Here is a 132,105-nt window from a genome sequence, read left to right as displayed (position 1 = left end):
ATATCTCCCTTTGAAGATGATGTTCATTCTGAATCGCTGCGATACGAAGTTTGAATCACATTTCCGGCAGCGCTTTTGTTTCCGTCCCTTCTGCCGCATGATGGATTGCTTGTTGTTCACCGGTTGACGCGGAGGAATAAAATTACTTCGTGGTATTGCGGTTGGTGCCTTGGTCTAGCATTCTCTGTTCATCCTCCTCGCTCGGGAACCCTTCTCAACTGCTTCATAACCTCCGTGCTTGAAGCATTGCTCATTCTCTTGGTGATCGGGAAGGCCTACGTATTTAGTCCACTTTCGGTATGAACGACGATTATTGCTTACTTGTACTCGGAGCTGCTTGTGCCAAGTGACCAGACTCAAAGTGAACCCTGCCGTGTTGCACTGCGACCCTACAGGCGCTGGACTTGCAACTTGTCACAGGTTTGATGTATATTGTTGCCCATTGACTACATTGCGTATCTGCGATAGCACTGCGCTTGCTAGTCGATACGAAAATTCATTCAAAGCAACCAAGAGAAGCTGACTCACCTGGGCAGTGCTACGTAGGTCAACGCATCAAGAAAGTATGCACTCGACTCAAAGCTCTTAAGCCACAATTTCACTTGGTCGCCTGTGACATGACACTACACCGCTTTGTAGTCAAAATAACATCATTTTGAGAGTACCCAAATGAAGCTGATCACATGGCTTACACAGCACATCATAAATACATTCTCAGGCCAACGCACGTAGCACGACGTGATTGCATTTCAAGGCCAATACAGCACGACATGAGACATTATGAGGCCGACTTTTGAGCATCTCATCAGATCAAACGTACGGCGTACATATATACGAGAGGATCATTAAAAGAACCTTTCTTCTCAATTCATCACTCGTTCTATCATCTTGGGCAATATCTCCCAAACCACGAGCCACAGCGCTCTCCCAAACGCCATACGCCCCCCATGCATCCAACCGTCCTCATACTCATGACACAACGATACAGCCCCCCGCTTAGTACTCCTCCACCGCGCAGTTGGGGTGCAGGACGTAGACGACCGCCCCGTCACCCGAGGTGGCGGCATCCTCGCCGTCTTCAGCAAGCCCGGACCCCCGGACGGCCATGAGGATGTTCTCCTTGACCATCTTCTTCAGCACGAGCGCCGCCAGCGCCTTCTCCCGGTGGTAGTCCTCCTCGCCCTCCATCTGGTCCTCCGCCTGCTCGAGGTACCACTGCGTGAGGGCATCGCCGTCGACGCCCTCGCCCGCGCCGCCGGCCTCGTCGTCGTTGACGCGCTGCACAAAGAGGTTGACCATGCTAATGTACTTTTCGTACGTGATCGTCTGCTTCTTCTTCTGCGGCTCGCCAGACGTCTCGCCCATGGCGGCGTCGCCCTCGTCGTCCTCGTCATCCGCCGGCTGGCCCGTGGCCTCGCGCGCGGCGCGGCGCAGCGTGGCGCCGTCCTCGAGCGGCGCGTCGACGTCCTCGTCGTCCTGAAACTCGACGTCGTCGTGCTCGACCGAGATGATGCTCTGCCGCAGCAGGTTGTACGCCTCGACGACCATGTGCGGCTCAATCTCGTTGACGCAATTCGCCTTGGCAATGGCCTCAGACAGGCGGATCATGCTCTCCAGCTGGCGGACCGTGATGCGGTAGCTGTTCTTGCCGACGCCGCCCTGGGCGTCGTCGGCACGGAGCTCCTTGTACTTTTCGACGAGCGTCTCGCGCGCCTCTTCGGTGAACTCGGGGCGGAACGTGCGCGCGAGCCGGATGTAGCGCTGCAGCGTCTCCGTGTCGTACTCGGGCTCGACGGCCTCGTCGCGCAGCTGGTGGATGGCGACAATGTGCTCGGCGAGGTGGCGGTCGACGGCCTCGGAGCACTCGTCGAGCACGACGAAGAAGAGATCGAAACGGGACATGATGGGCGCGCTCATGTTGATGTTGGCGCGCAGCGACGTCTTGCGGTTGTAGCGGCCGCTGACGGGGTTGGCGGCGGCGAGGATCGAGGTGCGCGCGTTGAGGGTCGCCTGGATGCCGGCTTTCGCGATGGAAATAGTCTGCTGTTCCATGGCTTCGTGGATGGCGACCTGATCGGCAATGTCCATCTTGTCAAACTCGTCAATGGCGCAGATGCCATTGTCGGCAAGCATGAGGGCACCGGCTTCGATGGTGAACTCGCCCGTCTCCTCGTCCTTCATCACGGCGGCCGTGAGACCGGCGGCGGAGGAGGCCTTGCCACTGGTGTAGACGGCGCGGGGCGCAAAGGAGCAGACATACTTCAGGAACTGAGACTTTGACGTGGACGGGTCACCGACAATGCAGACGTTGATGTCACCACGAAGTTGCATGCCCTCGGCCGTCGTCTTGTGCAGACCGGACAAGAGCTGCAGCAGAATACCCTTCTTGACGACTTCGTGGCCGTAGACCATGGGCGCGATGGAGTTGACGAGCCGCGAGTAGATGCGATCTGTGTGAACCATGGTACGCACCTGCGCGATCTCCTCTTGCGTCATTGTCGCGAGCACGGTAGCCTGCGCCTCCTCTGCATCAATGGCGGATTCGGGTGTGTTGTCGGTCAGCGCCGTCATAATGTCCGACACCTGCGCGTGGGCAGACCGGCCGGACGAACTGTTGTCTGGCAGAACCATGCAGGCGAGGAAGGCAAGGCGGTATGTGAGATCGCGCACACCAAGAGACTTGAGGCCGGAGACGCCTGCGCCGCCAGCGTCGTTACCGTTGCCGGCGCTCTTGTCGTCGCGGATTGAGTAGGCCTTTTGTCCAGGCATGCTCAGCTGGCTGACGTCAGGGACGACGATCAGGGCACCGGTGAAGATGCACTTCTCGCCTGCCTTGGCGCGGTCGACAATTTCTCCTCGCATGATGACGTCCATGGTTCGGGGCATGCTGCCGGTAGGGATTTCGGACGAGTTCTCCTGGATGCGCACTTTTTGCCAATCGATAAAGGTGCTCTGGCGGATGTCGAGCTGCCATGCGAAGCGGTTCTGACAGGTCTGGTTGGGACACAGCGTGGGCTCGGTGTATCGGAATGTCTGCTCGACGTTGGGAATGACCGTCCTGCAGGCCTGGCAGAGGAAGGTGCCGAGAGACAACTCGGGCCTGACCTCGGAGGTGCGCGTGACGGTGCCGGAGATGGAGAGGAGCTGGCCAATGTTGGCGGCGCGCAGACTGCGCACGCGCGAGACGAGAGGCAGGTTGTAGAAGGCGATGGCGAACAGCTTATCGGTCTGCTGGTTGCTCGTCTTGCTGCCTAGCTCGGACTGACTTGCCGAGGCGGCATTGCTCGCAGCTGAGCTCGTCTGGTTGCTCGAGGCCGTGGGCTGACGATGTTCGCGGAAGTACTGGGGTTCGTGCTTGGCGATAGCACCGTGTAGTGCTGCGGTGATGAAGGGAAGGAAACGGTAGTAGTTGGTGGCGACGGCGTCGGAGAGAGAGCCATTTTGCCACTGGCCGAGATGCCTAAAGTCGACGTAGAGGGTGGAGAGCTGGTATGTTCGCATGCCGTGGATCTGGGCAACGTAGTATTTGTCGGTGGTGACGGCACTCGAGGGCGGCGCTCCATGGGGATCGCGCTCTTCGACGAAGCTGGGGTCATTCGTCAGCATAAAATCTTGTGCACGTTGCGGCATAGCGCTCATGACGGAAAAAAAAAGGGAGGCTTTACCCTTCGAGGAAATCTCCAAACTGTTCTTGGATCAAGAGACCAATGCGATCCTCGACCTTGGGGATGTTGGCCGAATCCTGTGGCCTCTTCGATCCGCGCACGACCTGGTCATCGGCGAACCCGTCGCCCTCATCATCACTCGGCGCGCCCGTCATCTCGGAGGGAGGACCTCGCAGGCGGCCGCCGGTCGAAGAACTGGGCGGGGCATAGCGTCTGGCGGTGGGGGTTGTCGCCCTGTCGGACATGGGGTAACCGGCTTCGCTCGAGGCCATGGTTGCGGATGCTGGTATTGAGGCTATTCGAGAGGGCAAGCCGGCAGCGCAACGGAGGCGATAGAACAAGGCGGTGGTGATGGATGGTTTGGAGGGGTGAAGGTGGTTGTCGGGGCGATGGTGTTGAGGCAAGCGAGGGTGAAGTGTGGATTCTGGATGTCGCGACAAGGGCAAATGGGAAAATGGGAAAATGGGAAAAGCCAGGGGTCGATTTCGAGGGGTGAAATGGGACGCGTGGGGCCGCGCCTTGGACGCGTCGAGGCGCGCGACGTTAATTGCTTGCATGACACTAGGCCACATAGGTACTTAACCTGTACCTGCCTACCTAAGGTACCTTACCTACCTACCTTACCTAAGGTACCTTACCTACCACCTAGGTAGAGGTAGCTAGGTAGGTCAAGTACTTGTGCATTCCGAGGTGCGATCTAGCTATGTTTGCCTCGACAATAGAATGATCTTACAGACTTGCCTTCCCATCCGCAGTAGAACGCTTCATCTGCGGACACGGCGGTTGCAACTCTGTTCATTGAGGGAAGCATTTTCAACTACGTATTCTCGGCTTCTAGTTGGTCTCTTTCACAGTGGCGGTTGGCTCTGCATCTCGGTATCGAATGCGACATGCTAGTCTGCCTTGAAGATGAACATTTTATTTATTTGTCGCTTGCAGTCCCTTGCTACAATTTTTTTTTTACTCGCGTGCCCTACGTATCTGACTTGCAGTTACTTTGCTCGGTGATTACTGTTCTCAAGCTCTTCTGTTCCACGCTGTTTATGGCCCTGAAGGCCATGCCCTTCATAACTCGAGCATCATCAACGCCTACGCCGTCCCATGCCTGAATCCCAACGCCCTTTTATTCCCACCATGCTTCTGTCCCGTCATGCCGTCGCCGGTTGGTCCCTCGCGGGCTCGTCGTACTGATGTATGCTCTCAGCAACCTGCAGCCACTCTTCCATGCTCCTGACGTAAGGATCCGTCGCCGCGTCCGCCATGCTTTCCGCGCCCCAGACAACCATCTCATCAAACTCGGCCGTTACCCGGAGTGCGCCTCGTTCAATCTTGTCTTCGTCATCCTCTTCCTCTTGTGGCGGGGCGTCTGGCCTCGGAGCCTCGATCGTTTTGTTCTGTTTCTCGACAACAATGCCGCGGTAGCCCGAGGGCAACTGAACTGATTTGCCGTGCAGTTCGCGACCACGGAAGAATGCCTTTGACTTGCCATCTGTCAACGTGTCAATTAGCGAAGGATCCGGTTGTGGAGGAGAAAGGCTTGCGCACCCGTAGATGTCGTTGGGTTCCAGAAGGACGGCGCCGAGTCGATAAGTCCGTTATGTTGGATGCGGCATGGCAGAAGGTGTGCAACCGCCTTGGGAGCGGCAGCCTTCTCCGAGTGTAGGTTCAAGATGGCGCTCGACATGACGAGACTGTGTTTGGCGGGGATGGACTTGCGATGCGTTCATCAGGTACACGCGTTTCGACGCGTTTGCTGGTGTGTTAATTGTCCGGCTCCACCATTGCATGAGCATTCTGATAAGGAAGTCTGCCACGATAAGCCATGTGAAGTGCCGTCCAAGAATACGGTGCCCTTTTTATGCACCCACATTCCATCTTCCATCGAGCTTGGCGATCAGCGATCTTTGATGCACGATCCCTGCAGTTTCGCAGCTTGGGCCCTCTTGTTTCACGGTGAGATTCCAGTCCCCTCTTCTTCTTCTTTATCAGGTCCCTCGCCGGTGGCCATCTCTTGCAGTCAGTTCAGAATCAGCCTCGCGGCCACCCTTTCGATGGCAGGTCAACATGGAGGGATGCTACCATGTTTGTCACACGCCAGGAAAGCCTCCATGCATCAGTTATCACAGTCTCGTCGGCCATGTGCATAGCATACCAGGCACAAGACCAACGGGTGTAACCGACGAGTGTTGATGTCATCGATATACGCATTTGGACTCTTTGGAGGCATGAACCCCGAAGCAATATCCACTCAGCTCCAGGAACCACAGGACCCCGATCCAGACGACCCTGTTCCTGATCACTGGATTCAGACGACCTTCCCGGGCGTCCCGCTGACAGCAGGGCTGCCTACAATGGCACTATTCCTTCGATTTCCTGATGTATGGCACACGGCGTCTTATACTGCAAACCCGTGAAGAAGCCAAGGACGCTGCCAAGCTGCAAGCCGACGAAACCTTCCACGGCGCTACGGCAGCCATACCGTGTGTGCCATGACGTGCCCGGTTGCCGAGTCATTCCTAATGCTACCAAAGCTGGGTCGATCCGAGTCCCGCTGGGCCTGGCGTCGAAGGTTAGCTGCACATCTTACAAGAGCCCGTCGGATCACACGTCGGCCGCTCTGTCAGAGACAGACAGCGCCAGATAGGGACTCGTCGCAGCCAAACACGGCACAAAACAGCTACCCCTGCAAATCCTCGAAGCACTATTCCCAGCATTGACCCCCGGTCCTGGCCCACGCCTCGCGCGACGGACGGTGAGATGCCATTGCCGACCACCGAGACACGACAGACCGCCAGACCAGCGCTGGCGCTGGCGCATCCTGCGGCCTCGATCAAGCAAGCGCCCATGCTTCCCCACGTCTGTCGCATGGGGATGATCGATGGTGAAAGAGGATCGCATGGGCCCTCGCGCCGTGCCACCGGAAGCTTTTTTTGTTGTGCCCCTCGTCTCTCCCCTCTTCTCTGTCCTTCACTTCCCCTTTCCCCTCTGAGCATCCTACCTCTTTCAACGCTTTCAAAAGCTCAATTGAGTTCGGTCAACGTCTCTCTCGTGCGAATTGTCCTCATCATTTGCTCCAACAGTGCCCTACCGCAGCCTCCTGCCGCTGTCAACACCCCGCCGTCATCATGCCCAAGCTCCCTTCGTTGCTCCCCGCGGCCGTTTCGCAACCTCTGTACCGCAGCACAGAGCTCGTGCGCGGCGCCGTGGGAAGCTTGACCTGGGGCCCGGCCCTCGCCGTTGCAAAGCCTGCCATCCTGTCCGCCTTCTCCACCATCGAAAAGGGCACATTGCTGCTCGTCGACAAGCCGGCCGAGACGAGGACTGTCTTTGGACAGAAACTAGGCGCGACTAAGCAGATCGTTCGGGAGACGACGCCGCGCCGCGCCGATGCCGTTCCCCGCGTCGAGCTCGTCGTCAAGAGCGATGCCTTCTGGATGCGCCTGTTCTTATTCGCCGACATGGGGTTCGCAGAGGCATTCATGCTTGGCGAGGTCGAGTGCGAGGACCTGACAGCCTTCTTCCAGGTGAGCAGCTGTTGGGCTTGTGGAAGAGGTGGGGAATTTCTGACGCGCGACGGCAGCTCTTCATTGTGAACCGAGAGGCTATGGGCAATGGCACGACCTGGATCTCGAGCTTCTCCTCTGCCATCTCGAGTTTGGCGCGCACGACGAACACGCTGTCCAACGCCCTTCTCAACATCTCGGCCCACTACGACATTAGCAACGACATGTTTGCCGCCTTTCTCTCACCGGACATGACGTACTCGTGCCCGATCTGGAACCTCCACCCTGATCCCAGCGCTCCAGAGGAGACAATGGAGGCGGCCCAGATGACCAAGCTCCACCGCTTCATCGAGGGCGCCCATCTCAAGGCTTCCGACCACGTTCTCGAGATTGGTACCGGCTGGGGCTCCTTCGCCATCGAGGCTGTCAAGACGACCGGGTGCCGTGTGACAAGTCTGACGCTGTCTAAGGAGCAAAAGGTGTTGGCCGAGGAGCGCATTCGAGATGCTGGACTCCAAGATTGCATCGAGGTTCTGCTCATGGACTACCGCGCCCTGCCGACGCCAGAGAAGCCGTACGACAAGATTGTTTCGATTGAAATGCTCGAGGCCGTGGGTCAGGAGTTCTTGGGCACCTATTTTGCGTGCATTGACCGGCTACTGAAGAAGGAGGGCGGCATTGCCGTGTTCCAGTGCATTACCATGCCCGAGGGGCGCTACGAGGCGTACGCCAAGACGGAAGAGTATGTGCAACGAGCGACGGCCTTGGTGAAGGTACATTGACTAACTTGGGCGCCAGTTTCATCAACCACTATATTTTCCCCGGCGGCCACCTACCGACCATCACGCAGCTGCTGAATCACATTGTCACCGAGTCCAAGGGCACGCTCATCACAGAGAAGGTCGAGAACATCGGCGGCCACTACGCGAAGACGCTGCGGCTCTGGAAGGAAGAGTTCATGCGCAACTTTGACGCGACGATTAAGCCGGCGCTCCTGAAGGAACATCCCGAAATGTCGGAGGAAGGTGTCGACGTGTTCAGGAGGAAATGGGAGGTAAGAGATCGACGCCCTCCACGTTCCTGCCATGACTCAAGCTAACTTGGCAGTACTATTTCACATACTGCGAGGCTGGCTTCGCGACGAAGACGCTGGGCGATGCCATCATCACAGTGGGCAGGGAGGGCGCTCTGGAGTTAATGGAAGGCATTCCGCTGTGATGAACAGGGAGAACTGGCACTGGGCGGGCGTTTGGGCGTTTGTAGATCTTGTCAAGCTCGAATTGGCAATTTTCAATTTGAAAAGGGGGTATTCATGCCGCTTTACCTGTCCACCCATCCATCATCCCTCGCTCAGGGGAAGGGGGCGAACATTCTATTTCTTCTTCTTCTTAGGCTTCTTTGCCGCACTCCTGGCCCCCGGCGCAAAAGCCGGGAAGCGATTCGTATTGTCGACATCAAACGCCGGCTTATGCCTCCTGAAAAGCGCCATGGTCACCTTGGCATCCTCGACGCTAGAGTGCGCCCCCTGCTGGATCTCGACCTTGAGAATCTCCCCCGCCAGCTTCCGCAGCGCCGGCTTCTTGCCGTTGCCGTATTGCCGGAAGCCGGGAAACTTGGACGTGTCGCGAATGTCCTTGATCGAGTGGGTCAGCTGGAGGGCGTCGAGGTCGTGCTTGACGTCGTGGCCGATGAGGATCCTGTCCTGGAGCAGCTCGGCAACCTCGGCCTGGACGTCCTCAAACTCGCGCGCGAGGCGCATCTTGCGCGGCGCGATGCCGCTGACGGCCGTGCGCCAGTCTGTCACCTTCTCACGCGGCCGCACAAAGCTGTCGTAGACCTGTCGGCCGTGGAAGTCGACGAGGCTCACGCGGGCCAGCACCGACTCGTACCCGCCCTCGCCGACGCCGACCATCTCGCAGTCTATGGCGACGTACTTGCCGACGTCGAGACCCGGCGTGCGCCCGGCGTTCTCCTTCTCCGGCTCGGCGAGCATGGCATTGCCGGGGAGGCCGAGCCCGTAGGCCTCGGCCAGCGATTCGGCCGACACGTCGTTCTCGGCGGCCCAGGCGGCGAGGGACGGCGAGGGCCCCGTGCGCGCCGGGTCGGCCACCTTGGACGACTGCGCGGCGCCCATGCGTGCGGCGAGGTCGGCGGGCACGCGGCGGGCCCTGGCCGCGGCCGAGGGCGGCGGGCGCGGTGTGACGGTGGTGCTGGTGCTGGCGGCTGCTGTCTTGGAGACGACGGGCTTCTTCTGCTTCTTGGCGGCCGAGGCGAGGGCTTTGCCGGAGGCTTTCCGCTTGAGGGTGCTTGGCGTTTTGCCGTCTGGTTGGGAGGAGGACTCGGCCTGGATCTGAGCCTGCAGCTGCTTCCAATTGGAGGAGAGCTCGCGTGCCATGGTCTTGGAGAAGTCGTTTCTGTGGGTGAATGAGAACTCAGACGGGCATGCTGTTTGAGTTCTTGCTGTGGACCCGATTTCCGTTTATTGCCTGGTCAGAGTGATGAAATTTGCATGAGAGCTCAAAAGAAACGAACTATGATGGACGATGAAAATGAAGATGGAAGTTCTTTCCAGAGGGTCTTGAAAAGCGGGAATGCATGTACCGGGGTCTCCATGCAGGGATTCTCGCCGCTAGCCTGACCGCCTTCGTCGTCGTAGTGGCGGGCGGCCATTTTCTGCCGCGACCGCCCCATCTAAACTTCGAGAACATGCGGCGCGACTCCATCTTTCCCCCATCACGACCACCATTCAAACTACACACCACCCGAATTCGAATCCATCAAGGAGAACCACAACCACGACCGGTTCCATCATGACGCAGCCCGAGCCGACTGTCGGCAACGATGGCCCTCGCCAAAAGGGCCGCGCGACGCCCGAGACCATCAAGGTCGGCTGCATCGCCTGGGTCGAGAAGAACGGCGTGCCCCGCCGCGCCGAGATCCTCAGCATCAAACAGACCAAGAGCGGGCGGCAGTTCTACTGCAACTTTGACAACTTCAACAAGCGTCTCGACGAATGGGTGCCGCTAGCGCGTATCGATTTCGACCAGGACGTCGAGTGGCCCGGCGTCGAGAAGGAGAAGCCGGCCAAGGACACGAAGAAGAAGGGCGCCGTCGCGACGTCGAAAAAGACCCAGGGCAACAAGAAGGCGCAGAAGAGGCCCGGCAAGAGAGAGCAGTCTGTGGCCTCGGCGTCCGAGGTCAACACGCCGCAGCATCCATGGACCGATTTCGTCGATTCGCAGCAGGGCCGCAAGGCCACGCCGGCCGAGGAGAGTCAGGCGCCGACGCCCGCTGCTGCGGACACCACCTCGACGCCCGCTGCAGGTGGCGACGACATGGAGGTGGACGGCGACGAGGGTGCTGCCGCGGCGGACCAGAAGAACGGCGAGGTCAACGGCTTCAGTCGTGACGCGGAGATTGAGAAGCTCAGGACACACGGCAGTATGACGCAGAACCCAGCCGAGATCTCTCGAATCCGAAACATCTCCAAAGTGCAGTTCGGCAAACACGATCTGTTCCCTTGGTACTTTTCGCCGTACCCTGAAATTTTCGGCGCAGAGGATGTCATGTACATCTGCGAGTTCTGCTTGGGATACTACGGGGACCTCAAGTCGTTCACGCGGCACCGCATCAAGTGCACCCTGCAGCACCCGCCTGGCAACGAGATCTACCGTGACGACTCGATTTCTTTCTTTGAAATTGACGGACGAAGGCAGAGGACATGGTGTCGCAACCTCTGTTTGCTGTCGAAAATGTTCCTTGACCATAAAACGCTCTACTACGACGTCGACCCTTTCCTATTCTACGTCATGACGACCAGAGACGACAAGGGCTTTCACTTTGTTGGTTACTTCTCCAAAGAAAAGGAAAGTGCAGACGGTTACAACGTGGCCTGTATTCTCACGCTACCGCAATACCAGCGAAAAGGCTACGGTCGTCTCCTCATCCAGTTCTCGTATGAGCTCTCCAAGATTGAAGGCCGCCTCGGTTCTCCCGAGAAGCCTCTGTCCGATTTGGGTCTTCTGAGTTACAGACAGTACTGGGGTGAGAATATCATTGATCTGCTGCTCGGGCTCAATGAGCGCGAAGACAAGGCGACCATCGAGACCATCTCTACGCAACTGTCAATGACGACGCAAGACGTCGAGCACACACTCGGCGCACTGAGGATGCAGATTTACCACCGTGGCGAACACAAGATTGTGATTCCGGAAAAGCTGGTGCAGCAGAGGGAGAAGCAGAAGACGAAGAAGAGGCGCCTCATCGATCCAGCGCGGATACAGTGGAAGCCTCCCGTCTTCTCCGCATCGAGTAGGACGTGGGCATGGTAGATGAGACGACGCGCGGCTGGTCAGGAGTTTGTCCTATAGTTAATGATACCCCCTTTCCTTATTGAAGTCTGGTCTACGTCTCCGGCTCCAGGTCAATCCAGAGCTCGACGCCTTCGGCAATCTCGCCTCCAATTCTCTTCGCCTCGGTTCCCCGCTCGGTCAAAATTGTCAACTTGATTTTCTCCTTCCCACCGCCGGTCGCTGTTCCATCCCGAACCCTGACGCGAAGCGCACTTGGAGGACCTTCCGGCGCCGCCAGGTCCCAGACTGTCCATCCATCCCCGCCCGAGCGCCCCTCCACCCCCTGAATACGAGCATAGACCTCCAGCGCCTCCTGCGATGAAACGCTCACAGCCAAGGCCCCGACGCCCCTGGCGCCGGACGGGTGCCGCACATTCTCGGGCCCGTGATACGGCACACGCAGCCGCCGGTCCGTGCGATCCAGGCACCAAAACGGCAGCTCGCCGCGAGTGAAAGGCACCGACGGCACCGCCGCCTCGGGGAACGACGTCGCCCACCTGATCTCCGTGCCGTCCTTCTGCGTGCGGCCGCCCGTCCTGGGCTCGGGGTAGCGCAGCGGCGCGGACCCGCCGGCAGCGATGCGTTCGCGGATCGGCGCGAAGCGCGCCTCGGGCGTGGCGGTGCTGTCGGGGCCCGCGGCCAGGCTGAGGGCGTAGTCGACGAGGTGGCCGTCGGGCTCGCGGCCCCAGGGGTGACTGGCGCGGTCTTCGGGAGCGACGTGGGGCAGGAAGGCGATGAGCTCGAGGTAGGTCCCGTCCGGGAGGAGGACGAGGGTGTTGGCGGTGCGGTTGTCCGCGTGCTGGCCGCCGGGATAGAGGTGGAAGGCGGAGCGGAGCCATGAGGGCGGGGAGATGAGGGCGGAGTGGGGGAGGAGAATGACGAGGTGGTCGAGGAACGGAGTGGACATGATGGGCAGGCTCTCTGGGAGGGGTGGTGTTTCAATGCAGCAACAAGTAGATATCTCTCTCAAGAAGGTCGGCCGGCTACGAGGAATCGCTTTATAAGGCGTTGGGACTTGATGGAGCATGAGATGAGGCGAGGCCCCGCTGCAATGGTGTCATGCATTGAGCATGGTTCTCTTGACGGAATGCCTTGACTGACCTTCTTAAAACAAGAGGACTGTCGACAGCGAACCGGAGAACAGCTCGTTACCATTGTGCCAATGCTGGTGCGATGCGGGGTTCAACGGAACTTAGTCAGCTGCGTCATTGAGTTCAAGCTGATGCACGGCGATGCCATTGCCATGCCTGAAATCAAGATACTTGCTAGACATGTTGTCTTTTACGTCCGATCGGTACACTGTCCAGTCGAGTCGGATGTAAGAACGGCGCCGACGCGTGAAGCACGAGGAGGAACGCTAGTTCTGTTCTCATGGTCCCGTCCGCCGAACGATAGATACATGCCACTTACTTACATGCGTAGCTTGCTCTTTGATACAATTTCACCAAAGATAGCTGAGGTCAATGAAACTATCGTTTACCCCTAGGATGACAATACTTGGATCCAGATACGGTTTGCCCAAGTTAGCTAATATACATCGAGTGGTTATTTCCCTCTAGTATTAGTACAGTATTGTTACAAAGCAGACGCCGTTTTCCGGTCACGCCACGCCACCTCGGTGCAACGCAGCGGCGGAACCACTGCTCGCCTGGCGCGGCCGAATTCAATGTCGCCAACGGGATGCAATAGAAGCGCACCCTCTGATCATCTATCTAGCCATCCATACGGGATCAGCGTCATCTGCCACAGCGTCTTTGAAAGCATGTGCGTCCAGCCAGCTCTCTGCCGTTTCCTTCTGGGCGTACTGGGCATAGAACTTATCCAGTGACTGGTTCAATTCTATTCAGTGTTAGCGCCGTAACTTGGTAAGGTGGATAGATGTGCTCAGACCTTGTAGCGGCATGCCACGCGATGGCTGAAGCGTGAACCTGGACATATACTCGTTGATGAGGATGAGGTGGCTAGGGATTGGGGTTCCTATTTCGTTTATGTCAGGTTACACGGCTATTGCATTCATGGAATCCGCTCCTACCCTGAGCAATGGTGTACACAAATGGCGTGTCAACCTCGTGCCCTTCATCTTCTCGGTCAAGCATGTAGTCAAAGTGCATGCGAATGAGCTCTTGCATCATGAACGTGTTGGGGAACATGACGGCGCCATTCGAAACTGTCAAGGGTTCAGCCCTGTGCTCCATGGAAGCCGGCCAGACTACCAACCAGATCTGTTGAAGGCCGGATATACAATGCCGGTGGGCTCCACAGTCACCCCCTCGTCAAAGATATCATGTGGCCTCTCATCTTCTTCCTTGGAATCGAACAGGGACGAGACGGGCTTAGGGGCGTAATAGTGAAGAGTGGCAGGGAACGACGAGTATATCGCCTTGGCTGAAAACTGTCGTCGAATCACGACTTGCGGTCGGGTTTGGAGGACAGTGCTGCGAGCACGCCTGGAAATGGCGGCAAAGGGACGGTTCATCTTCGTACCTCAAAGGAGTTTGATGTGATGATGAACAGTGCGAAGATAGGTACGATACCTACCCAAGGTACTCACGGGCATGGAATAGAAGGCCAACAGGTCTCGGTGTTTAGTTTGGCCGAGCGTCGTCAGTGACCTATCGGATAGCCCCAGTGCAGAGTTGGGTCCACCTCCAATTGGTACCCGGTCCAGGGGCGTCGGCTCTCACCAACTCTCTGCGACGCAGATCTATAGAATATCGCACCTGTCTTCTACTAGGTGTACATTACGAGCATCCAAAAACAGGACTTCTTGAAAGCAACCAATTGCAGTGTTCGTGACATCGGTGGGCGGCCTGCGCTACAAAATGATGACAGTCAGACTGAAAAGCAAAGCAACAAAAAACACGAAGGAAACCATTTGACAAGTACTGTCTCATTGACCAAGGTCGACACACGTACCTTTGCGACCCGAAGTCAGACCAGGAGCTCATATCAACGCTTCTTGTGCTTTTTAGACGAGGAGCTGGCCTCGGTATCCTTCGTTTCGATTTGCCAAATGTACTCCCCGTTCTCGTCGAAAGAGTAGTATCTTTTGTACTGTTCGCTCCAAATCCATTCAGGCTGGTTCAAGGCGGGTTGGCTAGAGGAAGTGGATGGTCCGGCAGAAGAATCATACTCTTGGCCAGTCTTGAAGGCCTCGAGCCACTGCTTCTTGCTATACACCGTTGCGTTCGTCTCGAGGAATCGCGTAATCTTCTTGCCGAGATCTGACCCCCATAGTAAGTTATATCTCCATCTATTGCTTGCTATTCAGCGGATACCACGTACCTTTTAGTTGCATTTCGACCGCCGGCTGGAGCGAATAATGGTCGGTATGCTCGTGGACCAGGATCAGGTCGTCGGGCAATATGGTGCCTTTGAGAGTCAGGATTGCTCTTCGACGGGGACTATGGCAGACGGCTTACCCTCAGGAATCGCGTAGACGACCACATTGGACCCCTTGAAGTCTTTTACCAGCTTCGTCTGCAGGTCGCCGAGGGGCCGCATGGAAGCTCCATTGGGGGCTAGGTCGGGATATCAGGATCACCCCGCTAATCATACACCACGGCAGCAGATAGGTAGGTCACATACCTTGATAGGTCACGGGATCCAAAGCCTTCGGCAGAACCATTCCGGCTTCCGAGAAGACATCGAAGCTTTGGCTTCTCCGAACTGAATATTCTCGAAGCTTGATGCTCGCGCCAGCATTGAGGCGGAACAGGAGAACGGGGACATATTTAAACGACGCAATGTAATTCGACATGACGAAGCCGAAGGGGATGGATGAGAGGTCAGCAAATTGACTGGAGAAATAGTTCAGAACCCAGAGATTGTTAGTATCGTGAACTCTGGAAGCAATGATTCAGATGAGATCTTGATACTGGATTTCGACTTCAGCTCTGTACAGACCTGTCCTACTTATAGCTTTTCGACAGGCACATGCCGATTCTTTCTACTTCGTGTTTTCCGGCTGCTGTTGGCATCTCAGGACAGCCAGATCCTTTGCTGCTTGTTAGATACTGGCATCTTCTTGTACCTGTTGGCCCATCTTGACCCATGTTGATCCGTTTTGGTCCATTCTGATGCATGTTAGCCCATGTTGGCAGACAGACAACATATCACCAACAGCGGCGACAAGAAGATTGTCAAGGAATCAGGCGACTTCGACAAAGTTTGGAGACGGCTTCTTTGAGTTTGGCGGTCGTGTACCAAATGTTGGAAGAAAAGACAGTCTTTCATTGTTCTAGCAACAACACGACGGAATCTCGCTGTCGAACCGCGCCGGCCTCCATCTTCTAGACGAGCAAGAATAGTTCATGGAGGCATGGAATTCTCGACACTCTGTTGAAGAAACCACCCCGAAGCTCGGTATGGAGTTGAGAATAGCGCCTCCAACAACCCATCATACTTGTTAGCACGAGGCCGACACCCCAATCTCAGAAGCAACTTCGGCACGCAAATCGACGACTAGGTCAGAGTTGACTGTCGGTAGTGCGGGTTCTTTTCACCCAGTTTCGAGTTCACAGTGTGCTATCTGAGGCAGACGTTAAGGTGGAATATCGCAGCTTGGCATGCCCGATGCGACGTTTCGCGCAATCTGTCCACAAGATGAGGCATCGAATATCTAACTTCTTGCGTGATAGCAGTCTATGAAGAAATCACCTGCTCATTACCATAATGAAAGAAGGAAGAAACTCAGGCTATCAACTTCGTTGCTATGTCTTTTGAAAATTTGAGGCCTCGGTGGCTCTTGGATAGGCTTCCAGCCACTCCTCCCTCGTGAACACCTTGGCATTGGCCATGAAGAAGCGTGTTATCTTTACTTCCAGCTCTTTTAAGGTGGATCAGCCTTCAGTCGCAGCGCCCAAAATACATAACGACTCACCTTCAAGGCCCATCGCCGTTGATGGCTGCAGGGAGTAGTGGTCTGACCGCTCGTGGACTAGGAGAAGGTCTTCAGGAAGTGTGGTCCCTTCGCCGCATTTGTTAATATCTCTTCATCATCGCGCCAGAGTTCAAAGGGTGCAATCGAGTGCTGTTCACTTACCCTCGGCTACTGAATAGACAATGGTGTCATTGCCGCGGAAACGCCAGGACACCAGCGATTGCTGGTAGGGCGAATTGGGCCTCATGGATGCGCCGTTGGGAGCTAGTACGTCCATGATTAGGATCAGTAGGATATGAAGCGGCTCAGAGTCTCCATTCGGGATGACTGACCTACGTAACTGGATGGCTCCAGAGCTTTCGGTCGGACGACTCCATTTTCCACTACAATGTCATATGTCCGTCGCTTGGGTGACCAGGCGCGCACCTTCACTGCAGAGCCATTGTTCACGCGGAAGAGTTCCTTGGGGAATCTTTTGAACACGGAAACCAGACTAGGCGTCGACATCTTCAGGGCTCTGTGGTGGTGATGGCGGTGGTGATGCTGCGAGCGGTCTTGACTTGAACATGGATTGATCGAGGTGGTGATTTGGCTTGTCGGTGCCTTAGGCAAGAATACTACAATCGGGCGAATGAATGCCTTGTGACGAAGAGGTTCAGCTAGGCTCGCCCCGATGCCTGTGCAGTATTTCGAGGCTCGGCTTCAATCATGGGCAAAATAATGGATTGAACACCAGCAGACGGGGTAAAAGTGTCTGTGTGGGCATCCGGCATGCTCTCAGGATAGATAGGAACGGGTCCCACAATTGGCCTACCCATTGAAAACGGTTGAACCTAGAACCAAATGCTGCATCATAAAGCCCATCTGCTTATCATGTTTGTAACACGCTGCATTTTATAACATACGTTCTCTTAGGATTACTTGAGTTTGCTTGATGGGTTGTTGGTCGGGATCAAGTTAAATGTTATGTCCTCGAGTGTCGAGAGTAAAGCCGCTTCGCTTACGCATTCTTCCGGAAGTTGGTGCAAGGATTCAAAACTGGGCAACATGCGGCTGACAGGGACCTTCCTGCGGCAAAGCAACAACCCCGCCGAAGTTCATCGTGAACCAGCATTCATCTGTCGGCATCGAGCTCTACAGACAGAATGGAATACCTTTCGACACCGAAAAGCTCGAGACTCTCGCCTGTCATTGTACCTTATTTGCCTGGGTTTAGTCTCGATGACGACGAGTTCAGCTCGTACCCAGACCGCGCCGGCTGTGGACATAAGCAGATTCTTGACATCACACTCCCCGCCCGGAAGCTTGCCAGCCTCGCCCAAGAATGGCTGTTCTTCGGGCTGATCGACGGTCTGCTCGGTTGTTCTGTGGAAAGATCTCGATTCATCAGCAGCGACGGGCAATCGATCGATGCCACAGCCTTGCAGGCGATTATGACCCAGGTCACTCTTGACCTCCGATCAACAGAAAGCCAAGGGCGTATCGAGACAATCCAGCACAGACTTCAAACGGCTGTCGACGCCAGCAAAAGGCTGGAACGGGTGGTCACGGACGATGAGCCGAGCATTGCCATCTTCTTGTCAATCAGAATACTGACGGACTTCATCAGTGGCTTCATTGACACTGGCTTGCTGGCCGGAGATTTCTATGGCTTGGCAACAACCACACTGACATCGACTCGGGCTCCCCATGTTACAGTGCTTGAGGACGCATCTGTCAAGCTTGATGAACTGACACCTGTGCAACGACTGCTATTTGACCGGCTCGAAGACAACGGCTGGTGTCACTCACAGATCATCACCGTCTTTTGCCGCACCGAGCACCTCATGGTCTACTATCTCAGCTTTCTGGACCGTGATGAGGGCCCTGACATAAACCATGGGTCCTGTACCTATCTCCTCTGCAAAGCATACAACACCAGCGCGTCCACCAAGAGCGCGCGTCACGTTGTTGATGGTTGTCAGTGCGCTCTGGTCAGCCTGCCTGAGAAGGAACTTGTGCGCATTATCGAAAGTGATAAGATTCCGCTGGTGAGAATCAAGATAGCGGCGGATGAAGAAGCTTTTTTAGAGCTCGAGGCGTGCTCAACGTTTTCGGATGCGCAATACACAGCCATGTCACATGTGTGGATTGACGGGATGGGCAACCCCGAAAAGAACGCACTGCCGACATGCCGGCTCACCAGGATCGCCAAATCCCTATCGTCGCATGACCAACTCGGCGAGAAGTCCACTCGAACGCCTAAACGGAGCCCACTCTTCTGGATGGATACTCTCGGCATTCCCGTGTCTCCACAATATGCCAACATAAGACAAAAGGCCATCAGCAGAATGGCACTTATCTATACTGCAGCCGCTCAAGTCCTTGTTGTGGATCGCGATTTGGAAAATATGAGCATCTCAGAACGCTCTACTGCGGAACTGACTGCGTGGACGGCAACTTCTAAATGGAACACGCGGTGCTGGACCCTGCAAGAAGGGGTTCTTGCACGGAACTGCCTTTTCCAATTCAAAGACACAGTTGTTTCGATCACTGTTGAGGATCGTTTCGCGCAAGACATGAGGATGTTCGCTCATGATAAGCCATTCTGGTATGGCCCTGTGATAGGGGTCTACTGGTTCGGGGAGCGTCTCGGGTGGACCACCATTGCTGCCGCGAATCGGTGGATTGACGGACCGCCAATCAACCACGCCACTGTTGCAAAGGGTGGGCTGTTCTACGGCACCGAGCCAGCGGAGAATATCACAAAAGACCTGATATATCGTGCCTTAAGGCTGGCAACAAGCTCAATCTCGGCTCAGAGGCGACCGTTAGAACAGTTCCGGCACAATGCCGCTCCCCCGAGCCCCGAGGTCAAGTATCTACGCCTTCTAGATATATGGAACCTCCTAGGTCGACGGCATACTACCAAAGCCGAGGATCTTCCAGACATAATTGCCAATCTGACGGATGTCAGGGCCTCCCGACTGAGAGACTTTGATGAGTCAGTTGACAGAATCAAGGTCATTCTCAACTGCATGGATACATTTCCCGCTGAAATCATGTACAACGACTATCCCAGACCTCGCGCGGGCAAAAACTCCGCCGATCGATGGATTCCCTCGAGTCCTGGAACAGAACAGGTATTTGGAGACGCGCGAGTGTCGCCCAAGCCTGATGGCCTTCTTGTGTATTCGGGGGCCTGGCTCACGTCGAGGGTCTTGAAGTCTGGGATCTTGTTGACAGAGCCAGGTGCTATGCTTCTATCGACCTTCCGCATTCGTGTGACCCAGAACGAAACCAATTTTGAAGTCATTCTGAAATGCCTACTACCAGAACAGGATGAATTCCTGAGGAATGAAAGCCAGCAAGCCTGTCTGATGCTCGACATACATGTTCCAAAAGTCCAAGGCAAACTCGGTCAGATTACTGATGAGGTGCTGGTTCGTGGAGCCAGGTTATTGCTTCTCTCGTCAAGCGAATTGGGTAAGAAGCATGGAACTGTGCGCGCAAGGTTCGATTGTCCTCTTCGGGGGGTTGCTCGAGTCTGCAAAGAAGAACAGGCCCCGCCTGTGGTGGTCATTCAACCCCCTTTGATCGCGTTACGGGAATTGCCTCCCGTTTGCGACACGTTCATTGAGCAATGTGAGTCGGTATTCGTCCTGCGCCACATATGTTCCTTTTTCTGACATGTTTCATAAGCCCTGGATGAAAGGGTTCTAAAGGCTTGCGCGAATGGTGGCAAAGACGTCAACATTTCCAGGTACCCAGACAAGCGACCACTCATGCGCCAACTGAAATTTGGTTCAACAAACTTGACAGTCCTTGTTGGCTTGGTCATGGTCCTCAAAGCCAAATACTCATGTGGTCTGCAACGCACCATTCTCATGCGACTTGCTGATGTGATCGGTATGAGTGGATCTTTCATTCTCGTTCATGTCATGCGTTTCATCAGCTACTTGGAAGAGGTAGACATGCTCAACAGGCGCAAGGCGATGTTTGAGGAGGGATTGACGCGCGGACAGTTGATTGGCAGTTGGTGGGTGAAGCTGTCACTGATTTTGTTGCCGAATGTGATGCTGGCTATTGGTTTGGTTACCTCTATTTTGCTGGGCACTTTGGTGTTCGACTGGGACAAGGGGTTCATGAGAGAGTGGACGTATTATAGCTATATTAGTCCCGGACCTGGGGACTACGTGGGCCGTTGTCATCGATGACTGATGGGACGCTGGATTTTAAAGTTGCTGCAGCTCATGTATCGAAGGTAGGCGCAACTGTCAGAGCAAGGCTGTACGCAGGGTGCAGTGCTATTCAACAGATTCTTGCCGCGATCAAATGTTAGGTTTGTGGTAAAATAACATCCAAAATGAATTTTTACAGCGGAAAATATTGCCCGTTGTCAGTGCTTGGTTTGGAGCAGTGTGGGGAGGGCTTCCATGCGTAGTCGGAAGGCAATAGATCATGGGTATAGGGGTGTGATACATATCAATTCTAGCCCTCCGTAGCTTGAAGGGCCCTCCGCGGTCCTTATATATACGCTCTCGTGACCCTTAGCCCCTGACTAGCCCCCAATGCCGTGGCTCCGTAGGGGTCTCCTGATAGGGCATCACGTTCTCCAATTAAGTTTATCACGCCGAATGGAGAGATGAAAGTATGATATGAACCCTGAGTAATGATAGAAGGTCTAGAAGACGGTCGAAGAGAGACTCACGCTTGACCGAATTGCAGTCGAGATCTATCACGACCTCAGGGGATATATCACTGGAGGTGGCGACCTGGAAGAGACTCAACTAGCCGAAGTCAAGTCCTCATGTCATTCCTGTTACTGCGCTCTAATACTAGATTCTTCTCTTTCAAGCCGCATCTGCATTGCTGGCATCTACGCTACTATGATCCATCCTCTCCATAAATCCTGTGAATACATCTCCCGCTAGCAAGCCACCTGATGCAAGCGGGCGGGCGTGAGACAGAGATACACCAACATAATCTTGGTCCAATTTGGTGGGAGTCGTTATGTCCAATACGTGGATCAGTGGTGCGCTTCGGTGAAGGTCAAAGCCCCTCCAAGCCTTTCTGGTATGCTGGCAAAGCCCACCTCGTCATCCAATCTGACTCCATCACCCTCTTCACATCTGGTCGTTCGCTCGGCCTCCATGCAAGCATCCACCATAGGAGTTTAAACAGCGCATCCCGCTCCTCCTCACTAATCGTTTCCATGTTCCTAGACTGTCGCGGGTTTTGAACCCACTGCTCGAACCGTCGTTCCCAAGACCAGATATCAGATGCGTTGCTTAAAGGCTTGCCGCCGTCATCGTACCACTTCGGGCGCTTCTCCCATTTTCCCCACCATTCGGTTGGCATGAGGCCCTGAAGCTCTACCTGCTGCGCTGTAATCTCGTCCTGCGGTGCGAGGAATCCGTCGATAAGCGACCTATGGGCGAGGAGCTCGAAAATCACACACCCCAGACTCCAAATGTCAGAAGAAAATGCGAGGGGCGTTGCGGGCTCAAAAAAAGCCTCAGGCGGGCGGAGGATAAGGGGTGTGTATGACTCGAATCGAGACTTGTCGCCTGGGCAGAAGGCAACTCCAAAGTCGCTCAGTATAAGCTTTGCCTCGCCTAGGGTGATCTCATTGCTCGGTACGCCCAGCCACACAGAAGGCACCACGTAGGAAGGGACCCCGAGGTCCGCCGACGCTGCCTGCGTGTCGAGACGGACAACTGGCTCTTGCTCTGGCTCTCCGTACCGCGCGTAAAGTTGCTGTATCGATAAGTCGTTGAGGGATGAGGGTAACTGTAAAAGAAGATTACCGAGGTGTAGATCTAGAGCAAGGTGTCAACTGAGTTGTCGGCGTTTTAGGCAACGAGATGCTCACCTCCATGGGCATAGCCCTGTGAGTGGACGAGTGACAAGGCCAGGACCAGCTGTGCGGCAAGAGATCTGGCAACATCGAGCTGAAAGAGGGAGCTGCCTGATGCCTCCCTTGCGTCCCGCAAGCTGCACCGTGCTGGAAGGGTGACGAGGCACGGATGGGTACCATTGGGCCCGTTGAGATCGAAGCGATTAAGAACGACGGGAATCAGCGACAACTTGTCTTCCGAGTCGCTACAGCTTGCGATGCACTCTGTGAGCTGGGGAAGAACATCAACCCCGGTGTGTTCCGCGTCCGCGGTGCCAACCTTGATAGCGACATATTTTGATGTCTTCTCATCGACGGCAAGCCAGGCAGTGGAGAATGTGCCGTGGCCAAGCTTGTGTACGATTCGATATCGCTTATCGAGTCGTTCATTGATGTGAATTGGATGATAGCCGCCCGACCGATAGTCGCTGAGATGCTCTACTCCTTCAATGTATCCGTACTCAACGGGTGATGCTGAAATGGTCGAGTAATGGGACTGGGGGAAGCTCAATCCTATCCGCAGTGAAAAACAAGGACTCCGAAAGCAAACCCTCGCCCGCCACGAGAGGACATGACGTGATGGGCAAGCATTCATATGCAACGCATGAGAGATCACTGCTTTGTAGTACTGGATGAACCTCAGGACTGAATGGTCGATTGTTCTGAAGGCAGGTGGACTAGATTATGATGGTAGAAGGCGTGTTGCTGACAGTGTCCTGGTCGCTCAGGACACAGCTGTGACAAGACAGGGGCGGACACAGCCGCAGGGTGGGTCCGCCAATGAATTGAAGCGCCCACTGTGACCTTCTTCACGTCAACGCACATCGCACCCCTTTTCTTGCGAGAGTCTTTCTCATATTGAAACTGGGCAGGGCAGAAAGATGTGGCTTAGTGATAAGGTGATAAGGAGTGGCTAATCAGGGAAACGCACTTTAGCTAGACTCGTTGTGAGGACCCCCAAGGGACACACATCATCAATCCTACACCACACATTCAAGAACCTATCTTTTTTTCAAGTGACTGCTTCGTTGCCCTGATCAGAGGAGGTCTTCACTGGCCCTACTTCAATACCAGTCGCCCAGTTGGCGATGGGGATACGGCCCATCGTGGTGGCCAGCGCGGTCACCTGCAGAGAGAGTTTTTCTCTAACAAGGCGACGAAACAGAGAGGGGTGTTGTCCATGCTGAGATTAAGGAAGAGGCATCCCGCTTCTCAGGGATGCATATCATCGTGGTTGTCGGCGGGCATTCATCACTGTTCCAGGGATAGAGCAGGTCGGGACTAGCATTCAAGAAAGATATGAAGAACGGAGCTATTCGTTGCAAGGCAGAACTGCAGGATCTCAGAGGCCGTTGAATGGCAAGGGAGAGCCTTGTGAGTCTAAACGAGTATGGACGTGCTACTACAAACAAAGAGTAACCAGAATCGAAGTGACTGAGATAGCTTGGTATACCTAGGCCGTGGCTAGAGCTAGTACCGTGTTTCGAATTGCTGACTTCACTCTGCTCTAAATCAAGTACTAACACAGGATGCAGCGGTCTTGAGCAGATTGATACCGCGTTTAAGTCTTAGGTATATAGTGAAAAAGCATTCCATATTTAAAGAAAGTTTGCAGCTGAGAGCGTCGCCTGTGCACAAAATTTGTATGCCCTCGCAATCTTGTGCTCGTAGGATAGCCCCTAAGCATACTGTTTTAAAACCCTCCGCTAATGCGTCTTGATGGACACCTACGACACCATATCATACACTGACCGACCGAATGCCTATTCAATTGCGGACCAAGCCTGATCCAGCCAAAGAAATCATAAAAAGAGAAATACCCAAAGAGCAAGATTATTTCTTCCGGTGGCTTGAAGGAGCATTCTACATCAAATTGAATCCCACTTATTTCAAGTTCGCTCACCACGTTAGCATACCAAAGGGTTCAGCCCTCACCCTGAGATATCTGGAGTGATGCTAACCAACCCGAACCCAGAGGCAACAAGAACGGTTGAACAGGGGCGACTCGGGACCTACCAGGAAAAGACATCACAAGGAGGTTAGAGGACCAAGAAGAACGGAGAAGCCTGAGGATGAATTCGCCATTCACCGACAGACCTAAATATGGCCGTCGTCTATTCGAACTTTTTAATGGAGAAATTTCAGTTTCATTGGGTGAATCTAACGCTTTCAAAACTATCTGTCGAAATACCCCGCTATAGCAGCGGCATATACAGACATGAAAACCATGAAACCAACGAAGTATACAACGAATAGTGTGGCGATAGACATTACATTCCACAATATGAACAAAATTTGAAGGATTCCTGCGGCAATAGCTAAACCGAGCAAATAGAACCAGTTGCGTAATACGAAGAAATATATGCTGCGGACTCCTTGTGATGGAAGTCTGATTAGGGAGTTATCGTGTTGCCAAATTGGTGTCACGCTGTCGAGATCTCGGCCCGATACTGGCGCTTCAGGGTTTCCCTCGACGTTGATGACCTCGACTCCCGTTGTGTCAGAGGCGCCTCGTGGGGATGCTGGCCAGTCCTGAGCCCCTTCAGGGCGATCCGAAGAAGGCATCTAGCTCAAGTCAGTCGATTTCGGAATTCTTACCACCAAACATCAGTTGATGACTTGCCTCACATGATGATCCAGCCTAAAGGGGCACTGCACCGGCGTCTGGTCGCTGTCGATAGACCTTCAACGGAGTGTATCATGAAGGTGGAAAAAACAATAAGGTACCTTGCCTGCTTGAAAGCGAGGGTAGTCACTGAGATCTCCTTGGCGAAATTAATCAGCCAGCTTCTGCCCCAGGAGATTGTTGCTGTGCCGCTTTATTAGCCGATGTCGGCTGAACTCGACATCCTGTATCACACCTCAGAATGGGCCGCTGCCTGCTTACCTGGCCTATATAGGTACCTAGGTGCCCTGTACATGTTGTAAGCACGTGATTCTCGGAAAACAAGCATTGGCACATGATGATCCTGTCGCATTAGGCTGTATGGCGTAACTGGATGACAAACAGAACCCATCTCGTCAAACTTGCCCCCTCTCATGCATTTGCGACCCCTCCTGCTTTCGCGTCAGTCTAGCTGTGAACCTGCATTATGGCAGAAGCAATAGCTTTGGTAGGTTTGGCATCGAGCATCGTCACCTTTCTTGACCTGAGCAAGTCGTTGCTGAAGGCTGCGAAATCGTCTCGCGATGCTTGGCATGGCACAACTCCACAGGTTCACGAACTCGAGAAGATCGTTACAGATGTAACAGAGAGGCAACTTATTCTACAGACAAGCTTAGCTTCTCTCAACAGAGCCCCATCAAAGACTGACCGCATTACATTGTCCATGTCAAAAAGCTGCATAGACTTGGCCAAAGAGTTACAGGAATTGATAATCAAACTGTCGAGGCGGACGGACGCCAGATCACAAATGATTGAAAGTGGTAGAGTCGCTTTGGCAGCTCTGACGAAGCAAAGCGAGTTGAAAGATCTAGAGACTCGCATGAAGAAACTAGACTGGTCTGTTCGTTCCAACGTGAGAGATCTCATGAAAGGGTGAGCACATTTTGAGCTGGTGTCATGTCCCTCTACCCTCCATTTCGATCACCAGTATCTGACAGAGCTCGTTTAGCATACATCACGCCGAAGTATTGCAAGAAATCAATGAAGTAGAGCAATCACACCTTCGGCTGGAAATTAAGTACGACATAAAGTTGGAAGAAATGCGGAAAGCGATCTTGAGTCTTGCGGTTCAAAGCCGGGAGGACGTGGATGCTCAAGAAGCGCAGCTTACCAGCCTTGGAACGAAGCTTTCCTCGCTCGAAAATGAACTGCGACGCTGCAGAATGCAAAGTCGCGTTGTCGAGAGTCTGTATTTCCCGGAAATCAAACGGCGATGGTCACAGATCGAAAATTCGGAGAACATGACGAACCTGTGGTTGTTCGACTCTACCCTCACGTCATTTCCATCATGGCTGAGCAGTGAGGATTGCATATATTGCATCACTGGGCTGGTACGTCAACAGCTGAATGAAAAGTTGTTCAAATAGTCCCCAAAGTTTGCTGCGCGAGGTTCCTTCCAAGCTAATCAGAATATCGCTACAGGCTGGCAGCGGCAAGTCGACCTTGATGAAGTACGCATTTGATCACAAGACCACTCGCGAAGTTCTGAAGCGTTGGGCTTATCCCGCAAACCTCTGCATGGCTAGCTACTTCTTCTGGAGCCAGGGCTTTGACATGCAGAAGTCCCAACTAGGCCTTCTTCAATCACTCCTCTATCAAATTCTGAAGAACATACCAGAACTCATACCGCAAATCACGACAAGTAGGGCTGAGAGGGCTGATCATGAGATCTGGAGCTTGGACGACATCAAAGTTGCTTTCAAAACCATTCTATCTTACACAGCACTGTCGACTCGATTTTGTTTCTTCATCGACGGCTTGGACGAGTACAATGGGGAAGAGGAAGAGATCGCTAGGCTTCTCCTATCGATCTCTACATCTAAAAACATCAAGATTTGCGCATCGAGTCGGCCTCGTTTGGTATTCAACAGCACACTGTGGTCTCCGCAACGAATGCTACAGGTGAATGACTTTACGAAAAACGATATGCAGCACTATGTGCGCCAGCGCCTTCAAAGAAACGAAAAATTCAGGAAGTTGGACAGCTCGTCCACCGTGGGCAGTCGGGCACTCATGAATCAGGTCGCTGAACAAGCCAAAGGTGTCTGGCTGTGGGTGTATTTGATAACTAGGGATCTCATATACGCAATCAACCGCAACGAAGGCTTGACAAAGTTGGAAGACATCGTCAAAGGGTTTCCAAAAGAGCTGGACGAATACTTCACGCTCATCATCACTCGTATCCGACCGTCATTCCGAGACGAGATGGCTCGCATCTTCCTCATTACCATACAAGAGGTCCAGCCAATGCCATTATTCGCCTTTTCTTTGTTGGAAGAAGAGAGGAAGAATCCACATTACGCCATAGAAGCTGAAATTTCTGTGCTTACAGAACAGCCTGTGAAAAGATCAGACGCCGTCTGGAAGGATCGCATACACAACCGATGCAGTGACCTCCTGATTGTTGACGATGGAGAACACCCAACATTTCTCTTCCATCCTGTCGATTTTCTCCATCGAACAGTTCGTGACTTTCTTCGCGATACTTACTTTGATAAGCTGCGGATGGAGCTCAAGTCCGAATTCAACCCAGCCGTTTCTCTTTGCAAGATACTTGTCTTTTTTCTAAAAAAGCAGCCAAACGGCAGTATCCGAGGCCCGGCAGTTCAAAACCGGCTTATCTCACTTGTAGACGAGCTGCTGTATCATGCCAGAGAGGCAGAGAAGATCTCTCAGCATGAAGAAGTCGAACTGGAAACTTTGCTCGACGAGGTGGATCGGGTGCTAAGCGTGCTGATCAAGTCGGCTACAAAGAATCATTGGACCCATATGCGCGACTCGCCCAGAGCACGAGGTCTGGATGAGTACCGGGAAGGGGGAAAGTGCAACTTCATCGCCCTGGCAGTGCAATGCCGACTCGTTGACTACGTCCGAGCAAAACTCACGCGTGAGCCAGAGCGCCTGGAGAAGGGAGGGAGACCGCTGCTCGATTACGCGCTTCGGCCGCGCAGAATCTCGCCACTCACCGTGCCCTATCATTCGCAGCGAGACGAAGCCAACATTGAGATTGACATGATCAAGCTCCTCCTCGATCTTGGTGCGGATCCTAATCAGAAGATCCATTTGAACGACGGTCGCTCTGTTTGGCACATGTTTCTCATCTCATGCGGAGAGTCAATCGCGCGTGAAGAAGCCAGCGAGACAAGCAAGAACGCATGGCTTTTTGCCATGGAGCTCCTACTTGAGCATGGAGCGCGAGGAAACACGTCGATGACGAGCAAAAATTCTGGCATGACTTTGGAGCGTCTTATACACTCTGTTATGGGACAGTACCATGGCGAGAGAATCTTGCTGAAGCTTATCGAGAACGAAAGGGAACACGCGTCGTCGCAGTCATGGGCGGGATGGATCCGAGGGTTTGCTCGGTAGCTAGGGCTGTAGACGGTGACCAACATGCTCTAGCGGGTCTTTGTATCAGATTCAAGGTAGACGGTCACAAAGAAGAAAGACCCAAGGACCTTTCGCCAAGGAGCAAACAGAACCGACAGAACGTCACGGAATATTTTATACATTAAGTTTCAGGTGATATTTTGGGAGACGGTACCAGTACCAAGAGAAATGCACATCGCAAAGCGAATGGCTTCTCGGAATAACGTCAGGATTGCTCGACGTGGGTTGATTGGAAATGTCTTTCTGCTTCGAAGGTTCGCCCTTCATCGTTTCTCATGGAATATTGCCCCCAGCCAGTCCGGCTCCGGCTCATTGACGGGGAGACAGAGATGACGACTTGTGGGTCTCCTCCGCAATTCGACATCAACCCCCGCAACCTTCGTCCGGGCCGGCGCAGAGCCCGAACCTCAGCTAGCTTGCTCACAAGCAAACAAATCCCACAATTGTCGACACAGAACTGGCTCGAAGTCTTTCATTCTAAGAGAGGTATGAGCAGGTGCGTACCATCTCGCTCTATCAGACTGCTCGCCCGACTCCCAAGCAGCGCCCTCATAACCCCGCTTCCCAAAGCTGGACGATCCACGACGTCTCAAACGGCGCCCATCATGGTCACCCGAACCCCGCATCTGATCAACCTGCTCCGGGGCTGGCCCTCGCCGTCCCTCTTGCCGGCGGCCGCGCTCACAGCAGCAGCAGCCCGGGCCCTCTCCGACCCGACCATCTCCGTCCCCGGCCTCCAGTACGCCCCCGACCCCGGCTTCCAGCCGCTCCGCGAGGATCTCGCCGCGTGGCTGGCCCGGGTCTACGGCGCAGCACCCGAAGCCGATCGCATCTGCATCACCGGCGGCGCCAGCCAGAGCCTCGCCAACATCCTCGCCAGCTTCACAGACCCCGGCTTCACGAGGGCCATCTGGATGGTGGCGCCCTGCTACTTTCTCGCCTGCCCCATCTTCGAAGACGCAGGCTTCGGAGGCCGTCTGAGGGCGGTACCCGAGGACGACGACGGCGCCAATGTCGAGATCCTGGCGCAGAAGCTCCAGGCGCTCGACGAAGCCTGGGAGCGCGACGGCCGAGGCGCCAAGGTCAGCTACGCTTCATCCCCCCTTCCCCCCTTTTGTCAGTCGGCCGCCACGTAGCTTTCTAACACGCCCCCATCCAGCCCGAGGACCTGAAGAGGGGCAAGAACCGCAAACTCTACAGACACGTCATCTACCTCGTGCCCACGTGCGCCAACCCGTCCGGCAAGACGCTGCCGCTACGTCGGCGCGAGGCCCTCGTCCGCCTGGCGCGCGCGCACGACGCGCTCCTCATCGCCGACGACGTCTACGATTTTCTCCAGTGGCCGCTGAATCCCGACGTCGCTGCTGCTGCTGCTGCTGCGCCGTTCCCGCCGCGGGATCCGCACCTGCGCCTGCCGCGCCTGTCGGACGTCGACGCCGCGCTCCCGGGCCAGACCCCCTTCGGCAACGCCATCTCGAACGGGTCCTTCTCCAAGATTGTGGCGCCGGGCGTGCGCACGGGCTGGGTGGCGGCGACGCCGGCGTTCGCGTACGGGCTGAGCCAGACGGGGGCGAGCTGCAGCGGCGGCGCGCCGAGCCAGCTGGCGGCCGTCATGGTGTGGGAGCTCCTGCGGTCGGGCGAGCTCGAGCGGCGGCTCGTCGAGGAGTCGATCCCGCAGCTGAGGGAGCGGCATCGACGCGTCCTCGAGGCTGTGGAGGCGCTCCTCGTGCCGCTGGGCGTGGCGGTGAGGCGGTCGAGCCTCGCCGGCGCCGAGGTGTATGGGGGATACTTTGTGTGGCTGACTCTGCCTGAGGGCGTCAGGGGGGCGGATGTCGCGGACAGGGGCAAGGAGCTTGGTGTGACTGTTGGTGCCGGGGAGAAGTTTGAAGTCGCGGGGGATGAAGATGGCGCTCGGTTCGAGAGGGAGGTCCGCATCTGCTTCTCGTGGGAGGAGCTTGAGGACGTTGTCGAGGGAGTCAGGAGGCTGAGCCATGCGGTGAGGGATGTGCAACAGGGCAAGTTTGTGGCTGGACCCAAGGTCGATGCGACGTACATTGAGAAATGATCATCGAGGCTTCCTGAGACATAGACCAGGCTGCATACTGCCTTGTGTTGTACGACGAAGAGGAGCTGTAGAGGGGCCTTGAGGTCCGCTGATATTGGAGTTTGATGGCCAAGTCTTCACAAGAAAGTCTTCACAAGAAAGCCGGAATTCAAGACAGCAGCAGGCGGCGCCACAGCTTGTGGTTCGCCAGCATCAGCCAAACTCACGAATTGCATGCCTTTAACTTCATCTCCACGCAGTCGTATGCACAAACGTGTTCTTCGAGCGTGCTGCATCCACAGCGCAGGGCGAATCCGAAACCGGCCTCGAGGGCATGTCCAATTAATCATTATAAAGCATCAGTGCTGAATCGTAGGGTATCACTTCGTCGACAGCCTCCCGCACCGTCAATCCCACGAGAAGAGCGTCCGTCCACCGAGATGAGAGGCCACAGCGGCCACGTCTCACATCTCACATCTCGTAAGGCTTGGGATCCTTGAAGATGAGGTGCGGCTTGCGCTTCGCAATGTCGAGAATGGTGTCGGCGAACACGCCGTTCGCCCAGGCAAACCAGCTCCCTGCATGTGGTTGTCAGTCTCCGCACAACAATCAGAGGAAAGGAGAGAGGTCGACGTACGCGTGTAGGACGTGATAAAGTTCACATCAATGCTCTCGTGCACGAGGCCGAGCTTGGCCGACTGCAGAACGAGGTGCAGAGACTTTGTGATCTCAGCATCATCGTCCGACGTCTGCGCCTGGATCAGCAGGCTCATGGGCCAGGCGTTCGACAGGCCGACGTGGGGTCCGCCGATGCCCTCGAAGACGCGCCCCTGGAGGTAGTAGGGGTTGCCCGCCTTCTCCAGCAGCATCTTCCTCGTGTTCTGGTAGACGTCGTTGGTCGTCTCGGTGAAGCCCATGAGGGGCAGCGCCAGGAGCGAGGGGTAGTTGGCGTCGTCCATGATGATCTGCGAGCCGTAGCCGTCGACCTCGTAGGCGAACACGTCGCCGTACTTGCGGTGCTTGACGACGCCGTGGGTCCAGACGCCGTCGGCGATCCTCTTGCCCCACTTCTCGAGGGTGACGCCGAGGTCCTTCTTTCCGGACGCCTGCAGGATGGCGGCCGTGCGCTTGAGCTCGACGGACATCATGGCGTTGGCGGGGATGAAGAAGCCGAGAATGGTCGCGTCGTCGCTGGGCCGAAACGCCGACCGCACGAGGCCGGTGCCCCAGTTCAGCGGGTTGCCGACGCCCTGGAGGTTCAGCGTCTCGGTGCCCGTGTCGGTCTTGCGCTGGAAGGTGTACTCGTTGCGCACGAAGCGGCCCGTCTTGGCGTCAAAGGTCGACCGCGACTGCTGCTCCAGCACGGAGACGAGCGTGTCGACGGCGGCGTACCACCTGTCGTTGAGGAACTTGGTCGACCCCGTGTTGTCGTGGAACCGGTTGGCCAGGGCGAGAAAGTGCGCCAGAGAATCCAGCTCGTACTTGCACTCGAAGACCGAGGTGGCCTCGTAGAGCGGGTGGACGACATCCTCCTGCTGCCCGTTGACGCTCGGCTGCAGGTTGCTGATGGGCGGCGGCTGGAAGGCGTTGCAGTAGGGCGACTCGATGACATACTCGGCCTGCGTGTTGATGGCGCCCAGGATCAGGTTGAAGATGGCGGGGTCCTTTTTGGCGAGGGGCTGGATGGGCGTCAGCTGGTTCGTCGAGTCGCGCAACCACTCGGCCGTGATGTCGCCCGTCACGATGAAAGAGTGAGGGCCCTGCCATTTCCCGTCGGCATTGAGACCCCGTTCCGTGTGCTCGATGACGCTAGCGCCGGTGCCGTCTGTGTGGAACTTGATGGTCGTGTCGGTGGTCGAAGGGAATGCGTTCTCGAAGAGTCTGGCCAGATCAGGATCCTTCATGCGCGAGGTGACCTCCTGAATCACGCGTTCCACCTCGTCAGAATGAAAGGTCCGGCATCGAGGATCGGGTCGCTGGTACGGCAATGCGAGGGGCCCTTCACTGAAGGGGCGACTGCGCGATGCATCGTTAGCACAGTCCCGGGTGGGAGGATCATGTCGCCGCGGCGCTCGCGACGTACTGTGCAATGGTACTTACTGTGCAAAGGTAGAATATTGGGCATAATTAGGACAGGCAATCTCCCGGTCGAAGAGACCTGGTGACGACTGGCCGGCGGATGCAGGGCCAGCAGACGCTTGGGCAACCCAAAGGCCGACCAGAGGGACGAAGGTAGCAAGGGAGTTGGGAAGAAGCATTGTGCTGCTGTCGAACGGTGCGACCAAGGCGAGGAAGGAGCTGTGCTAGAACATGAGAAGATGATGGTAGGTATGATCAATGACCAATGTTGGGTTCATGTATGTGCGAAAGCAGCGCGCTGTCGTGGCGGCATGGAACTGAGCCGGCGCGGTTGTCGAAGGGATGTTGTTGGCGTCGAGGAAGTCACGGCGGCAGATCATGCGGCCGAACAGAAGCTACGTCGACGGTGAGCCATGCACCATGCTCCACAGCACACCGCCTTAGGTAGGTACCTTAACCTAGCAAGCCTAGCTACCTCTCTGGGCGGTGCGTGACAGGGAGACACCCCGCTGCGGGTCTGGGGAACGCGCTACTTGGGGGCGCTTAGGCCTTATTTACAGGGGGCCTCGGTAGGTAGTCAAGGTTCCTGGTTGAGTACCTACGTACCTACCTTTAGGGCACCTAGTACAGGACCTAGGGCACCTAGTACAGGACCATCGGCACCATCTGCGCCATCCACCATCTGCATCTCATCTCGGCATGGATCAATCTAAGCTGTCCAGTCCTGTGAACGCTGTGGCTGATATGTAAGCGGCAACATCTTGTTCAAAGTGAAGGCCGAGACATCACAGGGAGCACCAAATCATACCCTGCCGCCGGAAACCGCCGTAGCCCATCGCTAGATCTTATTCGAATGTAACATGGTGCTCTTTCAACCCCCCTTCATCCGTCCAACCCTCTTTGAACACGCCTGATCGACACGTAGCCGCCCCTTTCTGTCTACATCTCCGGCGGCACGAGAGATGCAGACTCTGGGCACGTAGCATTCGACCATGTGCAACCCGCCATGCCAAAAGTTTGTACCCCTCTTGACTGCGTGCAGCGCGCGTTGCTGAATGCACCTCCTGTTCCCGACGTCTCTGCTCAGGTTGCCAATAATGCTGACCCATCACTTCTTCGCAAAGAAAGACATAATGTTGCCCTGGCCCTTGGGCGCTGCCTTCTTCGCCTTGGGCTGCGTCCCAGAGCTCGGGGCCGCAGCCGCAGCCGCCTTGGTGGGCGCAGGCGCCTTAGGCGCCGGCTCGTCTTCCGAAAAGGACTCCCAGGCTTCTTCTTGCGTCGTGACTGGCTTGGTCAGTATTGGGGCCCATGTCCCGGCTGCAGGCGTGAACTCACTGAAATAACCTTCCTTGTCCATCGTCTGGGTCTTCTTCATGACGCGCCGCTTGCCACGACGCCGCCCGTCGCCGGTGCTCGCCGCGACCTCTTCCGCTTGCCTGGCCGGGGCGTCGGTCTTCTTCTCCAGCGCTGGCTCGTGCACGTCCTCCATCGGCTCGTCTGCCGCCGCTTCTTCCTCCTCCTCCTCCTCCTTGTCCTCCTCGTCCTCTGGCTCTTCCTCGCTCTCCTCCATCATCTGCCGGAGGGCCGCCTCGCGGTCCTTTCGGGATTTGCGGCCCCCTTCCGTGGCAGCCCTCTTCGGCGCAGGCAGCGGGTCTTCGTCGTCTTCGCCGTCGTCCGACAGGGCGGGCGAGTCGACCGGTTTGGGCGTGGACGCGTTGGACGACGGCTTGGAGCCTCCTTTCGAGGCCTTGGCCGCCGCTTTGGAAAACGCAGACATGATGCCCGACGAGCCGCCGCGCTTGAGCGAAGGCGCAGCCTTGGCCGGCGCTGCGGCGCCTGCGCCCGTCTTTTTGGCAAACATGTCTTTGGCCGTCGCCGGCTTGGTCTCCTCCTTGACCTCGGGCGCCGGACTGGGCGCCGCCGCCGCCGCCGCCGCTGGGGGTTTCTTCTCGGCGGGCTTCGGCGCCGGCTGGGCCTGCGGCCTGCTCTTGCGCTCGCGCCTCTTCATGTTTGGGTTTGTGACGGAGCCGTACGTAGAGGCCATGGCGACGGGATCCTCGTGAGCGTATTGCAGCAGCTCACGCGTCACGTCGGACAGAAGCTGGTACTCCTAGGATAGGTCAGAAACCACCAATCGAGCATCGTGAATCGAGCATCATAATGACTTGTTCTACCTTGTTGGGGAAGGGGGCCAGGCTGTACACCTGGAAAGCGGTCACCTCCTGGTATGTGGCCAAGACATCTGAGCCGGTGTCAGCAGCAGAACAGCGCATCGTGAGCAGTCGGGCGCACCAGTGAGACGCTCCTCGTGAACCAGGGTCAATGTTTGCGTGGGAACGTCGTCTCCCATGGCGTCCACTTCAGGCGGTGAGCTGGTCATGTCGTGGTCGCCATCCTCCTGGACACCTGGCGACTTGGTGCCGTAGACCAGATACGTTGCATGGACCTTGCCGGGCGTCGTCGCATTCTGCGACTTGTGAAATTCGTAGAGCATCCTCATCATGTCAGAATGTATGCCGAGCCTTCCACACGATACAGACAGAGCTCACCCCTTGGCGGTGTTGACGTGGACCTTGAGAGCACGGCTGAGAGTTCGGTAGGTTACCATCTTATCCTCAGTGAAAAGGCGGTCCGCCAGGTATTTCGTGTACTCCTCCATAGCGGCAGTGGCTGAAGGCCAATCGAACGACAGGATGGAATTGGCAAGGCAAGCAAAAAAAGGCAAGCAAAAATGAGTCCCTCTCCGTCGAATCGTGATAGCAAGGTCAACGGCAGGCAGGGAGGAGGGGCGGATGGTGCTCTGGATAGAGGCATAAGGAAGAAACGCGCTTCGAGACGCGCTGTCACGTGGATCAAGGACCACCGATGCCCTGCGTCCCGCAACCGTCGACTCCACTCTAGGCGGCACACCCCTGCAAGTCCTCGGACAAGGCGACGCGCTGCCAAACGGTCGAGACGCGACTCGACTCCCCATGAAAGAAAATCCGTCGACATCATCGCCACATCCCGTGCAGTGCGCCCACCCAGAACCCTGCCTGCGTCGTCGGCAGCCAGCATCCACGCCTCCCCGCCAAGAAGCGTCATTCCATCGCCATCATGACCGACGACTTCGCCGACGTGCCAGACTCGACAGACTGGCTCTCGACACCCCTCGACGGCCTGGCCCCCGTCGAGGCCGCCCTCCGCTGCCAGGTCTGCAAGGATTTCTACAAGACCCCGATGCTCACGTCCTGCTGCCACACGTTCTGCTCGCTCTGCATCCGCCACGCCCTCGCCAACGACGGCCGCTGCCCGCTGTGCCGCAACACGGACCAGGAGCTCAAGCTGCGCAACAACTGGGCCCTCGACGAGATTGTCGGCGCCTTCCAGAACGCGCGCGCCAAGACCCTCGAGTTTGCGACGAAGCCGCCGTCGCTGGCACAACAGCGACAACCACGGCCAGCAAGGCCACGAGCGTCGTCGCCGAAACGCAAGCGCGAGAAGAAGGACGGCGACGCGGCGGCGCCCGAGCCGAAACGGCTGCGCAGCTCGGCACGGCTGAGCGGCAGCAGCAGCAGCAGCGGCGCCGCGCGGTCCCAGGAACCCCCGACCCCTGCGCGCGAGGTGTACCAGATTCCCGACTCGGAGGATGACGAGGACGAGGAGGGCGGCGACGACGGGGACGGGGATGGGGACGAGACGTACGAGCCCGAAGATGGCCTCGTGCCGTGTCCCATGTGCCAGACCCGCATGAAGGAGGAGCAAGTCTTTGCGCATCTTGATAAATGCCCCGGCCCCTCGGCGGTGGAAGCGGGGAGCGCGAGGCCAGGGCGGGACAGCGGGGGAGGCGGTTCTCCGGCAGCGCAGTCGGCGTTGCCGTATGACCAACGGGCGAGGCAGCCCGGGGCGAAGGCTCTGGATAGACTGCCTTCGCTGAACTACTCGATCCTGAAAGACCAGGCCCTGCGGAAGAAAATGGTCGACCTCGGCTTGTCGACGGGCGGCTCTCGCCAGATGATGGAAAAGAGGCACAGGGAGTGGATCACCATCTGGAATGCCAATTGCGACGCGTTGAGGCCGAAACGACGGTCCGAGTTGATACATGATCTCGAGGTCTGGGAGCGAACGCAAAGCGGCAGGCCATCGGCGCTGGGCAAGGGCCGAGCGGGCGCCATGGCCACGGCGGTGAAGGACAGGGAGTTTGATGGCGCAGCGTGGGCGACGAAGCATGATAATGAGTTCAAGGATCTCATTGCGAATGCGAGAAAGAGCCGTACTCAGGCCCAAACGAAGAAAGAGCCCGATGACACAGCTGAAAAGACTACTGAAGTTGCCGAGGCCGATGGCGACAAGGGTTCAGAGCCTGGAGGACATGGTCAAGAGACTTCTACTGCCCCAGCCGACTTCATGCCTCAATCAGACCTCGACGGCGAGATCATCATGGCCGAGGCATCGGCAGTCGATAATGAAGCTGAAGTGCAAGAGGCAGAGCTCGGAGCGGAAGAGGCTAAACCACCAACAACAAAACCAGAAACCGTCTCTGGCCCACTCAAGCCTACCAGCGCCCATCTCTTGCAGGATGGGTTCGACGAGACGCCGCTCTCGTTAGGCGTGGACGCAGGCAGCAGTCATGAGGTATCAGGCTAACAGCAAGTTCTGGAATGATTATGATGATAGCATTGCATCTTGGGTGGGGGGCGTACATGAAACCAACATGTCTGGTCATTGCTTTCGGAGGATGTACATATTCCATCTGCTGTTCCAAACCAGACAAGATACCCATATGAACCACATAACGCCCTGTTCAACAGAAAGAAAAAATCTCCTGAAATGTGACGACTCTAGCTGTACAAACGTATTCAAGACGCAGCTTGAGGCTGCGGGCGCTCATCCAGCGACATACGCTCGAGTTGCTCAGCCGTTTTGGCCGCTGCCTCGCTCTCCGCCTCCGTCTCCGGCACGGAACCGGCCTCCTCGAGGCGCTTCCTCGTGGCTTCGGCCTCCCTGGCCTGGTGGGCGTCCTTCTCGGCCTGCTTCTCAGCCGCGATCCTGTCCTCCTCAGCCTTCTCCAGCGCACGGAGCTCGTCGTCAATCTCGCCGTCGTCGATGGCCTCGACCTCGCCAGCGCTCGCGAGTATCCTGCCGACCTCGTCCGTGTCGGCCATCTGCTCCCGCAGCGCGTCGACGACACCCTCGACGCGCTCGACGCCGCCGACCTCGGCATTCAGCTGCTTCAGCACGCCGGCGCTGCCCTCCATGACCTTGACGAACTGGACCTGGTCCCGCGCCTGCTGTATCCTCGCGGCAATCTCCTCCATCTGCAGCAGCGCCGCGCCGCGCTTGCCCAGCGTCGCCTCGGCCGTCTTCTTCTCGCGCAGCAGCCGCATGGCGGCGGCGTTGTTCCTCCTGCCGACGGCGGCCTTGGCGTCGGCCGCCAGCGTGTCGACGCGCGCCGCCAGCAGTGTCGTCTGGTGCTTGAGATCCTCGACGAGCGCCTTGAGCTGCGCGACGGCGGCGTCCTCCTCCGTGATGGCGGCGTCCTCGCCCTCGACGCGGATGCGCACCGTCTGGCCGTCGCTCGCCACGAGGCCCTTGTCCCGGGCGAGGAAGCGCAGCAGCACGTCGACGTCGCGCCGCGGGAGCGCCCTGTCCTTCTGCCCCGCGACGGCCAGGTCGGCGGCGCACGCCCGCTCGAAATGGCGCCGCGTAAACGTCCGCTCGAAGCGCGTGTCGCTCGCCCGCGCGGCCGCCTGTTCGGCCACGAGACCCCCCGCCTTTTCGAGGTTCGGCAGCACGACGTACGTGCCCTTGGGCATCTTGTCCTCGGCCGCCGACGTGCCGCCGCCGCCGTTGCCGAACCCCAGCTGCCGTGCGGCCCAGGAGGCGACGCTCCAGGGCACGGCGCCCCAGCCGGCCGTCTTGGCGTAGATGCTCTCTTTTCGCGCGAGAAAGTCGGGCACGGGGACGAGGTCGCCGCCGTCGAGGGCCTCGCGGACCACGGTGCCGAGGGCCAGCGGGCGGCCGAACTGGCGGCTCTGCAGGTGGGCGGGGAGCGCGTCGTCGACGGTCAGGAGGAGACGCGGCGGGGTGGTGGAGGTGGCGGGGTCGGGGAGCTGGGCGTCCCAGGCGAGGCGGGCGAGGGCGGCGCGCCAGGCCGAGAGGTTGGCGGTGTAGCCGTCCGGGTTGAGGGTGCGCTGGGAGCGAAAGTCGGAGTAGAGGGCTGGAAGACGGGCTTTTCGGAAGGAGGGGTCGTTTGACGTGAGGTAGTCGGCGAGGTCGCCCATGGTGGGCAGGTAGTCTTGACGATGGCAGCGATGGTTGGCTGAGGTAGAGGAAGAAGAATGAAGGTTCGAGGCCGAAGATGTGTTATTTGTTCTGTTTGGTGATGACGTCAGGAATGTCTGGTCAGTCCTTGCAATGGCAGACCTTGAGGTCAACAGACAGAGTCAAGAGACAGACGATGTCGCTAGCGAAGACAAATGCTGTTCAACATAGAGGCAAGGCCATGGCCTGACTGCAGTTGTAGGTCGCGAAGTTGGGTGTGGTGGGGGTGGCAGTCGAAAGATGCAATGACGGTGACCCCTGTGCCTGCCTAGGTACCTGACCAAAGGTACCTGACCAGAGGTACCTTACCAAAGGTACCTTACCTTACTAGGTAGGCACCTAGGGAGGGCGGTACCTGCACATGTCATGTCGCTATAGCGCCTACAGTAGCCTCGTGCTCGCTTATCTGCCTTGTGCGGGCCGATGGCGACCTCATGTGATTACAAGCACTCACAATGTCCGACACTGGCAAGGTGTGCAACTGACCAGGCATTTAGATGTTTACCTTGCCCTGAATTATTTTTCCGTCATTTTGTTCATACACTTGACGAGCCACGCGACCCCGTAGGTCAAGTGTCAACACGAAACACTGTATGCTGCCGAGGACTGGTCGGCGCAGGCCTACTGCCATCGCCATGAGGGCACATCAATAGCCTCTGCCTGGTAGCAGCCATGTTCACATGCAGACTCATATACTTTCAAATGAGTGCCTACTCCATCCAAGGGCGGCTAAGGTACGGTAGGTAGGTAAAGTACATTCCCACCGATGGACCTCTAGAACAACGTAGCATCCTGGACGAGACATCTCCTCGGACTATATGATCGCGCTAACCTCATGTTACACAGCCTTCCTATTCCATCAAGCTATTGTCGCTTTCCTATAGACATGTGAAACACGTGTCGTTGACCGTTGTCAACGCTTCGTTTATACACTTTCACGTCTCGCTTCATGGTCCATCGCCTCGCCGACAGCCTCCACAAATCGGTTCGCCGTGTCGAATCCCTCAAAAGGCTCCCCCTCTCTGTTCGTCCCCAATTCCGAAGGATGCAGCGTGTGCGGCGTGATGATGGCATGTACGTAGCCCTTCTGGGGGGCCAGATAAAACTCCTTCGAGACCTGGGGCGAAAATTCTTTGCAGTACACCGTCATCGCGTTGTGATTCAGAAGAATGTCCTCGGCCCCGACTGTTGCCATTTCCTTCTTCAGCTTTCGGGCCCTCTGGGCACATGCAAAGGCCCATTCGGTAAACGTATCCCGTCCGACGTATTTGATCAGCATCCAGCATTCGAGAATGGCCCTCGCGTTCCTCGACCCGATCTGCGTCTTGTGGACCGACTGGATGTACTCGACATCGACGGCGACAGCCTCACTGTGCTCTCTGCGCATCAGGATCATGCCCCCCGTGTCCAGCGTGCCGATGAACTTGTGCGTCGAAACGTTGAGCGTGTCGATGCCGAAACCGTCGACGTCAAGCTCAAAGCTCGGCACGATGTCGACGTCGTCGGCATCGCTCATCAGCGCGAGAGGCACTGCGCTGAACGCGCCGTCGACGTGGAAGAAGAAGTCACTGCGCGGCCGCCCCGAGTCCCGGGCGAGCTCGAGGATCTGCCGGATGTTGTCGCGCCCCTCCTTGACCGTCCCTCCGCAGAGGATGCCCATCCATATCGGGTGGTCCTCGTTCTTCTCAAACGCCTCCCGGAGCGCCGCCATGTCGATCGAGCCGTCATCGTTCTCGTCAATCGTCTGGGCGCGCAGGCCGTTCTGCAAGACGGCCGTGTCAAACGAGTAGTGGGCCGCCTTGCTGAAGAGCATGACCGGATCCCGCCCGCCCGCCTTCCGCAGCACCTCCTTGCCCACCGTCACCGCCCAGATGTTCCCGCTGCTGCCGCTGGCGTCGATGTAGCCCCAGTACTTGTCCTCGCCGCCGGCGCAGTGGAAGAGCTCCATGAAGAACAGCATGACTTCGAACTCGTAGCAGAAGGCCTCGGGCGCGAAACGCCCTCCCTCGGCCCAGTTGCCTACGTTGTGCACGCCGTAGTCGGCCGCTGTCTTCATGAGCTCCTGGATCTTGGGGTGCCTGATCCAGTTGCGCGGATATCCGACGGCTTTTCGTATCGTCTTGTCCCATTGTACGATGGTCTCCGCGAAGACGTCTTCGAATTCGCCCTTATCGGCTGGCTTGGAAAAGTCGATGCCACATGAGAAAGGCATGGTCCGGCGGTCTCCTAGTGTTTCTGTAAATAATATGAGTCAGATTCGAGACTATATCTTGTATGCGCAGTGATGGCTGGGTCGTAGGGTCGTAGGGTCGTTGGCTCTATGTCGAGTGTTTGTCAAAATAAAAATCTAGTAAAAAGGAGACGGTGGCAGGACCGAGGGCACAACAACAGCGAAAGCGTTCCGTGCAATCGAAGGTGGAAGGCCGGTAACTAATAGGGCACACCGACTACTTGCGGTGTGGCTGAAGAATATTCAGATGATATCACGAGTAGCCTCCGTGACGAAAAGGCTAGTCGCTTCCATCTCATCTTAGGTTGTACGGTTTGGATTTGGCAACTTGGCTAAGACCATGGATTCATGATGGCAAAGAGAACCACGGGAATGAGACACTGAAGGCGGCCGCAACAGCAGCATGTGCCATGATGCGCATACCGGAACCGTGGCGAAAGACTCTGACGCCAGTCGTTTCGAGCCTCAAGTGGTATAGATTTCCTGTTCCAAACTATGTCCAGCAATCTCCCCCATGATGACAAGCAGAGGTAATTTTAGGTTCTCTCGTCGTCCCAGATCTCGGTCCGAACGACTACGTGACCGAGGTAATGCCGCAAGTCTCCGTCACGTCGTCGCTTCAAGCGAAGGATGCTGTTTATCACCGGTGTTCGAGATATACAGAGAACATGTGAATGGCAAAAAATTGCCGGAATCACTGCCAACGCATTCATCAATACAGTTCGGACCGGCACCCGGCCTAAAACTCCACAGTCTCCTATCCGGCACGTGAGGAATCGTGTAGGGATCAAATGTCTTGGTTGAAACCACGGGGGTCGAGACTTGGGTTGTCGGGAATCTGAACTGTCTCTTGGGATTCGGCTGCGCTAGCGCTGAAGCATTATGATAGCGGTGAAAGATCAAGACAGGTTCTGGATTAATAAGACTGCCTACTGTGGCATTGAAATGCTAGTCATTTCATATTGTAAGCATCATGATGTGCAACTTGACTAAAGAAGCCAGAAGGTGCCCAAAGTCGGGGGCCTCTGAAACGGAATTCAAAAGTATGTCTGCAGCTCTTTTTCCGATGCAACGTTCACCCTGTTGATCTCTTCCGCTTTCAATGAGGCCGGATAAAAACCTTACGGCGGCCAGATAATTCACTCAACGCAAAGCCTGACCAAGGCGTGTAACCCGCTCGAGATGATCAATGCAAGAACGCAGGTTTAGTAGAGCCAACAGGATTTCCCCAACCTCAGTACCTCACTCAGTTAATAGCCATAGCAACCTGATGAAACCTGATATTCCTTTTTCTCCGATCAGCCGTGAGATGCGTGGCCCGCGGGCCGACCCTTTGGCGGCTTTCCGGGGTCCGTGACAGTATCATCGTCGCCACCCAATGTCTTGAATTTTCTACTCAGGGTTTCGCCACACTGCAGCGTGTCCTTACTTATCCTGGTGACCAACAGGGTATCTTGACGTACTGGGTCTCATATCTAGCGAGGTAAGGAGCTTCAAAGTTGACGCTATGTCAATGGGCTGATCCAGAAAGCCACCGCCCGAAAGAATGCGGGAGCGGGAAATCGGAAATCAGGAGACTAGTGTTAGCAGAGGATTCATAACAATCTGCCTAGATCACCTCATCTACATGCCTGCGTGTTGGGTCGAGGTTCGCCGCTTACGCCGGTTCAAGGTCATCATACCCTGCAAACTTGCCCCTAAAACTCACTTGGAACCCCCTGACACTGCCAAGGGGACATCCCATCACGAATCATTTACCATTAGTGAGAAGATTTGCCAAATACTTCTAATGTAGAGTTATGCAGGGCACTATTACACGCTCGCAGCCATTAAGATAATGACGATGATCTGGTTCGAAGCCGGGACGTCCTCATGCAAGGCACCAATCGCCCGCACCAGAACCTATGCGGTTCGCCGTGTACTCAGGTGGTAGCAATTCTAAGTTCCGCTCCATGATTAATTCGATGTCAGGTTGCTCAATGCGTAGCACGTGAGGTAGGAGCCTCTCTCCAGTGAAGGGGCAGGATGATCGAAGGGTCTATCGAAATCTGCGTGCAGGCCTCAGGGCTATCTAGCGCGGCGGGTAAGCCTATGGGTGTTGCAGATCGGGGGGCTGTCACATGAATAGCGAGAGATAATGCATATAGAGAATTTGCTTATTCCCTATTCAATTTAAGGCTCTCTATATAATGCCGAGCTGAAGGAACAACATGCCTGCATCTTACCCGAGACGATTTGCTTGCTTTGCATTTTATGAAAGATTGTATTATGTAAATGTTGTATGACGTTGATGCATGTCGAGGGCATGTAGTGCTGAGGGTGTGTTGCATGATTGATATGTTGTATCGTTTACATGTCATGTTATTGAAATGTCATGTTATTGAAATGTCATGTTATTGAAATGTCATGTTATTGAAATGTCATGTTATTGAAATGTCATGTCGATGTAAGATAATGTTAAGGCATTTCAAGGGCATGTCGCATTGAGCGCATATCCTGTTACATGAAAGTGAATTCTCTCCTTTGCTGTGTTAAGCGATTTCAAAGCCTCATGCATTGGCATCCATTCAAGCATTGGCTTGCATTGATGAGCTGCATTTCCTGAAACCCCAGGAGCTGGAAACCATGACGATACCGGAGAAGACAACATGTGACATGGAAGTAAGCAACAGGCAGCAGCCGCTTTTAGACGATGCATTTTCGCCATTCCAGTTGCATACTTCAATGCCTTTGAAAGAGGTCCTCTCCAGGATGTAATCAACGGAAAACCCCATCCGCAGCGGAACTCCTCAAGATGCTGAGTAACAAGATGCTGAGTAACAACACTGCTCACACGTCAGACGGCTTGACTCATCGCCCCGATCCGTCTTCTTCCCGAGGGCTGTCGATGCCTTCGAGTCCAGGCATGCCGTACGCATGACAATGATTCTTGACGATGTGAAACTCCAGTCAAGGCACGTATTTGAAGAGGCAAAGACCCGAGACACCACAACACATTTGTAGCCTGAAACCGAAAAGTCCAACAAAACTAACATCATGGCTACTCCCGTAAACCCCCTTCCCATGACCATGAGGGTCGTTCACCAATCCGACCCTCACAGCACCAACCTCATCATGACCGAGGGTCCAATTCCCCGCCCTCAGGGTCCCTCCGATCTGCTCATCAAGGTCGTCGCGACCTCCCCTTGCCTGGGCGAGCTCCACTGGGTCGCCGCCATGCCTGGTTTCTTCCCCGCCGACAAGGAGCCGGTGCCGGGCCAAGACGTGACCGGCACAGTCGTTGAGGCCGCCACCGAATCGGGGTTCCGCCCCGGCGACGACGTCTTCGGCCGCATCTCGGCGACGAGCCCCGGCGGCTGTCGCGAGTACGCCCTCGTGAAGAGGGAAGAGATGGCTTTGAAACCACCCGGTCTGTCTTGGGAGGAAGCCGCCGCCACGCCGCTCTCAGCCCTCACAGCCTGGCAGGCCCTCTTCACACAAGGGCTCCTCGACAAGGCTGCTGTTTTCGGAGACGACAAAGCCAGGGCCCGGAACGGCCGCGTCGCAGTCTTTATTGCCGGCGCCGGCACCAGCGTCGGAACGTGGGCGGTGCAGTTTGCCGCCCTCGCCGGGGCGGGAAAGGTTGTGGCGCTCTGCTCGGGGTCCAAGGCAGACTTGATGACGGGCTTCGGTGTGACAGATGTGGTAGATTATACCAAGACTCACGTCGAGGCCTGGGTCGGTGAATCTCCAGACAGGGAGGTTGACCTCGTTGTGGACTGCGTCGGCGGTGCCTCTATGGGTGCTCTCTGGAGCGTGGTCAAAAACGGCGGGACTTTCCTCAGCATCTGCGCGGACCCAGACAGCGTCAAGCCGGCTCAGAACAGCAAGACGCTGGAGAAAGCGAAGTGGTTCATCGTCGAGAGCTTGGGCGAGCAGCTGGGTGACATTGCCCCACTGGTGGAAGCAGGCAGGGCAAGGCCGGTGATTGACAGCGTTGTTCCCTTTGAACAATTTCAGGAGGCCTTCGAGAAGGTCGAGAGCCGGAAGACAAAGGGCAAGGTGATTATCAGGGTTGCGTCATGAGATTGACTCATTCGATCGTAGATATCCCTTTCAATGTAAGGTAATGACTACAGGGTTTCAGGAGTTGATATGAACCGACCGTCGCTGCAACCAAGCCTTCGAAATGTTGACCACGTTTAACAATGGTGCCCTGCGTCTGGGTGAGCAGGGTCTCCATTGGTACTCGACCCAAGTGTCTGGGTCAATGGCCACAGAGATGCACCGCCACGGGGAAGCATTACAAAGGGGCACAACGCCTTTGACCCAAAGAATGCGGATCATTTATTTGATTCAGTGCCACGGTCTCACCCTCGGCGCAAGATAGGGGAACCAGATTGTGTAAAGCCCTTGGTCACTCAATTTAGGCTTGGTAGACACAGCCGGATGGACAACACACCGAGCTCAACAAGTGACACAACATGGCCGGGCATAGCGAGAACCCAGATCCAGGACAGATTGCCAGCTGAACCCCTGAATCTCAGTATTCGCACATCAGCGAACCACCGAGAATGGTATCACGCCAGAGATTACGTTGTATTCGACAGGGTACCCCGGCTCCGTGCTGTACATCTATCCGCCCTCAAATCCCCCTTGAGTCGACGTGTCTCCCTCCCTCTTCTCGCCCAGTGCGACGACCTCATGCAGCGGCGCCGTCTCCAAGCTCGCCAGCACATTAACCCCTTGCCGCGCCATGACGCTCCCACGCTTGGCCCGCATGGTCCCCTGCTGCTGCAGCGGCTCGCTCTCCTCATCCACAAGGACCTCGACCTCGTCCTCCGGCGCCTGTCCATCCGGCCCAGCGGGCTCGGCAGGCTCTAACCTAGTGTCGAGCTGCCTCTGCAGTCCCAGGACGAATTCCTGCGCGAGCGCAAACTTGCTGACGCCATTCTGATTCGGCACCTCAGAGTACAGTCGTTGCGCCTCGTTGAGGCTGCGCTGGGCCTGGATGTATTTGCCCTGCAAGAGCCACGCCTCGGCGGCGAGGACGGCCCAGATGGCCGCCTTGCGCGTGCGATTGCCCCACCCCACGGAGCCGAGGCCCGTCTTGGACGCATAGCAGATGGCCAGTCGCTCCTTGAGGAGCCCATCGCCGATGGGCCCCGAGATGCCCGAGTCGAGGAGCTTGGCGCCCCATTTCGCTGCCTCGTCTATGCTGCTGCCGCCCCGGAGACGAAGAAGCTCGAGCGCGAGGGTGAGGGATCGGAGAGCGCCGAAGGGCGCGCTGCATCGCGTCGAGTAGGAGTAGAAGGCGGCCTCGAGCATCTGGTCGAGAGTCTCGGCGCGGGACTTGGTCGACATGCTCTGAGGCATGATGAGAAGACTGAGGGCCGCCATTTCGTTTGTCGCGGCGTGGTACTTCCATGCCTTGGCGTCGCTAAAGTCGGACCGCAGAAGGTCGTAGGTCGAGTGCGCCAGCTTCCAGTCGCGCAGCATGAAGGCATAGTCCGCCAGCTTGCGCATGATGGCTTCGGGTGCATCGGGTCGGTAGTAGCCCTGTGACTCGAAGCTGCTCGTGCTGCCGCTCCCACCCACTGATGTCCTCGAGCTGCCGCCGAAGCCTCCCCATTTTCGCGACAGGTTCATGAAGCGTCCTGCGATGCCGCGCCGCCTTGACGCTACCTGGTCGTTCCAGACTGATACGTGACGCTCCATCGTGGGGATGATGGACTGCGTGACCATTTCGCGAACAAATGTCCGGATCGCAGTAGCATCCGACTCAAAGATGTGCCTCGTCGGGTCCTCAAAGTCTTCTTGCTCGTCACTCCTCTTGATGTCTGCCAGTTCCTCCTCGGCGGTCATCCAGTCGCTCCTTGGCAGCGGTATGCTGTCGTCGTCCGTCTCTGCACTCTGACTGCTTCGAAGCCGCAACAGGTGGCAGTGCAGACCCAGGTGGCGCTTCATCTGATCGAATAACGCCATCGATCTTGTGATGTCGTCGTTCTCCTCGTCGTGAACCAGTACATAATACCGAAGGTAGTCGCCATCGACCCAGCCTGGCAGTTGCTTGCCACCGTCGCGCGTCTCATTGTACAGTGTCCTCAGCTCCTCGATCGGGGACTTGCTTCGCGAGCTGATAGCAATGACGCAAGCAATGGGGTGCGAGAAGGTTTCATGCGGCGAAATGGGGATGCCGGACAGTAACCTCCGCAGGTAGAGCGAGTAGTAAGGCGACGTCGCTTCAATGTCGAGCCCTTGCCTCGTCAGGTGTCCGTGATGAGGCAGGCTCAGGAGCGAATCCTCGGCGTAGCGCAGGTGGCGCTCGACAACGGCCTCGACATCGTCCAGCTTCTTCTTCTCTCTGGCCGCGCTCTCGGAAAGCCCGTTCGCAGTCGTCGGCGCACTAGCATCCGGGGCCTCAATGTTGTCGCCGAACGGCACGAATCGAATCGAGTAGTCCTCCCACGCGCGGCTCGAGCCGTTGCTGTCCCTGATGGTGATCTTGCCTTGCACCCTCTCGCCAAAAGGTCGCAAAAGCTCCCATAGTCCGTTCTTGAATCCCTTGTCGTTCGCAAAGTTGGTCGTCTCTTGCGAGGTGTAGATGGCGATGTGGGGCACGTAGGACTGGAGCAACAGGTTCAGCGGATCACCCGGGCTGTCTGCCGCGCTATCAATGAGCGACCTGGCCCCGGAGCCGCTAAAGATAGGACCCGAGAGGTTCCTGGCTGGCGAGCCACCCCGTCCGACGGGCGACTCGGATCGCGACCCTGGTGGCGTCTGTGTCGAGGCGAAGAGCGAGGCAGCCGAGGGATTGGATCTCCGATACGGCAGACCCGTTTCATTCTGTGCGAGCGGGTGTCCCTCAAAGGCGTTCTGCCGCTTAGGCAGCCTCAGAGCGGAGGCCGCTGTTGGCAGGGTCTGGATCGATTCGGAGGGCGAGACATCTCGGTCTGGCGATTGCAGGTCAGGAGACTGCATCGAGGGAATCGGAGGTTGGCAAGGTGGCCCAACCTATGGCCTACGCTGGCTTGCTGCCAGGAGAAAGGAGAGTGATATCCAGGTCGAGTGGTAGTGCTGAATGGATCGTGGGATCTGACCTCGCTCAAGCCATGGGGGTGGAAAGAGAGGCTGATGTTGAACGGTCGATGAAGGCGATGGTATGTCGGAAAGTGGGCTCCGGAATTACTCGAACAAATACAATTAAAGACGCTCGCTAGAGGGGTCGTCGAATCGAAAGGCCGTCTAGATCAACCGCTTCATCATCAGTGGTCTGGTGAATGCAAGGCCAGCCGACTCGTTGAACATGTGGATGCTTGGGCGCCATCACCACTACGAAATCGCTTAATTGCCTGCTTTGCGTAGCGCCCCGCTAAATGCAAAACGTGGGGGCTCTCTGTCCCTGCATTTCGTCACTGGAGTGCTTCTACAAGGTACTCCAAGCTAAAGCTGCGAATGTCGATCCTCGACAGCCAAGTCTCCATTTGCAGTCAACGCTTCAGCGCTTTCGAACCCGAACCGCTCCAGGAAGCATACCACCAACATGCCGTCCGACCTATCCAGCTACCTTGCAAAAAACTACCTAGTAGCCGACCCAAAGCCAACCAAGAAGCGCAAGCGCAAGCAAGCAGCCGAAGGCCTCATCATAGCCGACGACGACGACGCCTCCTGGGCCAGGCCACAAGCCTCAGCCAACGACGATGTGGACGGACCAGCAACAGTAGACGGCTCCTCCGCCGAGTTTCGCCGCACAAAAAAGTCCAACTGGAAATCCATCACCGGCGCGCCCACTGGCACACCAGCCAACGCAGACGCCGACGCCGACGCCGCGGCAGCAGACGCGATTCTCGCCTCGGCCGCCGCCGAGACGCTCGCAGCGCAGCACGACGACGATGCGCTCCCGACGTTCGATGATGCGGGTGTCGCCAAGATGAGTGACGGCACGCATGCGGGGCTGCAGTCGGCGGCGACGGTGAGCGCGCAGCTGCGCAGGCGGCAGGCTGCCGAGCAGGCCGAGTTCGCGCGGATGAAGGCCGGCGGGCGCGAGGAGGAAACGGTGTACCGCGACGCGACGGGGCGACGGGTCGACGTGTCGATGAGGCGGGCTGAGGCGCGGCGGGCGGCGGCCGAGGCCGAGGAGCGCGAAAAGGAGCGGCAGGCTAAGATTGCGCCAAAGGGCGACGTGCAGGCCGCGGCGGCCAAGGCGCGGCGCGAGGCGCTCGAAGATGCCAAGACTATGGCGTTTGCGCGGGGCGCCGATGACGAGGACATGAACCGCGAGATGAAGGGGAAAGAGAGGTGGAACGACCCCATGGCGCAGTTCATGCAAGCGGATACGGCGACAACGACGACGGGCGGCAAGGGGAAGAAGGGGAAGAACAGACCTGTCTATACCGGCGGCGCACCGCCCAATCGGTACGGCATCAGACCTGGCTATCGGTGGGATGGTGTTGATAGGAGTAATGGATTTGAGGGCGAACGTTTCAAGGCGATCAACCGACGAGAAAGGAACAAAGGGCTGGACTACTCGTGGCAGATGGATGAGTAAGGACGGTTGGATTTATTCTCATAATACCCAAATGTGTTGCGCTACGCAGCACTCTGATTCAATATTAACAGCTTGTGCTGTGTTCTAGTGCCCATCGTCTTTTCTGAATAGACCTTGGTATCTACGTTTGGGTACCTAAGGAAAGCAAGTGGTACATAAAAACAACCGAGACGCCAGAGATCGTTCCCATGTGAACAAGCATCATTAGTCTCGCTTCGGAGCGGCTCCTTCTTTTGGGCGCAGCAGCTTGTCCCTGCCAAATACAGCCACATCCTTCACGATGTTGATCCATCCAGCTTTGGATGTCTGGCCTGGTCCATCACCAATGCGTTCGTTGAAGCGTCTGTTGAGTTCTTTTGACGATATGCCCTGCGGCGGCAGCGCTGCGAAGACCTCCCAGGGTTCAATGGGCCCGGATCGGGAGGGTGAGCCGGCACGCGGATTCGGGCTCGTCGGCGATGCACCTGGGTAGTCTTGTCAGCTTGGTCCATGTTTTCTTCAATAGGTCTTAACGTACTGCCTGCTGCGCCTGCAGGGGCTGGGCTGCCAGCACGCGAGCCAGTGGGCGTGCTCCTGGCGCCCGTACCAAGAAGCTTGATCTTCTTCTTCCTCTGCTGGCCATCGGACATCTCTCCACCGGTGGCTTCGCCGTCGCTCATCGAGCTCATTCCAACCTTGTGTTTGTGACCCGATGGCAGAGGTGTCCCTGAGCGGCTCACCTGGACAGAGCTTCCGTTCTTCTTGAGCTTCTTCTTCCTCAGCGTCGACTCTGTTTCACTAGATTCCGATAGGTTCGGCGAGCCAGGACGCTTCAGTGATTTGCCCTTTCGGGCAGCATCGGCTTCCTTCTGCTTGCCAGAAGGCGTCAGTGTGCCCTTCGAGTTTGCGTCCTTGTCCTTGGCACCGTTGGCGTCCTGACTCTGTGCAGAAGGATCCTGGCTAGAGGCCTTGTCTTCGTCTTTCTTAGCCTCATCCTCTCCGTCCTTGCTCTCGTCATCCGAATCCTCTTCATCCTGGAAAGCCTGTCAGTATGCTGGTCATCACATGTGGAGGACCTGGTCTTACTGAGGGACCGAAGTAACGGTTGCCGTCTTCATCGTCCGAGTCCTTCTTGTAGATGGTTTCCTTTTCTCGCTTGACCAATGCTTTGTTGATGGTCTTGCCTTCCCTCTTCCTGCTCTCCTCGAGAAGCCGGGTCTCGAGCTCTTCCTGGTCCACCTTACCCTCGTCGCCCTCTCCGAAGACGTTGGCGCCGAGCTGCTCGCGCTTGATGCGCTCGGCCGACTCCTTCTGATCTTCGTCGTTGTCGGGCTCAAAGTTGGGCGCCTCGTCGTCGTCTTGGAATTCATCGCCTTCGAAATCAATCTCGTCATGGTCCATCTTTTCCGACTTGGACACGCCTCTGAATGTCGAACTCTCCGTCTTGATACGCGACGGTCCGTTCTTGAACTTTCTCCAATCCTCGAGGTCTTTCTGTCCTGCCTTCTTCTCTTGCGCCTGCATGTGCCACCGAGACACGCCTGATTGCTGCTTCATCAAGGCCTCGGCCTCTTCGATTCTCATCGTGGTGAAATTCGGCTTGGGCTGGAATTTGTACCATTTCTCAAGCGGGGTCATGGCAAACTTGCCATCTGTCGTGGCCACGAGACAAACTGTTGTCTCCGACAGAGGCGCGACGTACGAACCAACCCACACGTGCTTTCCGTCGGCGTCCTCAATGTGCCAGGGCAGCGCTTCCTCATAACGCAGCGATTGCTGCTTGCGTTCCTTCTCCGACCGGGGTGCGCGGTGAAACTGCACACCGCGGTCCTCCTGCTTCGGCTGCTTGGTACGCGTACTGGCGTTGGGGTCCTTGATCGCCGGCGCACTCTTGGCAGCCTCCATGGCCTTCCAGGCATCCTTCTCGGCCTTGAGCTGCGCAATCCTCTCGGCCTCTTTCTCGTCCTCTGGGTTGGGCTCAGGTTCGGGCTCTTCCTCCTCGGGCTTCACCTCGCGTCCAGCAGCGGGCTGTCTTGGGTCGCGACGCTGAAGGGTCACAGGTCGCGTGAAATCGTTTTGGTCCGTGGGATCAATGTGTAGCTTCTCCTTCTCGATGCGAGACGACGAGAACCTCATGACGTGGTGACGGGTGCCTTCCATCAGGGCACGCTTGGTCGTGACAATCTTCCACTCGCGACCGCCTGGCGGCAGCGGCTCCGTCCAGCCCCCGTTCGCCGCCGTTTTGGTTCGGTTGTTTGTGATGCGAGCCAGGAGGCCTGCGGTGTGAACCTCGGGCCTCAGCGCCGCAGAGGGAGGTGTCGCGCGACTCGAAGAAGCGGCGCCCGCACCTTGCGGCCGCGGAGCATTGGATTTGGGCTGCGGTCGTCTACGCGCGACGAGAGGATCGCCTTTGGCTCGTCGCTTGATAGGGGGCGGTCGCGGCTGCTGCCCGGTCGGGTTGGGCTTCTGGTCCTGGGCCTGGCCGTTGGGCAGACCAGAGGGTGGCGCGCTCATCTTGGCGAGTGCGCGGGCTTTGGGTTGTAAATAAAGTCAGGTAAAGTATATTTGAAGCTTCGAGATGCACGAGGGGACAGGTCGTCGGCATAAACACACGGGCGAGTGCTTGAAGTTGTTGGTTTCAACAAGATGTCCGGGAGGCGTCGCGTGTGGTCTGGCGCTGGGCAGCGTCGGCGTCGCTCGAGCCGGGGACCTGAGTTACTGAATCAAGATAGAAAGAGCGACAAACAATGCCGATTCCAGTTCCTTTGATAAACAAGTCGTCAAAGGATAGGTGGATGAAATGAGGGTGGAGGGACAAAGACGCTGATGGCGAAATTGGAAGCAGCTGTCGTTGACCTGGAGGGGAGGCGATCCTGCCTTGTCAGTACCTCTCAGCCTGGGGCGGCCTGTGCTGCCTGAGCGAAAGAAGGTCAGTTGGGTGGAGGCCGAGGTGGAGACCTCTGGTCGTGGTGTGAGGATACAAGTGCACTGTGCAGAGCCCCCAAGCAAGTTGACTGCAATGTATACTTTGCGGCTTGGAATCCAATCACAGCTGCTGGCTTGAAGCTCCCTTGTCAGGTGTCGTCATAAGGCTGCCACCGTTGTATCACTGATACTACTCACAGTCACCTCGTGGCAAGTTAGTAGCGTACCTAGTTAAGGTAGTTCCCCATACTTTTCTTTCGAAAAATGGAGAGAAACTTCAACGCGCAAGTTCAACTGCCCTCAATTGGCGAATTGGCCTTGAGAGTCCTTGAGGCGGTTGATTCCATGCATCGACCCCTAGGTACAAGTTGAGGGTCGGTACCTTAAGGCGCGAGAAGCTCTCTCCTCTCAATTGCGGGGGGAAAGCTCCAACGCATCAAAAAAGACCCCCGCACTGTATTTACGCCCTGTAGCGGCGAGCCCTCTCCTTCTTGCCCATTGACAGGAGGGCCGACAAGGCTGTCAAGCCATGGGTTCCACACTGTATTTCATATCCGACCCCATTTTGCGCCTTCCCTGATTGCTTAACCTGTTCGTGTACGACTAGTCTCACAAGCAAAACAACCTGACTACGGCCCATCATTAGGTCGTGATTTGTTTCCAGGTTGCACTTATCCGGCTACTGAGGATCGTTGGAAACCATCGTCTTCGTCATCCCTCCTTCATTACCGAGCGATCAAGGGAAGGACACCCGTGTCTCGCGCAACCATTCGACCCACTCTGAGGAAACAGACAAAAAGGGCGCTCGCGAGCCACTTCCTGATCACCATCGAATCCCCGTGCTCCTTCACCAAGGCCATCATTCCCTTACCTATGCATCTGATCCTTGGATGATTAACTTCACCAAGGGGAACCGTGCTCATCAGTATCAGTCCTAGCTACCCTTGACCTGAGTCTTCACAGGCTCTCGCTAACAAGATACCTTCTCACTGGATCGGCTGACCTGAAGCATTGACCAACGGACCCCCCAACCGGCCATGGCTCATTATCAACCTTCGAGCCAGGGTCAAGACCCCGAACTCGAGACCAGACTGAGAGGGTTAATCCTGACGAACACGCCTGGAAGCAATGGCAACAGTATCTCTCACAGGGACCTTCTCGAAGGCTCAACGGATGATGCTCCTGCTCCTTCTTCCCAGCAGTCACCCACCTCCCCCAAGATGACGAGGAAGCGGCCGAACCAGGCTCAGCGTCGGCAGATGAATGCCCAAATGACTATTCCTGTCGACACGAGGCCCACTGCGCCGGTGCCTCCTCGTAATTATGGTCAGAATCAAGGGTTCGCTGCCCACCACAATGAACAGGGCTACCGTCAGGGGCCACCACGCCAGCCATACACGCAACGCTCTGGTGGCAGTGCTGGCCAGTGGGCAGGGCCACAACACCACCATCAAAATCAGCACCAGCATCAGCACGGCCAGGGACAGGGTCACTTCCAGGGACGAGGACAGCGATATGGAGCCCATCAGTACCAGTCACACTCCTATCAGGACCACAGCCCCTCCGGCCCGAGTGCCCCTCCCGGCTTCCGCCAAGACGGCAATGTACCGCGTGGCGCCCAACGCTCTCATGGACTGTATAACCCTCACGGAAACCATCACGCCGCACCTCTGTCGCCTGAAGAGCTCGCTCTGCAGTCGGCTTATCTTGACGGCCTAAGCGAGACGCTGGTCGCGGGCGCAGAGATTGAGCGGGACGACATCATGGAGAAAGAGTCGTTCCGCATCAGGATTCAAGAGATCTGTCGACAGGTCATTGTGCAGCATGAAGAGCAGACAAATGGCAGAACTGGGTTTCCAGCCTCCTCTATAGGATTGGAATGCTTCGGCAGCCTTTCCTCAGGCTTCGCTACGAAAGCGTCAGATATGGACCTCGGGCTCATCTCGCCACTCTCTGTGCCCCAGCCTGACGGCGCTGACTCGGTGATCCCTCGCCTCGTCGAAAAGGCTTTCCTCGATGCCGGCCTGGGAGCGCGCCTCCTGACCAGAACACGAGTGCCTATCATCAAACTCTGCAGCAAGCCCTCAGAATCACTTCTCTTAGGTCTACTAGAGGAGCGAGACAAGTGGGAAAGGGGCATCGACAATGACCCTCTTGGAGCAGCCGAGGGTGAGGATGGTGATGAACCTGCTCAGGACCAAGATGAAGAGCAGCAGCCCAAGACTCCTACGGTTGCGGCCCAGTCACAGCTTGCGGCGTCAACAGGCGACCCGAATGCTGCCCCGAAGCCCTCCGTGGACCAGCCACAGAGCTTGAAGCTCCGTCAGACCGAGAAGCAGAATCTCACCTCTTACTATAACAGTGCCAAGCGTGCCTTGAGACGCCTCAATGGACGTGACATTACCCTGTCAAACCATACTACTTTTTCAAAAGAAGACTTTGAAATTCTGACGCGGGTCTGCGAGGCCTTTGTCGAAGGCCTCTACGATCAGACACTCAAGGCAAGGCTCCAGGGCTACCAATCGCTCCTTTTCCGTCGCTACAATGACGATGAGTACTCACACTCGCTGCTGGGTGTCTTCACGCAAGTGGAAGGCGAAATGCTTGCCATAGGTTGGGAGCATCGTACGACACAGGAGAAGTCTGCCGATGCCGAAAAGGCTGCGGAAGTGTGTGTACTCGGTTGGAAGAAGTTGCAGAATCAGCCGGTGGCTGGAGGTGACCCCCTCCAGCATGCCAAGCATCTACAGCTGTATCTGCATAGACTGAAGAAGCTCAACTCGATTCAGCTCGTCACACTGCAGCAGACCCAATTCGAGTCAGCGAGTGATTACTACGAGCGCGTTACGAAACTCGTCGTAAATTTACGCCCTGCAGCCTTGCTTGCCGAGAAGGGCGAAGATTTGTTCCAAGAGCTCGTCATCAAGCACTACGTTGAAGGCATTTGGTCTTTTGAGGTACAAAAGCAAGTTGGCGATTTTGTTGCTGCTATATCAGGCCCCATCAGCCTTGGAACCGTGGCACGTCGCCACAAAAGTCTGCAACTGGCGTTTGAGTTTGAACGAGCCCTTGAGCATCACGCATACGACAGCCATCTTGAGCCTGTGATCAAGCAATACGTTGCACTACTCCGCGGCGACACGGACCAGCCAGGCGACGCGAGCACGCTTGCCCTAGCGGCACCCGAGTCTCAGCAGGTCCTCCAGGTCATCCTCTCGCTATCCGACCCTTCGAAACTGACAGCCAACCAACCACGCGATCGGTACCGCGATAACCTCGAGTTCCCCAAGTCGGGCGTCGGCGTCCAGTGCGATATCAACTTTGCCGCCCATCTTGCGCTCCAGAACACCCTCCTGCTCCGCTGCTACTCTCACACGGACCCGCGCGTGCGCACGCTCGTGCTCTTCGTCAAGCACTGGGCCAAGTCTCGCGCCATCAACACCCCCTACCGCGGCACCCTCAGCAGCTACGGGTACGTGCTCATGATGCTGCACTACCTCGTCAATGTCGTCGAGCCCTTTGTCTGCCCAAACCTGCAGCACCTCGGTCCGCCGCCACCGCCGCAGGATCCATCCACTTACCCGGACGCCGACGGCCTCATCTGCCGTGGCCGCTTCGTGGGCTTCTGGCGCGACGAGGCCGAAATCCAGCGCCTCGCGCGCGCACGCCAGCTCAACGGCAACGACCACTCAGTCGGCCGCCTGCTGCGCGGCTTCTTCGAGTACTACGCCCACACGGGCACCCTGTCGACCAACGCCAAGGCACGCGGCTTCGACTGGGGTCGCGATGTTCTGAGCCTGCGCACCCCGCGCGGCCTGCTCAGCAAACAGACCAAGGGATGGACGGGCGCCAAGACGGTCCTCGAGAACGTGCCGTCCCCAGCCGGCGCGCCCGCTGCCGCTGCCGCCAACGCCGCCGAGGCCAAGCCCGTCGAGGTCAAGGAGGTCCGGCACCGCTACCTGTTTGCCATTGAGGACCCCTTTGAGCTGGACCACAACGTCGCGCGGACGGTCACGCATAATGGAATCGTCGCGATCCGGGACGAATTCCGGCGCGCGTGGCGGCTCATTCGCGCTGCCGGCAAGGGAAACGTCGGTGGTGGTGGGGGCGGTGCTGCTGCTGCTGGGGACGCGGAGAGCGAGGAGCTCCTTCAGGATGTTAAGACTGTTCGCAAGGAGACCGACGCCGGCGAGTTCCGCAGGTTGCTGGCCGAGATACACGGCGTGGAGAGGGCGGAGCTGGAGACGTTGGCCGCGGCCATCTCATCGTGATCAAGATCGTTGTGGCATGTAGGCCGTGTGGGTTTTCCAGGTTGAATTTGTCACATGAGGGACGGCGGGCATGTTGTGTTGGAAGTCAACGATTGTATTATGGCTTTGGGTGATAACTTTGAAGATAAGTATCCTGGCTAAACTCAATGAAGGCATGTTCCGCTCGAAGAGCTCATCATGCAGCTCATTGGTAGAGTGAAGTCAAAACGGTCAAGAACACAACAAGTCACGTCACACAAATAAGCAGAAAATGTCCGAACTACTCTCGCCCCCCTGCCCATCGACCAAACAGCGTAATAAAGCCGATGTGCAAGAAGGGGGGCCCTCGAGGTCGAAGAGTTGATCTTCCAACGTTCCGTTCAGGACCCGTTCTGCATGAACTGGGCCCCGGCTCTCCGAAGAAAGCAACCGCTGGGTGTGGCATGCGCCAAGGTGGGAAAGCACACAAGAGAAAGAGAAAGAGAAAGAGGGAAGGATGGAGACGAGGCATCACACATCCCGTGCAACAAAAAAGCAGATGGTATCATCATTGCTCTAGAGCTCTGCCTTTTTTGTCTGTCTCGTCGTAAAACGCATGACAGAAAAGGGGGCTCGAAATCATGCCGTTGCCGTACGCCTCGCTAGATGCCGCCTAGAAAAATTTAAAAGTCAAACAAACCCCGTATTCCAGCCATACCTGTCAAGACTTTCTTCGCGCAAGCCGAAAGGCTCCTCAGTTCAGGATGTGCTGGTAGAGGGGCGAAATGGATTCGCCATAATGGTTGCGGCGAATGGCCTCGGCGAGGAGGAAAGACAGGTCGAGGACGACGAGCTTGCTGATGTTCTTGACACGTTCCTCCTGGATAGGGAAGCTGTTGGTCACAACTATCGTGTCGATGCACTCGCATGCCTGCATCTGCTCGAGGCAGTCACCGCCAAAGACACCATGGGTGGCGATGCAGTACACCTTCTTGGCGTGGCCCTTCTTGACGACCGTCTCGGCGGCAGCGATCCACGAGCCGGGCTTGTCGATCATGTCATCAACGATGAAGACGGTGCGGTTCCTAACGTCGCCGACAAGTGTGATCATGTGCTCGACCTTGGGGTCCTTGAGAGTGTCTTCCTCCTCGTCCGATTCGGCCTCGGCGTCACCGGAACCGCCCAGCGCATGAGGCGCGGGCTCGGCGTGGTTGGGAGGATGGGCGAAGAAGGACGAGGCATGCGACATGGTCATGGGATCGGGCTCCTCGCGGGAGCTGCCACCAGCGGTCGACGTTGCGGGCGACGGATAGTCGTCATCAACAATATGACCCTGGACGAGGCGACCCTGCGTCACTTCATATGCTGGGCCGTCATCGTACTGCGCATCGCTCTCGTCTTCGTCCTGCTGCTGACCAGACGAGTTCTTCGTCGGCGTGGTGGGACGAACCACGCGGTTGACGTCGGCGGTGCGGAGCGGCGGGCCGTTCGAGCGCTGCGGGGAGCCCTGTGTATTTGCGCGGACTCGGTTTCGTCTGACGTTTTGAGGTTCGGACGCAGCTGGCTCCTCGAGAACCTCAGTCTTGGCCTCGGCAGGTTTACTTGTCGCAGAAGACTCGAGCACAGGCTCGCGGTTGAAGCTGTGGAGGTGACCCATGATGACGCTAGCCGACATGTTGGCGCCCCGGTGCTTCTTCTTCTCGGTCGTGACCATGCCGAAGTTGAGTTTCAAGGCGTCAGCGAGTGATGTCACTCGCTTCGTTCCACCGGCGTTCTTCGACACGACAACAGCCTCCTTCCAATTGGCGACGTTGTGACGGATCCAGCGAGCAATGAGGGGCTCGGCATGCAGATTGTCGACGGGGCACTTGAAGAAGCCCTGCATCTGGGTTGCGTGCAGATCGACGGTGATGACATGCTTGATACCAGCCATGGTCAACAAATTGGCGAGCATGCGCGCTGTGATGGCACCGCGGTGGGACTTCTTCTTCGACTGGCGACTGTAAGGGAAGTAGGGAAGAACAGCTAGCGCGGGAGGGTCAATGGTCTGGATCGCCAACGAGTCAGAACCGGGTCAAGGAGGGAGAGCCTACCTGTGACCTTGTTTGCCGAGCCGCCCTTGCATGCAGAGATCATGATGAGCAGCTCCATGATCGTATCGTTGACCTTGGGACTGCCAGACTGAACGATAAAGACGTCCTTCTCTCGCACGCTGGTGAGGATGCGTACGCTGGTCTCGCCCTTGGTGGATGGTTAGTCTCAAGCGAGAAGCCGTGACAACTCGGAAAAGCAGACTCGAACGGACAAGCGTTCGAGGGGATTTCCCTGGCGCAGCAGAGGCAGGGCAGGACAGGGCAGTCAAGTGAAGGCCCAGCCCAGGCCATCCCAAGCCAGTCCGCTCACGCTCCGGCTCAACTTTGACTCAGGAACAGCCAGCTTACATTGGAAAATTGGGTGAGCTCCGCCTCGGCGGGCTGCATGCCCAGGTTCTCGCAAATCTGACCTGTGAGCGCTGGGCAAGAGCTGCCCGCGAAGATCAACGTGCTACGCATCGTAAATTGAGTTCGGGCGTGGTGGTGATGGCGGAGGGCCTGGAGGAGGTTGAAGGAGGGGAGCTCCGAAGCGAGGAGGGACGAAAACAAATTTTGAGAGCTGTGACGAGAAGAGAAGAGAAGGAAGGGTCCGGGTGGGGAGGCCGTGTCCGGGAAGGAGCGAGCAGACTGTGCTATTGCTTCTGACGTCAAAAGGAGGGTGTCGAAATCTATGCGCACTGTGGTACTTATGGGTGCTTCCTCCCGGCTTCATGCATGGTGTGTTCCTCTTTAGATGCATATTGCTATAGAGTGAATTAGACTCAATCTGCATCAAGACACCATCCAGACCATGATCTCTGCCTCTCATCATGAGAATGAGTCCTGCATAGCTCTCCATGCTTGGAGCTTCTACTTTTCTCATAGATCCCATGGATAAATTCTGATGATTATTCACCATCACATCTCCTTGTCATCAGCCTCGTGAGATGGGCATCCCCCATCTCTTCACCCATCTCGGGCCATATGGTGTTGACACTCTTCTCACCGGTATCAAGATCGTCATTGATGGTCCCTCCTTTGCCTATCACATCCACAGTCTGTGCTCAAGCAACAGAGCTGGCCAGGTTTCCCACAAGCTTCTGTGCGATGCCGCCATAAGCTGGCTGGATGCCCTGTCCAAGGGCTCCAAAGTGTAAGCCCCTTTTGTATCCTAATTCTTCGCCCTTCGCAACGCATACACGCTTCGTGGTCCTGTGCTGACTCGTTCAGAACGGCCATCTACTTTGACGGCTACCTTCCCGCCTCCAAATACCCCGTGCGCCTTGATCGCCTTCTCAAGTCTTCAACCCGCCTACAGAACCTCCACAGCAGCAACCCCAAAACCTGCCCCTCTCACCTGCTGTCCGAGTCAAACGAGCTCATCCCGGCACCCTTTCCCACAACCTACGCGCGTCGCGAACCGCCTCACCACCCTCCTTTCCTCGTTCCCGCCATCCTCGAACGCTTGCGCCTCTCGGAGAAGTACGCACCCCTCATCCGCCTCGTCCCGGGCGAAGCAGACGCTTACTGCGCCGACCATGCCCTCCACCACGGCGGCTGCGTCTTGACCTCCGACTCGGACCTCCTCGTCCACGACCTCGGTCCCCGCGGCGCCGTCATCCTCTTCCGCGACCTGCGAACCGGCACCCTCGACGGCCACCGCGGTCTCATCGCCGCCCGCTACAGCCCCGCCTCCATCGCCGAACGCCTGCGCCTACCCCCCACCTCGGCAGGCATCCAGCGCTTCGCCCACGAGCTGAGCCGGGACCCTTACAAGTCCCTGCCCCAGCTCCTCCAGGCCGCGCAGCAGCGGGCCGCGGCCGAGGGTGACGACGCGGCCGAGGACGCCGCCTACGAGACCTTCCTGCGGCCGTACCGCGCCCACGACGCGCAGACGACCGCCGCCGCCGAGGCCTTTGCGGCCCTCGCCACGCCTCTCGACCCTCGCGTCTCGGAGCTCGTCCTACAGTCGCCCGCACTGCGCGCCCGCCTCGGCATCCCCGAAGAAGAGGGGGAGGGCCAGGAGGGCCACCGCGCGCCGGACAGCGAGCCGCTGCTCTTCCTGCCCCTCCTCATGGACTGTCCCGCGCGCCCCAGCGCCTGGGAGGCGAGCCTCGACGTGCGACGCCTGGGCTACGCCCTGCTGCGCGCGGCGCATCCCTTCGCCGCGGCCTCGATCAGGGAGTACCGCCGCGTGCAATCGGCCTCGAACGCCGGCAAGCAGATCCTGCCGTGTGACGACCCGCAGTCCCGCGCCGAGGCGCTGCTCAGCCAGCTGCAGCACGCGGCGCGCTTTGCAGAAGAAGCAGACGGAGCCCGGGCGGCCAGGGGGGCGGGGCTGCTGGCGCTGACGCTGCGGCTGGACGGGGCGGCCGCGGCCGAGGCGGGGCGCGACGCGCAGGCCGTGCCGGCGGTCAGGGAGTTCTTCGCGGCGCGGGCCGAGGGGGAGACGTTGTGGTCGACGATCCATCTCGCGGCGCAGGTGCAGGCTTGCTATTACTCCCTGCGGATCCTGTCCCAGATCCTGTCGCTGCTGGACGCTGTGGCGGGCGACGGGACGGTTTCCGGGGCTGTGCTCGCCGGGTTGAAAAAAGAGCTCGCGAAGCTGCCGGCGTTGGAAGAGTACCCCGCTGTGAAAGACGTCACGGCTCTGCTGGATGAGATGCGCGCGAGGGGCCAGGTGAAGTCCTTGGCGGAGTTTGTGGGCGTCGAGCAGAGGGCCCTCGTGCCCCTGACCAAGGGTGAGGAGAAGGAGAGGAAGAAGGAAAAGAAGAGAAAGGCAGACGCTGGAGCTGTCCCGGTTGCAAAGAGGGTCTCTTCCAATCCGTTCGATATCCTAGACGAGGAATGTTGAGTAAAAAATGACTGGACAGAGATTGAGTAGAGAGAAGGCGACACGATAGACATGATACCACGTAGAGTCGAAATTCAATTCGTTATTGGATCCTCATCGAAGCCTTTGTTCGTAGCAACTTTGCTTCCAGTGTTCATGTTGGTTGTTCTCTATTCCCAGTCCGTAATCCGCACCAGGCCGAGTCCGCGGCCAAGTCCATCCGTCAAACTCCAGGGTATACCATCTTATCCATATTATCCCATGCCTGACCATGTCCCCAAAACCTGTTCCTTCTACCAGGACCGTTGAACAAAGGGAATTCTCGCAGGCATTCTCTCTTACACATCGCCTGCCAGCCGGCGGTCATCGAGGGGAGCCAATGACCTCGTTCTCGTGCGTCCCCTCGTGTAGGCTTCCTTGCCTCCAGCGCGCTCTTTCGCCTTGGTCTCCTTCCGCAGCCGCACCGCAGCCCGGATGTCTACCTTCTCCTCCTTTTCCTCCACAATCGGCGAGCCGATGACTTTCGGCACGCTCTCCTCCTGGTGTATGGCCCCCAGGGCGGAAATCCTCTTCATCCCTCGTCGTCCCGGCGCCAGGTCTTCTCGTGGCAGACTCGCCTGCTGCTCGTCTGGCATCTCTGGCATCTCGTCATGGACGGCGTTGTCTGTGGTGTATTCCTGCTCGTGGTTGTTCGCACCAAGCGTCAGTCTCCGACCGCTGCTGATGTCAGTCAGAACCGCGAGCGGCGCACTGCGGGAGTGGCGCATTGGGTGCACGGCCTGCGGAACGGGCGGCGCCGCGGGGATGCTGTCGAGTAGACCAGGGAGCTGGAGTCCGTCACCTCCGTACCCCGTATTTCGGAACAGAAGGCCTTGTTCGCGCTCGCCCATGTCTTCCTTCCGGCTGATGAATGAATCGGCATCGACGTCATCGTCCGAAGAAATTTGGTCGTCAATGTTAAAGTTGGCGTCGACCCGCACTGGCGATATGATCGGCGTGTGCGCCGTACTGTTGAGGGCCGTGTGGTACGAGCTCACGTCGTCAGGATTGCTGCCACGAGACACGACACTGCGGCTCACGTTCTTCGGTGATATGACGGGCAGGTCAATAGACGTGTTCGGCGTGTGACGAGACATTGGTCTCGTGTAGCGTATCGAGCTTGTGCTGGATATTGTGGGCGTGTTTGACGATACCGACCATTGGTTGAGGCTACTGGTTCGGACTGGGATGTGCTCATAAATTTCGTCGAGCCTGATGCGTCCATGAAGAGGGCCAAGGCTTTTCGCTCGCTGGTAAGCGCCCTCAATGCTTTTCCTCGGGGGGCGGACGGTTTGCTTGGATTCTGTGGCATGTCAACTTTATGGTCAGGAACAACATTCTGGGAACTACTGACGAGGCAGGGACACCGGGGGGTTGGCGGCGGTCGGAAGCTCATAATGATCAACCCAGTCGTCGCTTTCATCTGGTGAATCGTATCCGTCATCGGTCTTGTGGTTTTGGGACTTGTTCAACCGCAGCGGTGAGACAAAGAGCGAGGCATCACTGGGCCTGGGATATTCGTCTCGATCCCCTGCATAGTCGACATGTCGAAACACGTCCTCATGGGTAGAATAGCGCATGTCGTCCATCCTGCGACGGTGCGTCTTTCTGCTCGTCTTCGAGCTGCCCGGCAGAGAATAATTCGTCTTCGCCAGCATGACCGAGTCTCGTGCAAATGGCGCAGACAGAGCTGGTGGTTCAGGCTGCATTTGCGGCAGCAGATGAGAATAAATGCCCAGGCCGCTGCTTGTCGACGAGCGGAAACTCGAACGCTGTTCCTTGCTCACAAGCTGGTTGGCACTTCGCGTTGGTTTGTGCATGCTCTTGGGTCTTGGTGCCGTTTCTGTATAGGGCGATGTCGGAGCAGTGGGGATGTATGAGCTTAGAGACTGCCGCCTATCCACACGGTTGGGCTGTGACATGTGGAGGCTGAGTCTTGAAGTGGAGAGCTCGTTTGTACTTGAATACTCTGACGAGGAAGGAAAGGGGGGATTCTGGAGGAGCGGATTGACCAAGTCATGGTGAGATGAGCGTCTAGTGGTGCTTCGAGGGTAATTGTACGGCGCTTGTGGCTGGAAAGGTCGTCCATTGTCACCAAAGGTGCTCGTCCAGATGGGTGGAGGGTAGCTGTCTGGTGGCTCGCACGGATTGGTTCCTGTCAGCGCATAAAAGGCTTGGGCCTGTGGTGAGGTCAAATCGAAGCCGTTCTCGCCGAGGTTTCTGTCGGCAACATCCTCGCCGTAGTCTCTTGCTCCTTCGGCCTTGATCCTTGTCTGGAAATGCAGAGGCACATACTGCGACTGCGCATCTATCAGGTCAACATAGCCCTTGCCCGTGTTCATGGTGAGCAGAGAATTGGTTCGAGCACGAGAGAAGGGGGCGGATGGCGCTTGCAGATTATTGTGCAGGGACGTGCCAGACAGGCGTTTCGAGCTGATCAGGGGCGTCTTGTTTGAATAAGTAGAGTCCGTTCTGGGTTTCCGGAAAGATACAGGGGGCGCCTTCATGAGAGAGTTTCTTCGTCTTTGAGGACTTGGCTTTGCCAGGCTTGCTGGTGCGTTGGGGGCAGTTCTTGGCCTCTCAAAGTCAATATCTCGAAAGCGTGGCACAAATGGTGCGGGTGCGCCACCATCCGAATCACTATCCGGGGATGGCAAGCGTTGCTGGGGCTGCTGGCGAGGCCGTTGCAGGCGCTCGCGGGATGCTGCTGCTGCTCCATTTCTGATCATTGGATACGTCCCTGTTCATCATCCAGTCAACATGAGAACGAGACATGTTGGAAAGAGTACTATACCTCGAAGAGGCGGTGACGACGGCGTCGTAGCATGGTAGGCTTGGCCTTGAAGGCTGGAAGATGGTCGTGACGATCGTTCGAACGATTTTCGCGAAGAAAGAAAGCTGAGAAGACCCATGATGACGAAGGTCTACCGGCCTATGCGGCCGTGGCGACGAAGTCAAAGCAACAAACGAACAGTACTCGGGTACGCTGCTGGTGTTTTGTCTATTTGTATTTGTTGAGTTGGCGACCTTGCTGCGCCGACACAGCAGCCAGCGCAATGGGGTTTCGAGCAGTGTCTGGATGTTGCAGGAGACAACGGGTCCAAAAAAGGTGGGAGGGGAAGGGGTCTTCAGCAACCAGGAGAGACAGTAGTTCAGACGGGAGGGGTGGGTATGAATCGCATATGGGGTAGAGTACGAGGGGCTAGGGCGACCCGGTGCCGTGTCTCTGTAGGAAGTAGACTCCGGCTCTTGCGTTGTACAGATCGGTACAGTAGCGATCCTGGTGAGGACTAGTACAGGTGTGGTTTAAGGCTGAGGAGGTCGTCATGGACTCGAAGGCAAAAGTCCCGTGGTACGGGGGTTGATTTCCACAACGAAAAGAAGAATCGTTCATCGAACCAGAGAGAGGCAGCAAATCGTCACAAGCCATGCAAGTCAAGGCGTATCAAATGCGTACGGGAGAGGGTTGGCATGCGGTCATGAAGGGGTAGGAGGGAACTGTGCGGCACAAGCAATGCATCCCGTTCCTGAGAAAGAAAGGATTGACTGCGCAGTCATGACAGGCTCCACGGGAGGAAATCTGCAAGCCGGGTTCTTTGTCCGCCGACCGACGCTCGCCTGCCGTTTGCAGGAAAGTGGGCGAGGCGACGACCAAGATAACCTTGCAAGGTGAAATGCTTCTGGCTGGCACAAGCATTCGAATTGAACGTGCGCTCTCGCACATCATCGACCAATACGGAGCAAGCCAGACATAGGGGAGCGGGCTAGAGCGTGTGTGCGGACCCCGAGTCGAGCTTCTCCACGGTAAGCGACGTCTGGTTCCTGTTTCTTTCTTGGTGCTCAGGCAGGAACAGACCTCCACTGCCACGTTTCGACGACAGGTAGTGGTGGGAGACCAGGCATGTTGAGGGGGGGCAGGTGGACGGCAGACGATTCAGGACCAGAGGCTAAACAGAGACCATGCCGTGTAAGGCGGCCGTGCGAGGGTGGAGGGCGGGACAAAGAAACCAGACATACTTCGTATGCTACCTCAGCTGGCCGATGGCTGGGCTGTCCCGCCTTCTGCTCGTTCTGGGCCAAACGTACGCAAGTCGTCATATTGGATGTCGTCCCTGCGTCTCTCCATGCGTTGGTCTCTGCGCATATTGGAAAATTAGGGCAATCGGCTATCGGCCGATGGTCGACAGGGCGTTGGAATCGACCAAGGCCACTCCATAGTCCCATAGTGCTGTAAAGAAACCGCAGTCCAGGATTGTCCCTGTTGAGCGATGCAAAGAAGCAAGTCAGTGCGACAGGTGGCGGATGCGTCGAGCCAGTCAGATGCTTGAGACGGCACAAACATGATCCAGGAGGCTTGGAGAGATCGGAGCAGAGCGAGCAGGCCGAAAAACGACCAGGGGACTACCAACAGCAGCCAGAACAAGGGAGCGCGCCAGCTGAAGGGCCAAGCCCATTTGCCAGTACCAATTTCTTTTTCTTCCGGTCTCAGATGTAGCGGCTGAAGCTAGAGAGGTAGCGCGACGACGAAGACAGGAGCGGCTCCCCAATCATGTGCCGGATCCTCGTTAGTGCTTGGGACTGTTGCTTTTGCGGAGCGATGCATCCTGGGGGGTTGCTGAGCCTTGGCCTGGGCCATAAGGTGATGGGAGGGCCGCTATGGAATGGAGCTGGGCCTCGGTTGGAGTCAGACGAGACAAGCTTAGGGACCAAAAGGTACGTCGTGCTCGTGGAGAAGAGCAATGTGTTCCTGCAGTGGTGCCGACCGGCGTGTGGCGATGGTGCATGTCGGCGAGATGAAGAAGGTCGGTTACGATGCACGTTACTGCAGGGAGTTACCGTAGGCAGGTTGCGCATGTGCCGTTCGTCAGTCGATGTGTCGCGTCTGCCTGCATCTCTCTGCAGGAGACAGGCCACGGGGGCCGCTGCTGCAGAAAGGGTTGTGTCCACCAGCCACCCCACGGTGGTATTGCTTGCTTTTATTTTTGTTGGATACTGCTCAGCCTGCAAAGGGATTTATCGATCACCGACAGTCGATGCAACGGTGGATGTCGTCGATCGGTTTGTTTCGTTTGCAGCTTTCTCCCGTATAGGGAGGGGGGAGGGGGGAGGGGGGGGCTGGGCCCTGGTCATTCCCCCCCGCCTGTCAATCCTCCGAAATATCGACCCAGCTTTCGCTGACCGTTGGAGTTCCGGATTGGCGATGATGCGTCGTGGGCGGCAGATCGCCCACAGCGCGCAGACAACCCCTCCACCCCCCCCTGGTTCGTGTCTGTTGGTGGTCCCCCCGGTCCCATCAACGGGCTGACCGTCAAGGAAATGAAATGAGCCTCGAAGGTGGCCGTCGGCAAGGTCTATGACGAACGATGGGCTTTTCGGTGGCTGCTGATAAGGAGATGCCGTGCCGAGGAGTTAGCTGAAGGCCATTGTCGCACTGCTGAGTCGAGAAGCTGGGACGCCAGTATCAGAGACAAGCGACGGCACTGGTCAGTGCGCGACATGGCCCGGCGGAGTCCAGCGGAACGGTCAGACTTGTCACGTTGACAGGCAGTCTGCCAATACTGCATTTGAGTTTGTTCCTTGCCGGACGCGAGACGATTCGTCTAGCAAGGTATGGTTACAGTGCTCGGCTCCGAGACATGAGACGTCTTGCAGCAAACAGGGCGCTATTCGGGTCATGTACTTATCCGAGTGCATCACGGAGAGGCAACAAACGAAAATTTTCGGCAACAATAACAATTTCTATCTAGATGCCTAGGCTTTGAGCGATTTCAACAACATCCGAACTGGTGTAATGGCTAACATTTGACGCTCTCACCGTCAGGCTCAGGGTTCGATTCCCTGGTTCGGAACATGTGCTTACAACGAGGTCGCCCGATACTTTTTGTACCCCATCGCTTTTCTCCTCGTCGAACATGCTGGGTGAGACTCAGTGTTTTGTCAATAGGACCTGCAGTGACGGGTAGCATGGGATGTACGGTTTCATCAAGGCTTTCCTTAAAAATCGTGCCGTGTACTGTAGCAACAAGAACGTTTGGTCAACGGCGTGTTTCCTTTCATTACCAGATCTCTCTCAGTTTGAGATAATCACTTCGCTTGCTGCTTGCTTATGATCTTTGAGGTCTGCAGTACAGCAGCCCACTGCTGTTGATTATTCCGACTCAAGTTGAGTTCTGCCCGGCTATCCATGCCTCACTTTCTCTTCTGGCCCGTTGGTTTCCATTTCCCTTCGTATCAAGCTTGTCTTCCGCCGAGCGGGTCTCGCGTTGGGCGATCTCTGGATGCGATGGCGACATGCTCAAAAGGCCGCCAGTTTCCAAATCCTGTTTCCATTCTCGAGGTTTGCATATTGGTAGGCCTTGCTCTCGGGCGGAAAGGTACCGCTCGCCGCCCACAGGTCCACGAGCCCCTGCATGGGCTCGAGATCTTCCTTCATCAACAGGTCCAAGGCGGTGGCCGTCAGCACAAAGTGGCTGAAGCAGCTGTTGAGCTGCTTCTCCAGGTTGAGGTGGTAGAGCGGGTCGACGAAGTGGTTGTGATAGAGATGCGCGTACACACGGAACATTTGGAGGAAAATGGTCCTACACACGCCGGCGAACTCCTTGGGGAAGCCGCTGCGGCGACCGACCCAGTCCTCGTCCGGAGGAGCGCCGGCGTCCGAAGCAGGGTCAGCCAGCGAGGACGTGCTGGAGCTGCTGGTCAGAGAGGGGTTGGGCGCGTACGAGACGCCGTTCGGATCGGTAGGGAAGAGGTTGGTGTCGTTGATCTTGCCGCCGATCCAGCGCTGCATCAAGGTCATGTACTCGTGTGCAGGGAGCTCAACGGGCTGGTAGCGGTTGTTGAGCCAGGTGTAGGAATGGTTCCTGAAGGAAGGTCAGTGCTGGTGATGACTGGGCAGCCCTGGTAGCAGCCGAGGTAGGGGGCATTCAACATACGGCCCTGCCGACATTTTGGGGCAGGTGTTGACATTGCAAATAGTGGTGCCGTCCTCCTCCTTCTCATGAATAACACGGACGAAGTTCCATAGATTCCGATAGTGCTCGACGACTGAGAACAGGTTAACGGGGATACGTTGAATGCGCTCCACAGACGACTGACCGTGGTGTGCTATCCACTCGCCCTGCTCGACAGTCTTTGGTCTCGCACTCAGGGTCATGAGGTTGCCCTTGACAATTTGCCGCGAATATGCGGGGTTGAGCCACACGGGCAACGTCTCCGAGGTAGAAGAAGTTGACATGATGACGGTTGGTGGGGGGCCACGTCTCAAAGGGCGAGACTTCTTCACCTAGGAAGTACGAGGGCTCAGGTCAGACACAGCAGTCTAAGCTGAGTATGGCTGGTGAGATGCTGGCAGCGGTTGCGTTCGCTCTCGAGAGTCGCTGCCCCTCTACTGGCCCGGCGGTCGGGGCCTCCACAGAGGTGACGGACGAATGAAAGACGGAGTTGGAGACTGCACCGGCCGGTACGGGTACTTTGTGAGTATCCGGGTTCTTGCGAAGAAAAGACGGGCGTCGTTGGGAATAGTAACCAGATTGCGAGAACTGCTTAGGCCAGGTCAGGTTCAGCGGGTTGGCTCTCTGGTGCGGGAGCGGGAGCGGGAGCCAGAGGTTCAAGGGAACGTGCGCGGGGTACTTACTCTGGTGGCGGTGAATCAAGGTGAAACAAGACATTACTCCACGCCAAGGGCCTTAACCTCAACGCCATGAAAAGCTACTCTTGCAGCTTTACGTTTTGCTCGGCATTGATGTCGAGGGAGCCGATTTTGGGCTCGCGACGCATTCGTTTCACACCGACCCTTTCCATTCATATCCAGCGCCCATGACCTCTACCAGTCCATGCCTACCTACCTACCTAGGTACCTAGGTAGGCACCTAAGGTAGATGGTAGGCGCCCTGAGATGCCACTCTACGCCGCCATCGTTCGGCACGTCGCCTGCCATCGTTGCTTGACGGCAGGGGGTCTGTTTGGTCACCAGATGTCGTCCGGCAAGTACCGACTGTTCAATGGCGAACGGACAGGCCTCGCTACCTTACTTGGAATACAATGGGAAGAGCCCGCAGGGGAAGGTCCTTCTGGCCACTTTGAGGTGTCCACGGGGGTGCGCCTGCCTCTTTCCTTTTCATATTCCCATGTGCTCTTGTAAAATGATCGAGAGTGGCGGCTCGCCATGCTCTTGATCGTTTTTGGAAGTCACATTTTGTCGAGCCCTGGAGCCATACTCAGGCAGCTTTGACGTCCTCCAGATCCGCAGGCACTGACCTCGGCGAAGACTGGCACACATGGTGCTTCCTTCTGCCAGCTTCATCGTACACAAGTACATAGGTTCACTTGCTGCGGATGCTTTTTGCCGTGACAGTCCACCTTGTTGATTCCATCGTCCCTAAATTTCGCCAACTCTTGAGCATCTCCCTCGCACCATACGAGTATCTACTTCGTGGGCCACCAGCTTTCGACATCACCGTGTTCTCCATGGCTCAACCAGAGTGCACTCTCTCGCCGCCGGCATCCATTCACGAAGACCAAGCTAAAGGTCAACTGGATATACTTGCTCTCGAGTGCACACTCTCTCCTCCTCCATCTCTGCACAACGTTCCGATCGATACTCCCAAGGGAAAATCAACGGCTAAACCGACAGTGACCTTTGACCTCACACCTCCGGACCCGGCGGCTCTGACGTCCCAGCAGCCACCACGTGTCCAGCCCCCAAGCTCCTGGCCCGAAAAGGTTGTCCCAGAGGCACACCCTCAACCGCACGGGGGATCCAACCCGTCAGGTTCGAAAGCCCGGCCAGGCAGCATCAGCGAAAGCATCAACAGCACAAGGCTCCCGACGCGCAAGTCCTTCGACAAGTCTGCCGCATACGTCAACAAGCAGGCCCACGATATCAAGGCCAAGCTGAACAGCAATGAACGGAAGCCCGTCCCCCAGCCGAACCCAGCCCCGACTCCAGCCGAGAAGCCCTCCGAGAACCCCGTCCGCAACAGAAAACTCGCAGACGCGAACCCGGTACCCAACCCAGTCGCGGATAACAGCCCAAAGCTCCCAGACAGGCACCAGCCGCCCCTCAAGCAACGAATCCGCGATGCCCACAACCAGCGAAAAGAGCGGCGTGCCAACTTGTCTTCATCGGAGAAGGTCAAAGACATCACAGAGAGTCTGCTCATCGGCTGCGGCTGCGGATTCTGCGCCATCGTCTTGCTCATCTGCGCACCATGCGGCGTCCTTTGATCAGGGGCAATTGAAGGGGTCTCACCAATCTCACGTGTCTAAGGAAGCAGTTGAGACAACTCAGCCGGCGACCGAGACTGAAGAGCCTACCACGACACCTGGTCCCATCAAAAATGCAGATGAGGAAGAAGATGAGGCCGCGCGGGTGCTGTATCAATTATGGCTTGCTTCAGGTTCCTAGATCTCACTACAGCTGAGACGCCAACCGTAGCTCCTTGTTATCAGGTATTCCATAGACTGTATTATTGGCCCTAATAGAATTCTCACTCGTTATTCATTCAAGGCATCGCCCGCTACTTTCGGTCCTCTGCAACCCCTAGTCAGTAGCCCCCGCCAGAGCAACGGCACTGAACCGCAAATCAGCCCCCTCCCGCTCGAGGAACTTGAGCGGGCCCAGCGTCAGCGCCTTCGTGCTCAAGACATCTTCGCTCTCCTCGAGTTGGCCCCTCTGCAACGGGCCCTTTCTCCGTCCGTCGAGCTCCCAGAACGCCCCGTCGGTCGTCTTGACAAAGCAGACGTAGTGCAGGTCGACGTCATCCGTGGCCTCGGGCGCCGACGTGTCGCCCTGTGACGCGGCGCTGCGGTGCGCGTTGGCGAGCGCCGTGCTCTTCTCCAGCAGGGCGGCGCGCTCGGCGGGGTGTAGGGGCAAGGCTTGCTGGAGGAGGGTGTCGAGGTCGGAGGAGGCCTCTGCTGCGCGTTAGCGGAAATCTGTCCGTCAGGTGCGGCGAACGGGGGGAGGGGGGGGGTTAGGGGAAGACGCTGGGCTGGCTGGAACAGGCGGGAGGACGGACCGATGTAGTCCCGCGCCGGCCCGTTGGCCACGGCGTGCAGGAGACCCATGAGGCCGCAGGCGTTGCGGATGGTCTGACGGAACCAGACGACGGGGGCGCCGTCGCCGTGGCCCTTGTAGTCGTCGAGCAGAGCGTCCTCGGCGAGGCGGTGGGACTCGTAGGTTGCTGAGACGGGGAAGACGAGGAGCAGGGCGAGCGCGGGGCGGGGGATGAAGGCGAGGAGGTCGGGGTCTGTGAGGGAGTAGACGTCGTGGATCTGGAGGGCGGAGGAGAGGCCGAGCTTGTGGAGGAGTGTGGTCATGAGTTGAGGGTTCGCCTCGAGGGGGATGAAGGCCGGGGCTGTCGACGGCGGGTCGGGGTTCGGGGTGGCCATGCTGGGCTGTTTGATCGCGGATGCGGCGCGGTGGTGAGAGGTCTTTCCGGCTGTGAAGTGTGACGCGGTAGAGGTTCGCGATGGATTGATGCGAAATGTTGGAGTTGCAGGGTGTTGCGGGAAAGCGTAGGTAGCTCTGAAGTTGAGGTGCCCCGCGGTGTTGGATGGTGGGGTAGGTCGGTAGCTGCCTTGGCCCCTGCAGCGGTGACGTTATGCTTGACCCTTGCCTGGCTGGCACTGGTACTAGCTAAGATATCTACCTACCTACCTACCTATCGATGGTGCCTCTCATCTTGTCTGCCAGCAAGCTACCTATTTCAAGGTAAAATTGATAAAGGCGCCGGATGTTTGATTCGTCTTTAGCTGGCTTGGTGACTTTTTGCCTTGAGTTGATGTTTCTTCTTTGAGTTGTGTTTTGTACATGGCTTCTGATGGTCCTGCTTAATCAACGAAGCGCGCCTAGCCCATCTATGCTGTACATGATCCCAATGTGCATCCAAGCATCTTACACTGTTGTACACTCGGCCCATAATCTGGACTCTTGCCAGAAGCGCCTCGCATCTAGCGGCGAGCTTCTTCCAGTTGCTCGTACTCTGTTTTGTCCTCCACAAGCGGCTCCTCGTGTCCCGGTTCATTCCACTTCCCAGCCCCCTCCTCACCAGCCATCGCGGCCTTTTTGTTTGCCTCACCAAACACCCGCTGCTGCTCGCGCTCACGCTTGTCGATCTCCTTGCGCCGCTTCGCAAGCATCGCCTCATGCTGCCCGGCTCGGAACGAAACATTCGTGTCCAGGTGGTGCTCAATCTTGGCCTGCACGAGTTCCTTGACGTGGAACGCCAGCGCCTGGCTCGAGAAGACGTTGGGGAAGCGGTAGCTCAGCCAGAGGTAGAGCGTGACCGAGTGGTGGAGAACCTCGATGGCGCGGAGGTAGCGGCGGCCGTCCCCGTCAAAGTCGGCGATCGTCGCGTCGAGGATTTCCAGGTCAATTTCCTGCATGTCGTAGAGGGCACCGCCCTGGCGCGTGGCAAGACAGTTGGCGGCTGCCTGCACCAGGTGGACAACGCTGGGTTCGTTGAGCTGGACGGGGGCGTTGAGGATGGAGAGGCGTTCGTGAATGGTCAGGGGAAACTCCTGGATGATATCGGCTACGCGGAGAGCGTCGCTCGAAATATCGACCAGAAACATCGGCGACACCCTGGCCAGCTCACGGATACGCAGCAGCATGAACGATAATGGCGTGTCAGGGGGCAGGTACTCTGAGAACCGTTCTAAGATAAATGCCGGAGGGTTGATGTAAGCAGCCTCCAGTGGTTCGGCCTGTTGCGTGAATGCTTCCTGGACTCGGGGAAGATCAAGAGCGTCCAGTGTTGTAACTAGGCCTGGATTCTTTTTCTCGACCAGGGTCTCGGCGCCGTCAGCAGATGTCGCTGCTTGGCGGGCTGACCTGAATCGGCCAGCGCGGCCGCCAATCTGCTTGATCTCCGACGTTGACAGACCACGGAAGTTAACACCATCAAACTTGGCTGCTGTTTCGAAGATGATCCGCTTTACTTCCAAATTCAAGCCCATGCCAATAGCATCACTTGCCACTAGGAAGTCGTACTCGTTGTCAGGGTCGTTAAAGAGCGCCGCTTGCTGGGCCCTTGTTTCAGGGGGTAGAGAGCCATAGACAATGGCGCAACGTTTTCCAGTCTTCTCTTCGATGGCTTTCTTCAGACCGTGCAGGCCAACTCGGCTGAAAGCGACGACGGCGTCACCCTTCTCCAGTTTGGACAAATCTCCCTTGAGACTCTTCTTCATGGTTTGAAGCGGACTTAACCTCTCGTACCTGTGCACCACACATTTGTCGCCGAGGGCGGAACAAATAGACTTGACAAGGTCCACTGCTCGCTCTTCGCCGCAGAGGTGGACCTCCTTGGCCATGACGCCGAGGAGAGCCTGTGTCCAGGCCCAACCGCGTTCCGGATCACCTATCATTTGGATCTCGTCGATCACGGCTACATCTACCAGACGGTTCAGCGGCGTCATCTCGACCGTGCAGCTGATGAAGTAGTTGTCGACACCCTCAGGAATCCGCTGCTCTTCGCCAGTGACCATGGCACATGGCTTTCCCTTGGCGGTGAAGCGAGCGTATACCTCGTGGGCCAACAAACGCAAGGGGCCGCCGTATATACCCGACTTGGCGTTTTCCAGCGCCTTGAGCGCATGGTATGTTTTGCCAGAGTTTGTCGGGCCCACGTGGAGATGTATTGTCCGCTGCAACGCTCTTGTTGCCGGGAACCATTCCATTGGGTAGCGGAAGTCAGCCATCTGCTTCTGTCTCTTCGTCACATCCGCCGACATGCGGCTCCGCATCATGAAGCTTTGGAAGGAGTACCGAATCTCCGACGTTAACCCCTTGACGTCTCCTCGGATGAAAGCATCCCGCAGCGACCAGAAGAGAGGATTTGTCGTCCTGGCGACGTTGCCGTTCGTAGCCATCGCTATGGCATCGCTGATGGCCTTTCGAAAGAGTGCGGCTTCGTTTGCCAGTCCATGTTCACTACGCACGCCGAAGCTTCGAAGTTCTTGGTTGGATTCGGACCAGTTGCCGAATTCGTCGAGAACATTGTTGAACTGTGTTATGACCATAGACCGGAAGACTTCGTATCGTTTCTTGTTCTTCGACGCAGCGGCGCTGACACCGCCTTTCCTATTGTACACAGCGGCCTCCTATCGCGAATCAGCAGCCATCGTTGAAGATATCCAACGCATATCACGACTCACCCGGAATGGCGCTCGGCAGGTGGTCGCAAAGCCATGGCGAAAGGCAGGTTTGCTGCACGTTGCACGCGTGGCAACGGCTCGCAAGACTGACTTCATGGCGGTCTAATGGGAGACTGACACCTCATTTCCGAGACTTCAGTTGTTTGTCTTGTGAATTGGTCCCTTTCACCCACGCACAGAGTCTGGCGTCGAGACACGTCCAGTCGCGATTCGCTTTCCCCTGGTCATAAATTTTGGATCTGTTAAGCATCTATCGAGAGCGCGCGTTATCGATAACTGCGTCATCAGGCTCAAGGCAGGCCAGAGTGGGGCTTGACCCGACATGCGTCTTGGCAAGCCAGCATCGGTAGGTCGTCATCACGCATTCATCGTGCGCTGGCGTGGATCGCCCATCAACACCACACGCCTCACTGCCCTTACACTGCCGATCTACCCAACAATCAACCCTTGCGCAGCCCTCAAGCGCAGTAATTGTTTCGCTCCAAGTGACAAACTCTGTCCACGTCCCCAGGACCGACATACTGCACGCAAGCGTGCGACTCCTCCCAAAGATGGCTTCCTCCTCATCACCAGCGACGCCGCTACTTTAGTATGGCAATCATTTGTCCGCTGACCCCCTTCCAGTCTGCTAACAAGGCCAAGCTCCTGCATCGCGCACAATAATACTATTCTTACCGAATGCACAACTTCCGCTTCCTCCCAGACGTCGTCCCTCGCCTCCCTCATCCTCCCCAAGATCGAGCACTCGACCAGCCAAAAGCTAACCTACACCCACGGCACCCACCACATCCACTACATTGCCGAATCCCCGTCTGACCACCCCGACCACCCTTCATCCGGGGCAGGCGGCCTGACGTTCCTCGTCATCGCCGACGCCAGCCTGGGCCGCCGTATCCCCTTTGGCTTCCTCTTCGAGATCCGCCGCCGCTTCCTCGACCGCCTGACGCCTGAGACGACCGACTACGCCGATCTTCCCAACTACGGCGCCGCATCCTTCAATGGCGAGCTCAAGAGCCTCATGGTCGAGTACGGCACCACGTCCGGCGGCAAGGACGACGCCATCAACAACGTCCAGCGCGAGATCGATGATGTCAGGGGCATCATGACGCGCAACATTGAGGGGCTGCTCGAGCGCGGCGAGCGCATCGACCTCCTCGTCGACAAGACCGATCGTCTGGGCGGAAGCGCGCGCGAGTTCCGCGTTCGCAGCCGGGGTCTTAAGAGGAAGATGTGGTGGAAGAACGTCAAGCTCATGGCGCTGCTGGCGCTGGTCATCATCCTCATCCTGTCGGTCATAGTGATTGCCGTGCGGGGGTAAAACGGGAAGCTCGAGGCGGCAGACTGGTTGTTTTTTGGGGCAAAGTCATTTGGAATTTGACAGCATGGCGATCGCACGCTGAGTGTGTGTTTGTTTCGCGCTTGTAACATGGTACACTACCCTGGCCTCGTCGGCTCAATTGGCCTCACGAGCGTCGTTCTTTTCTTTTGTCAAAGGCGCACTTTTCGACGGAAATCGAGTACCCCCAATTGTCCTTGTAGTCTCTCACAGACCTACGCGCATAGCTCCTATCTTCAGTAGCGCATAACATCCCAGGCTGCACATGGTGATCGAAGCACTAACTATCGAGTATACTTTTTTTTTCACGAAAATTGGCGGTGTTGGAAAGCGCCACAGGGAATAGTTCTGACCGCTACGTATTGTTGCCAGTACAAGATGGGTATATACCAAAGTTTCATGTGCTGCTTAGTCCAGATCTTGCTTGAAAGACTCCTTGCCCGTTGTCATCATCACCATTGACCATCCGATAAATGCCTGGGTTGACTGAAGGAGCTCAAGCTCCCAGACGCCCACTCCTTGGGATCTAGAGGCTGATGCCAATGACTTTGACCTTGATGTCGAATGACTCAAGACTGTGTCCAAGCAGGTGGCAAGGACTTGTTCCAGGTGGGAGCAAATCATCCCGTCTCATTGCGCACTCCTGCAAAGATTACGCTTCTTGCACGCTGGGATATATGATGAATGCGAAAGGCCGAGAGCGCAAGAGGGTTGATGCCGTGAATTCCGCCATTCTCATCGCTGGGAGGCTTCTGGGGCTAGAACGCTCCGTACATGCCGAAAGTGAGATCTTCCTGGGTTTCCTAAAGCTTCGGTACAGCATCGCTGTCAGCCCTCCCCGAGTCGCGATAGATGTACCCCTGTGCGACAGGGCTGAAACTGCCCACACCTCCGAGAACGGTGGGCGGTCTTCGCAGCCTTTCCGAGAAGAAGACGGGGTGGCAGGTGGCAGGGTTGGGCTGCGGCGTGTGTCGCTCCCAAGCGGTCTGCAGCGAAGGCAGCGGTTGGGCCTGTGGCTTCACCGTGTTCATTTTGATGAAACGCGAGTGAAGCGATCGCAGAGTTGCTTGTGATGGGCCAAGTGAACGATGCGATGCTTTAAATTCGTGACAGCTGCTTCCTAGATGCGAGGCAGAGGATAGTCAAGGTTGGTACATAGAGAGAGCAGTGCCGAGGTCTGGCTCTCTTCGTCCCGGGCTTGTGTCGTCATTTCCGTAATGGTTCATCGCCAGAAGTGGGGCTTGTAACGCTTGGCCATCTCAAATTCAACCTCTCCGATGGTGAGTAGTTGTTGAAGACGATGGTTGGTTGCATCCTTATTAAAAGCTTAGGTTACTCAATCAAGCCCTTTTTTCTAGTTCAAATAAAGCAAAATAGTAGATTCTGGTATCTGCAGGCTACTGTTTTATTCCCAAGTTGTTATCCTCAAGCTATGTCACGTGCTCTCATGATTCTCACCAAATCCAGCTCGAAAACATCTCTTAAGCAGAACCTATAGATACTTTCGAAATCAGGTTCCTTGTCGTCTTCATATCCTTTACACAGTGTCTGAGACCGCTTGTTCCTCTCTCTCCTCGTCTTCCTCGTGGCACTCAGCGCGAAGGATCAGAAAGCCAAGTCTCGACATGGACTGAGACTTCTTGAGAGCAGTCTTCAGAGATAAAAGCGACAACATTTCCAATAAAAAAAAGAGAAATAAATTGCTATTCTGCAAGAGTGATTTAGTCGAAGCTTGATTTATCCCTCTGACAAACCTTACTTACTGAAGCAAAAGACGCGCGAAAAGTTAGGCGCTGCGCCTTTAGCTTGTTTGTAGACAGACTCTTGCAAGTGTGCTTCTTTAGAACAATGGAAATTTCATGGATCACTCAAAATAATAATTTAATGACCCTTTTAAGTGTACGTTTCCACGAGAGCAAGTGTGACTTTCGCCTTAAGGCCGTAAGATAATAATATTGTAGTACTTCTGTCGAGAGGGCTTCACTGCTTACGTGAACCCTGATTCATTGCGTTGGCTGTGCCTGAGAGCTCTGAATACATAGGGTAGGTGATATAAGTCTTGTGATGTGATTGATGCTCTCTCTCTGAATTACCACTACCCACGTGAATTAGATATACCCATCTGATTCACCGATCACGTAAGCTGTGATTCACGTGCTCCTGGGAGCTATGAATCCGCGGCCACGGTGATCACTATATCGGTGATTCCCTATCGAGATCACCGTCCCAGGAAATCCCCTAATATTGGTTCAACAGCTTCGCGCTCCAGTCTTCTTATTGAAGCCTGCGTCTCAAGTAAAGCGAAGAATATTTCTATCGTTTAGTATTTGCACTTTGCATGTTTTACATTTCGTAACCTATTTCGGCCAGCCATTCCCTCACGAGACCATCCGTGAATGGATCCGAGGTGCAAGCATCGTACGTAAAAGGCGTCTCGACCAGGCCGGCGCTGCTCCCTGGGCCCGCCAACTCTGGAGGCATCCCGAGCCCAGGTCCCCTTCTTGCTGCGTCATCTATCGTGGGCACACCATTCTCACCAGTTTTTGCGCTGGGGGACTCGGTGCACGACTGTAACTGGGTCAAGTCCTCGCAATGATACCATTCTGAGGCCAGCAACTGTATGGCCCGGATTGCGCGGCCGCTCCACATACACCATGGAACCCGAAGGTCTTCAAGGACGTCGACACATGTCTGTAGGTGTCTGATTGCCTGTTGTCTTGCTGGGCTTGACGGCCGAGCGTCGATGAGGTGGATCACAGCAGCGGAGAAACATAGATGAACGGCTGCGATGGGAATGCGGCGCTTCATATCGTGTCAGTCTCATCGAGGGTCCCCCTCTTCATGGGGTGCCACGGGTGGTGCAGATGACATACCAGAGTATAATGCTGCTTGTATAGTCGAAGCAGCCTTGTGATTTCTGTCGCGGAATGTCTACACGCTGCTGCATGCTCGTTGTCTTCGCCCCCGTGAGTGCTGGTGGCAGGCTCATGGTCTACAGTATTGTCACTAGCCCTTCGTATAGTTCTGTTTCGTCTTTGCATAAGAGGCCTGTGAAGGAGGATTAGATGTGCATGATACTGCACGCTGTGCATACCCGTCAGCACCTTTGCCGTACCACGACGAGGTCGTTCCACTTGTCGCCGAGACAAATAGACAGCATTTGGTGGACCCACTGATAAAGACAAACATGAGGCAGCATAGGCGTTTGCGTTGAAGCAGTCAGCCGGAGGTAAGTGGGCAACGCTCCGTAATGTGACCTCAACTCCACGTCTGCCTTCGTAACGATGACCTCCATTTCATGGGACGAAAGCTTGCTATTTGGAGCATAACTGGAACACGTCAGACATGCAAGCGTGCGTTTGAGCGTGGTTCGTACATGGCGTCCATTGCCTCGCAGGCAATCGTCATTGTGTCCGAGAGATGAGAAGCATTTGATGGAATGCGAGAGTGAACACCTAAGGATGAAAGTCCAGCGGACGAAGTGTATGGAGGCACCCAGGGTGTGTATTCTTCGTCACCGTCAGTTCTGAGCTTGGAACAGGTGATACTCATTTTGGGGGTACTGCTAGGGCGTCCCAGACCGAGGGCGAAGAGTCTGGATGATCAGCGAAGGTACTCAACAAAGCGAGCCGAAGGAGAGCAGACTCACTTGTCTACCACATAGCACCCCCACCATGTGACCTTTCTCGCCTCAACTTCCTCTGGGGACATGGGCGTATTGGACGTCCAATCGGACAGATCAACATGGAGGCCAAGGTTGTGAGCCATTCTCGTAGCATTGCCTTTTGCATATTATCAGTCCTTGTGATCGACGTCTCGCCGTGCTATATAAGTCACTCGCACAACATACCTGCATAGAGCCAGCCGAGAGCTTCCTTGCCATCTGACATGATGCGAAGCGCCAAGATGCACGCGGCCTGGACCGTAGTGATGGTTGGCGCCTCGCTTTCATAAAGAAGCAGAATCTTGGCTTGGTCACAAAAGGCGTCACCAGCCGTGCTTGGATCATCCGGTATCGAACGCAGTTCGGCTCGATCCGAATATCTAGCGGCAATAGCGAAGATGGAGGACAGCAGAAGAGGAGAACAGTGTCGGCCATCATCCTCACCTCTAAAGCTCTTCATGAAGGCGCCCTTGTGGATCACATAGTTCCAAGGATTCTGCCACTGCCAGTAGAGCTCTAGGAGGTGCTGCTGAAGCTCAGCGGGGATGGCGACGAGTTTGTCGAGCTGCGCAGCGGCAGCTAAGCCCTGTCTTTGCATTTTCAAAGACGGCTCCAGAGAGGCCACATCATCGGCATGCTTTTTGAGGAGATTGTATGAGCTTTGTGACCCGAAGTAATGGAGTTGGCCGTCGTCTGCGACGTTGAGGCGTCCCACTAGGGCAGTGATGTTGGAAAGGGGGTCCTCTCCATCTTCGTTGGGCGCAGTGAGATCCGACTGGACGTCTGTGGTGTCGTTGATGGTGTCACAAGATGGAACTTCGGCAGTTGCTCGAGACTCGGCTGCTGCTAGCTGCTCTTCGAGGTGACGTATCCTCGCTTGCAGCGATTCAACAAACTTCTTGCTCGGAGGTCTGGAAGATGGGTCGAACATAAACTTGTCAGCACACCAGATGAGGAGTACGATCTCCTGAGCTGCACACGGACCTGCGCTTGTTCTCCTCGTGCGCAAAATTACACTCAGTCCTATTCCGCTGACAGAAGCCGCAGACTGGCTGTACGCCATCGCACTTCATCCGCGCTGGGGTCAGCGAAAGACCTTTGCCAGGTACTTGAAGGCATCTTGGGTATCTCCGGCTGCTGGCGCCTTACTCGAATGTGCTTGCTTCGGCAAGTGAGACATGCGAGCGAAACCCGTTGCCTCTTTTTCTCGTCGCTTAGCTGAGAGGACGCTGGAGCCCTCGCCATCGGGTCATGAGGATCAGCTCAACAACCACATGTGAAGCATACGATGAACGAACATGATGTTGAGAGCGCGAGGAATCAATCACGACTCCGCACAGTTGAACCCGCCGCAGCGACCCGTCATGTTATACTGATTGCCCATCAAGAGACACTAATGTGGGTTGGATTATTGTACTAGGCTAGTTTTGACGGCAGCGCTGAGGGGCAATCAGGACGAGGCCAATCGGCCGATCCGCTTATCAAGACCCTGGACTAGGCTTGTCCCTGCTGGAAAGCTTGGATTTGGCATCCCGATCAGCACCACCCCTCACTCGAGCGAACATGACAGGTCCGCCCGGACCGGCTATCAGGACGACTCTTTGAGGTCCTCAAGGGTCCGCCGCGTAGTGAACGGGCCTGGCGGGGTACTTGTTGACACGGAGGCTCAACTGGTCAGGCCGGCAGTAGTGCCCAACGATGTCCAGGTTCTGCTTCGCCTTGGTCTTCTCCGCGAGATCAACGTCGGCGTACAGGATGCCCTCCTCGCCAGGCGGCAGACGCTTCGCAAGCTCCTGGCCCCAAGGTGAGTAGATCATGCTGAAGCCGCCGCCGTCGCCCTGCTGGACGGCGCTGGCGTAGTCGAACTTGTCGATCCGGCAGCGCTTCTTTGATTCCTCGCGAACAATCTGCGTGCTCACCATGACGAAGCAGGTGCCCTCGAGGGCGACAATCTGTGAGAACCGCAGACACATCTCGTCCGTAATATGAGCCGGCCAGTCGGGACTCTGCTCGCCGTTCGGCAGAAGGGGTTGCGGCCAAATCGGCGGCCAGCTGGACACGTGCAGATCAACATTCTGCTCATACTCGTAGTACCGCAAGAGAGTCTGGGTGTGCTCCCAGCAGTTGAGGCCACCAATGTTGACGTCAGGGAAAGTCGTGCTGGGCGCGACTGTTTGAAGCGACTCGCCTTGCCCATCGCCCCAGTAGGCGCGCTCGACGTGAGTGGGCTTAATCTTGCGGCGGTGGTGAACGATGACGCCGTTCTCGTCGATGAAAGACTGGATCAAACTATAAGCTTCTGGGCCTCCTGCACCACTATGTTATATGCACCGGCTGTAGCATACCTGGGCAATGTAGAGCGTGCCCTTGAAGCGCTCGCTGTATCCGAGCACGACGAAAGCGCCGGCTTCTTTGACCGCAGCACAGATGCGCCTCATCTCGTCCGAGTCCTTGACGAGAGAGTTGTGGAAGTATTCATCCATAAACGCAGCATTGTCAGTGGGAGACTGAGCCCAGATGCTCCTTTGCCATGACAGGTCAGAAAAGCTCAATAAAATACCTAGAGGCCATAGTGATGCGTTGTTTGGACTCACCAAGGGTAACCGGGAATGAAGACCTCGGGAAAGCCAATGACATTGGCACCCTGTTGGGCCGCCTCTTGTATAAGTGCGATGGACTTGTTCACGCCACCTTCGAGATCGTTCCACGCAGGTTCGGCCTGGATAGCGGCAATCTTGAGCTTGGGGGCCATTGTGCTGGGAGAATGAGGGTTTGATGTTGTGGGTTTGGGTTCTGATGTCTATGATGGCAAGTCATGGTATTTTCAGTTGGGACTGACAGCGAAAGACTGTCCTTTTCTACTTTGCAGAATCCTAACAGGACCACGAAATTCTTCAGAACATTGCTTTGACTCTATCCCATTGCTGTTTGCCGCATCTTCGGACAAGCATTACCCTGCCCTTGACACCAGGCACACCCGGGATGGAAATACCCTATCCTCTGATGCGCCCTCTCTCAACCCATATGGTCCTGTTTTGAGACACCGGACCGCCGGGTCGGTTCGACACAGGATGATGGCCCAGAGATGAGCGGTGCGAGGTCTCATCGTCTATCGGTCATGCAGCACTGATGATGTGCCGGGTATTGACTACCCTATCCGACCCCATGATCTGCACCCCAGGATTGCGGGGGACGGCGTCCCAGCCCAAGAGCTACGTCCGGGTGAGCACTACCCTGATCAACAACAGTGTGTTTCCCGATTTGAGCTTGACTCAATCGAGCCAAAGATAATCGTGACGTCGCATTGGCACTTTCAACAAGTCGTCGCGACGCTGGCGTATCGTGACGCTGCTCGTTCGCTGTGATCATGGCGGTCAAGTTGGGTGTCTGGGGTGTGGCGAGGGCAAAGTACATATGATAGCAAGAGCCTTCATTGCGCAGTATGAAATCACACGACAGGGCTCTATGTCGTATCACTCTCCTTAACTGGCACTCAACATGAAGGTCGAATCTGCAATCCCTGAATGGCTTGTGAGGGAACGTACGATTCCCCCCAACATGCCCACCAACTTTGACCCTCCTTTTGAACTCTACACCTCCCGGTTCCCCAGGACCACCAAAGACCTCGTTTTGGCTGTTGTTGGTGCACAATACCCATCGGCGTCGCTGAACGATGGGAACGCCATCAAGACTATTTCATCGTTCATCAACCTGAGCAGTCCGAGTTCACGACCCGGGTTCCACGAAGTCGCCGCGGTTACGGATAACCAGGGGCACTTCAACATTGCCGTCTTGCTCTACTGGAAGAGCAAGGCGAACCACGACGAGTGGCTCGCCACAAGCGGCTTCGGCCGGTGGTGGGACGAGTTGACACCAGGCACCCACCAGCATGGCTGGTTCCTGGAAGTCTTCTACCCGACCATGGACCGTTTCGAAACCGTCATCACCACAGAGGTCCCTCAAGGGGCAGCGAACCTGCGCGAGACGATGAGCGGCCCGATCCAGGAGCACGTCTACTGGGGCAGCATGCGCGCTCGGTTCCCCGTTTCGCAAACCGATGCCCTCGTCGGCGAGACAAGCCACATCCATCCACGAAACGAGACGCCCGCCCCACCATCTGCCACCGGACGCCGCGTTGTGCCGGGGAAGAAGAACCTCGTCGTCATCCGCTCCGGGCAGGACTGGTCCGTCGCCGCGCCTGGGGAGCGGCAACTGTATCTGGACACGATGCACCCCGTGCTGGTCAAGGGGATGGACTTTCTCCGCGACCAAGGCGACCAAGTCGGTTGCTTCAGCTGTCGGTTCATGGAGATTGTCGATCCCGTGACGCAGAAGGGCGGCACGGATCAGACCTTTGGGCTGGCGTATTTTGACAGCCTGGCATCGCTTGAGAAGTGGAGCAAAGAGCACCGCACCCATCTCGAGATATTTGCCGGGTTTTCCAGATATGCCAAGAAGCTTGGGGATAGCATGAGCCTGCGGCTGTTCCACGAGGTGTTGGTACTGGAGCCGGAGCAGCAACGTTTCGAGTACATTGATTGCCATGAGGGAACGGGCATGTTGACTGCAGCGAGTTGACGCTGAATCTGGGAAACGTCACTCGGTATGATTTGAACGAGGTTGAATAACGTAGAGTGATGCTCTTTTTAATAAAGTACGCCTGTGATCTATCCAATATCTATGCATCTTGCGTGAGCCATTGCAGAAAAGATACCAGCTCCTCAACCTACCATGGATCCATCTATTCTGTACATACCTAATAATGCTGATGGCACTGCGTTGAGCCGAATCAGCTGTCCGCTTTTTTGGACTTCTTCTTGCCCTTGGGCTTTTCGTCGACACCGCTCTTTTTCTGTTTGGCTTTTTGCGCCTCCTTTCCCTTCTTGATGCTGTTGACTAGCTCTTCGATCTCCTTCTCCTTCTCCGCCTCCTCCTCCCTCTTGCCCTTGTCCTCCGTCTGCTTCTTGTTCCTCGCCCTCACAATGGCGGCGTCCTTCTCCGCCTTTTCGATCAGCTTGTCGCTCTCTTCCCAGAGCTGCTTGGCCGCCGCCTCGTCATGCACGTCGTTCCGGGCAAAGTCGACCTCCCGACACTCCTTGACCAGCTTGCCACCGGGGCCCCGACGCATGCCCGATTCCATGACAGCGTGCAGGATGGACTGGGCGCCCTGCTCGGGGCTCTTGAGGAGCAGCCACGGCAGGAGGTAGGTGGCGAGGTAGACGAAGAGGCCCCAGAGGGTGCCGCGCGTGAGCCAGCGGCGCATGCCCGGCGTGCGCGTGAGGCCGGGGTCGACAAAGATGACGCGCGAGTTCATGGGCAGGCCGTCGGGCCGCTTGTAGGCGTCGAGGTGCTTCTGGAAGGCGAGGCCAAAGGTCGTCAGCGCCAGCTTGCTACGCCTGTAGGCGGCGCCCGTCGTCCAGCTCTTGTCGTCGAGGGGCGCGGACAGCGGCGGCGAGCCGATGTAGGAGGGGCACGTGACGAAGACGACGCGGACGTCGCGGTCGAAGGGCTGGGCGCGGAGGGCAGGGCTCAGGATGCCGAGCAGGTGAAAGTTGGCGAGGTAGTTGACCATCCACGTCTGCTCGATGCCTTCGTCGGTCACCTGGCGGGGTTTGCCGGCGGGGGTAAAGGTGGCGGCGCACAGGAGGATCATGTCGAGGCGGCGCGGCGGCGCGTTGTCGATCCATTTCGTGGCGAACTGGCGGATGCTGTGGAGCGAGGAGAGGTCGACCTGCTCGGCGTAGACCATGTGGTTCTTGGTCTGCTCGCGCACGTCGTTGATGTACTCGACGAGGAAGGGGTCGGAGACGGGGGCGTGGGTGAGGAGGACGACCTGGGCGCCGCGCTTGGCGAGGTCGAGGACGGTGGCGGCGCCTATTCCCGAGGTTCCGCCCGTGACCATGACGACGCGGCCGTGCATCTTGAGCTCGGAGGTGTTGCTGGCGCCATTGGACCACACCTTGACGAGGAAGAGGGCGAAGAGGGTGGCGGCGGTCTTGACGATGAGCCAGATGTTGTCGCGGACCCAGGTGGGTGGGCCTTCCCGGAGGAAGTGGAAGACGAGGTCGATCGCCATAGTCTGATGGGTCGGGACTGGACGCGCTGGATTTTACGGTATCATGGCGAAAAGGGAGGGGGATGTCGGTAGGCCTCTTGACGATGTGGCAGGCATGTATGTGGTGGAAGCTCAAGGTCGGCAGTCGAACGAATTCAGTCAGGGGCAGGGGGGCGCGGAAGGGCGGCGGCATGGTGGGGCGAGGCTGCTGGATCTTGCAGGGGCCGGGGTGCTGACGTTCAGCGCCAAGTGCCTACCTAGCTTGCCTGGTACTGGTGGGTAGGCTGACACCACTAGCAAGGGAAGGCTGCGGTATTGGTCTGGTGGCCAACTCAGACTCAACATCATCGCCATCTCGCCCTGCATCTCATCCATCACCGCTTGTTGCTTCGTGTGCCCGGCTGCCAGGCTCCATCGGCCGTCAGGATCGGGTCCGAGATGAACGCGGCCGTCAGGGATCCAGAAGATGAGGAGCACTACGACGACGACGAGTATGAGGTGCCCCTACACCACAAGAAGCCGTTCGGCTCTGGCATCAGGCGACAACGCATCGAGTTTGTCAAGGCGTCTGACGCAGACCTGTCGACGATACAGGACACGAGGCCAGGGAATTCGGGCGCCTCCATCAGTAACCTCTACATGAGCCTGGTCCTGCCTGATGAGAAGAAGCCACAGACGACATCTGCGCCACAACCAGCAAACTGTGCCGTATGTCATGTACCGTTGCTAGAAGACGAGCCAACCGAGTCGCTGGACGAGGCGGCCGACGGCCAATCTGCTACCGCCAGACGGAAACATGAGGCATCCATCGCCCACCAGGTCTGCGTGGCACACTCACATCCTCCATCTGCTCTCGACAGGGCGAGGATGGGCCTCACCTATCTGTCGTCCCACGGCTGGGACCCAGATGCCCGGAAAGGCTTAGGCAGCGAAGGCCAGGGTATACAGTATCCCTTGAAGACAAAGCCCAAGGACGACAAGCTCGGGCTCGGCCTCGCCGTGCCAAAGGACTTCAAAGGCAGGGTGGAGAAGAAGAAGAAGCCTGTGACGCTTGACGCCAAGAAGAGCAGGCAAAAGGCCGAGGCAGACAGGAAGAAGGGGGAGAAGCTCAGGGAAATGTTCTACGGCAGCGAGGATGTGCAGAGGTATCTAGGGACAGGGTGAGGGCGGTAGACTTTGAGATACCTACCCATGAGTCAGTACCCTGTTGCTGTAAGGTGCCTGCACTGCTGTGCTTGATGTGCCTGCACTGCTGTGCTTGCGGTGTCTGCACTGCTGTGCTTGCGGTGTCTGCATTGCTGTGCTTCCGGCGGTGTGCTCCGTGGATCGCCCAAATTCAATACCCGTTAGCCGCATATCGAGGGGTCGGTGGGGCGCATAGACGTGCCCCACCACGGCTGCGACCCGCACAGCTCTCACGCTGCTCCCGCCTGCCCACAGTTGAAACCCCGCCAGCCAAACCCGACCCAAGATGGAACCGTGCCAGAACCGGGACCTGTGGGCTTGGACTGCTAACACCTGGAACCTGAACTCCCACTGGAGCATTCACAGTGGTGACGCCCTCTGGAGGTAACGGGAACCTCGATTCCACCACGCTCGCTGGCCTGCTACCTACCGCCTCTCGCTCTCTCCCCTCCGACGCTACCTTGCTTCTTTCTGTACACCCGCTACAGCGACAAGGCATTCGAGCCACGCAGCCTACCTGATCATCTCCCTCCACGGGGCTCTCGTGACGCACGAGGCTAGAGGCAAGCTACCATGGGCGGCCCTTCCATCATCCAGGAGCAGCGGGATCGTGAGTGCACCGCTTCACCGACGGCCTGGGAGCAGAAGCCTAACCATTCGTCCAGTCTTGCTCAGCACCATCAAGAACATCACGCGAGGCGACGTAAGCCATCAAGCCCTTTCCTTACCCAACCTCCACGCTCCAGACACGACAAGATGCAAGACTGACCGAGACGATCCTGTGCAGTGGAAGGTCCTCGTCGTGGACGAGAGCGCGAACAAGCTGATTGAAAATGTCGCTACCGAAGATGACGTCCTCAACCTCAACGTTGCCAGTATGCGACCGAACCCGACCTCGCCTCCCTCCCCCCCCCCCCCAATAGCCATAGCTAGCCTAACGCCCCTGAACAGACATTGAGCATATCGAGAAGAAGAGGGAGATGAACCCCACCATGGACGCCATTTACATCCTCTCGCCCAAACCCCACGTCATCGAATGCCTGCTTGCCGACCTGGACCGACGAAGATACCAGAATGCGTTCCTTGTGTGGACCGGCGTCGTCGACCCACGCCTGCGGCGCCGCATCGACGAGTCGCCTGGGAAGCGCATGATCCGTTGCTTCGAAACCCTTGCGATCGACTTCTTCCCCCGCGAGTCGAACCTGGCCACCTTCAGGGATCCCTGGAGCTTCCCGATCCTGTACAACCCGGAATGCAACGACCTCATCCGGGAACACCTGCAGGGGTTGGCGCAAAAGGTAGGGTCTGGCGAGAGAGCAGACGTCCTTCGGCGCACTGTCGCTAACGGGTAGATTTCAGATCCTCGGCGTCTGTGTGACGCTCGGAGAATACCCCAGAGTCCGGTACTACAAACCCGCGAATGCCATGCACGAGGCCAGCGTTCTGTGTGAGCATCTTGCGCGCATGGTGCAGGAGGAGCTCGACACGTACGCGAACTGGAACCAAGACTACCCGCCACAGACGAACAGACCGGCGAGCACCCTCATCATCACAGACCGGTCCATGGACATCACAGCCCCTCTCGTTCACGAGTTCACCTACCAAGCCATGGCGCACGACTTGCTGCCCATCCGCGAGGGCGAGAAGATCATGTACCACACCGTCACCGACAAGGGCACGCCCGACGAGGCCGAGATTGACTACGAGATTACAGACAAGGACAAGGTCTGGACAGACTACCGGCATCAGCATATGAAAGACACCATTGGGCGGATGACGGTCGACTTTAAGAAGTTCCTCGAGGCGAATCCTGCCTTTGTCAACGAGCAGACCGGGCCTGGCAGCGTCAACAACTTGCGCGACATGCTGGGCGGCATGAAAGAGTTCGCCGCGCAGAAGGAATCATTCTCGCTGCATATGAGCATGGCGCAGGATGCTATGAACCTTTTCCAACAGTACAAGCTCCCCGACGTGGCTTCTGTGGAGCAGAGCCTGGCGACAGGCATGGACGAGGACAATCGGCGGCCGAAGAACATACTCGAGTCTGTCGTGCGATTATTGGATGACCAGGCCATCACACCTAGCGATCGACTGCGACTCATCATACTGTACATCCTCTACCGCGAAGGTGTCATCGAGAACGACATTACTCTGCTGCTCGAGCATGCCAAGCTGCCCAAGGACGAAGCAGTTGTCGTGAAAAACCTTGCCCATCTGGGCGGCCGCGTCTTGCACAATCTGAAGGAGGCTCGCCGTGCGCACCCCCCCGCATTCCCCAAGAACACGAAGCCGCCCGAGGTCAACGAGGAATACGCCCTGTCTCGCTTCGAGCCCGCCCTGCAGTCAGTCCTAGAAGACGTCGTGCGTGGCACTCTCAGCGGCGACCTGTTCCCTTATATGAAGCCGCCCATGGACCCCAACGAAGACCTCATCGCCGCGCAGCAGGGGTCGCTCCGTGCCGGCCGTCCCAACTGGGCCGCGTCGGGCCGGAAAGCTCCCGAAAACCGGCAACGTGTGATCGTCTTCCTTGCGGGCGGCGCCACCTTCAGCGAGAGCCGCGTGTGCTACGATATCGGCGCCGCGCGGTCGAGGGATATTTTCCTGGCGACATCGCACATGCTTAGCCCCAACCTATTCATCCGTCAGCTCCGCGATCTCGACAAGGGCCGCGGCCGCCTCGACCTCCCCGCCGACAGGCCCAAGCCCCGCGCCCCCGACTGGATCCACGAGCGTCCCGCGCCGCCACCCCAGCAGCAGCAGCAGCAGCAGATGGGCGCGCCCCCCGGCCCTCGCGCCCCTCCGTCCGCGCAGCAAGGTGCCGCCGCAGCGCAACAGGGCCGCAGACCGCCTCCACCCGCCGGTGGCCTGCCCGGCCGGCCGCAGGCGCCGCCCACGGCGCAGATGAGCAACATGTCGCTTGGCGGCCCCGCGCGCCCGCCACAACACATGGCCAGCCCCAGCAACGGCGGCCGCCCGTCGCCGTCGGCATCGCCGGCGCCGGCCCCTGCGGGCAAGCCCGAGAAGGAGAAGAAGAAGCGCAACTTCCTGGGCATGAAAAAGTCGTCCAAAGATTAGAACGCCGTCGGCGACAGAAAGGGGCTCCGGGTAGCGGGCGGCGGCTTGTTTCGTGGTTAGATGGCTTTGCTCCGTTTAGCGTTGGCGTCCTGGCGTTGCGGGCAGGGAGGGGAGGGTGCAGGGCCTGGTGTGGTTCCCGGCACGGCAGCTGGGACTGAATAGGACATTGCATATCGTCAGCTGCCTGTGTCGTGCATATGCTCTGCCGTGACATGACTGGTAGCACAGATGTTGAGGCTCGATGATATATATATATTCGATTCGGCAAAGTGCCTTTTTCATACAGAGACGCGTAAAATACCGTGAATACGAAAAAAGAAAAAAAAAAGCTTCACCAAAAACGCAAACGCACGTCTCGAAGCCGAGCCTCCGGACAAGAAAAAAGTGAGGAAGCCGGGCTGCCCCTGGTGTCTGTCACTCTAGACTACACGGAAGCTGTTGCAGTACCACTGTGCCTACAGCTCCCAGCCGCCAGGCCGAGACTTTCGGTGCGTTGATCAAGGGCAGGGCGCGGGCCGTGGCTCTTTGTTTTTTTTGTTGGATGCCTGAGAGCCGTGTTGGCGTTGCGCGTGGTGTATGCTTTCTTCGGATGGAAGGAGTGTTGTGTTGCTGGGTGACGGGTGATCGAGAGAGAGACGGTCAGTATCAGCACTTCCCCAGCATGCAGATGATCTGACGACGTCGAGATCCAGCGGCCATGTCTGAAAATTGCAAAGGCCAACAATCCTCCAAATGTCGACCACGGGACCTGCACTCAGTCACTCACATCAATCACAGAAACGCAAAAAATCGGAGCAATACATCCATTCATCATTCATGTCTACGGTGAGATCAGAACCCCCGTAGCCCCTCCATAGGTCTGCCTCGTCATTACCCCAACATGTCCCAAACAAGGTTGTTCATCGGCGTCAAGCCGCTACTTGAGATCGTTATACAGACTGACCGGCCAAGAACAGCGCTGTCTCGGCCGACACTTCGTGAGTGAAACGCGGCAAACGTGCCGGTTGGGTTCCAGACCAACGTTCACAGAGCCATGGTTGAGGCAGTTATGTGTGAACGCCTGCCATTTTTTGTTTTGACAGTATTTGATAGAGAGAGTGAGAGAAAGGGTGAGGTTTTGAATGTAGTGTCATGGGCATGATGGTGTGTTGGCATGATGGTGTGTCATGCCTCTCGAATATGATTATGACCTCCGAAAAACCTTCAGAGAAGGCATTTACTGCCTGCGGAAGGCTTGGGCGGCGCCGGGAGGAGGCAAGCCGCGCCCGTCAAAGGGAAATCCGTGGCCCTCGGGTCCTGGGCCTTGGAAACCGGGTACGCCCATACCGGGGGGCGGCATGAAGCCGGGCGGCGGGGGGCCTCCGAAAAATCCTGGAGGAGGCTGCATGTTGCGCGGAGGCGGGCCAGCCATGCTCTCAGGCGGGGGGAAGCCGCCCGGTGGGAAGTTGGGACCCGGAGGGAACATGCCTGCCATGGGGTGGTTGCGGCCAGGGCCGACGGGGCCGCCTGGGCCGCCAGGACCACCAGGGCCGCCTGCGAGGCCAGGGGGAGGGCCCATGTTACGTTGTTGAGGGGGCATCGGGCCACCCTGCTGCATCCAGTTGGGGTTCATCTGGTCGAGCCCAGGAGGCGGCGGAGGACGCTGCAAGATCTGCGTCGGCTGCGGGCGACCCTCGGGCTCGTGGTGGAAACCTTCTTCCATGAAGCCGGGAGGAGGACCTCGCATGGACCGCGCCTCGCGGGCGCCGGTCGGGGAGAAGCTGGGCTCGCGATCTTGGAGGTGCGAGATCGAGGCGTTCCGCTGACCCTGGGGTTGCGGCTGCTGGTGCATGCGCATGAGCATCTGTTCGGTGCGGACAGGCTCAGGCTGCGCCCTCATGAGATTCATCAAGAACTCGGCGTTGCTGTTGTTCCGCATCTGAGGATGGGGGCCGCCCTCAGCCCTGCCAGATCCTTGGCTGGAGGCAAGCTGGCGCTGAGCGAGAAGATCCTGCAGCATCTTGTCCTGGTGGCTCGCCGACTGCTGGGTGGCCAACATGGGTCGAGGCACGGGAACGTCCTGTGGCGGCATAGGATGCTGGTGACGGATGCGCGGGTCTTCGCGATGCTCAGGAGGTCCGTATTGTTGGAAGGGGCCGGGCGACTGAATCGGCCCTCCGGGCGATGGCTCATGGGGGGGCTTCTGGAAGAGCTGGGCGGCTGGCGGTGTCGAGCCCTCATTCACGTTAGAGCGCTGAAGCTTCTGCAGCAGCACGGCGAAGGCCTCCTTCTCCGCGTTCGGGGTGCCGGCGCTCATGATGGCGTTGCCGCCCATGATGGGCAGGCCTGGGGGCGGCGCAGGAGGCTCCGGTTGGTGACGGGCGCTCGCGTCCTCGTGCGGCGCGCTGAAGAAGGAAGTAAAGCGAGAGGATTTGCCACCGCCAGCCCGACTGGGCTTGGGCGTGGCCTCCTTCTGTTCGCTGGGTGAGTCCAGGCCTCCAGTGGAAGCGAAAGCCATGAAGAACTTGTCGGGCCCCGTCTCGACGGGCGCAGCCGCAACAGCAGGCTGCTCGGCCTTGACCGCGGCCTCCAACGCAGTCGCAGTCGCAGCGACAGGCTTGTCGGAGGCAGCGGCAGCGGCGGCGGCGGCCTTTTGGCCCTTCATGCTCTCCATGAACTTCTTAAAGTCCTCCTCCGTGTGGCGCTCCTGCTTGTCGGCAGCAGGCTCATCCATCCACTCCGGGTCGCGTTCGTTGCGCTGGTCGCGGTCCCAGCGGCGATCGTAGTTGCGGCCAGTCGACCGGGGTTCGGGAGCCGGCTCGGCATCCTGGTTCTTGTCTCTCCAGCTCTTGGCGCGATCGATGCGCTCACGTGCCGTCATCTGCGGCTTCTCGACAGGCTCATTCTTGAACCAAGGGTCCGACTTGCCACGGCTCAGGCCGTTTCGGGTACGAGGTTCGAGAGATTCATCGACTTCGGCGTCCTTGCCGTGGTTGTCGAACGTACGGCGCGGCCTGTCCCTTGCAGCGTCGTGATCGTCCCTCTCGCGGGGCTTGCGATCGCTCGTGAAGCGGTCGCCACCACCCATGCGACCTTGGAAGCGTTCAGCGCCTTCGGCGCCGAAACTCTTGCGAGGCTTGACGGTGCTCCAGCCCTCGGTATCTTGGTCGCCATCCCCGCGGCGGCGAAAGTTGCTGTTCCTCGAGTCGCGGAACCGGTCGCCGAGTTCCGAGTCGCCATTGCGACTGTTGCGAAAGTTGAAGCGATCGCGGGCGTCGGGCTCTTTGGAGTCCTTGTCGGCGTCAAAGGGTCGGGTGCCAGTGGCGGTGCCGCTGTTGCGGAGACCGCCGGCAGAGGCAAAGGAGGTTCGAGGAGGTCCGAGTATAATGTCTTCCGGGTCTGTGTACACTTCGTTAGCGCTGCGCTGTTGCACGGAGAGTTGTGAGCGTAGAGGGTGTGACGTACTTGCGCTGTTTCGGGACATGTGGCGCTCAACACCCGGGCGCCTGTTTGTCTGGTCAAGGAGGGAGGCATCGTGGGATCGCCTGTCGGCGGTAGTCTTGGTCTGGGTACGTGTGTTATCTGGAGGAGGGCTTGGGTGACGGTCAGTTTTGATCGTGTTGAGATGGACGTAGAACGCATCGTCACTCACCCCATCCAATCCTCAGCGGGAGGAAGGCTGGCGGGCTTGGTGCATAGTGGCGACTGGCGGAGGTGGAAGAGGAGCTCGGTTGTGTAACGGAGTGCCATTTTGTAGAGGAAGCGCAAGGCTCATGTGAGCGCGCAGGTTGGGCTGAGGGAGGTTTCGCGCACGGAGGGCAGCGTTGTTGTCTTGGCGGGCGGTGGAAGCAGCCCGAAAGGGGGGGGGTTCAATCAGGTCGAGACGCACTGGGCGCTGGTTGTGTCGTCGAGAATGGGAGGAGTCAGCAGGAGGAGTTTGGGTTGATGGTTGAGGAATAGAGTCGATGCGAGTTGTTCGTCGTCGAGAGTTTGGGGGGGGAGGTTGCGACGCCGAGTCGCAGAGCGGCGAGCTCTGGGTCGAGTCAAGTCGAGCAGCAGGATCGACGTCGTCCGACCAGAGTAAAGGGTGTGTGCGTGGGTGAGTGGAGGGGAAGCGGTGTATTTGGCGTAGGGGTGTGTGGTCTGGATGCGGAATTGAGTTTGGAGGATAGTCAGGGCAGTGGTGCAGGGCGAGGATTTGATGGAGCGACACGCAATCGAGCAGTTGGCGAGGATGTTCAACGGTGAGGATTGTGAAGCGTCTGGGTTTCGACGATGGGATCGATGGCTGGTGGTTCCCAGGTCAGACGTGTTGGAGGAGGTCGGGTAGGTAGTGAGTGAGCTAAGGCAAGGCCGAACGAGAGGCAAGGCCGGACGAGGTACATGGTACCTGGCTCGCCTGTCGCAGCCTGTCGCACGCAGCCTGTCGCTTGGCGTCTGTCGCCTGTCGCCTGACGCCTGACGCCTGCCCGAACCGCTGCACCCTGGCCACGTGCCCGTGCCCACGTCGTTTGGGTGAATGCAGCCTAGTTAGTCAGCATCAACTCAGAATATCGTGTTTGCATGCCTGCCTGCCTACCTAGGTACCTACCTAGGTACCTACCTTAGGGAGGTAAGGTAGGCAGGCATGCTCAGGGACACGCGGGGTCTAGCTTATGACTCTGAGATGTTTCAATATCGCAAGGCATTCATTCTCGTCAAACGAAATCCAAGGTAAGACCTCTGCTAGTGGAAGATGAAGAAGACGAATACATCTATAAGTAGGTATGGAATAGCCGACATGGAATGATCACGACGCTAGAGCTTCTGCCGCGCCCTGTGCATGGCCTATCATATACAGCACTGTACGGCATTCGCCATTCGGTGGTCACGTAGAGCACGGACTGTACCGTGCAATGCGGGATATAGTTATATCGCTATAGTGAGGCTATTGCTCTATTCTGACAGACCTCGTAGAAGGTCTCGAATACATAAACCCTGCTTCCCTTACCTACCAACCTTGAGGTAAGTACCTACCTTGGGTCCCTATCTTGTTGAAGCATAACCTGGTTGGACACTATTCTCGATTAGTTGAGGTAAACTCGGTAGCCCTGGCTTTTGCCCCAGAAACAAGGAGCTTTCCCAGGCTTCTTCTCTGTCCATCTTCGCGTTTGACCTCTCCCGGCGCCAAGTACTTGGATGCGGCAAGCTGATGAGACACATGCAGTTGACTGGCTGATACAGTCGCTCTCACGGCTAGGGGCACCAGCCAGCCGACTTCCCGGCTTCGAATTCGCCATTCTTCTATGGACGGCAGTGACACTGGTTTTTTTAGCATCGAACCTTTGCGATCCGTGAATGAGATATCAAGCAGATCATATATTGAGGAAGACTCGAAAAGATAGAATCATATATGACCGCCCATATACTACTTGTCTGGCCAAGAGATCATAATACCTAAGGCGCATTAGACGGCGTGAACCAAAGTCTGCGAAGACGCCTCTACCAACTACCCTAGAAGAACGATGGTCCAAAAGGAGCACTGCCCGGACTATACTTCGAGCCAGCGGCGCTGCGCTTCGTCAGCAGCTGCACGGACTGGATTCGAAAGTCGAGAGGCAAGCGTACACATCGTGAAACAGGGCCGCAAGGCCCATGAACTCAGATGCCCTCGCTAAGCGCCCTGCCTGCTTGTATGGCAGAGAGAGCCCCAGAGAAGACATGTGGAACTTGGGAAGCAGAACCTGTTATAGATCCTGTTCCAGCTTCCATTGGATCTTGACATCGAATGAGCCGTCCTCGCCTCGATCGCCGGTTCTGAACACTGCAGCTTGTTGAGCGTTAAAATGTGCGGCTGCAGTCTCGCTTCCGACGGTGAGAATGCCATGGTTGAAGTCGTAGTTGGTACTGCGGATTCGGAGACGCACATGGAGGTCGGCGTGGGCAGGAAGCCTGTAGTTAGTTCCCACGGAGACCACAATGGTAACCGAACCGTCACGCGCCGTGTCTACCCGTAAGGCGACTCTGTTGTCCGGTGTATCCACATAAAGAGGATGAGGAGCGGGAACAGTGGGAACGGCAGGAGGCCGGAACGTGTGCGATGACCAGGGATCGCTGGGAAGATGGAAAGGGTGGCAGAAGGGAAAGCAAAACTTGAGTTCTGAATCGATAGTAGAGCTTTCAGGAGGTTCGGGGGTGTTAAGTTCCGTGGTGCTTGGTTCGGGGGTGGTCTGCGGAATCGGGGATGCCACAATACTCCAAATAAGGAGAAATCCAAACAAGTTCCGAAGAAGGTTGCGAGACAACATGGCGGTGTGCTTCAGTATGGTCTTTCAAGGAATTGAGATTGTCGATGCGTGAGTATCATGCTGGACGAGGGGCTAGAACTCATGTGGCGAGCGGACCATCGGTCTTCATATAGTTTCTTTGAATTTCTGCAATGTGGCTCTGTTCCGGTCAGTTCAACTACCTTATAGTGAACTTTGGTTATCATCAAGGTAATCGAAACCTCGAAATTACACTCTGCGGAGATTTCCGGATATGTTCCGGCCTCTCATATTAGCTAGCCCGTACCCATCCCTTGTACTGCGGCATCCGCGCCTTGGCCTCCACAAGGGTGGGTTCTTGAGAGAGTGGCGAGGCCCAGTTACTGGTTCGAGACTGTGTGTCAACTGAAGCGAAAGGTTCTCTCAACGAAGAGTGCCATGGACGGAAAGTTCGTAGTGACTGGCTTTCGCGCAAAGTTAGACGAAGCCGGATGAGTTGATATCTACCTTAGATTTCGTGAGGGTCATAGAAGAATGATCCTAAGCTATAGGCCATAGAGAAGGGTGATGAATGGGTTCTGTCCTGTGTTCTATGAGGAGATTATCTAATCCACTATCCTAGAATAAATAATCTCTCTTTAAAAGCTAGTAATGAAAGCCCCGGAATATCTTTTCACTAGGTACGCTACATTTGGAAACAGCTTTTGGTGGTAAAGGAAATATCCAAAGTTTGCCTGGACGACTACTCGCAGCCTCTTCGCGTCACTCTGCAAATGGCCCTCGTTAACTTGCTAGCACACTCCGCCGGTATGGTAATCAGGAAGGCGGCATGGTAGATGTCGGACTGTCGGCAACAGAGGGCGCACCGCATCTGGCTGGTCCTGATTCAGTAATCGGATTGTTGAGAGGTACCTTTTGACGCGAGAATTCATACACGTCACCCTTCTCCGCAACGCCATTCACTCATCCATTCTGGTACGCGTCAGGATAGTCAAGTTTTTCCTGTATTCGCGTGCCAAGGAAATGAGAACATATACAGGGTCCACCTCTGACGAGGGGGACGCAAGCAGGTGGCGCAACAGCACGCCGCTCACGGGGTGACATGGCTACCCCCATTTCTCGAGTCGGAGAGCAAGCTGGACGCTCGAGCTGTGTTTTGTCGCATGCTCGGCGTCGGCAATGCCTATCACGGCGCACAGGCGCGTGCCGTGAGCGATGACTACAGGGTCTGCCTTGCTTTGACAATTCTTCTTCCGAACCTTCTTCCGTTACCTTCTCCTCCACGCTCAGCGGTATATGTACACCAGTGTGCACCAGCTACCTCAGCCCAGCCTACTGGGTACAAAACCTCTGCAGCCCTGTGGGGTTTGTGTCTGTGCTGAAGTATGCCCGGTACGACGATCTCGACAAGGTGCGCGGCTCAAGAGCGAGGCACGCTGCCGCTCTTTGTCCATGAAACGGGACCGCACTCTGCCCTAGCTACAGTCTCATCAAGCAGTCCAAAGCAACCCGCGGGCTGTTGCGAGGAACGGAGTACTTGTCTGTCTTCTCGCGTGGCCGTGACGCATACAGACTGCGCGACGGTCTGGACCAGGTGGATTTCAAAGAGTCCGGAGCATCCTCGTCTACTGAAAAGCCTACTTGCGGGTTACATGTAACAAGTTCCGATGACGGCGCTTGTTCCTGTACGCCATTATCTCCAGCCCCGTTGCGCATGGTGGGGTCTCGGAATTACGCATGTCCGACAGCACTTGGGCCGATGCGCAACACAGGGGGCCGGCGACTCTACGCGCGCAAGGTCATCTGCGGCCGCTGTACCGCCCCTTACAGCAACCTGTGCTAATGGATCCAGTAGGCAAGGATGAGGTGGACGTCAAGATACGAGCGTGCCGTCGCCTCGCTGACGCTGGTGGACTTGAAGACCGTCTCTAGAAGCCTGTCTGCGCAGTGCGTGCATTCCAGGACCTATACTGGCGACATGGCCAACCACCCGGCCCAGGAGCGTATATTGCAGGATATCTCAAACCAATATGCCGCCTCTTCACGGCGTCATTCTTGGTGCCATGCGGCTCGTTCACTCTGTCTTTCGCAAGGATGAGCTTTGCGCAAAGGGCCAATGCGACGTGGCTTAAGGTCCAGGGGATGATCCCCCCTTTCTTGCGCGTAGTGTCGTCTCTCAGCCAGCATCCGAAGCTTGAATCTGCACCCTAGAACGATGCAGCTGACTGGCGACGGACCTGGAAAGCAAGCGTAGTATGTTTGAGCTGATCAGCACCGCGAGCATAGCGAGTAGGTTCATGCTGGTCATGGTGGAGCCGATGAGCAGGGCGTGCGAAGCGTAAGGTAGCCAGCTTGTTCCCTGTTAGGAACCCCAGAGGGCTGGAAAGGAGAAGCCATTTTCGGTGTGAACTGGGGACGTTGTACCAACGAAACCATAGTAGAGATGAAGGGATACAGAGGGCATCTAGAGACCAACGAAGGGATATGGTAGAAAGAGAGAGAAGTACGATGAGAGAAAGGGGTCAAGGGCATCGATTATTCTGCAAAATATCAGGAGACTTGAGCCGCTGCTGTAGCCCCCTTCTCGACAAGGACCCTACCGCCTACGTGTCGAGTGAGGTAGACAGGTAGACGCAAGGGAAGAGAGAGAGAGAAAACGCGACACAAATACGCTTATATGAGATTGCTGATCGTGTTCGATGAATATTTGACCGACTCCCCAAGGAAACAACAGAGCAGGCGGCTCGAATAGTGGAGTGTCTTCAGTCTGAGCTTGTTGTTGTGTTGGATCATACGAATCATACCATGCCGAAATCTGTTTTGACCTGTCTTTCGGGCAATTGACCCAACAGCTAACACCAAAAAAAGTCATGGGCTACGTGAGAATACACTGGGCTCACTGCCCCGACCGAGATCAGGTGAGGGCAGTACCAGCTCAGGCTTCACATCCAACGTAGCCTCAGGGCAAGAGGTCGGAGATGATGACTACCTAGGTATGTATAGTACCTGCGTCAGAGCGTAAGATGAACAGAGCGAAGCGGTCTTCCACACGTCATATCCGCAGCCACTTAGTAGTGATGAGATAAGAGCACATCTGAATTCTGGCTCTCCGCAGCTACGAGGGCCCTCGACAGCCTGATATACGCACTCTCGCAGTCCCCAGGCCCTAATTGACACCCTTACTCGTGGTTCCATAGGTGCCTCCTGACAACTCGGCAGTTGAGTGACAAATACTAAGTCGCACTGTGGAAAACTACATAAAGGCGAAGTAGCTTTGATCCGTGTTCTCACGTCTCGCAGAGGTTCAATGCTATCAAATCCGGTATGATAAGGAAAAAGCATACCCGGAGATTTCGTTCGGAAATCTCAGAGTATTTTGTACAGATTTGAGTTCTTGAGAGGCTTCGGAAGTTGAGGTTCGAGTTAGACGATATTTGTTAGGCGGTTTCTGTCAGGTGGCCCTGCGGAGGCATCAACCAGGGGGCCGGATAGGGGGCTAAGGGACACGGAAAATGTGTATATAAGGACTGCGGAGGGCTACACAAGCTGCGGATGGCCGGTTTTCAGATGCGGTACATCCCCATACCTATTATCTGTTGCCTGCGCACTACGTGTGGAAGACCTCTTCACTCTGCCCCAAACCAAGCACTGACAGTTTCAGAGCGTAGCATTTTCTGCAAGTACGCTGAACACTCAGACGAGACGCCGAGCATGGGGAGCAAGTAGGTTTCGAATGCGGTATCCGTACCATGCCGATTAGGAGCGTGAGAATTGACCCTCGCAACCTCGATGCCCAAAGAACCTCTTTCTGTCTCAAAACTTTTGCCTGCAACCATGTGGCATTTGATATGTAGCTACGTGACCTCACATGTCGCATCCAGGCATAGTGTACAACAGGGAGACCACGGCATTTCTCTATTTCGTCGAGATGACCATGCATGTACGTAGTTGCTCCTCAAATGACAAAGGGTGCAGACTGGTGTCTAAAAAGTTGTTTCTCATCTCGTTTTCCACGGCCGACCATCTGCTGCCGCGAGCTCCCGTCTGAGACCGTGCCCGTCATGGAGCATGGCACATCAATAGCCTCGCCAATGGACTCTTACTGGGCTGTCCTCGCCTCTACCTACCTACCTCAAGGTAAGGTACAAACCATCCCTGTGCATGTCCCGAGCCTATCATGGATAGTACGATATGCATCCATCACTCCCTGTCGCCAATTCTCCTGTCAAATATACTAGATTCACAGAGATAGACTGCCATTTGAACAATGGACAAATAGTGCCAGTATATTTTGAAAGGTCAAGTTGGTTCAATAATGCCCCCTCGACGGGTCAACACTCGGACCTATGAACGGCTACAAGCTTCAACACATCGCAATGCACCCTCGTCTTTCATCCAACCTGCTGCTCCTCCGCGATCCCGCCCCGACTCCACGCCCCGACGCGCGCCTGATCACACGTCTCCCAGACCCGCCTCCGCAGCGCCCTGCACAGCGCCGCCTCGTCGCCGCCCGCGCCCGCCTCCTGCGCCGCCAACCAGCTGACGACGCCGAACCGCGTCGCGAGCGTCGTGCTGCCGCCGTCGACGCACGTGGCGCGGTACACGATGCGCAGCACGCGCGTCGTCAGGTTCGTCCGTAGGTACGGGTTCGCCGCCAGCGCGAGGATCTTCTCGAACCACTTGCGGTGGTGCAGCACGGCGACGTCGCCGGGCGCGCGGAGGCCGTCGAGGAGGTACTGCAGCAGCCACGTCAGCTCGGCGTAGTACCTGTCGTCCTCGGACGGCGCGCCGTGCAGAATGTCGTGCGCGAGCGGCACCTTGTCCAGCGCCCAGAGGGGCGCGCGCGTCAGGTACGTGTTGACCTTGGCGTAGAGGCAGTGCAGCGGGTTCTTCAAGATGTCTAGGCTGTGCAGCGCGAACGCCACGAGCGGGGACGCGACGGGGCCGGCGCCGACGAGGGGCCGCGAAGACTCGGCGAGCTCCGAGAGAAGGAGCCAGAGCTGGTCCTTTTCTTCGTACGACGACTCTTTGAGCTTGGCCGCGAGCTTGAGAATGTTGGTGAGCGCTTCTTGCCGGATGCTCGTGTGCGGCGACCAGAGGAGGCGGATGAGGGCGGGTATGTAGTCACCGTCGATGAGGTCGTCGACCGTCTTCGACGCCCACTTGAGGAGGGCCGAGTTGTCTTCTTCGGGCTCAAAGCTGACGTGGAGAGCTGCTTCGAGGGCCGCGTCGTCAAGCTCCTTGACGGCGGTCTGGCCTGTCGTCGTGGGCGTGGGCCTGGAGACGGCCGTCCCGCTGTGGCCGTTCGCTGTCGCCAGATCGCCCTCGAGCAGGGCGCCCTTGAACTTAGCCTTGACCTGTGACGTTGTACCGGCGAAAGCCTTGTTGAATCGTTGCGCCAGCAGGTCGATGATGGCGGGGTCCTCGTTCGCCGCCTTGGCATAACCGAGAAGTGATGATAACACCTTGGCAAAGAGCTCAACAACATCAGCACTAGCCTCCTTGACGGCAAAGGGTATTTGCTCCGCCATGGTCACCAGAAGCAAGCTGATGGGGCCCCATTCTGCGGTCTGTCCCTCGCTCGCAATCTCCTCCATCAACTCCACATATTTAAGGGGCGAGCCGGCACACCTGTTGGCGCAGTTGTCGAGAAAGACCCAAAACGGCTTGAGGTCCTTCTTGCGCAGCTCTTGCGGCGTGCGGAACAGGAGGCCCAACCCAGTCGGCGCCTGGACAAGCTGGTTCTGCGTCGCGACGAACTGGAGCACCTCCTTCAGCTTGGTCAGCGCATGGCCCTGGCTGGACGTGACGTAGACACGGAGGAGAGCAACGAAGGGCGAGGCGGCGAGGGCCTCGGATTTGGCGAACCACCTCATGCCGGGGGAGTAGCCGGCAATGGCGAGCAGGTTCTCGAGCTCCATGAGACCGAGCGCCTTTTCTTGCTCGTTCTCTTTCTGCTCGTCCAGTCGGCGGAGGGCGTTCAAGAGGAAGGGCGAGACGTCAAAGTTGGCCATGAGCGCCATTTGGGGAATAATCTCGTAGTACAGCAGCAGCAGGCGGCTCGTCGCCTCCCTCTGCAGGACGTTCGCCTCGGGAATGGTCTTGTAGCATTTTGTGACCTCCTTCATGTCCGGTATCCTCTGGCAAAACTCGTCCACGAGCTTGCGCGCCGCCGAGTCCCATATCGTCTTGTTCGTGCCCGCTGCTTCCCTGTGCATGTGCAGCGCCCGGTCCAATTTCTGTAACGCGAGGACCAGGATGCGTACGGCAAAGAAGGAAATGAGATGTGCGTCGTGCGAGAGGCTCCTGATGAGGTCCTTTTGTTTCAGCGGCAACGGCATAATGTTGTCGAGCAGCACCATGGTCGGCGGGGGGACGCGGCGATAGCCAGATCGGTTGCCAAAGTACCTGGGGATCGGAAGCTGCACCGTGTTGAAGAGAAAGGCCGCGTAGCCGATCCAGGTCATGGAGAGCTTGGGTTCAAAGGAGAAGGACTTGTTGGCGAGGAAGTAGCTGGCGACGAGCTCGGGCGCCGCCTCGAACACGGACACGAGCAGCTCGCTGTGTCGCAGGCTCGACCAGGGGCGCATCTTCTGTATGAACTCGTCGAGCACAAAGTTGGCCACGGGCACCTCCTCCGTGTACCTGTCCACCCAGGCGGCGCGCTCAAAGGCAAAGTCGTCCGTGTCCTTGACGTCCTGTGTGGCCTCGTCGTCCAGGTCCTTGGGGTACATACCCGTGCCCGTATACAGGATACCGGCGCCGGGGGTCGTGCAGACGTAGGTCAGGAAGCGGTGCACGGCGTCCTTGACCGTCAGGCGGCCCTCGACCTCGTCGTCGTGCTTGTAGTAGTAGAGGCCCGCCAGGCGGTCGAGCGTCTTGGTGTTGAAGGCCTTGAACTTGGCCTCGCGGGGCACCTTGTCGTCGGCGAGGACGTGTTTCCTCAGAGCCTCGAGCATCTCGACGAGGAGGTAGGCCGGATCGTCCTTGAGCAGGAAGGTCAGGTGGGACATGACCTCCTTCTGCAGGAGCAGTTCCTTCTTGGCGTCCGACGGCAGGAACTTCAAGCTCGTCAAGAACAGCTTGATGGCGTTTGTGCGGACCGAAGGCTTGGCGGGGTCCTCGGGCCCGGCCTCGAGCGAGTTCCGGACCTCGAGGTTCCGCGCAAACGAGGCAAACGTGTAGTCGCGGGCGCGGAACACCTTCTTGGCGAGCGCACCGCCGTCGATGGACGCCACCTCGCGTAGCAGGCGCATCGTGGGCGAGATGATGTAGCCGCTGCTCTTCGACGCCGAGAGGTTTCGCGAGATGAGCTTGAGATGGCGGTCCTGGAGCAGGGTCTGGCCGATGCCGGTCGCGTGGGGGAGGAGCTCGAGGGAGCTCGAGACGACCTGCAGCAGCAGCGCCAGCACGGCAGGGACGGCCGCCGTGATGCTCTCGTTGTGAATGCCCGAAGCGTAGCCCCACATCTCCATGAGGTCGGTCTGGTAGACGGTCGCTTCGGTGAAGATTCGCGGCTTCGTCGACTCGAGGTATTCGGACAGGATGGCGAAGCGGTCATGGTTCTCGCTAGGGGTGGCGCTGAAGCTGTCGAGGAAGACTTTGAAGGATTGAATGCCTAGCGGTATTTGGGTCAGCCAATTGATCGTAGCCATGAAACACTAACATCATGGCGCATCACATCGTACCATGCCTCGCGCGCTTGACGTCCTGGTCAAAGGCAAGCAGCTGCCTCAGCTGCCTCGCATTGTTGACGTCCTCATGGGTCGGTGTTTCGACAACTATCCTCTGGCGCTTGCGGCCGGCAGAAGCGGCGTCGGCGTCACGAAGCTGTCGCTTGACCATCGTCGGTAGTCTACCTTGAAGAAAAAGGTATGCACGTTGGTTCAAATATTCTATAGACGCCCTCGGACAACCAACTGGTGATGGAGCTTGGGCAAGAGCGACCGTCCAGAAAATAAAAAGTTCTGCCTCGCGAGACCGCTTGCGATAAGCCGAGTCGAGCTTAGCGGGGCGGGTAACAGAGGGGCAGCCAGCCTGGACTGGTGGGGCCATGTCGGCCCCTCCAAACGTCACTCTCTGCCGGCGTCTGCATCTTCGATAGCTTTCTCTTCCCTGCCTCAACTTCAAGTACGACGCGATAAGTCGCCATCACCGCGCGAACCTCGACTCGAAGACAATCCGAACGCATTCTCTGCACTCTCTTCTCGCTTCGCCACTTACCACACCATGGGCTCCGTCGTCCTGACCCACCTCAACAGCGGCTGGCACGTCGTATGTTTCCTTCCCCCTCCTCTCTCCTCCTCCTCAACTAGCTGTTAACATATCTCTTCCCGGCCTCAGGACCAAGCCATCCTCTCCGAAGAAGAGCGCCTCGTCGTCATCCGCTTCGGCCGCGACTGGGACCCGGCCTGCATGCGCCAGGACGAGGTCCTCTACCGCATCCAGGACCGCGTCAAGAACTTCGCCGTCTGCTACGTCTGCGACATTGACCAGGTCCCCGACTTCAACCAGCTCTACGAGCTCTACGACCCCTGCACCGTCATGTTCTTCTTCCGCAACAAGCACATGATGGTCGACTTTGGCACCGGCGACAACAACAAGCTCAACTGGGTCCTCGAGGACAAGCAGGAGCTCATTGACATTATCGAGACGGTCTACCGCGGCGCCAAGAAGGGCAGGGGTCTCGTCGTCAGCCCCAAGGATTACTCGACGCGGCATCGCTACTAGTTGTGCTTTCTCCCACTCCTCCCCCTCTTCCCACCCTTCCTTCTGCGTCGTGCTTCACCTCTTTTTTTTTTTTTTTTTTTTTTTTTTTTTTTTTTTTTTTTTGGCGTTCTCTCGTGGCTGTCCTGGCCAAGGCTCTGCGAAGCGACGGATCCCACTTCAGCGTTAGTCCTACTTTCATACACAATGTCACATCATGTCCAAGAACAGAAGCAGAGCTGATACGCCTCCAAGACGTGTGGTGAATAATCATCTGATTTCTTGACGACCAAAAGGTACGCCTTGCCAACTCCAACGCCCCCGAGGCTATCATTCGTAAAATCGCACCTACATACGCAGTCGGGCCCTGTTCGACTGACCCCACCGACGCCCACGTGGGGCCACCTTTCTCTGACCTCGCCTTGTCCCACCATCATCCGCAATACGATCTGTAGTCTACCGCCGTGCTGATGCACCCTCTTTTCTCTTCGCCTTGCTTCGGGACACGACACCTCCCGCAATATGTATCCCCTAGATCTTATCGCTGCCGGGCTGCTGTATCGACTTCGGCGAGAAGAGCCCCGCCGGCAACTTGGGCATCGGCGCTGAGGGTGCTGTCCGCTCGCGGAAGAGCTCGCGTGCGCGGTCCCCCTCGCGCGAACGACCGCCCGTCAGCCGCCGCATACCCGTCCGCGTGCTCTGCGCCAGGGGCCTGATCATGCTCTCCAGCGAGAACGAACTCTCGCCATTCCCAGTGTTGGGCCGCTCATCGTCCGCGTCAGAGAAGACATCCTCGGTGTACTCATCGTCCGACGTGAACTCGCTGATGTGCGGATAGTAGGAAGCCGGCGCCGACGGAGACGTGATGGACCGCGCGTGAAGCCCCGGTCGCGGCGCGGCGCTGGCACTGAACGCGCCCGGGTTCATCGTGTTGGCCGAGCTCTGCGTCGACAACGGCGGTGGCCGGTCCGTGAAGCCGTTTTGGAAAGTCGAATTGTCAGACGCCTGGTGCAGGATGGGCAAAATCTGCTCGTCATAGAGCTGAGCTCCAGACTCGTATGCATCGGGCGAGAACTCGGTGACCGTCCGAGAAGATCGACCCTCGCTGGGCGGCGGGCTAGCTCCGAGATCATCGAAAAAGTCGTCTAGGCTGTCGAGCTTGTTCACTATGTCACCCATGTTACCGTGTCCATGGGCGTCGTCCGACATCATCGTCTCCGTCCGATCCGGCAGGTGGAAGTAGCCGTACGGGAAATCCTCGGCATGGAACTCGACGTCGGGCGTGGGCGTCGCGTCGGCCAGCATGCCTTCGGCGTTTTGACACATGTAAAAGGCAGCGTGGATATTGGCCCGCGTCGAATCCGTCTTTTTCGCCGGGACGGGGATCGCCCAGCCAGATGCTTCGGGGATGCCGAATAAGCTCTGCATCCGCCCATACTCTTTGCGAACCGTCTTGGACGTCGACCGCGTCATGCTCATCCGGAGATGCTGATTGTCCATCGCGCTGCCCGACATGGTCATGATATTGTCCAACACCTCCAGCGCCTCCATGCAGTACTCGGTTTGAAGCAGGCGCAGCAGTGGAGAGATCAGATCAGAACCGTGACCGGCCAACTCGGGTCTCCTCATATCGATCTCCGGGATGACAGTGCTTAGAATGCTCATCGTCTTGATCTTGACCCACGAGATGGAGTTGGTGAGCAGCCCCATCAAGAAGACAACCATATTGAACTCCAACTTGGGCAGAAAATGATCCCTCAGCGCACTGAACAACTGGACCTGGAATTCCCGCGTGTCAATATGGTGCTTGAAGGCGATGTACTCCTCGAGGACCTCCGCGATGTTGCCGTACCCCTGATCCTCCGCCACGGTGCAGAGAACCTCGGCCGCTTGGAGACATTGTTCGCTTGGTGTCTCCTGCTCCATCTCATGCAGCAGCATCGGAAAGTAGGCCAGGATGACGTAGAATAGCCGACTATCGTCACCGACTAGGTTGTCGCTCGGCAGCTGGACCAACTTGGTCATGATAGTGAGGGTCGTGTCCATGCAAACCGAGGATCGGAGGCCCTTGTAGAGAAGAGCCTGCAAGCCCTCAAAAGCGCCATCCCAACGCGAGGGCTGGCCGTCGGACAGCATTCTCCGTACGTTGGGTGACTGGAAGTCAATCTTGGCCAGGAACTCGTTCAACATTTCAACTGCCTCCAGGAATTCGCGCTCATTGATTGATTCGAGACAGGCGCATGTCGTCCAAAACAGTTGTGGGAATGTCAGAAGCTTTTCAGCATCAAGCTTGACGATGAGTGTCTTGAGGGTCGTCAAAATCTCCATAGAAAAGGTTTGGATCTCGGAATCTTCGTCTGCGATGGTGTTGGACAAGCGAGCAAGCATGTCACCCAGCATGAATTGGTCCAAGGACGTAAGAACGCAGCGGAAGATTTGGAAGGATCGGCAGGCGAGATGTCGCACGGGGCATGAGGTAGCCCAGGTCAGCGACAGCCGACCCCATTGCTCCTTGATGCCAGGGTATGTCATCTCAAACGTCTTGACAACTTCAGTTGTCAAGTACTCCATGCTTGCCGGGACCTTGTTGTCGTGGGTTTCGGCTTTTCCGTTGCTGTCCTCGTAACCCCAGACGACGCTGCGATCGTGCTGGCGGATGAGATCGATCATGTTCTCAATGGACTCTCTGGCGCTGGCTGGCGTTTGCTCGTCTAGTTGGGAGATGACTAGTTCGTGGATCAAATGTATAAGCATCTCTCGAGCCTGTTCCTGGACTAGTGGCGTGTAATGATCCCAGAGAACGGTGACCACTTGGAGGAGAACCGGCACGTTCTCTGGCGTCAGTTGTATCGGTGAGACCATGAGGTCGACCAAGAGTATCATGGACAGCTGGCCCAGAGAGAATCCAGCCTGCTTTGTACCGATCGGCAAGGCCTCGCTCAAGTCGGCACAGTATGGAAGCTGAACAATATCCGGTGGCGGCGATGCAATTTCCTTCTTCTCGTTGGGCACCATGGCCTTGGGGGTGATCTGCATGAGAAGGAACTCAACGACCTTGATGCCGGGAGTACTCGTCGTGCTTGCCAAGAAAACAACGATTTGCTTGGCGTACTCGACAAAGTTCTGCTCCCGCCGTTCGAGGCATAAAGAAATGATGAAGTCAAGGATCAATCTGACGTTGCCAGGGTATGGGCCCGTGGCGAGTGCCTGCCAAAGCGCCTGCACCTCGTTGTGCAAGGCACCGCTCGATTTGATCGTGATTTCGAGTAAGTTGGCCAAGAGAACGTACGATTCGGCGATAGGACCGCCATTGGGATCCACCTTCAACTCTATCGACTGAATCCAGGGCAGAAGGACTGCTACGACGTTGCGCTGTGAGGCAGGCTGTAGGTCCTTGAAGTAGAGGGTGAATTCTGAGAAGATGTGGAAGGCCAGTTCTGTGTGCTGCTTCGACAGCCGCTTTGATATTTCGAACTGGGCGTTCTTGTACACCGCCTTCGTCTTGTCCGAAATACTTATGTCATAATCCTGTATCTTGGAGCTTCGAGCGGGCTGCTGCCGTTCCTCCAGGGCTCGGAGGACACGGGCAGACTTGGACCGGATCTCGCTCTCATCGTTACCAAGAGTGAAGAGACAGAGGCTGAGCAGTTTCCAGAAGGGGGAAGGGTAGTCAGGGTACTCCAAGAGTACTTGCGTGACCACAGCAAAATAGCTCTCGAGAACTTTCGGCACATCCGACAAGTAACACCGAGCAATGCAGCCCTGTTCGAGGAGGTAAGGGTACTCCTGGTTGTGCGTGATCAGGTTCTGCAGCGCCCGCCGGCCGATGACGTTCATACGGTCACTGCCAGAGTTGAAAATGGCCTCGATCCAAGCAAGCATTCGACGCAGATCGAATTGCAGTGTTGCACCACTCTCCGTCGTGATACTCATAGGCCCGCCGCACAGGGCGGCCATGGCGCTGAGTGCTGCCGTGCGGAGATTGCGCTTCTCGATTTCCATGGCCGCGGTCACGGTCCCTCGCTCGCCATGGGATTGCTGATCGATCAGAGACTGTCTCATAGTGTCTTCCCTGGCCCTGATTTGGTTTTGATTTGGTGAGAAGCCGCACCAGTCTTCCATGAGAGAAAACGCAGATTTTCTAGACTCAAACGTCATCCACCTGGAGGGGTCTGACGTCCGATTGATACCATCAAAAAGCTCTTCCATGAGTCCACAGTAATGGCGACGTAGCTTTTGAAATTCCCAGTCCATCTGGACTTCGCCGTCCATAAGAAAAAGCTTAAGGTCTCTGGTGTAGTTGACCAGATTGTTCAAAACCCATTCGTCTTGGTAGAGATCAGGCTCCTTCAGGAAGTGCGACGTGAGTTTGTAAATATGCGTGATCTCGGTCCGCAAGAGGTCCATCTTTCTATTCCGTCGAGGGCTGCTGTTGGTGCGCTGGTGGATCCGAGCGCGTGCCTCGTCGTTGCACCGAGATGCCTGCCCAGCAAGTTCTTCGAGAAGTGGCCTGTAAATGTGCTTGTTGATGGAACCCATGGCGAGAACCACAGCATCGCGGACAGAGGCGGAAGACGCCGAGAGAAGTGGTATGAGGTACTTGAATAGCAGACGGGCTGAAACGATCTTGTCAGCCGCGTTTGGTTTGGATGTCTTCCGATTATGCTGTGTAGCCTGGGCAGGGCTTGTCATTTGGCTACCCGTGTCGGCCAGCGTGGTACAGGCGAAGATGAGGTACAACTTCCACTGTTCAATCATAACTTCGGGCTGCGTGGTCGGCGTCCGGCTCGTGAGCCGGCCGCTTCCTGTGTCATTTCCGTAGTACAGACCCCTGGAGGGTTCGGACAGCACCGTGATACCCTTGTACATCTGCAGTATCCGGTTGCATATTAGGTCACGGCCGATGGTGACTGTGAAAAGACACTTCTCATAGGCGATGCGGATGAGGTTGGGGAAGAGTTTGAACCAGAGGGTCGTGTCGTACGACACATCGCTTGTGCAAAGTTCGACCAGGGCGCCCCGACTATTACTGTTCTGAATTCCCCTCTGCAGCCTGCTCCGTTCCGCGACGGAAAGGTGTTCGTCCTTGAAGTTCATTACTTGCATCGAGTCGTTCTCCAAAATGTCGATCACTCGCAAGTCACCATCTTCTGCACTTTTACTCTTGCCAAGCGCTGCATCAAAGTCGTTGATCAAACGCAGAACTGTGATCGCAAAATACCGTACCCTGCGAGATTGGGAGCAGAGGAAGAAGAGCCCGTGGGCCTCGGCCTGATCGACTTCGGCCCAGGTGCTGGATATGTCAAGTTTGGCACCACGCGTGTCAGTCGCGTCAGGCTGTTCGACGGATGCGTCCCGCGCCTTTTGCCTGATCTCCTCGATCCAGATTTGCAGCAGTTCGATGTACAGGCGGAGGGTACTCTCAATGTGGCCAGGGCCGAGCATGCCGCCATCAGACATTGTGGAGTACCGGTCGTCGAAGTTGAAGATAAAACGTGCAAACCCCATGATGACTTGCTGCGCGTGCAACTGTCGAGCAATGGCCTTGAGCGACCGTGCTGAGGACTGGGCAATATTGTACTGAACATGGGCAGTGCCAGTGCAGAGGAGGTTGATCAGTGAGTTGAAGGGTATGTCGGTGGAAAGACAACGCGGGAGTGCTTGAACGGCAACGTGTAAGAGCTCGTAGAAGGGTTGCTTCGAGTCGGACACTGTTTGGTGATCATCCCGTCTCGAGAATGTAAAGGTGTCGGCTATAGGGGTTTTGGGGCCCGGGCTGCTAAATTTCTCATCCAAGGTCGCTTGTCCGCCGAAAGTGTTATCGCAGTGTATCGTTATCTTGCCCAGCACCTCAGAGAACCTATAATAATACTCCCGAGCTGGATCGCTTAGCACGCTGGCATCCACGGGCCGCAGGAGCTCCTCGCTTTCGATTGGGGGGACTGTAGCTGTAGCTGAGGGCCCTTGTTGCGGTGACGGAGTCGAGGGCGAAAGAGGCATTCGCTCGGGTGTTGGTGTCGGCACATATGACACTGGAAAGGGCGGACGGCCCTGCGACCCCTTTTCGAGGTCTGACATGATGACCATGAAAGCCCGGATGCCTATGACTATGCGATCAGGGTCCAGTTGCTCCACCTTGGCCTCCCGGCCCGACAGGAATAGATCGGCATTGACGAGCGGGAAAATTATGTTTTTGAAGCAGTATTCAGGATATCTGAAACCGATGATGCGGATAATTTGTAGTAACGGGTCGATGACCGAGGCGTCAGACGCGACGAGACTGCGCCTGGCGGCTGGGAGAACGAGCCTCATCAACTCATCAAGTTTGCGAGAGGCGTTGGCCGGTGTGTCGTTGGTTCGATACAAGTAAGCCCATGCCAGCCTTGAGACGACTTGCAAACACAAAGGTCGAGCGAGTCGGTCTTTGATTTTAGTCTGTAAGGGAAGAATCAACTGCATCCACTGTGCGGCAAAGGTTTCGGGAGTCGAGACGCAAAGCATGGTTGCCGTGAGGGGGAAGGCGAAATTCCAGTGCCGGGGCTTCAAGGACATCTGAGCCGGGCGTGGGCCGATAGCTGCTAAGACTTCTGCCCACTTCGGATGGGAGAGCTCATTAGAGGTGGCCTTGGCTGCGATGGGTAGCAAGAGGACCTCGAGAACCTGACAGAAAGCAGTCTTGACCTTCTGTCCGTGAGACCGGTTGAAAAGCCTTCCGAGCTTGATCAGAAAGTCGCATGAGTTTTCCCACGCCTCGGTTGGAGCGATCTTAATCTTGAGATGCTTCATGCCACCCAGGACCAATTCGATCTTGCCCTCGGCATCGCGACCAGCCTGCGTCATGGCACTCTTGGCAGCGAGATCCTGCAAAGAGCGATCTATATCGCCAAGGAACCGCTCCGTGACACCCTTAAAGTTGATATCGCTCATGCCGCCAAGCAGCTGAGAAAAGAGATTCCAGTTGGCCAGTTTCAGCGGGCTCATGACGAGTTGATCCGTGTCGGCAATCTTCAATTGGCCAAAAATGATGCCTTCGAGCTTTTCTTCCATTTCGAGAGTCAACAATGGCAGGCTCGTCTGGCTGATGACTTGCAGCAGCACTCGGCAAAGGATATATATGGACACTGTCGAGCGACGTTCGGCGTGTGCTACGAATTCTTGTTTGGCAGCCATGGAAGCCCCTGGACTTGTCAACGGATTCTCTGTGGACGGTCCGGTCCCGGCAGACAGTGGCTGCAGCGGCTCCGTATTCCGGCGCTGTAGGGACGTTGGCGTCTTGGATTGCTGCAACTGGCCTCGGGCATCATTGGCGGCGTCGCTCTTGCTTTTCCTCCACAGCATGATCGAGTCGATGAGGGGCTTGGGTCGAGGCCGCGCGATGTGTCCGAGGGCGGCGATGATCTGGTCGAACGTCGTGTCGACCCCAGGCCCACATACGAGTTCGACCTGTGGCTCGGGGTCGAACGGCACCGTTATGCAATCGTTGAGCTTCTCCTCGGCTTGCGCAATGAACTGGTCCAGAGTCAGCACCACGGGTGAACGAATGAAGGCAGAGGTTCGAGAGGCAACGGACCTGCGTGAAGAGCACGTGCAATGCATACTCGCCCACAGTCTTTTGCTGATCCTCCTTGTTGTGCCTCGATGAGTGGGTATGGTGGTGAGCGCCATCGCGTCTGGTCTTGCTGTGCATGCGTTCAAGCTTCCTCTGAGTGGAGGTTTCGGTGGTGTTGGCGGCGGCAGGGGATGCCCTGCCGGAGCCTTGCGTAGTGCCAGACGGGGCTGTGGGTGGACGAGAAGAAGCAGACGCAGGTCCCGGTCCTATGGCGGACGCAGGACCGTCTGGCTCTTGTCGTGCCACTGCATACATGTCTGGCCGGTCGGTGGCGGAGAGGCTAGCACCAGCTGCAGCGATTATCTGCGGACTGAGGGGACTGGAAGACGAGCTGGCGAGGCTTCCATTTCGAGAGTGTTGTATGCCGTGTACGATGGAGGTCTGGCGGTGGTGGCCATACGTGCCACCCTTGGGGTCGCCGGCGCGGTGTGCGGTGTGCGAGTGCGGTAGTCGTGGCGACGACAAGGAAGGCAGAGGGCCAGCGAGCTTCTCGAGTGACGATTCCCGCGAATGGGCAACGGAACGAGCAACACTGGCGGGCAGATCGAGCGGAAAGGCGGCAGGTCTCACGGTGCGCTCCCAGTCAACGACAGAGTCTCCGCGCTCCTCGTCTTCCTCGTCGAGGGTCGTCACAGAGCGAGGCGAGAACTTTTGTGGATCCTGAAGATGGTCGGGCAGCGTCTGGGGCGGAGCTACTAAGCAGCAAGAGAAGTTGTTAGTCAAAAAAGGTACGAGGCAAGGTCGAGGAGGCCCAAGATCGCGGTCCCATGGGTTTCGATGTGCTGTGTGCGTGGTTCCCCCCTCTTGCTCTTCATTCGTCGTGAAACGCAGAACGCAACGGAAGGACGCCAGGCAGGGTGATCGGGATCGGGAAGGGGGGTGGGTGCCCAAGTAGCCTGTAGGAAGAAGGTGGCTTCGCGACGGGTGGGTGTGGAAGCAAGCGCAGGAGGATTCCCGGTGCACAGATGCTCGTAGCAGCAACCAGCAGCCAGCAGGACGGCGTCGGACGCAAGCTGATGTGGTGGACCTTGGCTCTAGGATGTTGGGGAGGACTGGGAGAAGAAAGGCAGACTAACCCATTGTCAGGTTGGACCAAGGGCCATGATCCGTCTTACGACATGTGAAGATGGTGTAGCATCACGGCCTCCCGACGGCAGTACTGCTTTGGCAAGGTGTGGTTGGAGACTCGACTGCAGCGGGTTTGGGCAGTCGAACGTAGCAAGGTTGGGTGGATGGAACGAAGGAGATCTTGCGGAGGAGGAGACAGCACCAGATCAATGAATTGATGAATGGATGATGGAGTCCAGGCCCCAGCCTCCAGTGCCTGCGGCGTCGATCACCGACGTCCAATTGGATTTTCGGCTGCTGTAAGGGTTGCCTTTCGCGGGCCTGGGAGTCCTGCAAGGGCCACCAGCGCGGACGAAGCCAGCAGGTGAAATGCCCTAACGGGGCCTAGCAGCCCGGCCGTGGGAGATCTTCTGGGGGCCCAGGACGTGTGCTGTGGCCTCCCCTGTAGGGGTTGACCCTTGGGGGAGGATGGTCGGGGGGTGGTTGAGGGGTCACTTGGTTGCTTGGGTCCTCTGGATGGGTTTTTTGAGGGGCACGACCAGGGGTCTCCGCGGCATGTACCGTCTTGATTGGCTGGTCCCTGACTTGGCCCCATCCCTTGCGCGCGACACCTGCCAGCATTGCGGGCCGCCGTCATTGGTGCCGATGGGGAAGGTCATGTCAGTCCCCAGGTGGGCAGCGGGCAGCCAGAACTCTCTCTCATCCAAAAACACAAGGCACTCAACTATGTATGCCATGGAACTTGGCATGACCCTGCACAGCGCTTGTCACCGGCCGGCGCGTGTTTGGATCTGCTTGACTTTGCAAAGTGTTTATGCTGCCAGCTCACCGGCCCCACCGTCTTCGCGATCACGAGGACGATTGCCACGACAGCCTATGGCAACTTCACGTCAGTCTTTTTTTGCCCGGTCACACGATGGCGATCTTCCACGTAGACCTCCAGGGCCTATGATTGACGACATGCTCAGGTACCGTTTGCTGAATGTAGAATCTACCAGGGGCCGCCCGGTCATGTAAGGCACGCTATCGAGGCCGCTAGTAAGGTCCAGGGCTTTGATGGTTATGGTGATGGTCGTTTGACAAGATTGGGCCTTGAGTCTGATTCAGGAACTACCTTACCTAGCAACAAGTGTTTGTCGAGTAACGCGCGAAGCCAACGACCTGGCTCCTTTTTCGGTCGTCTTTTTCTGGCCACGGTAGGGGTGGTGAGGGGGGGGGGGCTTGACGCAGATATCGGGAGATTGGCAGAGGATGGTCGGTCGGGTGATTGATTGATTGCCTGTGGACACTTCATATTACCTCCGAGATCGTCGTCGACAATTTTCCGAGACGCCGTGTTGCAGTACGGGCGGGTGGAGAGAGGGTCTCATCAGTGTGGCCCGGTGACATGGCGGATTGTGGATTGTAACGAGGGTGGACTTGTCTGCCTCTTAATATAAGAGAAGGGGAGATGGCCGGTAATAAAGCAAGCCGGAGACTGAATGCATAATTGATAATACTCAGAACGAAGTCCCGTGGCATGCATGGTTGCTTACCGACCTACCTACTTTACTATACCTAAGTTAAGGTATCCAAGGTACCAAAGTTATGGTGGCCACGGGCGATTGTCTGGCACATCAGGCAGATCAGCGTCATGGAAATCCGCCATCAAGATGAGGCATCATCTCAAAGCTATCTACGTTCCCAACACGTACATGGAAGGTAAGGTTTATCAAAATCACCATTCACGATCACGTCCAACTGTCCAACTGTCGAACATATGGCTTGAGTGGATCCATGCCTTAGCGCATGAGTAAGCTACCTTCATCATCATGCATAGCCTCAGAGCGTCGAAGGTCTCAGCTTTCTGAGAGCGGAGTATCGTGGTGTTTGAGCGGCCTGTCCAAGATGGGTCTGGCCGAGGCGATGATGGAGGGTCAGGGAGGATCAATAGTATTATTGGGAAAATACCTGCTCGATTTTTGTCTGACGTGAGAAGAGCACGGTCTGGGAGCTCACTCTAATGGTGGTGTACTTGCAGACAAGCCAGCCACAACAATACTGTAAGCGTTGCACTCGTATTCGGATTGACGAATACCTGTTGATACCACCCAGGCCAGTTCAATGCGCCACACGATGAGCCATAGGCTCCAGGTCAACCAACCAGACCAACCATCGTCCTTCTCATCTAGAAACGCTTAGATTGCCGGAGGGTTAAGCACATGTGGTGAGGCGAGGTGAGGTTGCATCTCCAGAAGGTTTCAACTGTTCGAGTGGGCTGACCTCGGCCTCGACTTTTCCCGGCAGTGCTTATCTGTTCCCGATCCAGTATCTCTATTGTGCTTGGCCGCCTTCCTTTCAAGTCCACATGCACAACTGTGGCAGATTTGATTTCCCTCTCAAAAGTTCTCTCCTCCTGTACGTAGACCAGGTAGTTTCACAACTCCGCCCCGAAAGAACACGTCTGGATTTTTTCTTTTCATTTTATTCCTTGGTCTCATCTCTCCAGTCGATAGGTAGGGTGAACACATCTGAGTAAGCGCTTTCCCCTCTCCTCTTTTTTCCATTGTCGCCAGACGCTCGGAAAGTCAGACCAAGGTACAATTGCGAGAAAAAGCCGACACAATGAGCCGATGCCGATTAGATCGTCGTCGGGGGGTTTTTAGTACGCCGGTTTCCGATTCCGAGCGGAACGCCCGACCATTCCTAGCTTGGTGTTTAGTGGGGGAAAACCTTAGTCACTGGCCTGACTCTGGTGCCAGATCTCGGTACTACCACAGTACACTTAGACTTCTTTTCGCTGACAACACGTGCGTCTCTTTCGCAGGTCGAACCGACTTTCCAGCGCTTGACCCCTCGGCCTTGACGACTGCTGCTGTCGAACCCTCTCGTCCGACAAGACAGTTTCCATAAACGTCTTTGACGACCCGACCGAAACTCTCTCGAAATTATCATCGACATACCACAACACTGCGCCTTTCAGCCGCCTGCAGCCGAGTTGCCCCTCAACACCACTGCCGAGATACCCTCGGTGCCAGAATAAGGAGACTCCCCGCCCGCCAACATGGCCGAGCTTGATACTCTGGACATCATTGTCCTGTCCGTGATTCTTCTCGGCACGGCCGCCTACTTCACCAAGGGCAAGTACTGGGCCATTGAGAAGGACCCCTACGCCAATGGTTTCGCCAGCGCCGGCGGCCCCAAGGCCGGCAAGACGCGCAACATTATCGAGAAGCTAGATGAGTCCGGCAAGAACTGTGTCATATTCTATGGATCCCAGACTGGTACCGCCGAGGACTACGCCTCCCGTCTCGCCAAGGAGGGCAAGTCTCGTTTCGGCCTCGAGACTATGGTCGCCGATCTTGAAGATTACGACTTTGATAATCTCGACGCCGTCTCCACCGACAAGGTCGTCATGTTCGTCCTGGCTACCTACGGTGAGGGTGAGCCCACCGACAACGCCGTTGAGTTTTACGAGTTTATCACGGGCGAGGACGTCTCGTTCAACGAAGCCAACGAGCCTGCTCTCGGAAACCTCAACTTCGTCGCTTTCGGCCTCGGTAACAACACGTACGAGCACTACAACTCGATGGTTCGCAATGTTACAAAGGCTCTCGAGAAGCTTGGTGCTCACCGCATCGGCGAGGCCGGCGAGGGTGACGATGGTGCCGGTACCATGGAAGAGGACTTCCTCGCCTGGAAGGAGCCAATGTGGACCGCCCTTGCTGAGAAGATGGGTCTTGAAGAGCGCGAAGCTGTCTATGAGCCCATCTTCAGCATCACGGAGCGCGAAGGCCTGACTCCTGAGTCGCCCGAGGTGTACCTTGGTGAGCCTAACAAGATGCATCTCGAGGGTGCTGCTAAGGGACCCTTCAACTCGCACAACCCTTACATTGCCCCGATTGCCGAGTCGAGAGAGCTCTTCAACGTCAAGGACCGTAATTGCCTCCACGTTGAGGTCGATGTCAGCGGCTCCAACCTCTCTTACCAGACCGGTGATCACATTGCCATCTGGCCCACGAACCCAGGCCACGAGGTCGACCTCTTCCTCGATGTCATCGGCCTCAAGGATAAGCGCCACACCGTTGTCAGCATCAAGGCCCTAGAGCCCACCGCCAAGGTTCCCTTCCCGACGCCGACTACCTACGACGCCATTGTTCGCTACCACCTCGAGATCGGAGCCCCAGTGTCCCGCCAGTTTGTTTCCACCCTGGCTGCTTTCGCCCCCAATGACACCGTTCGCGCCGAGATGACTAGACTTGGCGGTGACAAGGACTACTTCCACGAGAAGACGGGTGCCCACTACTTCAACATCTCCCGCTTCCTTTCCTCCGTGAGCGGCGGCGCTCCTTGGGCCAATATCCCCTTCTCCGCCTGGATCGAGGGCATCACCAAGCTCCAACCCCGCTACTACTCCATCTCCTCCTCCTCCCTCGTCCAGCCCAAGAAGATCTCCATCACCGCCGTGGTCGAGCGCCAGGCTATTCCTGGCCGCGAAGAAGACCCCTTCCGCGGTGTCGCCACCAACTACCTCTATGCCCTCAAGCAGAAGCAGAACGGCGACCCGAACCCCGAGATCTTTGGCCAGACATACGAAATCACTGGTCCCAGGAACAAGTACGACGGTATCCACGTGCCTGTACATGTTCGCCACTCCAACTTCAAGCTGCCTTCTGACCCCTCTCGTCCCGTCATCATGGTTGGCCCTGGCACCGGCGTCGCACCCTTCCGTGCCTTCATCCAGGAGCGTGCCAAGCAGGCCGAGGACGGCGCGACTGTCGGTCCAACACTGCTCTTCTTCGGCTGCCGCAAGTCTACCGAAGACTTCGTTTACAAGGAGGAATTCGAGGTACGTATCCTTTGTCCCCGAAGCTACACGGCAGGCCTCGATAGGCGTGCCGTGATGACGTGGCAGCAATAACTGACAGACGCAGTCGTACAAGAAGTCCCTCGGCGACAGCTTCGAACTCATCACGGCCTTTTCCCGCGAGGGCCCCAAGAAGGTCTACGTCCAGCACCGCCTGCGCGAGCGCGCCCAGCAGGTCAACGACCTCCTTCAGAAGAAGGCTTACTTCTACGTCTGTGGCGACGCCGCCAACATGGCGCGCGAGGTCAACACGTTCCTCGGCCAGATCATTGCCGAGCAGCGCGGCGTGTCCGAGGCTAAGGCTGAGGAGATTGTCAAGGGAATGCGCTCGGCGAACCAGTATCAGGTACGAATTCTTTCCATTTTCCTCCCCTGGGCCGTCGATTCGATTAGGAGGCTCGCATAAATGTGGCTTGCTTGATGCTAACTTTGCGTAGGAGGATGTCTGGTCTTAGATTGCATGCAGAGGATAGAGCCATCAGGCATTTGTCTCGTGCAGCGAAGATTTTTTTTTTCATGGTCCCCAAGCATGGCTGATGCAAGCGTGCACGTGCAGCAATCGGAAATCGAAAGGGGAGATGGGGGCTGGGGAAAGGAAAGGATAAACAAATGGACGGCCGGGCGGTTGGGCTGGGCTGGTTGTCTCGAGTTTGGCAAGGGGAGCTCACGGGCTTTCACGGCTTTGGTCTGGCATGCATAGTACATTTGGCTTACCTCGTTCACATGTAGCAAGGGTGCAAACCGTTTATACAACGATAGACTTGAATCAGCCTTTGTTTTTTTTTTCCCCTTCACCACCACTGCTCTCTTGGGTTTCAGGGAAGCACATAATTGCAAGTCAGAGGCGTCGATTCGCCATCGATCTACGGTGGACCGCGGATGAAAAACCAGGTTGGAGAGCTCGGCATTCGTCCTATCCCATTCTTCAATGAGGCTATTTGTTGGCATCAACTGTCTTCGTGGCGCTCTCGCTTGACCTCGATATGCGGATAAATAGCGATGTTTCATTGCCAGCCAGCTGGTTCCGATAGGATCGGACCCGAATCTAGCGTAGCACTGCTAGGCCGCGCCTGCGGAGGAGCAGCGGCAGGCTACTATCTAAAGAATGTGCAGATGTGACCTGTCATCTCAGCTTCGATGAGCGGTGGAAGACTTCATGGCGCCTTGAAGACGGCCATGCGGTGCGTGCAGTCGTGGCACGACTGAACTTCGTTTCTGGCCTCCCGCTCCAATCTTGGACCTGGCCCTGTCTCTTTTCATGACACACATGTGAAAGAAGTGATGATCTATGTCGGTCACCACGGACAAAGGTACGAAAACGGCGAAAACCGTTTCATGTCAGCTCGTGGCGAGGCACTTCTGTCGGACACCGCCTCATGGCCCCCTGCTGCTCTCGTGCTAGGGCCCCCAAAGGTCGTGACGCCTGCAGGGTGAGATCATGATGCATCAATCGATCTGTCTGCTGTCAAGGTGCGTGCATGTTGGATGGCAACCCGTCATCTCTGATCCTGCCAGTATGAGTTGCAGTAATGTCTCACACCCTTCTTGACCGGTGAAGAAACTGTTGGGTTAGAGTTGACCATCCAAGCGCAGGCCTCTTTGCGCACCAACTTATCTTGTCGCTGGTGCTTAGAGTCGCTCCCTCGCACAGACGGCGATGTCGTCCGTTCTTTCGGTCACATCTGGTACACCAGCTTGCTTTAAGAATGCCTGATATCTGGCATCAGTCGGACACGAAGGTCCGCCACGATTGGCGAGTGATTACTATACATCGTACTAACCGAAAGCCAGGTCTTTGGGATGGAATAGGCACAACGACGTATCGGTAAACAAAACTTTCCGTATCAAGCCGTAGCAAGTCGCTTCTAGGAGGATGTCAAGGTATGGCCACGAGATCACACCATTCCGTATTTCGTGGCTACATCGGCCACTACTGCCACTATACCAACATCTCAAGCTATTGTTGGCGTAAAACCAGCTGAGCAATGAGGGGTCATACACCACGCTTTACCGCCTGTTCAGTAATTGTTGGAGTAGCACAAGCGCTTTTTAATGCGGTGCAGGGGATGCTGGCTGCATGCTGGCTGCATGCGGGTAAAGGTGACAGGTCGCATTTTGCATCATTTCGCTTCAGAGTGTCACCTGTGGCTTTCGTGTGTATGCGTCTGCGAGAGCCTGGTGCTCGAGGTACAGACCAGACAACACAATTGCAGTTCATGAGGCGCTTGCTCGGAAATGGGACCATCAACCTGAAGATCCCTCAGTCAATGTTTCGTGCCCAGATCGTCGTCAGATCCATGCTCGATTGTGGCAGAGGTTGGATCGAGAAGAAATGTGGAGGTGGAGTGCCGGCTGGGGTGCCGAATCCGATACTCGATCTGATCTTTCAGCCTCAAAAGCCTTTTGTAACCTCGCTATGCCATTAGAAATGACCCATGCCAGTGTTTTTCGACCATGTCAGTCATGCTTGAACACGTTGGCACCTATCGCAGATGTTACCCTTGAGATGGCCAAAGTCGGGCTCCAGCGCGCCGTGCAGGTGATTGTCTTTCCTCCTATGAGCACCTTACCATACGAGAGTGATCTGACCCTCCATTAGCACCATTATTGCTTTTTCCAACCCCCTCGAAATCGAGCGTGGACCAATCCCCCTTCCTTCTGCAAGGCCCCCCTTCGGCTACCACGAACTTTGTTGTTCTCTCTCTGACGGACTCTGAGACCTCAAGACAGTAATCCACAGGGGGCCTGCACCAGGTATGAGATGGGATCCCATTGGGTCCAGAAAGTTGTCTGGCATCTGGGTGAAGCGGCACGTCCTCCATCGTGGCAGAGAAACTCGGCACCCCAACACGAGCGAGGTGCAGGTCAATCTCTGACATAGCCAGTTAGCTCACACGAGCTAGCAGTCCTCGCCAAAGGGCCTGCTTCTTCTGCCACCTAGGAATTGCCCCCCTGTTTGAGACTTGAGGCCATTGAGTGCTGGCGATTGGCGACGATGCACGGTGGAAAGACTGCCCGCATGATTGTTGGGAGCTTGGAAAGGTGACAAACCCCGCCGGAGCTGGGTCCGTTCGACCTGAAGCACCTCCACTTTCCAGAGAATGGAGGAAGGATGCTCTCCCGGGCGATGTGCTCTCCCTAACAGGTCGTCGCCAAGGCTAGCCGGCCATCTGGGCACCACAGAACTGCAGGGGCCGGGGCGTAATGCGCGGCGGTCTTCCATCAGCCAGCCGCAGTGCCGTTTCTCGAATTGGGATCCCCTGTCTCAGGCTACAGAAGAAAGTGAAGAAGAAAAGGAAGATCCCCCTCGGGAGTAGTGTTGATGAGGGCGATCGCTTGGGTGCAACATGGGCAAGGCATGGTAGAAACGCATGCCACCCTCGTGTCGGACCCTTTATAGACACCACATGTGCCTCTCTGTCAACCGTCAACTGTTCCGACCGGCTTGCTGCACTGAATCGCACGACTACCTTTTTTTTTGTGACCTATCACTACTCTATACGGCGTTCTGCTTTGAGGTGCTGAAGGAATATTCTTAGAAGCAGGTTCAGTGTGACGAAGCCGCAGCATCCATCGTTGATCAACTGGAAACGTGCATCTTCATCGGAAGATTTACCCGTTAAACTCGACCGAATCGGCACCAGGGCGAGCGATACGACGAACGACGCTGACGACGGACGACGCGTCTCCATTTAGGCATACATGACTGTTTTTGGAGTTGCTCGGTAACGAAGAGAAGGACCACGAGGCACCAGTTCCCCGAGGGAAAATAAGTGTCAACATCATCAGTTCGTCTGTCGGACGTGCTTACCCACATCTTCAACAACAAAGCACCCCAAAGATTGATGCTGCGAATGAACAGAGCAACCTACATTGGTCTCCTTACACAATCATCAGCCTACGAACTTCGACGTGTTGACGAGTAGGTTGACGCTTCTCTTAATTTCATCACACAGCGTTGTGGGTACACGCACTTACGAGTTGCAGATGAGTACATGAAAGGAAGGCACCAACACGCCTGTCGCGTCGTCTTTCCCACAACAACTGCCATAATTGTTTGAAAGCTCGCCGCTGTGATTCTGCAGAGCGGTGTTAGCACAGCATTGGAAAAGCGAGGAAAGAAGCACCGTCAAAAGCTGTCAAGAATCAAACAGCTCCTTTCGCTCTTATCACGATTCTCCGGCCTACCCTCAGGTAGCTGCTGACCGCTCGATCGATTGCCAAAATCAGCACCATAAAAACCGAGTATCCAAGAGCGTGCATCAGGAAGGCGAGTCCAGCAGGGTCTACCCAACAGCTTCATGGGGGGAAAGAAGTATCGCACCTGACCTTTCCTGTCCCTGGCATCTGGCGCCACTCCACAAGCCCAATCGTCTTCCTTCTCCTGGCTCAACGCCTCTCCTTCTTGCCCGCCATCCTGGACAGCATCCTGCCAACATACTTCCTTTCACTTCTTCTCTCTTTCATAAGGTAGGAAGCTGAAGGTGCTTTCTCAATCTGCAAGTCTCAAGCCTTGCTGGCTGACATTCTTACGAACTCATTGGTGAATCCATTGCCATCACCATTGGATTGCCATTTCCGTTGTCAGTGCCATCATCATCATCATCATCGCCGTTACCACCCCATTGCAACCAGGCACAGCCCAGTACTAGTTACTAGGTACGTCTTTCCCGGATTTGAGAGCCAGCATAATGTGCATTCGTCTTCTTTTTCATCTTGAGCCACCCCCATTGCGTGTTTTCTTTCTTCCTCCTTTCTTCACAGCATCACCGCATCCCAGGATCCCCTCTCGTTCTCTCAGCCATTCTCTTCGACTCGATTGCTCCTCCGATAGCTCGTCCTATCTTTTTTTACTGATCACTCGCTTCATCACAGAGTCTTTGGTAGCAGCATCCGTCCTCTCCAATTCTCGGACGCCCGCTCAACAAATTACCGCCTCCCACGCCAGATTTTGACTGGTGAGTCCTCCATTGTCCCACCTACCCTTTCTGTGGACAGCTCGCTCCTCCTTGCTTCCTGTTCTCTTCCCTGAAACCATGTGTCTTCTGCTGTGTTGTTGGTATTGTTCACCGGGTGCCCTGTTCACTGCAGAATATGAGACCACCCGACCTAGTGTTTACCCCTTTTTTGCTCTGATCAATTATCACAAGTGCTGCCTGTCGTCCATCTCCGCCTTTCTGCCATGGTCATTATACCCATCCGGATCGTTCTGGGTGATACGCTGACAGTCTGTGCACAAACTAGATCTCGCAGATCCGACATTTTCATCCACGACACGAGTCCGTTCAGTGCTTCAAAGAAATAGTGAGCCTTCCTGTGGTGACAGAACTGAGCGTCCACGCATTGCGGATCTTGCAACCCCCCTGCGTTCTAGTACCACGGATGAGCGCTAATTCAATCTTTGGACAGACCGTCTCGCCATGTCTTATCAGACATCTGCCATGGACCCCAAGCATGCGGCCACCTATCATGGCGGCGGCGGCCACGGCCACCAGTACAGCGAGAACATCGCTAGTGATCCCGTTCACAACGCCATCAGCCAGTTCCAGAACATGACTCTTGGCCATCCCGCCATGGGCCAGATGAATACCGGAATGCCGTACATGGTACCTCAGACCCAGGAAGGCCCTTACATGCTGGCTCACATTGCTGCTGGACACATTGGCCTTGACCACCTCGGACACCCCAATCCTTACGGACATGCCGGTGCCTATCACATTGCCCCCGTCGGCGGCTCTTATGCTCCTTACCCCATGATGCCTTTCACACCTGGTCGTGCTGCTGCTCTCCAGGACCGCACCAATCGTGCTGGCCACAGCGAGGCCCCTGGACTCGAGAATCGACGTGGTTCCTACTCCACCAACGAGTCCACTCCTGCTACGCCCTTCTACCAGACCATGGCTAAGCATGATCACGGTCCTCGGGTCGCCGTTCATGACCGGTCGACATACACGACCCCTTCGCCCCAGCAGCTTGGACCTATCAATGTATTCCCTGACCCTGCAGTGAAGCAGAACGTCATTGCCATCCCCGTTGACCGCAACCTGGATGAACTTCTCCGCCAGGACCCTCCGATTCCCAAGGCTGTCCCAGCTGTCTTCACCCCCGCTGCGCAGATGAAGTCGCTCGACCAAAGTCTGGAGAACCGCATTCCCGGCAATCGCAATGTCTACATTCGTGGTCTACATCCCACCACCGATGACGAGCTGCTCTTCCATTATGCTGCTCGCTTCGGAGAGGTTGAAACCTCCAAGGCGATCATAGACACTTCAACTGGTGCCTGCAAGGGGTAAGTATTGTGCGTGTTTTACAGAGCATTCATTTGACACCTGTACAGCTTTGGCTTTGCCAAATTCTATGACGCCCGGGATTCCGAAGTGTGCATTCGTGGCTTCCATCGCCTTGGATACGAGGTCGGCTTTGCGCGTGTAAGCTATCCACTCCTCCTTTATGGTTATTTTGTGTCTGATGACTATCTTTAGGAGTCGTTCAACTCTCGTCTTAAGGCAGAGGGCGATGAGGGATCGACCAACCTCTACATCTCAAATCTCCCTAAGAGCCTGACAGAAGTCGTAAGTCATATTGAATCAGCTCGTGGTGACACTTCCCTTTCCGCTCACACAATGACAGGAGCTGGGTGCCATTTTCATGGGTTACACCATCTTGTCCAGCAAGATCTTGCGCGACAGCATGGGCAACAGCCGCGGTGTTGGCTTCGCTCGGTATGGTAGCCTGCACTTTTTGGTCCACAAATACATCTGACACTGATCGCAGTTTTGAATCACGCGATGTTTGCGACGAGGTTATCAAGGAGTATAATGGCATCGGCGTCGGCGACGAGGGTCTTTTGATGAACATTCGCTACGCCGATACTCCCTCGCAGAAGGAGCTGAAGCGTGTGACTGCTGAGCGCCGCCAATTCCGTACCAATGAGTACAACATCGGTGCCTACGGCACTCCTCTCGTTGGAATGCAGCCCAACATGTATAATCAGCCTGCATGGAAGCGCTCCATCCCTACCTCGTCTACTGCGTGGGTTAATTTCCTCTCTGCATCTGTCAATTAGTGATGCTAATCTCGTCAAACAGGACCTCGGCCCATCGTAGCCTTCAAGGCATGGATCGCAGCACAGATCGTGATGTCTCGTCATCCGGCTCTAAGAACCATGATGCTGGCAGTGTTCAGGGACATGGACAGGCCCAGTACAGCTCCCGTCATAGACATTTGAGCATGCTTTGAATGCTGACAAGCTGCCGTAGGTCTGCCGCCGAGGCCACCCTGGTCGCGATCGCCTCCTCCGAGGATGGCAACGAGCTCGCCACGACGCCTGCCAAATCCAAGACGATTGTCAACAGCACGCAGTCATCTCCAGCCGTCAAAAGATCGTGAGTAAGTTGCATCAAAGTGTTTTTGTGGGAGTATATGAAGCATTGTGGGCTGTGAAATGCCTGGTGTGTGGACATGAACTAGCGGTTAACAGCTTTTGCTCTGTTGGAGGGCGAGCCCTGGCGTCGCGGATAATTGGCAGTATCATTGTGATCACGGAACATGTTTTTGTTCTGAGATAGTTGATAGTCTTGAGGCATTGTGCTTACTTGGGGCATGTTCGCCCCGCCTGTACTTTAGCGTTTCCTGGCCAGACAAGCCAAGGCAGAAGAGACACTAATATCGTCATCCTCGTTCCCAGTTCCGTAGATAGTTTTGGTAGGCGACGGTTGCGTTGAAGTCCATTACTCTGGACCTAAAGAAAAAATATAAGGCCTCGATGTCATTGATCTGGCAGGAAGGCGAAACGTAGCCATGTTATTATTCTTTGAGCCATCGGCTGCCATGTGGTTGGTCCCGTGGATCGCTTCACACGGAATGACGACTGGAATGGGGTTCCCCTCAGTTGCGTAGCGTCTGTAAGGATGACCATGCCCTGAGAAGCTGTGCTTGATGCGGACTGTCTGATGAGGGGTATGGTGTGCTTGTATTTGAAGGGTATGTATGCTTCGGCGGCTCAGTTCGCAACTTGGCAACACAGGACTCAACCAAGAGAAGAGACCAGCGAGAAGCCGACGCCATTTAAATCTCGTTGCTGAATCAGTTGATATATTGGGCTGGTTCCCCTGGCAGCAGACATGCTGGGGGAGGATGCTATGTGCGGGTGGTACGTGTTTTGAAAAGGGGGGATATCAAGCAATCAGACGAATACTATAGCAAAATAAGATGTTAGCAGATGCCACCTCCCTGGCGCTCGGGTCATGCGGGCATCCATCGTCGGTCCCCCTTTCACATGACTCTGCGGGCCGCGTCCCTTTTTCCACCGCCCTTGATGCCATCCTTTCGTCTCCGGCGGTCCTCCCTCTCTTTTCCCGCTCCACCTTTGTCAAGATCGTACCGAGGCCGTTTCTTCGTCTATCCCTTCTCTTGGAGGGGAGGAAAGAAGTTGAGCAGTTTCTCTTGTTGATCCCCAAACAAAAAGAAGGCAGATTACATGCGGCGGATCTCCTGCTCGTTCATGTACGGCTCGAGGCCGGCGTCGAGGTGCGCCCACCACTCGAACAGCATGGTCTCGCAGATGAGCTTGAACCAGGGGGTGAAGACGAGCTTGGGGTCCTGGAAGAGGGCCTTGAGCTCGTCGGGCGAGACGTACTGCGTGGCCTGGACCTCGTTCTTGTTGACGTCGAGGGTGACGTTGGCCTTGATGAAGAGGATGTAGTCGACTTGGGTGCCTGTCAGCCGTCGCTCTCTAGCAAACACAACAGGAGGGGGAGGGGGGGGGGGAGAAGGCAGACAGAAGGGAAGAAGAGGAAGGGGTACATACTCTCGTGCTCACCCCACTTGCCGTCGCTGGGCGCCTTGTAGTGGATGCGGGTCAGGAAGCGGAAGAGCTCGGTGGGCACCTGCTCGATCGGGATGCCGAGCTCGTGCTCGAGCTTGCGCTGGGCGGCGCGCTTGACGCCGGCGACGGCGTCGGCGAGGGCGACGCCGCCCTCGCCGGGGATGCCCAGCGGGTGCGAGCAGCACGTGTTGGTCCACATGTCGGGGAAGGTGATCTTCTCCGAGGCGCGCTGCTGCAGCAGCAGGCGGTTCTGGTCGTCGAAGAGGAAGACGGAGAAGGCGCGGTGCAGGAGGCCCTTGTCGATGTTGGTCATGAGGTGGCCTGGGTGTTCGAGTGCAGCGGTTAGCCAGAGCTGTCACGCGATGGGTGTGTGTGTGTGTGTGTATGCAAGGAGGACGGGGGGACGGGGGCGGAGGCGCATTACAGGCTTTCTTGCTGGCGTTGCCGATGGGCTTGTCGTTCTCGTCGAGGACGATGCAGACCTCGTCCATGAGGCGGATCTGCTCCTCATCGTGGCCGGAGAGGGCCTCGGTGCTCGTGTCAATGTCGGGGAACAGGCGCAGGATGGACTCGGCGGTGATGGGGTCCGCAGACGTCGTGGTCGTGGTCGTGGCCGTGGTGGTCGACATGGCTGCTTGCTTCGGGGCAGAGCCGGTAGGCGTTCTAGACGAAAAGTGCAGAGAGAGGCGAGGAGGAGGGAAAGAAACACGCAATCGGCGAACAGCAGGTGGGTGGGCGAGCTTGTTATGCGCCTACGGTGAGGAAGTTCGTGGGGTTCGCTTTTTATCGAAAGGGGAGAATCACCAAGCAACGTCGAATAAGGTACAGCCCAGGAGGAGGGGTCGAACCGTCCAGTGCTGGCCCCCGCGTTCAATGGCCCGCCGCCGCCCCCAATTTTCCGTTTTTCAGCGCCGCGGACCCCTGACGGTACCTTATCGCACTAGCTGCCCCTCTCGACGTTTGACCCGATAAGAACCGAAGACGGGCATCGGTAAGTGTACAGAAATCAGTGTAGTCTCCATGTAACTCTGGTCGAGCAAAATGACGAACATCAAGGGGGGAAAGAGTCAAGATCTTCAATCCAATTGCTATGTCCAACAATGTTTGATGCTCATTTGTACCGCTACGGGATCGCGTGACACAAGAGGAGTGAAACATGCACACATGACCATGCCAGATTCTTTTCCGTCACAAGGTGCCATCACCCAGCGGCGTTGCGCCTCTCGGCCTCCCGCGCAGCCCTGTGCCAGTCGGTGAGGTAGACAAACGTGTACTCAATCACAGACACACTAGAATTTGCAATTAGCCTTGGTCATCTCATCATCATGCGTCCCGGAAAAAGAGGTGCACTCACAGCAGCAGTCCGATGGTGACGCCGAACCACAGGCCAGACAGCTTCCAGCCGAGCCCAAAGGCCGTGCCCAGCGACACGGGCAGCGCGATGAGGTAGTAGACGGAGATGCCGGCGTAGCCTCCGATGGAGGGGCGCCCGATGCCGCGCAGCAGGCCGTGGGCGCCGGTGCTGAGGCCGTCGAAGACCATCATGGCGGCGCAGATGGGCAGCACGGCGGCGACAATCTCAATGACCTCGTCGTCGTCGGTGAAGAGCAGCGGCAGGTGGTAGCGCAGGGAGCTGAAGAGGATGAAGTTGAAGACGCCCGAGGTGAGGGCGGCTATGGTGGCGACGCGGCCCGTCGTCTTGGCGGCGTCGACGAGGCCGGCGCCGATGAGGTTGGCGATGCGGGTCGAGGCGGCAATGGAGATGGGGAAGGGGATCTGGTAGCTGATGGCCGTCAGGGTGACGAGCACGCTCTGGGCGGCGAGGTAGCTGGCGCCGAAGCGGCTCGAGAAGAGCGTCAGGACCTCGAAGGCCATGTACTCGGCCTGGATCATGATCATGCCCGGCAGCGCGAGCCACAGCATGGCGCCCCAGTTGCTGAAGGCGCGGCGGCTGAAGCCGCCCCAGCACTGGCGGCCGTCGACGAAGCGGACGTAGAGCAGCAGGCACAGCGGCAGCAGGTTCTGGGTGATGGTCGAGGCGATGGGCGCGCCGATGTAGCCGAGCTCCATGTGCCAGACGAGGAACCAGTTGATGAAGACGTTGAAGGGCGCGACGACGAGGAGGACCCAGGTCGTCGCCTGGAAGAGGCCCTGCGCCTGCACGAAGCGCTTGCCGCCCTCGAAGCAGACAAAGGCGGGGCCGCCGAAGATGAGGACGCGCAGATACTGGCCCACGAGGCGCGCCGACTCGGGCTCGGGGATCATGAGGGCCAGCACGGCGTCCGAGTGGTACCACAGCACGGCGACGGGGAGGAAGGAGAGCAGCAGGAAGAAGATCATGCGCTGCAGCTGCAGGCCGACGAGGTGGCGGTGGCCGGAGCCGTAGGCCTGGGCGCAGAGCGTGTCGAGCGAGGTGGCGAGGCCCTGGAAGGGCGCGTAGCAGGTGATGGTCGCCGTCATGGTGGCGAGGCTGACGGCGCCGAGCTCGAGGCGGCCGATGCGGCCGACGGTGAAGATGGACACGACGTTGATCGAGTACTGCAGCATAAAGGTACCGACCAGGGGCAGAGCGTAGGAGATGATGGTCTTGGCCTCGCGCTGCCACGTCGTGCGTAGGGTGCCCGAAGCGACAGCCGCCTCCCATTGTTCTGTCAGGTTCTCGGGGCCGTCGGCGGCGGCGGCGGCGGCATGTGCGCTGCTGCTGGCCGCTGCAGCTGGCGTGTCGGCGCCGACGAGCAGGGACGTCGCCTCGTCCGGCGTCTCTTCGTCGTCCTGCGTCTGCCGGGGCACCTTTGTGCTGAAGAGGCGGCGGTACGCCCTGCGATAGAAGGGCTCGTCTGGGCCCCGCGGCCTCTTGGGCGGCAGCACATGGTTGTCCCGCAACAGGCTCCTCTCGGCGTCACGGCTCTGCTTCTTCTCGACACGTGTGAGAAATGGGGTGCTTTCGGGGTTGGTCTGCGGATTCATGACGGGCCTCGATGTGCCATAGGCGACGCCGCTGGGTCGACGGTACAGCGTTGGCCCTTCGTCAGCGGACAAGTCGCTGTCCGAGTCGATGGCATTGTCCATGGCGTCGTCGTCCTCGGAGAGCTCGGCCAGATCGCGTGCGACAATATCCTCGGCGCGCGGCGTGCCGATCCAGGATCCTCCGCCAGTCCATGATGAGGAAAAGGGATGTTCACGGCTCGAGGCCTTGGGCGGTATGGGACGGCCATCGGCCATGGCTATGGCTGTCGAGGGGTCCGGATGAAGAGACAAAATGACGTGAGCTGAACGCGGTGAGGTCCAAGGTTCGCGAGAGGGCGCACGTGAAAGACCGAGAGAGAAAAGAGGAGGCTGTCCAAGGTTCAGTTGTCAAGAGAGAGCATCATCGATGGTGGAGGCCGGCGACGCAAAAGCAAAGCAGCGTGACTCAAAGTTGAGACGCCAGACGGGAAGAGCAAGATGAAGAGGCCCCTGATAGAATGATCAGGTGTGAAGTCACGTCAACGAGTAAGATGAGAAGGAGGTCGGACAAGGTGCATTGAGTCAATGGATCTCGGGGACAGCACCCCACGGGTGGTCCACCAGGCCATGCAGCTAGAGAGTCGGATGTGAGCGACGATGTCGATGTTGGGTTTAGCTTCAGCCTGGGTCTGCACTGGGTCTGCACTGGACCAGGACTGGACCAGGGCCTGGCACCGTTCGGCGGGGCGTTGGACGGCCCGTGACTAACGGCCCACCGTTTCTAACGTCCTTCTGTAGTGGGCCCGTCAGGTTCAATTGCAGTGAAGGCACTGCGTCAAAGGAGCCTCGACTTATTTCATCAACAGACGACACTGGAGGCCAGTGATCAGTCCCGCACCGATGCCCCAGATAGATCCTCACTTGTTCGAGTACCGCACCGAGTGAGAAGAGTCTCTCTATCTCTGACTGAAACGAAACCCAAAGCCCGTCTCACGCCTTTCTTTTTGTCGACCCCCTTGCTCCCTGCAGCGACAGCATCGCTCCTCGCATATGCGTGTGAGAGACTGTCATCGTCTTTGGCTCAAGCCTGTGGTTGATTTCTTCCCAGACTCTTCTTCCCAGACTCTTCTTCCCAGACTCTTCTTCCCAGACTCTTCATCCCAGACTCTGGCCAGTATCTGTCGTGGTGATCACACAGGACGTCGCAAAACGACTTCAACGCCACTCTGGCGATGCAACATACTGTGCAAGACGTGGCATCAGGTAGGACGCCGACCTCTTTCGCCACCTCTCAGCCAACCGAATCTGCTACTCAGCTTCTGCCCGTATAACTTGCGTGACCTCTATCTTCTACCACTGCCTGATACGTTCCTTATAGTACTCCACCCCAAATTCAGGAATATAGGCCCTGAAGACATGTCATCTCAATTGCAGTGGACCTCGACTTCACCAAGGGAGGTTAGCCACTGTCAACACCCCGCTTCCTGTCTACGCTTCATGTTCGTTGCGTTAGGTACTACAGTCAAACGCAGAACATGTCGTATTAGGAAACGTGCGAATGGATTATGATGCGAATGGATTAGGGATGGATGATCAACTTGTGTCACAGCTACGACCAAGATGCCCACCATCGGCAGCACATAGATGATCCCCCACCCCTTCCACCCCAAAAAGGGGTCAGACGCAGCCAATATGAAGGAGAGGCGTTGCCCACGTCCGGCCTCAAGCCTTCTGTTGCTCCAAAGTCCTCTCCGTGCCGCCTTATCCTCACCGTCCAACTCTCCCCAGAGCTCTACGCCAGCATTACCTGCCTG

General features: G+C 56.8%; 43 protein-coding genes and 1 non-coding gene across 44 annotated transcripts; 18 read left to right on the top strand and 26 right to left on the bottom strand.

Annotated features, from left to right (window-relative positions):
* Positions 1-996: 996 nt before the first annotated feature.
* Positions 997-3,937, bottom strand: MCM6 (MCM DNA helicase complex subunit mcm6; the record flags this gene model as incomplete). Its single annotated transcript, XM_028641336.1, has 2 exons — positions 997-3,586; positions 3,666-3,937. 2 exons carry the CDS (start codon positions 3,935-3,937, stop codon positions 997-999), a joined length of 2,862 nt encoding a protein of 953 aa, XP_028494661.1.
* Positions 3,938-4,813: 876 nt separating this feature from the next.
* Positions 4,814-5,349, bottom strand: D7B24_007222 (uncharacterized protein; the record flags this gene model as incomplete). The annotated part of the gene is made up of 2 exons (XM_028641335.1): positions 4,814-5,154; positions 5,211-5,349. 2 exons carry the CDS (start codon positions 5,347-5,349, stop codon positions 4,814-4,816), a joined length of 480 nt encoding a protein of 159 aa, XP_028494660.1.
* A 1,441-nt stretch (positions 5,350-6,790) lies between these two features.
* D7B24_007221 (uncharacterized protein) lies at positions 6,791-8,386 on the top strand (the record flags this gene model as incomplete). The annotated part of the gene is made up of 4 exons (XM_028641334.1): positions 6,791-7,189; positions 7,246-7,910; positions 7,967-8,222; positions 8,276-8,386. The coding sequence occupies 4 exons, from the start codon at positions 6,791-6,793 to the stop codon at positions 8,384-8,386; spliced, it is 1,431 nt and encodes a 476-aa protein (XP_028494659.1).
* Positions 8,387-8,540: 154 nt separating this feature from the next.
* REXO4 (REX4, RNA exonuclease 4) lies at positions 8,541-9,563 on the bottom strand (the record flags this gene model as incomplete). The annotated part of the gene is made up of 1 exon (XM_028641333.1): positions 8,541-9,563. The coding sequence occupies one exon, from the start codon at positions 9,561-9,563 to the stop codon at positions 8,541-8,543; it is 1,023 nt and encodes a 340-aa protein (XP_028494658.1).
* A 415-nt stretch (positions 9,564-9,978) lies between these two features.
* On the top strand, positions 9,979-11,499 carry ESA1 (Histone acetyltransferase; the record flags this gene model as incomplete). The annotated part of the gene is made up of 1 exon (XM_028641332.1): positions 9,979-11,499. The coding sequence occupies one exon, from the start codon at positions 9,979-9,981 to the stop codon at positions 11,497-11,499; it is 1,521 nt and encodes a 506-aa protein (XP_028494657.1).
* Positions 11,500-11,572: 73 nt separating this feature from the next.
* On the bottom strand, positions 11,573-12,427 carry D7B24_007218 (uncharacterized protein; the record flags this gene model as incomplete). The annotated part of the gene is made up of 1 exon (XM_028641331.1): positions 11,573-12,427. The coding sequence occupies one exon, from the start codon at positions 12,425-12,427 to the stop codon at positions 11,573-11,575; it is 855 nt and encodes a 284-aa protein (XP_028494656.1).
* Positions 12,428-13,228: 801 nt separating this feature from the next.
* Positions 13,229-13,715, bottom strand: D7B24_007217 (uncharacterized protein; the record flags this gene model as incomplete). Its single annotated transcript, XM_028641330.1, has 3 exons — positions 13,229-13,359; positions 13,411-13,497; positions 13,553-13,715. 3 exons carry the CDS (start codon positions 13,713-13,715, stop codon positions 13,229-13,231), a joined length of 381 nt encoding a protein of 126 aa, XP_028494655.1.
* A 754-nt stretch (positions 13,716-14,469) lies between these two features.
* D7B24_007216 (uncharacterized protein) lies at positions 14,470-15,280 on the bottom strand (the record flags this gene model as incomplete). Its single annotated transcript, XM_028641329.1, has 4 exons — positions 14,470-14,744; positions 14,806-14,892; positions 14,943-15,041; positions 15,109-15,280. The coding sequence occupies 4 exons, from the start codon at positions 15,278-15,280 to the stop codon at positions 14,470-14,472; spliced, it is 633 nt and encodes a 210-aa protein (XP_028494654.1).
* A 1,179-nt stretch (positions 15,281-16,459) lies between these two features.
* Positions 16,460-16,909, bottom strand: D7B24_007215 (uncharacterized protein; the record flags this gene model as incomplete). The annotated part of the gene is made up of 3 exons (XM_028641328.1): positions 16,460-16,512; positions 16,565-16,666; positions 16,735-16,909. The coding sequence occupies 3 exons, from the start codon at positions 16,907-16,909 to the stop codon at positions 16,460-16,462; spliced, it is 330 nt and encodes a 109-aa protein (XP_028494653.1).
* A 638-nt stretch (positions 16,910-17,547) lies between these two features.
* On the top strand, positions 17,548-20,410 carry D7B24_007214 (uncharacterized protein; the record flags this gene model as incomplete). Its single annotated transcript, XM_028641327.1, has 2 exons — positions 17,548-19,571; positions 20,407-20,410. 2 exons carry the CDS (start codon positions 17,548-17,550, stop codon positions 20,408-20,410), a joined length of 2,028 nt encoding a protein of 675 aa, XP_028494652.1.
* Positions 20,411-27,714: 7,304 nt separating this feature from the next.
* Positions 27,715-30,400, top strand: D7B24_007213 (uncharacterized protein; the record flags this gene model as incomplete). Its single annotated transcript, XM_028641326.1, has 4 exons — positions 27,715-28,026; positions 28,791-28,821; positions 28,906-29,417; positions 29,495-30,400. The coding sequence occupies 4 exons, from the start codon at positions 27,715-27,717 to the stop codon at positions 30,398-30,400; spliced, it is 1,761 nt and encodes a 586-aa protein (XP_028494651.1).
* Positions 30,401-30,850: 450 nt separating this feature from the next.
* On the bottom strand, positions 30,851-32,637 carry D7B24_007212 (uncharacterized protein; the record flags this gene model as incomplete). The annotated part of the gene is made up of 3 exons (XM_028641325.1): positions 30,851-30,957; positions 31,017-32,395; positions 32,480-32,637. The coding sequence occupies 3 exons, from the start codon at positions 32,635-32,637 to the stop codon at positions 30,851-30,853; spliced, it is 1,644 nt and encodes a 547-aa protein (XP_028494650.1).
* A 929-nt stretch (positions 32,638-33,566) lies between these two features.
* D7B24_007211 (uncharacterized protein) lies at positions 33,567-35,117 on the bottom strand (the record flags this gene model as incomplete). Its single annotated transcript, XM_028641324.1, has 5 exons — positions 33,567-33,742; positions 33,794-34,568; positions 34,633-34,700; positions 34,751-34,953; positions 35,008-35,117. 5 exons carry the CDS (start codon positions 35,115-35,117, stop codon positions 33,567-33,569), a joined length of 1,332 nt encoding a protein of 443 aa, XP_028494649.1.
* Positions 35,118-35,554: 437 nt separating this feature from the next.
* RAD18 (E3 ubiquitin-protein ligase rad18) lies at positions 35,555-37,084 on the top strand (the record flags this gene model as incomplete). Its single annotated transcript, XM_028641323.1, has 1 exon — positions 35,555-37,084. The coding sequence occupies one exon, from the start codon at positions 35,555-35,557 to the stop codon at positions 37,082-37,084; it is 1,530 nt and encodes a 509-aa protein (XP_028494648.1).
* A 212-nt stretch (positions 37,085-37,296) lies between these two features.
* D7B24_007209 (uncharacterized protein) lies at positions 37,297-38,721 on the bottom strand (the record flags this gene model as incomplete). The annotated part of the gene is made up of 1 exon (XM_028641322.1): positions 37,297-38,721. The coding sequence occupies one exon, from the start codon at positions 38,719-38,721 to the stop codon at positions 37,297-37,299; it is 1,425 nt and encodes a 474-aa protein (XP_028494647.1).
* A 965-nt stretch (positions 38,722-39,686) lies between these two features.
* D7B24_007208 (uncharacterized protein) lies at positions 39,687-40,973 on the bottom strand (the record flags this gene model as incomplete). Its single annotated transcript, XM_028641321.1, has 1 exon — positions 39,687-40,973. One exon carries the CDS (start codon positions 40,971-40,973, stop codon positions 39,687-39,689), a length of 1,287 nt encoding a protein of 428 aa, XP_028494646.1.
* A 3,054-nt stretch (positions 40,974-44,027) lies between these two features.
* Positions 44,028-45,056, top strand: D7B24_007207 (uncharacterized protein; the record flags this gene model as incomplete). Its single annotated transcript, XM_028641320.1, has 1 exon — positions 44,028-45,056. The coding sequence occupies one exon, from the start codon at positions 44,028-44,030 to the stop codon at positions 45,054-45,056; it is 1,029 nt and encodes a 342-aa protein (XP_028494645.1).
* A 549-nt stretch (positions 45,057-45,605) lies between these two features.
* D7B24_007206 (uncharacterized protein) lies at positions 45,606-47,951 on the bottom strand (the record flags this gene model as incomplete). The annotated part of the gene is made up of 1 exon (XM_028641319.1): positions 45,606-47,951. The coding sequence occupies one exon, from the start codon at positions 47,949-47,951 to the stop codon at positions 45,606-45,608; it is 2,346 nt and encodes a 781-aa protein (XP_028494644.1).
* Positions 47,952-48,513: 562 nt separating this feature from the next.
* Positions 48,514-49,629, top strand: BUD13 (bud site selection protein; the record flags this gene model as incomplete). The annotated part of the gene is made up of 2 exons (XM_028641318.1): positions 48,514-49,514; positions 49,590-49,629. The coding sequence occupies 2 exons, from the start codon at positions 48,514-48,516 to the stop codon at positions 49,627-49,629; spliced, it is 1,041 nt and encodes a 346-aa protein (XP_028494643.1).
* Positions 49,630-49,722: 93 nt separating this feature from the next.
* D7B24_007204 (uncharacterized protein) lies at positions 49,723-52,011 on the bottom strand (the record flags this gene model as incomplete). Its single annotated transcript, XM_028641317.1, has 3 exons — positions 49,723-49,982; positions 50,036-50,531; positions 50,584-52,011. The coding sequence occupies 3 exons, from the start codon at positions 52,009-52,011 to the stop codon at positions 49,723-49,725; spliced, it is 2,184 nt and encodes a 727-aa protein (XP_028494642.1).
* A 1,448-nt stretch (positions 52,012-53,459) lies between these two features.
* Positions 53,460-56,693, top strand: D7B24_007203 (uncharacterized protein; the record flags this gene model as incomplete). Its single annotated transcript, XM_028641316.1, has 1 exon — positions 53,460-56,693. One exon carries the CDS (start codon positions 53,460-53,462, stop codon positions 56,691-56,693), a length of 3,234 nt encoding a protein of 1,077 aa, XP_028494641.1.
* Positions 56,694-57,405: 712 nt separating this feature from the next.
* On the bottom strand, positions 57,406-59,203 carry D7B24_007202 (uncharacterized protein; the record flags this gene model as incomplete). The annotated part of the gene is made up of 3 exons (XM_028641315.1): positions 57,406-58,676; positions 58,745-58,892; positions 59,093-59,203. 3 exons carry the CDS (start codon positions 59,201-59,203, stop codon positions 57,406-57,408), a joined length of 1,530 nt encoding a protein of 509 aa, XP_028494640.1.
* Positions 59,204-59,670: 467 nt separating this feature from the next.
* Positions 59,671-61,577, top strand: D7B24_007201 (uncharacterized protein; the record flags this gene model as incomplete). Its single annotated transcript, XM_028641314.1, has 2 exons — positions 59,671-59,876; positions 59,954-61,577. 2 exons carry the CDS (start codon positions 59,671-59,673, stop codon positions 61,575-61,577), a joined length of 1,830 nt encoding a protein of 609 aa, XP_028494639.1.
* Positions 61,578-61,894: 317 nt separating this feature from the next.
* On the bottom strand, positions 61,895-64,507 carry D7B24_007200 (uncharacterized protein; the record flags this gene model as incomplete). Its single annotated transcript, XM_028641313.1, has 3 exons — positions 61,895-62,898; positions 62,950-64,335; positions 64,390-64,507. The coding sequence occupies 3 exons, from the start codon at positions 64,505-64,507 to the stop codon at positions 61,895-61,897; spliced, it is 2,508 nt and encodes an 835-aa protein (XP_028494638.1).
* Positions 64,508-67,372: 2,865 nt separating this feature from the next.
* D7B24_007199 lies at positions 67,373-67,444 on the top strand. Its single transcript has one exon. It is a non-coding gene; the product is annotated as a tRNA-Glu (tRNA).
* A 446-nt stretch (positions 67,445-67,890) lies between these two features.
* Positions 67,891-68,829, bottom strand: MOB2 (Maintenance of ploidy protein mob2; the record flags this gene model as incomplete). The annotated part of the gene is made up of 2 exons (XM_028641312.1): positions 67,891-68,455; positions 68,528-68,829. 2 exons carry the CDS (start codon positions 68,827-68,829, stop codon positions 67,891-67,893), a joined length of 867 nt encoding a protein of 288 aa, XP_028494637.1.
* A 1,100-nt stretch (positions 68,830-69,929) lies between these two features.
* D7B24_007197 (uncharacterized protein) lies at positions 69,930-70,820 on the top strand (the record flags this gene model as incomplete). Its single annotated transcript, XM_028641311.1, has 1 exon — positions 69,930-70,820. One exon carries the CDS (start codon positions 69,930-69,932, stop codon positions 70,818-70,820), a length of 891 nt encoding a protein of 296 aa, XP_028494636.1.
* Positions 70,821-71,136: 316 nt separating this feature from the next.
* YUH1 (ubiquitinyl hydrolase 1) lies at positions 71,137-71,984 on the bottom strand (the record flags this gene model as incomplete). Its single annotated transcript, XM_028641310.1, has 2 exons — positions 71,137-71,507; positions 71,612-71,984. The coding sequence occupies 2 exons, from the start codon at positions 71,982-71,984 to the stop codon at positions 71,137-71,139; spliced, it is 744 nt and encodes a 247-aa protein (XP_028494635.1).
* Positions 71,985-72,545: 561 nt separating this feature from the next.
* On the bottom strand, positions 72,546-74,846 carry SUV3 (RNA helicase; the record flags this gene model as incomplete). The annotated part of the gene is made up of 2 exons (XM_028641309.1): positions 72,546-74,696; positions 74,751-74,846. The coding sequence occupies 2 exons, from the start codon at positions 74,844-74,846 to the stop codon at positions 72,546-72,548; spliced, it is 2,247 nt and encodes a 748-aa protein (XP_028494634.1).
* A 455-nt stretch (positions 74,847-75,301) lies between these two features.
* On the top strand, positions 75,302-76,068 carry D7B24_007194 (uncharacterized protein; the record flags this gene model as incomplete). Its single annotated transcript, XM_028641308.1, has 2 exons — positions 75,302-75,339; positions 75,393-76,068. 2 exons carry the CDS (start codon positions 75,302-75,304, stop codon positions 76,066-76,068), a joined length of 714 nt encoding a protein of 237 aa, XP_028494633.1.
* A 2,857-nt stretch (positions 76,069-78,925) lies between these two features.
* Positions 78,926-80,823, bottom strand: D7B24_007193 (uncharacterized protein; the record flags this gene model as incomplete). The annotated part of the gene is made up of 5 exons (XM_028641307.1): positions 78,926-79,078; positions 79,376-79,415; positions 79,736-79,868; positions 79,937-80,661; positions 80,735-80,823. The coding sequence occupies 5 exons, from the start codon at positions 80,821-80,823 to the stop codon at positions 78,926-78,928; spliced, it is 1,140 nt and encodes a 379-aa protein (XP_028494632.1).
* Positions 80,824-81,360: 537 nt separating this feature from the next.
* On the bottom strand, positions 81,361-82,502 carry D7B24_007192 (uncharacterized protein; the record flags this gene model as incomplete). The annotated part of the gene is made up of 3 exons (XM_028641306.1): positions 81,361-82,029; positions 82,096-82,273; positions 82,345-82,502. 3 exons carry the CDS (start codon positions 82,500-82,502, stop codon positions 81,361-81,363), a joined length of 1,005 nt encoding a protein of 334 aa, XP_028494631.1.
* Positions 82,503-83,248: 746 nt separating this feature from the next.
* Positions 83,249-84,328, top strand: D7B24_007191 (uncharacterized protein; the record flags this gene model as incomplete). The annotated part of the gene is made up of 1 exon (XM_028641305.1): positions 83,249-84,328. One exon carries the CDS (start codon positions 83,249-83,251, stop codon positions 84,326-84,328), a length of 1,080 nt encoding a protein of 359 aa, XP_028494630.1.
* A 211-nt stretch (positions 84,329-84,539) lies between these two features.
* D7B24_007190 (uncharacterized protein) lies at positions 84,540-85,826 on the bottom strand (the record flags this gene model as incomplete). The annotated part of the gene is made up of 1 exon (XM_028641304.1): positions 84,540-85,826. The coding sequence occupies one exon, from the start codon at positions 85,824-85,826 to the stop codon at positions 84,540-84,542; it is 1,287 nt and encodes a 428-aa protein (XP_028494629.1).
* Positions 85,827-86,243: 417 nt separating this feature from the next.
* On the top strand, positions 86,244-86,969 carry D7B24_007189 (uncharacterized protein; the record flags this gene model as incomplete). Its single annotated transcript, XM_028641303.1, has 1 exon — positions 86,244-86,969. One exon carries the CDS (start codon positions 86,244-86,246, stop codon positions 86,967-86,969), a length of 726 nt encoding a protein of 241 aa, XP_028494628.1.
* Positions 86,970-87,563: 594 nt separating this feature from the next.
* On the top strand, positions 87,564-90,065 carry SEC1 (vacuolar sorting protein VPS33/slp1; the record flags this gene model as incomplete). The annotated part of the gene is made up of 4 exons (XM_028641302.1): positions 87,564-87,600; positions 87,656-87,865; positions 87,942-88,288; positions 88,350-90,065. The coding sequence occupies 4 exons, from the start codon at positions 87,564-87,566 to the stop codon at positions 90,063-90,065; spliced, it is 2,310 nt and encodes a 769-aa protein (XP_028494627.1).
* Positions 90,066-91,281: 1,216 nt separating this feature from the next.
* On the bottom strand, positions 91,282-93,794 carry D7B24_007187 (uncharacterized protein; the record flags this gene model as incomplete). Its single annotated transcript, XM_028641301.1, has 3 exons — positions 91,282-93,443; positions 93,510-93,637; positions 93,697-93,794. 3 exons carry the CDS (start codon positions 93,792-93,794, stop codon positions 91,282-91,284), a joined length of 2,388 nt encoding a protein of 795 aa, XP_028494626.1.
* Positions 93,795-100,680: 6,886 nt separating this feature from the next.
* D7B24_007186 (uncharacterized protein) lies at positions 100,681-104,134 on the bottom strand (the record flags this gene model as incomplete). Its single annotated transcript, XM_028641300.1, has 2 exons — positions 100,681-103,907; positions 103,978-104,134. The coding sequence occupies 2 exons, from the start codon at positions 104,132-104,134 to the stop codon at positions 100,681-100,683; spliced, it is 3,384 nt and encodes a 1,127-aa protein (XP_028494625.1).
* Positions 104,135-104,518: 384 nt separating this feature from the next.
* Positions 104,519-105,019, top strand: DIB1 (U4/U6-U5 snRNP complex subunit dib1; the record flags this gene model as incomplete). The annotated part of the gene is made up of 2 exons (XM_028641299.1): positions 104,519-104,563; positions 104,633-105,019. The coding sequence occupies 2 exons, from the start codon at positions 104,519-104,521 to the stop codon at positions 105,017-105,019; spliced, it is 432 nt and encodes a 143-aa protein (XP_028494624.1).
* A 507-nt stretch (positions 105,020-105,526) lies between these two features.
* TAO3 (Cell morphogenesis protein PAG1) lies at positions 105,527-114,293 on the bottom strand (the record flags this gene model as incomplete). The annotated part of the gene is made up of 3 exons (XM_028641298.1): positions 105,527-112,504; positions 112,566-113,285; positions 114,234-114,293. 3 exons carry the CDS (start codon positions 114,291-114,293, stop codon positions 105,527-105,529), a joined length of 7,758 nt encoding a protein of 2,585 aa, XP_028494623.1.
* Positions 114,294-116,715: 2,422 nt separating this feature from the next.
* NCP1 (NADPH-cytochrome P450 reductase) lies at positions 116,716-118,973 on the top strand (the record flags this gene model as incomplete). The annotated part of the gene is made up of 3 exons (XM_028641297.1): positions 116,716-118,500; positions 118,586-118,864; positions 118,956-118,973. The coding sequence occupies 3 exons, from the start codon at positions 116,716-116,718 to the stop codon at positions 118,971-118,973; spliced, it is 2,082 nt and encodes a 693-aa protein (XP_028494622.1).
* A 4,965-nt stretch (positions 118,974-123,938) lies between these two features.
* Positions 123,939-125,907, top strand: D7B24_007182 (uncharacterized protein; the record flags this gene model as incomplete). The annotated part of the gene is made up of 7 exons (XM_028641296.1): positions 123,939-124,807; positions 124,856-124,946; positions 125,001-125,090; positions 125,149-125,240; positions 125,293-125,550; positions 125,607-125,720; positions 125,778-125,907. 7 exons carry the CDS (start codon positions 123,939-123,941, stop codon positions 125,905-125,907), a joined length of 1,644 nt encoding a protein of 547 aa, XP_028494621.1.
* A 1,086-nt stretch (positions 125,908-126,993) lies between these two features.
* IDI1 (isopentenyl-diphosphate delta-isomerase idi1) lies at positions 126,994-127,974 on the bottom strand (the record flags this gene model as incomplete). The annotated part of the gene is made up of 3 exons (XM_028641295.1): positions 126,994-127,226; positions 127,328-127,666; positions 127,770-127,974. 3 exons carry the CDS (start codon positions 127,972-127,974, stop codon positions 126,994-126,996), a joined length of 777 nt encoding a protein of 258 aa, XP_028494620.1.
* Positions 127,975-128,546: 572 nt separating this feature from the next.
* D7B24_007180 (uncharacterized protein) lies at positions 128,547-130,567 on the bottom strand (the record flags this gene model as incomplete). The annotated part of the gene is made up of 2 exons (XM_028641294.1): positions 128,547-128,634; positions 128,700-130,567. The coding sequence occupies 2 exons, from the start codon at positions 130,565-130,567 to the stop codon at positions 128,547-128,549; spliced, it is 1,956 nt and encodes a 651-aa protein (XP_028494619.1).
* Between the last annotated feature and the right edge of the window lie 1,538 nt (positions 130,568-132,105).

The sequence above is a fragment of the Verticillium nonalfalfae genome (assembly GCF_003724135.2).
Source record: "Verticillium nonalfalfae strain VnAa140/NRRL 66861 chromosome Unknown scaffold_56, whole genome shotgun sequence".
In the NCBI taxonomy this organism is placed as follows: Eukaryota; Fungi; Ascomycota; class Sordariomycetes; order Glomerellales; family Plectosphaerellaceae; genus Verticillium; species Verticillium nonalfalfae.
This window is presented reverse-complemented; position numbering and strand designations above follow the sequence as displayed.